The 110785-nt window shown below is 38.4% G+C and overlaps 10 protein-coding genes and 1 long non-coding RNA gene across 23 annotated transcripts; 4 read left to right on the top strand and 7 right to left on the bottom strand.

The window, feature by feature from the left end:
- Positions 1 to 4389: 4389 nt before the first annotated feature.
- LOC120422711 (major facilitator superfamily domain-containing protein 6-like) lies at positions 4390 to 14662 on the bottom strand. The gene is made up of 11 exons (XM_039586236.2): positions 14078 to 14662; positions 13748 to 14011; positions 8061 to 8294; positions 7869 to 8004; positions 7473 to 7808; positions 7242 to 7397; positions 6909 to 7178; positions 6732 to 6828; positions 6590 to 6673; positions 6320 to 6528; positions 4390 to 6255 (listed from the first exon to the last, which is right to left on the bottom strand). The coding sequence occupies exons 1-11, from the start codon at positions 14221 to 14223 to the stop codon at positions 6034 to 6036; spliced, it is 2154 nt and encodes a 717-aa protein (XP_039442170.1). The 5' UTR covers positions 14224 to 14662; the 3' UTR covers positions 4390 to 6033.
- Positions 14663 to 17072: 2410 nt separating this feature from the next.
- On the bottom strand, positions 17073 to 26531 carry LOC120422713 (monocarboxylate transporter 3-like). Its single transcript, XM_039586237.2, has 6 exons — positions 25657 to 26531; positions 19523 to 19786; positions 18112 to 19459; positions 17860 to 18039; positions 17668 to 17793; positions 17073 to 17602 (listed from the first exon to the last, which is right to left on the bottom strand). The coding sequence occupies exons 2-6, from the start codon at positions 19784 to 19786 to the stop codon at positions 17451 to 17453; spliced, it is 2070 nt and encodes a 689-aa protein (XP_039442171.1). The 5' UTR covers positions 25657 to 26531; the 3' UTR covers positions 17073 to 17450.
- A 13775-nt stretch (positions 26532 to 40306) lies between these two features.
- On the bottom strand, positions 40307 to 73078 carry LOC120422710 (monocarboxylate transporter 3-like). 12 transcript variants are annotated; one of them, XM_039586225.1, is made up of 11 exons: positions 72940 to 73078; positions 72232 to 72546; positions 50310 to 50434; positions 46148 to 46693; positions 45657 to 46084; positions 45387 to 45589; positions 43977 to 44211; positions 43731 to 43909; positions 42139 to 42361; positions 41834 to 42065; positions 40307 to 41771 (listed from the first exon to the last, which is right to left on the bottom strand). In XM_039586225.1, the coding sequence occupies exons 2-11, from the start codon at positions 72316 to 72318 to the stop codon at positions 41546 to 41548; spliced, it is 2484 nt and encodes an 827-aa protein (XP_039442159.1). In that variant the 5' UTR covers positions 72319 to 72546; positions 72940 to 73078; the 3' UTR covers positions 40307 to 41545. The 12 variants fall into 12 exon arrangements, with proteins under 12 accessions (XP_039442159.1, XP_039442166.1, XP_052565554.1 ...); XM_039586232.2 differs by lacking the exons at positions 72232 to 72546; positions 72940 to 73078 and adding exons at positions 55104 to 55431; positions 63432 to 63573; XM_052709594.1 differs by lacking the exons at positions 72232 to 72546; positions 72940 to 73078 and adding exons at positions 55104 to 55412; positions 63432 to 63565.
- A 3244-nt stretch (positions 73079 to 76322) lies between these two features.
- LOC120422722 (uncharacterized) lies at positions 76323 to 76859 on the top strand. Its single transcript, XM_039586252.2, has 2 exons — positions 76323 to 76470; positions 76529 to 76859. Exon 2 carries the CDS (start codon positions 76550 to 76552, stop codon positions 76778 to 76780), a length of 231 nt encoding a protein of 76 aa, XP_039442186.1. The 5' UTR covers positions 76323 to 76470; positions 76529 to 76549; the 3' UTR covers positions 76781 to 76859.
- On the bottom strand, positions 76843 to 77366 carry LOC120422723 (uncharacterized). Its single transcript, XR_005606168.2, has 2 exons — positions 77056 to 77366; positions 76843 to 76997 (listed from the first exon to the last, which is right to left on the bottom strand). It is a non-coding gene; the product is annotated as an uncharacterized LOC120422723 (long non-coding RNA).
- Positions 77367 to 77765: 399 nt separating this feature from the next.
- Positions 77766 to 80155, top strand: LOC120422719 (mediator of RNA polymerase II transcription subunit 28). Of its 2 annotated transcripts, XM_039586247.2 has the most exons (6): positions 77768 to 77950; positions 78007 to 78203; positions 78610 to 78808; positions 78941 to 79003; positions 79066 to 79234; positions 79343 to 80155. In XM_039586247.2, the coding sequence occupies exons 1-6, from the start codon at positions 77891 to 77893 to the stop codon at positions 79372 to 79374; spliced, it is 720 nt and encodes a 239-aa protein (XP_039442181.1). In that variant the 5' UTR covers positions 77768 to 77890; the 3' UTR covers positions 79375 to 80155. The 2 variants fall into 2 exon arrangements, with proteins under 2 accessions (XP_039442182.1, XP_039442181.1); XM_039586248.2 differs by lacking the exon at positions 78941 to 79003 and having other exon boundaries at positions 77766 to 77950.
- A 646-nt stretch (positions 80156 to 80801) lies between these two features.
- Positions 80802 to 82402, bottom strand: LOC120422735 (cytosol aminopeptidase-like). The gene is made up of 5 exons (XM_039586274.1): positions 82398 to 82402; positions 81935 to 82318; positions 81531 to 81874; positions 81280 to 81469; positions 80802 to 81219 (listed from the first exon to the last, which is right to left on the bottom strand). Exons 1-5 carry the CDS (start codon positions 82400 to 82402, stop codon positions 80802 to 80804), a joined length of 1341 nt encoding a protein of 446 aa, XP_039442208.1.
- A 3873-nt stretch (positions 82403 to 86275) lies between these two features.
- LOC120422714 (E3 ubiquitin-protein ligase COP1-like) lies at positions 86276 to 106172 on the bottom strand. The gene is made up of 3 exons (XM_039586239.1): positions 106013 to 106172; positions 105665 to 105777; positions 86276 to 89407 (listed from the first exon to the last, which is right to left on the bottom strand). The coding sequence occupies exon 3, from the start codon at positions 89163 to 89165 to the stop codon at positions 87102 to 87104; it is 2064 nt and encodes a 687-aa protein (XP_039442173.1). The 5' UTR covers positions 89166 to 89407; positions 105665 to 105777; positions 106013 to 106172; the 3' UTR covers positions 86276 to 87101.
- A 377-nt stretch (positions 106173 to 106549) lies between these two features.
- Positions 106550 to 107541, top strand: LOC120422720 (THO complex subunit 7 homolog). Its single transcript, XM_039586250.2, has 3 exons — positions 106550 to 106709; positions 106768 to 106888; positions 106949 to 107541. The coding sequence occupies exons 1-3, from the start codon at positions 106700 to 106702 to the stop codon at positions 107496 to 107498; spliced, it is 681 nt and encodes a 226-aa protein (XP_039442184.1). The 5' UTR covers positions 106550 to 106699; the 3' UTR covers positions 107499 to 107541.
- Positions 107526 to 108495, bottom strand: LOC120422721 (alpha-ketoglutarate-dependent dioxygenase alkB homolog 6). The gene is made up of 2 exons (XM_039586251.2): positions 108278 to 108495; positions 107526 to 108221 (listed from the first exon to the last, which is right to left on the bottom strand). The coding sequence occupies exons 1-2, from the start codon at positions 108305 to 108307 to the stop codon at positions 107574 to 107576; spliced, it is 678 nt and encodes a 225-aa protein (XP_039442185.1). The 5' UTR covers positions 108308 to 108495; the 3' UTR covers positions 107526 to 107573.
- An 854-nt stretch (positions 108496 to 109349) lies between these two features.
- LOC120422734 (uncharacterized) lies at positions 109350 to 110026 on the top strand. The gene is made up of 2 exons (XM_039586272.1): positions 109350 to 109855; positions 109951 to 110026. Exons 1-2 carry the CDS (start codon positions 109350 to 109352, stop codon positions 110024 to 110026), a joined length of 582 nt encoding a protein of 193 aa, XP_039442206.1.
- The last annotated feature ends 759 nt before the right edge of the window (positions 110027 to 110785 follow it).

Genomic DNA, 110785 nt, shown 5'->3' on the forward strand with positions numbered 1-110785 from the left:
TAACATTTTCTGTAGCAAATCCACTGATGCAGATTTTGAGCTATCGAGAAATTAAAAGTGAGAGTGTGTGCGTGCAACATGGAGTTAAACTTTTTGAAAAGCCTTGGTAAGCTTCACAGCAACTGCACAGAAAGTTTAACTCCATGTTGCGATTTGACAGCTCGATATATTTCCTTTGGGTGTAGAGTTATCTAAGCCCGTTTCGTCACTCTTTCATGCACGTCCACTGTTTAAATATGACACATTTTGCCATGACGTTACAACGGATTGACGCGAGGGGAACGACAGAAATCCATTGAGCTCTAATTATAATGATTCCATGCCATTTTGTTTGATTCGAACCGATTTCATAGGATTTGATCGATGGACAAGATTTCAAAGATTGCATCGGATTTGATCGGATTTCTAGGATTTCAATCGATAAAATCCACTTTGACTTACTTCCATTTTAACGTGTATGATGCATGACATTTCTTCAAACGTAAACAATACTTTTTTCCCTCTTAGCTTTTTCCGACCAAAACAAAAACAAAAGGTTGTGTCAAAGGCAGAACCTACTAAAGTTCCGGCGGAGTGCTATACATTCGGTGGTGAAACGGTCTTCTGACTCTGACGGAACCACCAAGTTCCTATCAGGAAGATAAAAAGCCCGCCAAGGAGTACGAAATATACAGCTGGGGGGACGTCTGCCGGTAAGGCCAATCCAGCCAAGAAGAACCGGAACATGAAGGTAGTGGAATTCCAGCAAAAATGTGTGGCTAGGACGGCCACTTCCCAGGGCCAGCGCTGGTGGAGTGGCCACTAACCATCAACTCAGATCGGATTCGGCACAGATAGGATAATGTAAGTATTCGTTAAAATGAAATGTTTTAAAACGCGTTTTCTAACCTCAAAATATCTAGTCGATATTAATGAATGTCCTTTGTTGCAGCAAATCAGTCACTCCCGGAACTGCCGTAGTATCGACAAGTAACAAAAAAGCTTCGACGGGAACATGCAGAACATCCCGGTCATCAGAACAGTATACCCTGTTAAAGAATTGAGTTGATGCTATGCTCACCGGAGACAATTTTGTAGGAGATGAATAAAAACGAGAAAACAATTTCTTTAATTCAAATTTATCGACTTATTGTTTGATTAATGTCTGTCTTTTATTTTGATTACGTTTGGTGATCATTTGAATAAAGCATCCATCGTGTACATTGGTTGGCGTTGCCGTTTTCACCGGCAAGTGAGTTCTTATATGGTGAAATGCTTCTGGACGGAGATTGGCTTGGAGGATTCGGCTCAGATGATGCTGATGCTGAGGAGATTTGGCACACCTCCCTCCTAGATAAATTTAGGCTTTTGAGTTGAAGTTCCTCAAGGAAGACCAGTCTGAATGGTGCATGTTCAGCTGAATAGTTTAATGGCAACATTGACATCGGTTCCGAGCATCATGTCGAAAGATTAGGACTAAATCGTGGATTACTCCGCAATGTCGAATAGATTGGCCTCTGCTTTGTGGTTGCCGTGGACGCTCCTTGTAGTCGGTGAACTGGCGACGGCTTTGTGTCCGACCGATCAAACCTTTCCGAGAGTCCCGGCCACTTAACCCCGTCCGGTTCACAGCTTGCAGCAACTACTGTCGGTTGTAGAGCTTTCATCGTTCTCCAGTATCAATTGGTGGCACTTAAACGCCCCAGTTGGAACCTACAGCCCATATTATCTGAGTCATGGTGGCCCATGGACAACTTTTCGGAACATGCTTCAATTTTCTTGCCATGCTCTAAAAAAAATCAAAGCAATTTTCGTATGTGTCATTTTTGACATTCCGTTTGACAGGTTGCCGATCAACTTCGTCGAGATTTTGGCTTGCTGAAGTAGGATTTGCTTAGCTGAAATCGGATTTGCTTGGATTTGTTGGATTTCACACGCTGAGTCGGATTTAATCGGATTTGAAAAAAAATGTTGAAATTCTACCCAAAATCCAGGATATTTCGCTGAGTCGTTCCCCTCGGATTGACGTTTCTTTTTCCAGTTTTTTACTGTGACTTGGAAATTAAATTTGCCATAAGAATCAATATTGGGCTAAGTAATTAACGTTTCGGTTGCTGTTCTACGAGTGGAGAATTTAGTTCCTTCAATATTTTTTAGAAAGGTTGTGATTCTTCTCTGATAATCAACATAATAAACTAGACTTTTTATGTTTTTAACGCTAAATCGGATGCAATCATTGGTTTTTGAACAAAAAAAGTAAAGCTACTTTTTAGCAGCCGCTGTAGGTACATTTCGTGACGTTGCAACGCAGACTTTTACGAAAAGGTTGTTCAACTTCAGTTCGGAAATTCTCACTGCTGTATCTTTGTGAAAAATTTACCAAGTTTGATCTACCCAGTTGCATTAGACCAGGGGTGACCAAAGTATGGCCCGCGGGCCAAACGTGGCCCGCGAGGTGATATTTTGTGGCCCGCGGACTCATTTTGAATAATCAAGTAAAATGGCCCGTTGACCATTTGTAAAATGATTTTATTTTTTTTTCAAAAAGAAACTTTATTTTAAAATTTTAATGCTAATCTTTTTTTTTTGTTTTTGTAAATATTAAACTAATAATTTATTTTTTTTGTTCTTATTTTACAATACAAATATGTTGTTCAAAAATCTTTCTAATTGAAACATTTTCACACGTTCCAATGTGAGTGAAACTAGTAAATATTGTCAAAATGCTCAAATATTTTGGAAATGTTTATGAAACTTTCACTTTCACTTAACTAAGGTATAAAACTGTAATAAAAGCAAAAATATAAGCATTCCATATTAATTTAAAAGTTATTATGACCAATAAACTGGGCCTCAAACTCACTTTGCACTTAGAAACATTCCACCTTGGGACTCGAACTCATGACAGTTGGATAACGAATCTGATTGACTACCATCTCATTCAGACAGACTAAATTTTGAAATCGGAGGAATAAAGCGGTTGCAAATATAGTTCAAAGCTTTTGTTGTTTAAGTGCAATCAGCTGAAATCCATTTTAAATACATTCCTCTGCGTTTTTAATAATTTTGGGCATGCTTAGGGTTTATTGAAAAAAGCTATGAATTTTAGTGAACTCTGAATGAACAACAAAAAGTGTTTTTCGCTAAAATGTTTTTTTTTGTCGAATCTTACATATTTTAAAAATTATGGTTGCAAATCAAAATGTGTTTTATTATCATTTTTCAACATTTTTTTCATTGAATATCCTGGCATCAATCAATTTTATGTATTTCGTTTATTTTTTTGCCTCTCCTCGACCATGGCCAGAGTTGAAGAACAAAATCTATTTTTAAATGTGTGCATCGGCCTAATTGTTAAATAAAAATCCAATAACTTTTCATTTGTTACAGTCAATTTAAAGACAAAATTATGCCTTAACATAAATTGTTCCAATTTAATGTTCCCATTTTCAAAATATAGAAAAAAAACTTTAAATTTCAATGAAAACACAAGTACATACAACTAAATACCTTTTTTCAAATACCGAAAACAATAATAATATCAACAAAACTGAAGAAAAACTGTCATTTTCCGTTTTCTATTATTTTTCAATTACGAAAATGTTAAAAAAGAGAAATTTTAAGAATACATGTATTTTTTAGTCTTTTAAATTTATAAATCGTTTTTTTTTTTCATTATAAAAAAAAAAAACAAATTTTGTACATAAGGCCCGCAAGCTCATTTGAGCTTCAAATTTGGCCCGGCATCCAAAAACTTTGAGCACCCCTGCATTAGACGGTAAATTTATCCTATTTTCAGGATATGATCAGCTTTGGAAAAATGGTTCCTGAGCACCAGAGATATTTCGGGTTTCCGGTGCTTGAAAATACGATATTTCGGTTTATTGCAGTTTATACTTCACTTACGTCAAAAGTCAGGGTTATAAATGTTGGAATGTTTGTAAAAGTAGGTTTTACAAGCCTTAAACTATACCGAATCCAATCAAAACATCTATTTCGCCATTAAATCAAGTTTTAACATTTTTTCGCTGGTAAACAAGCTCGGAGAATGTGTCATATTATAATTATTGTTGTTAAATATTACAGTGGATTCTGGCCGAACCAAATTCAACCATATTTCGGGACAACCAAAACGTGTGTGTTTTATTTTTTGTTGCATTGCGTTGTGTAGTTTTTGTGTATTCATTAAAGCGCGTTGTTCCTCGAAATAACAAAAAGATTAGATTAGTTTTAGATTAATCAAGTTAGGTTTAAGTAGCTCGATTGTGGGTGTTTATGTCATACTGCTAAGTTTGTACTGAATTACATTCAAAATTACATTTAATGTGAAGTTTGAGAAATCGATCAAGGTTATTTGGATTTGAACAGTAGTGGTTGGTGATAGTTGAAATAATACACCGCATATTCTTACATTTTATTATTTATTTCTTTTAACGAATTTCGCTTTTAGATGTATTACAATTTAGAAGTGCTTTTCATTTGTATGTTTATAATATTGTGAATTATGTTAAGTGTTACATTCATTTCAGTGCTGTACATCATTTCATTCCTGGTAATGGTTATTTATAATGCTTTTTTAATACTTGTCATTTTTTACGATTTCGTTTAACATCAATACTTTTCCATTTCTTGATTCAACTGTAAATACATATCATTGATGGTGATGCTCGAAGCATCGGATTTTATTCAGTCAGTTATACAATTAAGGACAATACACTGCATGCAATTTGTTATCATTTTATTCGAAGTTTCCATCCTGGATTTTATTTTTTATAAACGAATTTTATGAAAACATTCATTGAAGGATACAAATCGTGCAAATGTTGGTAGAAGCTGGGTTATTTTCGGATATTTTCGGCAGATTTCATTGAATTTAGTTAGAAACAGTTTGCATATTTGTAAATATGGTAAATAGTAATTTTCTATCGTTTCATTAAATACTCCAATACTCTGATGCTACATTATATTAAAATTTGTAGTGAAAACTGATATGCTATACGACTCGTTTTAATAAAGCTTTTGCTGCCACGCAATTTGTATACCCTAGTAATGCGTTTGAATATTCATTGTTAAAATAATAACTTTCCTAAATCAGGATGGACGACTTAATTCGTTGTGCAAGTGGTTGAAAGCGTATGTGCAAGTTAATTGGGAGGGGTTTCTGAGCTAAATCATGAAAAGGCAATGTGTAAATGTCACTGAAGTAGTTGGGTTAAAGTAGAAAATTATAGATAGATGAATTTGTTTGATTCTTAACAGATACATATTTGGTTGCATTCTGAAGCTTACAGTAGAGGTGTCATTTAAATAACTTGTAAAACAACAATAACAATCATTTTTCTAATACAGTCTAACTCATAACGTGAATGTTTGTGCCAATCGCTAAGTCCTTTAACAAAACATTACCGTCCTTGTGATAACACAATTTAGAAACAGAGTATTTAGTTATAGATCAATAACAGGTAAGACTAGACTTAGTTCTGAGTAGTTTTAATGTTTGAACTATTAGTAGTTTATTTGTATACCTTAAAAGCTAGATTGTTATTATGCGTGCTAATTTGTTTTATATACTACAAGAATAACACATCATTGAAGGAAAGTTTAGAAGATAAATTTTAGTGACCTAGAATGATTAGGTGGGTGTGTTTAACAACTGAATGATTTGGATGTAGTTTTTTACCGTTGATTTTGGTGTGATAATTTACGATTCCAGCATGTTGATTTCCTCTCTTGTTACAGAAAGTTTAGAGAAACTCGACTTGACAAAATGCATGTTAAGGGTAATGTTTAGAAACTAAACTGCAATCATACAAAATTTTGGCTTTGATTGAAATGCATCATCATTTTTATGTTGGTAAAACATAAGATTTACTTTTCCAATGACGGTAACACCTGAGACACATTGAGTGTTATCAATAATGATTCCAGATACCATACAGGGGAGCACATCTTGCAAACAGTTTCGGTTACGCTCTTTTATGAAAATGGTCGATGAATACTATGAGCCGTTATTTCTAACCCTAGCCTACAACGTGAAATACTAAAGCATTGTGTTTAGTACTGATTGCCTCCGTAGCTGTTATTTTGTGGTGCAGCGAAAGGATTGCGCGGAGCTCCGCCAGGAACATCTAGTGCTCCTCCGGTAGTTTGATAAGTTCCGTATCCATTGTCAGCATTCTGGTTGCCAATCTCATTTAGTCGCGTACTGGACAAAGCTCGTGGAATTGGATTGCTAGGAACTCCGTGAGGAGCCAAGTGTGCCATTTCTTCAGCCACCTTCAAATATTAACCAAAATTTCAGCTTTAATCACTTCAATTGAAACTTGTGCCCAAAACATACCTGGTGAGGATCTTCAGTGGTTGGTATTTCCGAGATGAAACCTTGCTCTTTTCGATAGAAGTTGATAAACACAAATGCGGCAAGTACAAAAATACAAATTACACCGTAACCACGGAAGGTGGCCGTTGTTCCGAAGTAGTTGACAAACATTCCACCAATTACAGCTCCACAACCTCTTCCAAGTCCGTGATGCAGTCCTTGGAGCACTCCTGTTGAAAAAATATATATGTTATAAAGGAAGAATTTATAGAACCTTTGTGAACTCAATACCTTGGGCCGAAGCTCTTAAATGTTGGGGCGTATTGTGAGCAATGTAAGAGCAACAGGCAGCCCAAACTGCAGCGTGGGTAATGCCTAAAATTTAGAAAACAAATAATGCACCTTCTTCTCATTTTATAACAAAGCAATTTACCTTGCATAAACTCAAATGGAAGAACCCACCATGGATTTTTCAGATAGGAAATGTACAAAAATCTCAAAATATTCCCAACCAAGCCAAGGCAAAGAACCTGTTTGAAAATAAAAATAAATTAAGTTTAAATTATTATGAAATCTGTATAATATACCAGAAAATGTAAGCGCCTCTTACCTTCACGTGGCCAATTTGGGTGATCAAACGGAAGCTGAAGAAATACGCAAAAATTTCCGAAATGTGATTAATGACGGAAGCAACGCCAAACAGGGTTGGGGATCCACCGTAGTCTTGAAGGTGCCAGAACAAAAACGTAAAGATGAGTCCAATACCGAATCCCATAAACCAGGCCACAAACAGAAATGAGACGCATTTGAGATCCTTGAATTGCCTTAAGACGGTGACCCACTCGGGCATTTCACGTGTTGTTTGAGCGAACATTTTAGTCTGTGAAGCAAAATAATCATAAGGGTTAAAGTTTTCAAGGATTTACAACAGCAGTATACGCACTTGTGCTCCCAGAGCTTGCGGTGGAGGAGCCGCGCTGGCCATGCCACTGGAAGCAGCCAATGCGGGAAGCTGCAACTGTTCGGCCAACTGATTTTGCATTTGCTCTTCATGAGTAGGCTCTGTGGTAACCTTTTCTGTCTGAGGTTCTTGAGGTTCCTGTATGAAACGTGTTAGGATCAATTTGGACAATCAATAAAATCAATCAATAAATGGCCCATACAACTAACTTACCGAAAAATCATATTTAAAATTAATTTGAGTTGCAGAGATTAGGGCGGCACCCATCAAAACGGAAAATGTGGCAAAGCAAATGGAATAATTTTTCTCTTGTTTTTCCGGACCGCAAGGGTGATCAGGGAAAGCCGTTGAATGATCTAGAGCTATACCCACGAAGAACATTGCCAAGCCCCATCCCAACGAACCGAACATTCTTTGATGCCCGTATCGATCGGCATCCTCTCCAAGAATCGTAATTACTGCCGAATCAGCAAGTGTAATTGCTGGAGCACTGAAGAATTCGCCGATAATAACGAGCAACAAGAGTAAGAAAAATGCTTTTTGAATATCCTAAAATTAAAAAAAAAGATTAGTAAATTCAATTTAAGTTTATGAATATCCCTATCTTACAGCAGTTCTGTACACAATAGACGAAAATAGTGGAGACACCCAGTCACTGTGCAATTTCTCATTAAAGTTATTAGCATAGCTCACACCCAACGGGGATTGTCCGGCTGCAGCGATTGGTCGGGCCGCTCTTTCCACTCTGAACATAAATCAAAGTTTTAATTTATCCACATTCGAGAACACCAAAATTCCCACCTCGAAAAATGGTCCTCCGGCTCGGTATACTTTCCAAACGAAGCCTCCTCCAGCATGCGTTCGTCGATCGAACGCTTCAGTATTCGTGGAACTTGAGGCGTACGAAGCTCAAAGTCGGTTGCGTTCTTTCGCTCGATGCAGCTGGTTGCCGGCGGTTGGATGAATCCCAGAGGCAACGTAAAGATAATCCAAGCGGCCAACGAAGCGAGAAGCAGCATTTTTCCCTTTTTACAGCTGGCGGGAAAAAAAACGGTTGCAATCACAGTTGAACAGAACTTAAAAAATGTGACCATTGCCATTACAATTACATTGTCATACAAATTAAAGCATTTTTGTATGACCCAATCTCACCCCTGATGACGGTAAATCATAAGTAGCTTAAAAAATATTTCTAGAGTTTTTTTAAAAGGTCATATAATAGGGGTGCCCAACCTTTTGGCCCTGCGGGCTATCTTTGGTTTTCCGGAAGCAGTGGCTGGCCGAACCATTCTCAATTATTATTTTTAGTGACGAAAATATAAAAAAAAATCATGGAAACTGGCTGGTACAAATTTTATTTTAAGTTTTTTTTATTTAATAGCTTTGAATTTGCAATGTTTTGAATTTTAGATATTTCTTAATGGTAATAAGGCCGTTGCAAATATTTTTCAAAGTTTATGTCTCCCTCCCCCCTTCAAAATTGGTCCGAAAAATCAGGGGGCAAAAAATATTTTTTCTAAAATCTTCAAAATTTTAATGAAAATAGAAATCAAATCAACTTAAAACAATCTAAAACGCATTTGTCTGCATTTATAATCATATTTAGCATGTTTGGGCTAGATCAAAAGTATTTTGAATTTTTATAAAATTCCAATGTATAGCACCGCAAAAACTTTTTTTTTTTGCAAAAAAAATAAATTTTCGTCGATACTTAGGTTCTTTAGCCGGTATATAAGCCGGGACCGTGGTGTAAGGGTAAGTGTGATTGCCTCTCACCCAGTCGGCCTGGGTTCGATCCCAGAAGGGAAAAAAAAAAATTTGAAGGAAACGTTGGCCCCGGACTAACCTAAAAAAAAGGTAAGGTCGTAAGCTCAGTCCAGGTGTAGGAGTCGTCTCCCTGGGTCCTGTCTCGGTGGAGTCGCTTGTAAACAGTTGGACTAACAATCCAAAGGTCGTCAGTTCGAATCCCGGGGTGGATGGAAGCTAAGGTGTAAAAAGAGGTTTGCAATTGCCTCAACAATCAAACCTTCGGACACCTAGTTTCGAGTAGGAATCTCGAAATCGAGAACGCCAGGCAATGCTGTAGAGCGAATAATTTGATTTGAGTTTTTTAGGCATTTTGGAAACTAATGATTGCAAAACAACTGGGCAAAAAAAATGCATTTTTAAACACTTTGTTCATTTTAAATGTTGAAACCATGGCTCGTAAATTCAATGTTTAAACTTTTTTATTTTTTTGCCAAAAAAATAAGATATTTTTCAAAAAAAATTGAAATCATGAACATTTTATTCTTAGTAAAATCAACAATATGGTACAAATTTCATTGCATTAAATAAAAATAATAATTTTCATCAAGGGTCTCAAGAGCCAGTTATTGAACCTTTTTCAGGGGTCTTCACGGGCCGGATCCGGCCCGCGGGTCGGAGGTTGGGCACGCCTGTCATATAAGCTTTTGTGTTTCATATGTTTATAGGACCTATTAAAAACAACTCTAGATTTTTTAAAGATGTTTTTGGGCATAATTTTCGAGCAGAACTACCTAAATTTAACAGCTGTAACATTAATAGAATTTGTTTTTGTTGTAGGAACTTCATTTTCAGCAAAGTTATACCCAAAGTTGTACAGTCTCCAGTTACTGTTTTGACTAAATAAAACTTTAAAACATGTTTTAACTCGTCAGTGTGATTTAAGTTTGATTAGATAAATGAGGTTTCAATTGTCTAAATTTTGGAAAATGTTTTGAAACCGAGAAAAATCATTTTGGACATATCTCATTCCACCCCAATGTCACTTCAACAGTAGGTATTTTTATTTTTGTTACATAGTTACTTAGGCCGTTGCAAATATTTTTCAAAGTTTATGTCGCCTCCCCTTTAAAAATTGCCTGAAAAATCAGGGGGCAAAAAAATATTTTTTCGAAAGACTTCAGAATTTTAATGAAAATTAAAGTTTAACCAACTGAAAACCAGTTAAAATGCATTTTCCCGCGTTTATAATCATATTTAACATGTTTGAACTCATTTGAAAATTTATTTTGGGGAAAAAAAAATTCCGTCAATACCTCGATGTTTTTAAAACTAATGATTGGAAAGCAACTGTACGCCTGTAAAAATCATTTTAAAACGCTTTTTTCATTCAAATGTTGAAACCTAGGCTTGTAATTTCAATTTTTATATTTTTTTGACCCCCCCTAATAAAGGGACATAAACTTTGCAAATAGTTGCAACGGCCTTATATGCCATTTGAAAAATATGTCTCTGAACATGAATGTAGGATTGGATAAGTCCGATGCAGAGGTGTTTCATTAACTCATTTATGGGACTTCAAACCGAGTTCAATGAAACCGTTTCGACTAAAATCGGTTCAATAAGTGCAAATAAAACTAAGTACCGTCAACTGGGGCAAATTGGGACACATGGGGCGAATTGAGACAGCAGTTTTAACCATGTTAGAGCACAATATTTAGATTTTTCTGGTTGGTTTCGGATAGAACAGACTCAGACCAACAAAATGTGTACATCTATTTCCAAACTTTAAACCAGGGGTGCTCAAAGTTTTTGGAGGCCGGGACAAATTTGAAGCTCAAATGAGCTTGCGGGCCAAATTTACAAAAAAAAAAATTAAAAAAATCTTTATTTTAATTTAAAAGATTTCATTTCTGATATTTAAAAAAAAGGCAATTCAAAATAATAGAAACCACAAAATAACGGTTTTATATCGGTATTGTTGATTTTATTGTTTCAGGTATTTGAAAAAAAGAAGTTTTTATCTGAATGTACTTGTGTTTAAAAAAAAAGGTTCATCTAAAGGCGTAATTTTATCTTTAAGTTAAGTGTGGCTAATGAAAATTCGTTGGGAGCCAGAATTTCAACATTTATTTCATCGAAAATTCACTGAAATTCAAATTATTTTTATTTTTAACCCAAACATGCTTAAAAGATTCTAAATGCAAAGGAATGCATATTTAATTTATTTCAGCTGATTGCACATAAATTTCATTTTTTTAAAGTTTCGAAGTTTTTAGAAAATATATTTTTGCTCCTGGTTTTTTGAGCCAATTTTTTTATAATGGGGGAGGGGTGGGTTGATCGACGAAAGCTTTGTATAATATTTGCAACAAACTTGATCCTCCGATTTTCACATTTTGTCTGCATGAATCAGTTGGTAGTCAATTAGATTCATCATCTAACTGTAATGAGTTCGAATCCCGAAGGAAGTGCAATGTAAGTTCATAAAAGGGTCATTATGACTAGCAAATTAATAAAGAAAACCTATATTTTTGCAACTATTTCAGAATTCTACCTAAGCCAAACTTGAACGTTTTAATTTTTTTCAAAAATGTTTGATGAAAGCTTTGACGATATTTACTAGTTTCACTCACTAAAACGTGTGAAATTGTTTTAATTATAATTTTTTTTTGAACATATTATTTGTTTTCTAAAGTGATTAAACATTTTTTTTATTTACAAAAAATAAAAAAGATTAGCATATATAAGTTTAAAATAAACCTTATTTTTCAAAAAGGATAAAATCACATTACAAGTAGTCAACGGGCCATTTTATATGATCATTCAAATTGGGTCCGCGGGCCACAAAATATCACCTCCCGGGCCACGTTTGGCCCGCGGGCCATACTTTGGTCACCCCTGCTTTAAACCATTAAGTGCTCTAAACACTGCACTGATTTACAATACAAACTTCAAGGACTTAAAGGGAATCGTGGTCAGAATGAGCTCAAATTTGGAATTCAGCCTAGTGACGGGTCAATCTTTGTTGATCGATTTAAATCAGGGGTGACCAAAGTATGGCCCGCGGGCCAAACGTAGCCCGCGATGTGATTTTTTGTGGCCCGCGGACTTATTTTGAATGATCATGTAAAATGGCCCGTTTGACACTTGAAAAGCAATTTTATACTTTTTCAAAATTAGAATTATTACATTTTTGTTTATAAAAATAAGATTGATATTTTAATCCCCATTTTACGACACAAATATTTTGTCCAATAATCATAATAATTAAAACAATTTCACACGTTTCAATTTGAGCAAACTAGTTAATATTGTCCAAACTTTCATCAAACATTTTTAGAAATATTTATAACAGGTTCGAATTAGACTTTGGTAGAAATCTGTGCTAATTGCATAATAAGTATTTATTTCATTATTAACACCTAAACTCCCAAGCTCGAGAAAAAGGGGGAATTTGTATGGAAATTCCCCCTTTTTCTCGAGCTAGGAAGTTTAAAAGTTAATGAGAAGTCATAATGACCCTTTTCATGAAATGACCATCAAATTTACTTTGCACTTAGAAACCTTCCCTCGGGATTCAAACTCATGACAGGTGGATAACTAATCTAATTGATTACCATTTGATTCAGGCAGACAAAATGTTGAAATCGGACGAACAAGGCTGATGAAAATATTTTACAAAGCTTTTAATAATTGGATCGAAAAACTAGGAGCAAAAAAATTTTTTTTTCAAAAACTTCAAAATATCAAGGAAATTTACGTGCAACTTGCTACTGAAATCCATTAAAAATGCATTCCTCTGCATTCAGAATCATTTTGATCATGGTCGGATGGTTGAATTTTGGTTTGTTTTCGATGAATACGTGTTATTCGCCAAAGTTTTTTTTTTTTCGTCGAGAATAAAATCAACATTTCTGATAAAAAAGTGACATTTTGTCTTTTATATTGTTATTTTTTATTAATGAAAGTGTTTAAAAAATAACGGAAATTTCAGACAACTTCAACCTATTTTTTTTAAATGGCCTTTTATGTAAATTTGGCCCGCAAGCTCATTTGAGCTTCAAATTTGGCCCGGCCTTCAAAAACTTTGAGCACCCCTGGTCTAGATGATTCTAGAACTTTGCAGAACTTAATTTGATCAAATCTGTAATTTTTGCGATCAAAAACATCGTTCCAACTTTTTTTCGCGTGTAAAAAGAAATTCGCCAAAAAATCCACGGAAGCAGTATTTTTAAAAAAGGCGGAACGATGTTTTCGGTCGCAGAAATTACAGATTTGTTCAAATTAAGTTCTGCAAAGTTCTAGAATCATCTAGACCATCTAGACTCTAGATGATTCTAGAACTTTGCAGAACTTAATTTGAACAAATCTGTAATTTCTGCGACCGAAAACATCGTTCCGCCTTTTTTAAAAATACTGCTTCCGTGGATTTTTTGGCGAATTTCTTTTTACACGCGAAAAAAAAGTTGGAACGATGTTTTTGATCGCAAAAATTACAAATTTGATCAAATTAAGTTCTGCAAAGTTCTAGAATCATCTAAACATCCTAACAAATCACTGTAAAGAAGAATCATCTTGATTGGTTGAGTTAGGTCCGAGAACCAGCGAGTTGAAGTTACCGTTCCACCTTTTTTGGAGCCTTGGGCGTTGGAATGTTAAATAAGAAGTTTCTTTTCCAATCATAACTTTGAGCCTTACTAGCGAAATTGTACATTTCCCCTTATGTTTATTTTACTTACCGATCGGCGTAGCTACCCCAGAAAGGTGCGGACAAAAACTCCACAAACGGTCTGGTTCCGATGAGTAGTCCGCACTGGCCAGGATTCATGCCCATTTGCTTGAAGTAAACTCCCATCAGTGGAAAAAGTGACCCGAACGCAGCATAGAAGAAAAAGTAAAAGGTTTTCACGGGAAGCAGCTCCTGGTCCACGGATCCGCACAGCATCTCCAAAATATCGGACTTTCCTCGAATCTTGTGCGTCGCTTCCTTTGCTTGTGGGTAGCTGAAGAGGATGTAAAGAGCAATGTGATGTGTGCTAGTCCGCTTATTTTTAAATAATTTTACGTACAGATTAGGGTCAACCTCTCCCATTGCTTCCGGGTCCACCATTGGCCTGGCGACCCCTTGAGGTTGCATTGGAATGTTTTGTTGTTGTTGTTGATTATAATTGCCATATTCATTCCCACCGTAATCGTTATTTGAGAATGGCTGCATTTTTAGGCTGAGCAATCAATAATTTGCAGCTTCGTTTCACTAACAGATGATTTTAGGAACCTTGTTCACCACTGAGTACTCAACAGCCGTTGTTAGTTTTTGGAGATTTTTTACAACCTTGGTCTCATCGCTAGTACATTATTTAAACAAATTGTGAGTACGAGTTTCGATGGAAAATCACTTTTCATTTCACTAGAACCAGTGACATAACATATGCAGATTAAGATTTTGTGTCCTGGTTTAGGTTCTACCACTTTTCCAATAATCTGACACTCTTTTGTAATGTTCTGCAACGCGTATCGAATCCCAAACTCTTCTCAAAGCTTTTTCGACCCAAAATAACTTTTTAAATGGTGTAATCTTATAACAAATGAGATATTTGTAGCAGCTTGAAAAAGTGAATTTCACTAAGCACAAAAGGTACAGGATCAATAAGCACAATACTTGCTTTCCCTGATCGATAAATCCTGCGAAATATATCGTTTGCATTGCGCATGACCGTCGAGCACGTTCTTGGCTTTGACAGCCAGTACTGTCGTGGTGACGGATTTTTAAACTGTTATTTGGGGTGAACAGTTTATTGAGACGCTGGTTAAACGGAAAATCTAAAAAAAATACATTAATTTTAAGGCCAAAATTTCGGTGAAATAGGCAAAATATTGTTTTTCTTTTTTGACAAGACTGCTCGCCGGGTCCCCAAAAGATTAAATATCATCAGTCGTTGCAAAACCAGGATACGGATTTTCTTTTTGATTAAAACGCTTAAACGTATTTACTTATAAAACAGAATTTATTTCATTATTATATTAGCTTAGCACTAAACACTACATCTGCTGGGTTTTTATCTGGCGAGTAACTTAGCAATAAACATAATCAAAAAGGTGTCTTCAAATCTCGTTCAGTCAAATATGCGAGCAATTCAGTATTCGTTTTACAATCGAACAAAAGCTTGATTGCATATGGTGTTGCCTTCGAATATGTTGTGTGTATGTGTAATTTTTATCTACATAGTTGAAATCCAAAAATATGTACCAGGTGTCAGATTAGGAATGGTATATGGCAAACTGTCCGTTTTGCATCTTAAGGATCTATTAACTATAACTTAGGGAGCGTTCTTTTATTACGTGACGCGAAAAATCGGACTTTTAGACCCCCTCCCCCCCTCGTAACAAAATTTCCATACAAATTTTAAAAATTTTGTATGGAGCGTAACACGGCCTCCGACCCCCCCTCCCCCCCTACTGCGTTACGTAATAAAAGAACGCTCCCTTAGACTCTTAACATGATGATAATTATAATGAAATCAAACAAATTGCACAGTTGTACAAAGATAATAATTTAGTTACAAACAAATTTCAGCAAACAGAATCGATTGGTGTGAAGACGTTTGAAAAAATATCATTTTGTTGTAAATAAGTTTTAGTAAAGGTGCCAATACAAATGCTTTCCCAGGAACAAAAGTTAACAATTGTGATTATGTCAGTTCTACAAAATAACTTCCAAAAACATTGTGAATCATGTATTATTTGAGGGTGTGTTGGAACTCTTGTTCAATTTTGAAAACATTGTTAATTTTTAGAGGTTTTTTGCAAAATATCTTATAAACATAGGAAATTCCATATCTTATAGGACCTTTTCTTGAATAGTGACCATTCATAAACCACGTGGCACGTGTCCCCCCCCCCCTTGAAGTGTTCACGTGGATTATGAATGGTCGCATATAAAAACGGCAAAAATTGCTGTTGTGCTGTCTGTGGAGTTTAAAATTTTTGGATTTGGAGAACATATGGTTTTTGCATGATCCTTGAATTTATTTTCATGTTTAGTTTTGTTGTATCTTTTTTACAATCTTACCTTTTAATGCATGGCAATTTCGCGGTTATCGCGAAACTAATATTTAAAAATAATTGTTTCCTGGATTTAACTTTTACAATTCTCGCATAAATTTTCAAAAGGTCCTATGCACATCTACATAGTAAACCCATGGCGCTTAGGTTGTTTTGAAAAAAAAAAAGTAATCTAGAATGTATGGTTCCAATGTTTGAAAATTGAGGTTTGGATGAAAATCTGAATTCTTGAATGTTTTGATAGTCAGCCTTACATAGTTTGAGCTCGATTAAAAAATGCGATAACGAGTCAGTTTGGGATGGAATGACCCCTACAACTGATTGAATCAAATTAAAAAAAATAATAGGTAATATTTCGATGCCTCTGTGCTCTCTTCTACTATGTTTGCTGGGATTACTACCTAGTTAGCATTAGAGAGCAAAGAGGCATCGATTTATTAAAATGAGGTTCTATTTTGTTTAGCGAACTAATGCATGTATGCAAAACTATTGCATATTCAAAACTAAAACTTGATTGTAATACGTAGACCATAAAAGTGTAATGTTTGTAACGAAAGCGAAAAGCACTTGTTTGGTATTACGAAATCTCATTTTAATATTTTGATTTTGCCGTTACAATGTTTCAAGAAAGCCGTTGTATAAAATGCACTTCTAAATTTGCACATAAAATAGCACCGCACAGCATGGTGTTCTCAGTTGAAATCATCATTGATTATTATTACTCAAGATTCTTTTTTATTTTATTTCTCAAGCAACAGGCCAAATTATACGCATTAAGAATACATCTTGCAATGCTTTTGTTTAAATCATGATGTATTAATGGATTATATATTAAAGATAATTAAAAAATTATCAGTGTTAAAAAAATGACCTTTCCGAATTAAGTACGAATTAGTTTTTTTTTATAATTTGAAGTGTTTTCTTGTACAAAGAAGTTTTATGCTTGAAATACTTAAAGGGGATGTCATTTCAAAAGGCATAATAAAATGAATAATCAATGAATAATTTCATCTGAGCCATTTCATTTATCGTAACAGATTTTCGATTCATTCACTGCCATTTTACACGTAGCAATCCCGTAATGTGGGAAGTTTCTTATGTACATGGGACAATCATGAGCAGAACGGCAGTTTCCCTGCTTAAAAATATTGATTCGAATTATATTCTAATCTATACGACAGTCTACTCACATTTCAAGTGGGTTCTTAGTATATTGTTTTAAGGAAGTTTTCCAACATTTATGCTAAGGCACTGAGGTTTTCAATCTTAATCAATGTTTAGTATGGAACTCAACAGTATTTTCCCATGCGTCTTGGGCTTGCATGTTCAGTAAGTACTTCGGACACTCATTGGTTGTCTTTTCGGTGTACAGACAACGCTCTACGCTGGGACGACTTTTTTATTCGTGGCACGTTTCTTTTCCCACTTGTTGACCATGTTCAATGGGTAGCACAGAACCGCTGAAATGGTGATGAGAGCTCCGCTGATGTAAAACGACACATCGTAGCTTCCCGTGAGGTCGGTGAAAAATCCTAAGGGAATGTGGGATGAAGTTTAGTTGATACTTGGGGTATCGAATGTTTGGTTAACACATTACCTGCAATTGGCGCGCCAATAGCTGCCGCCAGTCCTTGGAACAGACATAGAATACCGAATGCATTTGTTAGTTTCTCCAGACCCATCAAGTCAACAACAAGAATTGAACGCAGTGCCGAGAAGCATGCTGAAAAATAAAAGTGGGGTTGTGATTTTTGAAACTTTTCAAACTTACAACAATTATTAAACTTACCAATGGCAAGTCCAAATATGGCCGCATACGTGAATTGGTATGCTTCGGTGATGTAAAGACCACTCGCCATCGTGGCAAGTCCACCCATGGTGATGGCCACGTTGTTGAGATGAAGCGCGTTAACACTTTTGAAAGAACTCAGGAAGCCACAAACGATCCTAGCAATTGTGTTGGAAATACCTGGAATCGTGAAAAAATGTTAGGATAAATATTTGTTCCTTGAATAATTGCAACATTTTAAAATAGGCTTACCAATAGCAGAGACAATATAAAGAGCTACGTTTGAGTCCATTCCTCCGGAGGTGGCCCGCTGGGAGATGTACATAAACGGAACGAAAAAGCCCATCATCGTGAAGAAACCACTCACTGCCAGCAGCATAAACGAGGGTGACTTTAGCAGGGTCATGTCCAACATGGTGGCCAGCGTGCGTCGCACGGCTTCCGGGCAGATTTTGCATGACTGATCCTCGGCTTCCTCGACATCGGTGTGAGTTGGTAGTCGGGTAACAGACATGTGATAGCCCAGGGACGTAGTCGACTGGTACTGTGGAATACGAACGAGGGATCCGGTGAAGAAGATGTCATCTCGATACATTGGCCGTGTGCCGTCTGTCAGAGTACCACGTCGGCTACCTTGCCGCGATCCAGCTTCATTTGGCCTTCGGCCGGATACTGTGTGACTTCGCTGTCTTGCGCCTGGTGCAGAAGTTGGAACAACTAGAGTCGTTTTCTGTTCTCCGGTGAGCAGAGTTCCATTTTCGGTTTCTTCTTCTTCTGCCTCTCCGACAGTGTTGAGCTCGTGGTGAGGAATTGGGAACCGAGGAGCGTGGATGGTGTCTTCCGGTGTCATCTGGCCAGCCAGACGCTTCTGAATTTTGGACAGTTGTTCCAATTTTTTGGTAGTGGTTTGAATATTTTCGTGAGTAAGTAACCCTGATTGGTTCGATGGTCTACGCTCGAGATTGTGACCACTGCCTCGGAATACTTCAGCAGCTGTTGGATATTGCGTGTTTGGACTCGCACCCATCCACGTGTTGTGAGAGCTGTTTGGCACTGAGTAGGCAAAACGTCCTTCTGGCAACGGTCTGGTGTAGACGACAGGAAGTCCATCTCCCAAAAGTGATCCCTTTTCAGCCGGAGTATCTTCATCCTTAGTCAACGTAACGGTGATTGGCTGAATAGGTCTGAATATGCATCCAAATAGAGCACACAGCAAAATAATGGCAGCTTGCACCAGAAGAGCTCCTCTCCAGCCGAATTGAGCGATCAACATCGAACTCAACGGAGCAAACACAAAAGTACCAACACCCGATCCACAGAGAGCAATTCCGGTTGCCAATGCGCGCCACTTCTCAAAGTAATATCCCACAGTGATTACGGACGGAACATAGATAAAACAGAATCCTATTCCACCGATGACACCATAGGTAACATACAGGAAACCCAGACTTTGTGCATAATACGACAGAACAAATCCAATGGATGCGATAACGGCACCGATAATGGTTACCGGACGAAATCCCCAACGATTCGCCAATGCGCTAACGAAAGGTCCAGTCAGCAAATAAAAACCACTTAGAAGAGAACTAACCAGTGCAACCTGGAAAATAAAAATAAGGTCGTATTAAACTCAAACTCACACCCCTATTAATCTATAACCTACCTCTGCTTTACCAACGCCAAAATCTAACCGGATGGGATCTTGGAACATTCCGGCGCTGAACACGATACCATCAACCACGGTATTGCACAGAAAAGATGCTATCATCACTAGCCATCCCCAGCCTCCGTCCGGAGGAACGACAACAGAGGTCGTCGGTGGTTCCGCATTCTTGGCCTGTTTGTTATCGCCATTCTGTACCTTTTTGGTGCCATTCTCCCCGTCCGGCTGCTTCGTGGACATCTCTATCGCGTTTTGTGGAGCCATCTGCAAGGTGAAGGAATGGGTGTGTGTGATCAGAATAGCGTAACCGACAATGCCACCTGAATTTGGAGATAAAAGGAGCTTGTCAACCCAACACATTTGCGCCTTTGGCGGCGTGTTTAACTATTTCATCATTACATGCTTGCTAATTTCGTTTCCAAGAAGCGGTACATATATGGTTGGCAAAATTTTAAATGTTACACGATAATGGACTTTCTATGCAAGAGCAATTTTAAAGCCTTTACTGGGAGTACAGTTAGTCTGTTGATACTAATCTATGAAATAATTCGTAGATCTTGTAAAAATTTGGCCTATTAAGCAATATATATTAAGAAAGATACTTAGCCGAAATGACAATAATTCTATTTTTAATGACTTGTAACATTTTTACTGAAGAAGGACCAAAAAATGTGGTACCGAGTTGACAATTCCAGCAACTTGATCGGTACTGAGCGAATGATTTTTGATTTTATTCCGAAAACAGTCGGGTTCTAACTCAGGTTTATGTTAAAATTTGGACCTGATCAGAAGTTATCAAACATATTTTTTAATAAAGAAATCTTTTTATAATTTTAATTGAAAAATTTGTTGATGGATTTCTCCCAAAAAATTGCACTCCTGGAACTATTTCTTATATTTTGACATTCATTGTTTTCAATAGCGGATAATCACCTGTGTAGTCTTATGTAATTTCTTAAGACACCGTCTGCATTGAATTACAAGAGGCTAATGTAGAAAACAAAAAAAAACTGCCGGTAAAACCGGCCACGTCTGAAAGTCAAGGCCAAACGATTGGGTTTAATGTACGAGCTCGTTACCGTAATGGGGAGTTTGCACTAGACAAACATGATTTGAATTTAGCGTGTTTTGGCAATAGCATGCGATTTAACGTTTCTTTCAATACTTACATTGTAGGGTTAGGTTTATATTCTGTAGGAATTTAAAATGCATCATATCAATCGAGGCTTACGGTTATTGTGTTCTGTTTCGTTGGCACACGCATGAACCTTTTCAGACTTAATCTTGGTTGGTTGATTTTGTAACTCCAGTGTAAACAGCTTATTGCTGTATCATCAGATTGTGTGGCTGTTCTTCTCGGGTCATGACGTCAAATGAGTTTTTTTCCGTTTTGACGAGTAATAATAACGCTTGTTATTGAAGAAAGGTTCGATACTGAAAGAATGTTCGCTTTGACCATTAAGTGTAGATATTTAAAGGGTTGTAGGAGCCAGCGATGATGGAATTTGAAACCCTTTAACGATTTTTAAAGTAATATTTTATGTAAAACCTAGTTATTGTTGTGTTGAAATTTAGACTGCAACAACTCAGTAAAAATTATTTCGTTTTTAATTTGCCCTATAAACAATCAAACCATTCCAGTTTATTCTCAGGGTAATGGAGACGCATGGTATAGCGTAGCTTGAGTCGGTGGAGTAGGGCCATTTTGAGGACCCGGAGTCAGAATCAGAGTCTTCAAATTCTTAGATGTTGAAGTTGGAGTCAGATTCGCCAAATCTACAAAGGGCGGAGTCCGCTAATTTTCAACAACTTTGAGAGTTGTTTTTGGAGTCGGAATCGCTGCACCTCTAGAAGCCGGATTCGGAGTCGATTGAAAATAAACCCGACTCCATAGCTCTGTTTTGTTCGTACTCATCAATTGAACTTATACTTTCATAGGATTCAAATGAAATTGGGAAGCAAGAACCATTTTTGCTGAAAAAAATTGTAATCACATTTTCGATTTTGCACTTTCGAAACTACTTGTAGATACTTAAAACTTTGGATACTTCTTAACTAAGAGTGTAAACTTTCGATTTAAAAAATAGTGCACATGCTTATTTTTGGGATTTGGCTCAGTACGCACACCGGAACAAGTCTGCGAATGCTCACAAAAAATATTAACGCGCCCATCAAGGCGTTAAATTAGTTGTTTATTGCGTTTTAATTGTATACCTTATAAATCAGCTATCAAATGCAGTACAAAGGACACTTTCAAAAGTAAGAAATTGTCGTCTGCAAACGATGTCGACCGGATTTATTTCTTTTTAGCACAGCATAAAAGGCAACTTGTTCTCAAGGCAATCGAAATTTTTTAACAAGCCGATTCTTAATACAACCAATCAAGGATGAAGGATGTGGGAAGTGAAACGAACGTCGCTCATTGCGTTGTGTTGTGTTGTATTCGAGTAGTGTCCGGAAAAGTGACCAACCTGCCGCCAAAATGAACGACTCACGGCTCGCCGTTTCGGTAGAATTGAAACCACCTCCGTTGTTTTGTTGACCGCTGATGTTGTTTGTGCGCTGCTGAAGCGACGAAACAACTCTCACGTGCCCGAGATTTTTTCGGTCATGCCGTGGCGCGTCTTACGGTGGCTGTATGTTGGTTTGATGGGCGCCGGTGTGGTCAGCCGCTGCGTCACATATCCAACTTTTTGACGGGTTTACCGTACCCCCAGAACAATTTTGGGCCAACCCAATCTTATCGCACTTGCCTCTGATAGGATTGCAGTGCTGCTGATAAACGGAAAGATAAACAAATACACGCTCCCAAAATTGTATCTTTCAATTATACACCCGTTTTAAGGCCCCAACTCTGGGCACAAATTATTAAACAAACAGAAGGCACACGTGCGAGCGAAGGAGAGATGTTTATTTGTTCACTTATCAAGGCAACATTAGATTTATGTATTCAAATTGTTCTGACGTAGATTTGACACCTTTTGCACAAAAAAATCTTCAAACTGCAAATCGCACGAAATCCTTGAAACATAATGGAATGCAAAATAAGAGCTCGAAACGACAATTCAAAGTGATTTCTAATGACGGAAGCGTAACTTTAATGGACCGACCGCAGGGGAGTCACGACGGTGCGTCACCCTTGGAAATCCTTCCGGATTTGTTTCGAATATTTTTAAGCTTGCATGTTGATCAGCGTATATCACTAAACCAAAGAACAAAACAAAAAAATATGGTAAATCAGTTGAACCAAACTGCGCTGACCCTAGATTTGATCGACTGCATGGCCAATCTAACGTCAGTGGGCAGGCAAAATCTCGCGAATTAATTAACCTTTGAGTCCGTGATTCTCTCTAATAAAATAAATAAAAAAGACAAAAAACTAAACCGAGATATAATTGTTTTATACACTTGCTGGGATATCGTAAGAAAGACGAAACACAGCTATTACATATTATCTTCTATCTTTTAACATTTGTGAGTCCGCAACTTACAACCAAGATTTTAAGAGATTGGCAAATTTTTAGGAAATTTCAGTTACATAAATAATATCTATTAAAGGGCGAGTCCACGAACATAGCATACTCCTTTGTTAGGGATGTCGTTTGGACCCAACAAAATGAAGGGTGAAGCATTCCATTTGGTCAAATGGTCAAACCTAAAGAAAATGTTCATTTAAAACCCTTTAAAAAATGAATGCCCAAAAAAAATCTCCAATTCACATTTATTGAAAATCTGGTCTAAATTCATTTTGCTGCATTTTTTAAGCCCTTTAAGATACTTTCGAATTTTGAAATGCACTTAGTTTAAAATTTTTGAAGTTTTCAGCCGTTTAAGGTGTATTCACATTATACCGCATTCGCAGCCGCAGCCGCATCCGCACAAAATTTGACAGTACGGACGCACAGTGCGGACGCGATTTCTCCAATGCATTTCAAATGTTCCCATTCACACTGTTCCGCATCCGTATACGGATCCGCACTGCGGATACGGATGCGGAACAGTGTGAATGGCTGCATATGAAATGCAATGGAGAAATCGCGTCCGCACTGTGCGTCCGTACTGTCAAATTTTGTGCGGATGCGGCTGCGGCTGCGGATGCGGTATAATGTGAATACACCTTTAGTGTGTGTGTGTTTTTTTTTCAGCGTTATTCCACTTGGCCGTCGACGAGAAAGCGTCGCCTACCTCTTAAACAACTTTTTGCAATTCTGTCGTGAAACTACTCACTTTTCCTGTCATTCTTGAACAACAAAATAGCCTACTTTTCTGTACCAAAAATAACAGAATCGAATAGCAACACTTTTCAAAATAAATGCTGAAAAGTTCTACTTTTCAGCACTCAAATGGGTGCTGAAATGTTGAACTTTTCAGCACTTGTTTCGAAAAGTAACAATTTTCATAAAAATTTTGATTTAAACGTTTTATTGATAAAATACATGAAAATTTGACTTAAAATTTCACTCAGTGTGTGTTTTTTTGGAATTGCAAAAAATGTTGTATGGAACTCGTTGCAAAACTAGATTTTTTCAGCACTCTTCGTATTTATCCAACTCGGTGAACCTCGTTGGATAAATGTACGACTCGTGCTGAAAAAATCCTCTTTTTGCAACTTGTTGCATAAACTACTATTTTAAAATCAGAATTCCCTTTTGCTGCCCGCTTCAATAATTTTAAAATAGAACATAGGGCTTTTCCTACAGCAATCCAAGTCGAGCTTCTCATTCCCATTGGCCAATCAGAATTAATTGATTTGAACTAATGTAAATTTCCAAAACTAATGTAAATTTCCAATGATTCTAATGGGAATATACATCATTTATCATGATACCTTTTGGTACATGATAAATAATGTTAATTTAAAGGAATATTTTTTTTTGTGTATACTGCGAGATCGAGATCAAAAGATCCAATAAAAAGAAATATTTAATGTTTCGAAGAGTTAAAAACTATCTACATTAAATTAAAAAAAAAGTTTAAAAATTTAAATTACGACTCACAGTTTTTAATTTGAATGAAAAAATGTTTTAAAAAGCAAAAGACACCTGTCGAATTGTTTTTCAATCACATTTGATTATTAACACCTAAACTACCAAGCTCTTGAAAAAGGGGGAATTTGTATGGAAAATCCTCTTTTTCTTGAGCTTTAGAGTTTAGGTGTTGATGCAGAAAAAAATAATTTTAGATTGTTTCCAGCTGATTGGACTTCTGTTTCCATTAAAATTCTTAATTTAAAAAAAAATGTTTATCCCTTGATTATTGAAAACATTAAAAAATATTTGCACGGCCTTATTTAAAATTCAACTTTTTAATAAAACAAACCTAAAAAAATCTAACAAATTCTGACGAATTTACAATGCATTTTTTTATTTGATGATGTTTAATAAAATGCTAAAATCCAAAAAATTATTCATTCAAACCCTTAACAATTTTGAAAGAGTGGCTTATGTTTGAAAGAATGTAAAATATAAAAAAAAAACTACATTTTTTCAAAGATCTGCTCAGTTATGAAAAAATACAATGTAATTAAAAATGTTTGGTAGAAGCAATTGAACAATCCAGAATTTTTATTTAAAACAAAAAAAATAGTTTTGCCTTTCTGCTTTCTTCTAATGTTTGTTTTACGTCGAAATCAGAATAACCTATTTTCAAGGGATTACACAACACAAATAAGCTTCAAATTGCATTTAGATTTCAATTTTAACTAACAATTCTGTTTAACCAATCACTTGCCCTGTTAGCAGGTTCTCACTGCTGCACACAAATTAAACGATTAATTGATCCCCACTGATCTTCAATTGCCCTATAATACAGACTGGCCAAAGAGCGTGCGAGGGTTTAATTTGATTACTACTGGACCGAGCGATACATCACGAAAATGATAGAGCCAACTAAACTAAACCAAATTGTAAAAGGTTCAAATTTTCTGATTTATCGCTTTATTGCTTTCCCAAAAGAGGCCATTATTGCCGAATTAGTGCCAAGTCTAACCTCGGAACTGGTGTTGGGTTGAGTCTCGTGTCCGAAGTCAAGTGCGTGGGCAAAAGATGAGTGAAAGAAATCCACCCAACGAAGGAGTGAACAGAGAAAATGTGTGTTGGCAAACAAGCGTTAGTATAATTCCATGCATAAATTACCTTTCAGTCTCTTTACGCTTCCACCGAAACCCGGTGTCAACCAGTGTGTGGCCAAGCTGTGCTCTCTGAATCGGATTATCCAATTGATGGTTTTGAAGGGTGTATTTTTTGTGAATGGAGCTTTTGAGTTGTGCGTATTAGGCGCACATGTGGCTGAGCCGGCGCCTTTGATGACGATGACGATGACGATTTTGATCTGGCGCGTATTTTGTTTCGCTGGAACTTTCACACGTCACTTAGTTCCGACACGCTTTTTTAATACTGCGCCCGTCGTTTCGAAGGTTGTTCGAGCACTGAGGCAAAAAATATGCTAATTTACAAGCTCCAAAACGTGTTGCGCAAAGCACTCCGCTAAAGCCACCTAATCCATTCACTTAATTTCCGATTCTTTTTTGGCGCACAGCACAGAATGATCATGAGTGCACGTTAAAACGAAACACCCTCGGTTGCACTTGGCAAGCTTTTTTCGGGAATCTCATTAACTCGAAGCAACTTTAAATGTTCTCTTCCATTCACTATCGCGAGGAAACGCAACTCGCACAACGTGTAGATAAAATAAACGCACACTCAAAAAACAACGAAAAAAAAAAACCACTACAAGATAGCACACACCTCTAACCCGAAATTTCACAACAGCCAAAATTCGTAAAAGCTGTTCCAATAGGAACCGGCGTCCTCGTCGTCGTTTTTGGTCTGCTTCGCCGAAAGAAGTAGTAAAGTCAATAAAAGGTAAAAAAAAAGTTAAACTGACTAAGAAATGCGCGCGCGAGGTCCAAAACTAAAAACGAGCCCACGACACCACCGAACGAACGACGTTCCTGGGCGACTATCAAAGCATAACTGAACTCCGACGGGTTCGTACGGACGAATATTCTAAAAATAAGTTTCGAAAAATATGTTCAACATCGCGCAACAACACATTCACAGTGCCACGAAGAAACCACGATCGGAAACCCGAAGGCACAGTGAAAAAAACACGCGTCCAAGACCGGAGTTGGAAGGTTGATAAGATTTTCGTTACGGCTGATAACGGTCGTGACGGTTCAGCTGGCGGGAATATTTGATTGCATTTCTTCAAAGTAAGTAAAAAATTGGTTGCGCAACTGTTTTTGTTGCAAACTTGTTATTGATTTTCTGTCTGTGTATAGCGCATCGAGAAGTAAATTAATAATGGGGTTCCTAAAGCCATTTTTCTTATATATATTTAAACAGTTTTTTGGCATCCTATAAATTCAAACCAATGTCTTTTAAGGAATTGTGATACATTTTAGACGATAGCTGAGAATTAATAAAATTTGTTTAATATCAGATCTGCTTTCTCATTCTAACAAAGTTATTGTGCCGTGCGACTTATAGTTGGTTTTTAAAAATCTACCGCTCGATGAAAGCTAACATATTTCGCAGGGATAGCGATATTTCGAACTCGATTTTTGTTTGCATCAGGACACTGTTTTGAGGAGTTCGTCATTTTTGAAACAATTTTTTCACTAGGCCTAGAAAGCCTTATACAATAGATTTTCTTGAATAAACTATCCTGAAACAAGTTTGATCAAATAGCGCCGAATGCGAGGGGGAGTTGTTGATATATATTAGGGTGTTTCAGCCAAACAAAAAAGTTCTCAGATTACGGCAAACCGAGGTTCCCCTTGTAGAGGGTACCCATAGGGACTCTCATGCCAAATATCAGCCCATTTGGTTGAGAATTGGTCTGTCCCCAGCGGTTTAAAGTTTACATGGAAATTACTATGGGATTATATATATATATTGCCATTTTTAGTAAATAATATCCAATGTTGTTGTTGTTAGTTCGTTTATGTACCGCAGCTTTACCCAAAGCAGTAATTCGAAACCCATAATTTAAACTGGTTTAATCAAGGGTTTAATCATATTTCCAAATTTAAAAATCAGAAATCAGGCTTAAAAGGGTGGTGGAAAATGAAGTATGAAGCGTCCTATTTGATCAAATTTCAATGTAGTTATCGTCATTTTAGTGAAAAAATTGTACAATTCAAAACTAAAAAATCAACTCGCTGAACTCTAGATATTTTGGGGGCCATTTGCCAAAGAATGCGAAAAGATTCGCCCACTTTGGAGAATGTAACAGAATTCACAAATTCAAGCTCTGCTGGCAGCACTTGCTGCTACTGCAGAAATGACTACTGTCGACGTCGCGAAGCAAACTGATATTTAGTGCTGCCGAGAAATTGAAAAGAAAGTAGGCGATTTGAGGAGTGGTTTCATAAATGCTGTACCATTGTTCAGAGTGGACGCGAGGACGGAACTCCTTATTCAATGAAATTACAACAAAATTTTACAAAGTGTCGAATATTTATAATATTAAATCCCACTACAGAACCCTATCGATCCTCGTGAGGTTGAGCGCCTTTCGCATAAGAAAACACGCATGTGTGTTGAGTGTGTGCTGTGTTGTGGCTAAAAAAGACGAAACATGTTGCTCTTTTTATTTGTTCGCTTTTGGGTTCGAGGATCGTCGTGTGTTGTATATAATGGAACTTGGCCGACTCTTCGGAAGAATGTCGCTACCTTTTTCCTTGCTTTTGGCAATGGAGAAAGGATGTGCGATTGTATGAAATAAGGACTTGGGTTCGTAGACAAAACACTTTTGGATCCAACATGAAAACTAAGCAAATGAATGAGATGATGTTATGTTTGAAAATTTACAATCATCTTTGATTTAACCAATCAAAAAAACATTCATCGTCAGGGATAATTGAACACAACAATTAGCTAAAGCCACATATTTTTTGATTCTGGTAACTATTTGCTTTCAAACCTGAAATGTCATGAGTTTAGTGTTCGAAAGATCTTATGATTAAGCCCAATTGTTTGATTAATAAAAACTTTACAAAAAGTGAGCAAGACCTCGTTCTCCAATAGGTGGATAAGGGTGCGTTTTTTTTTGTTGCTTCTTGCAGATCGCATCGTGGCGGGATAAACTTAAAAGCGAGTGATCGAATTCGGCTTCGCTCCTTGCACAAACACACACAGTTTGCCGGACCACGCCACGCCGGTTCGAGAGTGCTCTCTATCTTCGAGGAACGATCAGTCAATGGCAAGCAGTTCTCGATTTCGTTTGGGGTATCTTTTGCAAAATGTTTTTCTTTCCGATTTTTGGTCGATTTTAAGCCTCCGTAAAATGTCGTACAAGTCGCGTGGGTTTTGAGATTGGAAACGAGCTTTTCGTCGAGTTTGTAACTTTCCACTGGATTTCGTTGCCCGCGATCGGCGATGAAAATTCAGTTTTTCAGTTTCTTGGTGGATTACGACGTGCGGATGCGTGCCAACGCCGGCTTTTTGGTGTTCTTATCATTAGCTTAAGTTTTATTGTCCTCACGAAGAATAAATTCAGGCTGTTGAGCGTTATCAGAGCGGCTACTCATTATTTTATGATTGAGTGTCTTCGCTGTGATTCGCGATTTGAGGTAAACGTTTTATTGGGCAATAAGGTAACAATTTTGGACAATGGACTCGATGTTCAGATTCTGATCTATCGTCATAATGCTATCACCAAGACAAACAGACGATACGCGTATTTAAAGATGAACCCCGAGTCTGGCTTTCATTGAAAACATGCCGTTACCGATAAGTACAGAGGCATGGTTTGACAGAGTCCCGATTTTTGCTTCCTCTATTTTATTGACTTTCCGATTAGCTTATCAACCAAAGGTCAGCAAGGCCTCCCAACAGTTATCGCGCCAAAACAGCTGAAATGTAATTGTCAGTAATCCTCATCCAGTGGAAGATTACTCTGGTGAATTTCGCTCCCGTGGTGGCACATTGAATTAAACTGTGCGCTAAAGTGACTTTCCTTTCCCTTACTGATGGGGGGTGACGCTGTTTGCATGGGTTGCATCGTTTTGAACTTTTTCTGCGAGGTCTGCCAAGGTGGATGCACCGAGAATGTTAAAGAATGTCGCTTTTTAAAAATAGCTCACGCAACGTGATGGATGAGTTCCGCTTGGATTTGATAACCTGCGTTGATTGTGTAACTAAGCGGAAGAGTATTCTTGATGTAACTTGTTCTCGATGATTGTGGAATGAAAAAAACCGGGTTTCATGAAAAATAAGAGCAGAGTCCAGCTTTAATAACAAGTTAAAAAATTAAAAAAAAATTGAAATTAAATAAACAAAAAAATGCATATGCTAAACATCCCAACCCAAGTAACATTTTTCCAGGAGTTCTACAAGAGCTCTTCAAGATAGCTACAGCATAGCAGTTTGGACCGCGGTAGGATAAAATTCTCTTCAAGTACTCTTCCAAACTCCTAAAGAAGTTTTGAAGAGAATTTTATAATACCGCGGTTCAAACTGCTATGCTGTAGCTATATTGAAGAGCTCTTGTAGAACTCCTGGAAAAAAATGTTACTTGGGATAGGAGTGAAGTTTCAATATTCAAAAATTCCTAAAGAACTGAGGATAGTCGGATTTTTGACAAAAAAATGTCGTTTTTTTTGCTTTTGACATAAAATTCGAACCCTGCGACCTCATTGCACAGTGTTCGGAATGGCAAAATTAGGTGAAATAAATTGATAAATCCTTTATTTGACGTCCTAGCCAAATGGTGTTTTGCGAAGAGTTGTTGTACTTGGTAAGGGCTATCTTTTAAAGTTATTGACATAAAGGGTGACGACCTTCCAGGGTGTCAACCAAAAACTAACTTTGTTGAATGACGTTGTAGGGTTTTGGTGTCTTCGGAAAAGTTGTAAAGGAGAAAATATCATGAATGTTTGTCGAAGGTGCCAAATTTGTAGCTCTTAATCTACTCGAGATGTACGCAATTTTTGCAAAAATGGACAAAAAAAAACATTTTTTTTTGTGATAACTCAAAATGTTAGCATTTTAGCGGCCTACTATGTTGTGAAGAACTGTTTATGACATAAAGTTACATATCTTTGCCGAAGACAGCAAAATGTCAAGTACAACAACACTTCCCAAGACACTATTTGACTAGGACGTCAAATAAAGCAGTTATCAATTTATTCCACTTTATATTGCCATTCCGTACACTGAGGCATTGTTCTTAAATTTTGATTCTACGCACAAAAATCGGCCTAAAAGTTTTTAGTTTTTGGCCTAGTATGAAAAACGATGACAATATTTTTTGGGATTCTTAGTTTTCAGTAAAAGTTATCTTCTGTTGGGGTCAAAATATGGCCCTCCTGTAATTTCCAGCGAAACCAGTGCAGATTTGGCAGTTTTGGAGATCAAACTAGCGCATTTTGGGGTACAATTAGTGATTTAATATCGAAAATATTTTTTTTAACTGTAACTTTGTTTTACAATATCCAAAACCGCACAAATTTCGCTGTAACCTCTACCAGGGCCATATACCAGCGTATATGCTTCTGAAGTAATTGAATTAAGCTTCATTTAAAAGATCAAGTTCTACATGAAAACATGTGTACTTTTTTAGGGTTACATGAGGATACATGTTTGCTCTTTACCGACAATCACTGACATTCGTGTGCAGTTTGATTAATCAACATGCGCAATCAAAATTTTATAATACTAGGATTGAATCATCAACTTCACTTGTTTGTTGTTTATAGGGAAAGAGGGGGTAATATGCAACCCCTTTAAAGAGAATCAAGATTTCTCCTTTGAAGGCTAACATAGAACGTTTTTCACTAACTATCATCAACAATTTGATTAAAAAAACAGGCCACAAGAGCCAACATAAATATTTTGTAGAAGCGTTGTAAAAAACAATGAATCAAACAAAAAAAAAACAATAAGAGCGAGTTATATTATTTGGTCTGTAATCAAAAGCAGGAATAATATTTTTTAGATAATTTCTATTGCCAAATTAGGCGTTGATTTTTTTTAAAGTTCATAAATTTCAAAAACAAAGCAATATTAAAATAATTAAAATAAAAAAAAGGTTTATTTACATCTCTTCACCAACCCTATCACCTTCAGGTGTAAAAAATACTTCTCGTGCCACAGATGTGAAATCCTACACTGAGTGAGTAATCCTAGTTTAAACCAACCCGTGCAGCTACCGATCTCCGCCGTGTGCTTGCTGATGATGATGAATTAATCAACAATATAGTAAAACACGCGCTACTGCTTGATAGTGGTAGCGCATTAAAACCCCTACAGACTCTTCAAATTCGAATTCCTGAACGGTGCCACCGCCTGACATCCAGACAAGAACTCAAAATAGAAAAATGATAGATTTGCCGAAATTGCTGCTTCGTTCCATTCAATACATGCTGTGAGTGTTGTGCCAAACTCTTATTGACTCTGCCACAGAAGCACTTTGTGTATCTCTTTTTTTTGTTGTCGGACGGACATCCCATTGAGAGAATGGTTATAATGTAATGGGAAATGATTTGCTCGTTTCCTTTTTACCACTCGTACCTTCTTGGAATTTGGGTACATTCTTGCCCATGTTTTCAGTGCAAACATCTTCAAAGCCGGTTATGGAAGTTTGCACAACTGTTAGTGGTAGTCCATCGGTTGAATCGATATCGATAGTTTAAAAAGGATCACACAGTTTTATGGTGCCATAACTGTAAAACAAAAAAAAATCCCTTATCATCTGTCTTGGAGTCCCAGATATAACTTTCAAATTGGTCTATTTTATATGAAAAGTTGTAATAAACGTAAAATACACTAAAATCATTCCAGGTATGACTAGAAAAAACTAAACATCATGTCGAGACGACACTTCCTAAGCAATTCTCATAGTAATCATCATCTCGCGTCGTTGCTAGTTGGTGGCAAAAGTTGAGTGACCGTAAAGGCGTCTAGGTTCCCTGTATAGGATCAACTCTGAAATACATGAACTTGCCCTGGTCGATCGATTAGCGGAATATGTATAGAGTGCGAAATCGAACAAATTTCAACACTTTCGGCGTTCCTATGTGTATAGGTATGGCCATCATCAGCACCCGACAGTGACTTGAAAAAAGTAAGACGCAATAGCCATTTCGTTATGAGAAAACGATCGAGAAGGGTAACTTCATTTGCAAAAATTTGGCAGGGTAGGATGTTGGATGAATGAAACTTAAGGGAATTTGTGAACACTGGAAATGAATGAAGGAGCACGAAAAATATCGATACATATTTTGGGTCCCACATAAAACAACTTAAGTAAACCTGTTTAGCAAACAAAGTGTTTAAATAGTGTTTTTTTAAATAAGCAAAAAATATGTTTTATGCAGCATAATAAAAAAAATCAAATTATTCGCTCTACAGCATTGTCTTGACGTTCTCGATTGCGAGATTCCTACTCGAAACTAGGTGTCCGAAGGTTTGGTTGTTGAGGCAACTGCAAACTTCTTTTTACACCTTAGCTTCCATCCACCCCGGGATTCGAACTGACGACCTTTGGATTGTTAGTCCAAATGCCTACCAGCGACTCCACCGAGGCAGGACCCAGGGAGACGACTCCTATACCTGGATTGAGCTAGGTCGTTAGCTCTCTAGGTTAGACCGGGGCCAAAATTTACTTCCCCATCCGATGGAAGGCGTGGTCAGATAAATCTCGTCTCGAAAAATGCCACCGGGACCGTCTGGGATCAAACCCAAGCCGACTGGGTGTGAGGCAACCACGCTTACCCCTACACCACGGTTCCCGGCTTAATATAAAGCTGTTTTCTTGTTTCCCTGATCACAAAAGGCTTTTGGACATATTCTAGTAACTTGAATAGTTTGTCAAGTTTGATTTGCATACGTTTTAAATAGAGCTTTGTGAAACTTTGCCAAGTTAAAACTAGTTTTTCTTTACCATACTTAATGTGTTTAAAGAGAAACTGAGCCTTTTGGCAGAAGAAAAAATCCATGTTTCAGCAAAATAATTGACAATAAACACCCCTGATAAACACAACTGAGTAGATAAAATCATCAATTATCTTTTCTGTTTGTTTTTTTTTTTTTTTGTCAGAAACAAATTAAACAACCTCTAAAATTATTGTTTTGTTACATTCTTTTCTACGCAGCTAAAATTTTGATATAATGTTTTAATACAATTTATTTGGTTCACCAAAAGAGTTAATTTTCAGAAAATTCGCAGTTTAATCGAAATCAGCACCAATAAAGTCATGGAACTAGACTGTACCAAAAGGCGCGCGGCTGCTCTTAGCATCAAAAAATATTCAGACCGTCAAGTGATAACGCTCGTCCATCAAGTAGCAACAATCGCGCGACACGTCAGGAGAATCCTTTGCACTGGCGTCTGAATAAATAGACGTAAGCGTTGTTTTTAAGCGGAGACTAATCTCCCTGTTGGTAACACAACCCAATTGTGCTGCTCTACTTCACGGGTATGTTTAAATTTCGTCATAAACATTAATTTCACTCATAAATATTATAATCAAAAGGGCTCATTCTAACAAATGGTTTTAACATCATCAAAAGAAATCAAAAGTTTTTTTAGGCTTAAAAATTACAAAAAAAAAGTACTAGATAGCTGATACAGCCAAGTTTGTTAGAATTCAAAACTGCTCAACTTTAAACACGAACAAGCTTTAAATGCCTCAACGAACAAACGCGTGTACACCAGCTATACAGTTGCATACTTGAAGGCGGATTATTTTAGAAAGAAGTTTTTGGCCAAAAATTACCTCACGATTTTTTTTGAATCGAATAATAGCATCATTGGTGCGCTGGAAGTGGGGACGCGAAATCGTGATTATGCAGGTTAATTTGTGTGTGTGCTTTTGTGTCGCTGTTCGTTAGGGGTGAGTGATTGTGGTAATCGAATAATAGCATGACTTATGGAATTATTTGTGTCTTGAGCGTAATTTTCGTTGAGTAATTGGTGTTTTTGTGATTTTTTTTGTGATCTTAATTAATTGTTTTGTGATTTTCAAAGCCCTATATCATCGTTAATCGGAAGGCACGGCGTCGGGTAAATTGTGTATAATTTTTGAATAAGGTTTTTTTTATCGTGAAAAAGCCATTTCTATATAATGATCGAAAGACGCACTGACATTTTGGATTAATTAATAGTGGAGTGAAATAATTGTGTGTGAGTGACTTTGTGTGTTAATCAAAAAAACCTTCCCATAGCATCGTTGCTCGGAAGGCTCGCCGACGGGTCTGTTATGAAAGTCCTCCCCATAGCTTCGTAGCTCGGGAGGCATCGAAAAGCCAATACCTTATCCTACTAACCCAAAAAAAAATAATAATCACGTGATGCTTGAAGGAGATGCTGTGGGTTCAACGGTCTCAAGCGGTATCAACAAGTATATAGCGAAAAACTATGTGCTTGATGAGTCTGCAACTTCAACTATCGGACTAACATTCCTCCCTTTCGTTGAACTGCAGGCTTCTTGGGAGGGCGCCGGTATTGACTAATAAAGTAGGGATCTTCAGAGGTTAAACAGTGAACGGATGGTTGGCTCCCACTGATCATTTTTGATTCATTGTTTAACTTCAGCTGATCTGTCAATAACGGAGTAGCAGCTCATTGGCAGTCAACCATGCTCATGCTCATGCTCAAATCACCTCACGATTTTTTTATTCTTTATTATAGAGTTTTTCAGCCGGAGGCTGGTTCAACAACCTCACGAATAATCAACTTCCTAATATTCGTGTTGGAATTGCTCGAAAAGTACCCAAATGTTTGAAAATCTCTACTTCAAACATTGTAGCATGTCAGTACGATTGCCTCGAACAAGAAACACTGTTGGATTACATAGGGGAGAGTGGGGAGACTTGATCCCAAGCCTGTATCTCGTCAGTATGTGGGTAAAACAATTAGCTTGGTTCTAGAAAGTTGTGCGAAATTGACTTAAACTCATTGTAGAAAACAGAGAAAAAAATAGATTGAGCTACACACATTTTTCTTAAAAGTAATGTAAAAAACCTCCAAGAGATCTTTTTTCTTTATTTTAATATGTATAGAATACACTAAAAATTTACCCAAAAAAAAAATTTACATGAATTGTTTCATAAACTTATCAACTAGGAAGCCCTCACTAGCGTGGCTCACGGATATATGAAAAAGACAAAAGTGTTCAATTTCGAACGCCTCAACCGGAATTTTGTAGCAATATGGCCCCAGAACATAGCCTGAAATTTTGAGCGCATTTGGTTAAGGTTTAGAACTTTCACCATTGACCTGAAGTTATAAGAAAATTTCAATAAATTTAATTTATTTATTTTCAACTTTTCTTCGAGTATATTTTCCTATGCCCTATGAATTTTTCTCAAAGTAGTGGTTTCTTATAGGTTTCGATCCGGGGAACAACTTTGTAGAACATCACAAAGCGCTAGGAATTAATCCCGGAAAGATACAGGCAAATTTTTAGAGCACGTTAAAAAAAAATTCCTAGCTCCAAAAAATATCCTGTATCTTTTCAGGATCAATTCCTAGCGCTTTGCGATGTTCTACAAAGTTGTTCCCCGGATCAAAACCTATAAGAAACTTGAGAATAAGAAAATTTGATTGGGTTTTGGGAAACTTTATCTAAGAAGAGGTTAAAAGTGAAAATTTCCCATAGTAAATCTTTAAAAGTTCCATACTAACTTCAGGTCAATGGTGGAAGTACTAAACCTTAACCAAATGCGCTCAAAATTTCAGGCTATGTTCTGGGGCCATATTGCTACAAAAATCCGGTCGAGGCGTTTGGAATTGAACACTTTTGTCTTTTTCATATATCCGTGAGCCACGCTAGCCCTCACGCATTTAACGTTAAATTTATTGTCATACTATTTTTACAACCAATTTTTTAAAAAAGTGCGTTTAGGGAGACTTGATCCCTGCATTTTTACAGTCGCTGGAATCAGCCTCAAGATTAATTAATTGGGCTGGGTTTTCGTACATAGTTTCCTTTAGTATAATTGTACATAACTTACTGCAGTTTGAACAATTTTTCAAAAGTTTTGTAAACAAAAATTACCAGCTTTTATAAACATGCTCAATTTTGGTCTAAAAAATAATATTTTAAGTTAATTAACATTTTAAATACTGAACTTGTTATATTTTCAACACAAACGTATAGGTTTTATATGAAATTCCTGTTACTTATAGAAAATTAAAAGTTTGGATGAATAAGAAACATTTTGCTTAAGGTTTCTTCAAAATATTTAAAGGGGGATCAAGTTACCCCTAACGTTTTGAATATGCCGCTTTAAAATATTTTTTTTTAACGCTTGGCATGATGCGAAGAGTTCATCTGATGAGTACCCTTATCAGCCAAAAATAGTTGAATGTTTAAGCTACCAATTCATGCATTCATGTGGTAATTTTAATATTGAGTTTTAAGCGGACTCGAGTTGGAGGTTGAAAATTTTGCACAAGGATGTAAACCGAAGACTTTTTGTGGATATTCAGGGACTTGTTCCGGTGGGCGTACTGAGCCCATATCCCAAATAGAGTAGTACGGGGCAAAGGTGTGCACCAGCCTTTTAGATACTTAATTCTGGAGCAACATTTGAAAGGGGCGGTACGACATTGCTCTTAAGGCCTTTCGTCCCATTTAAACACGTGTAATGAAAGGCCGTAAGATGTCGTACCGCCCCTTTCAAATGTTGCTCCAGAATTTCAAACTACAAAGCTCATGTGTATTTGGGACTTGACTTTGGGTCAATTTTATTTTTTTACTAAAATAAAGTGAAAAAATTGAAGCTTGTGAAAGTAATTGGGAAAAGTCACTTTTGGGTCGTTTCGATCTAATATTTGAATTTTACAAAATATGTTTTACCTGAGGTTCACGAAATCGTTGAAACCATTTAACTAGTGTTTAGCCTAGCCAATTACCTAGCTTACCGTTGAAGAATTTTTGAAATTCCTCTTCTTATTATTATTTAACATCCCTGAAAAGAATTGGTACGCACTAAAATTTCCATACATTTTTGCATGAAAAAAATTCAAACACATTGGATAACTTTTATTTCTGATAAATTTGATTCAAAACCACACAAAAATAGTATTTCTGCCAAAATCGGACCAAAAAATATAACTTATGCGAAAATAGAAACTTATCTTGCCAGGCATAGTATTATCCTTGGCAAGATATTTTAATATTCTGCGGTTCTAGAGAGCGTCAGTCTGGCGCAAAGTGTGGCGATCTGTTCTGAACTGTTGGTTGGCTGCGACTACATATAAAGCGCTCTCTGATAAGGGCAACGCATTTTACGATCACGTGTCACTTCAGGATACCAAAAACCAGCATGCCATCCCGAGCATGCTTTGCTTATTTTAGATTGTTTGTAACCTCGTGACTTATTTAGGTATGCATGTTGATCGGACATGCCAACAATTGCGCCTGCTAAGGGACCCCTGCGATTTCCTCAATGGCGGGATACGATCGCAGCGGAATAATAATTAATCCCGATACCCGCAATAACGTTTTTCAGAAAAAAATCAGGATGTTTTTTTTTCATAGCAATGGAGACGCCTAGTGCTAAGAAAAAATAAATAAAATGTCAATATTTTTTTATGTTTTATTGTAATTAAAAGCAAAATAATTGCAACACATTTTGGAATTAGAAATTTGAGAAGGCTGATTCAATAACAATAATTTGACTTCAGTCACCTAGTGCCTCCACCATGGTTCAAAGAAAAATCCTTTCTAGCGATTAACGATAGCCTGATGGTCTTTACAATCATTTAGTTTAGAAAATTTTACTTAGCTTAGGAATGTGAATCCATGGCAAGGAATCTGATGTTTTACAATGGAAAAGTATGTAAATTAGTGACTTAACGTATGGTTGGAGAATTTCAAAATCTACGGTAAGCTGACGTTTCCATATCGAAGGTAAACAAACAACTGCATAGCAAAGTATAACAGCCTAGCAAGTTTGCTAAGCTGATTGCAGACAACGGCAGTAAGTTACGTACTATTTCTACACAACTGAGCAGTTCTCTAGGATTTCGGTCATTCGATTTTTTTTGTATTTTTTAATCCGACTGAAACCAAAAGAAGCCATTTTGCATCATTAGTTTGTCCATATAACAAAGTTGTAGGTATGGATACGGACTACACTGAAAAAAAATTATACACGGTAAAAAAACGGTGATTAAAAAATTGTGTGCTCTTTCAAAAGAGCCTATAACTTTCAGTACTTTGTTCCAGAAATCAGGAGGAAATCCAGTTTTTTTCGCGAAAACTTAACACGTAGCCTTATGTATGGGACAAACTTCAAATGCGTTTTTCTCAGCTTGCTGTTTTTGCATATGGGACATTTATGCGAAAATGGGCAGTAAAGGTCGTATCAACAAAGTCCGAAGAAGCAAAATATAGAGAATTTTCTCAGCTTTTCAAAAATATTTTTTCCAAAAGTGTGCAAACATGTGCACTAATTTAAAAAAATGAAAAACTGCGACTATTTTCAAAAAAGTCACCTAAATATGGATTTTACTTGAAAACGGTGCACTTTATCAAAATTTTACTAAAGTACTTTTTGATTGCAAATTTGATTTTACATCAAAAAATGAAGTTGAAAAATTTTTGCGACCAATATTTCGTTTTTTTGAAAAAATCAGTATTGATTAAAAAAAATCATAACTCGGTCAAAGATTTTTTGCACAACCTGGAAATTTCTGAAAAGTTGGCATTTGATGTCCTCTGAAACATATCAAAAAATAAAAAAAATATAGTGTTTTTTTGCAAATCAAATTTTAGTGATAAAAAGTTAAATAAAAAAATCACCAAATTTTTTTTACCGTTTATCATTTTTTTCCAGTGTAGTCCGTATACCTACAACTTTGCCCAAGATACCAAATCGATCAAAAAATTCCTTCAAAAGATACAGATTTTTGAATTTTCATACATCATTTTTGTATGGACAGCTGCCAAATTTGTATGGAAAATTATATGGACAAACTAATGATGCAAAATGGCTTCTTTGGGCATACCAAAGGCACCAAAAAAGTTTCAGTCGGATTAAAAAATACAACAATTAAAATTGAAGAAAAAAGACCGATTTCGTAGAGAATTGCTCAACTTAACTATTCTAAGATAAGTGATTGTAGATAGGCCATGAAGCAAAGCCCTCTGAGTATGCTTTGATCTCGTTTACCTGACTGTCACTTGATCGCTGGATGTGGCAGAGACGAATAAAAATTTGAATGGTTGGGTTTAGTTGCCATTTTTCCTTCTTTACTGCCATCTGTCATGGGTGAATGACAGCTATTCTTGGAAATTTCAGAATCAAGACTATTCTCAGCAAACTTATTCGTTAGGTGTAACGTCGTCGGATTTTAAACACGTGGCAAAAATCTTGTTTAGAGATACACCCTGCTGAAATATTATTCTAGGAATCTTGGAGGGAGCATGCCTTGAAAGCCGTCACGGAAAAAAGGTACGACTTTGAGTTGCATTTTGAACGGACGAGCTCCGACGAAGTCCCCATTGCCGTCTGTCGGTTGATACGCCCAACTATTATGCGTAGAACGTCAGAATTATATTTTGAATATTAGTGGGAAAATTATGTAAAGTACAGGCATCGAGATACTTACCGTTTCATCTCTCATAGTTACAAATTTAAGGAAATTTATCAACAGTAAAACAAATAAAACACAGGGTTTTGGTTTAGCTTTGTGTTATGCTTTTTTCAACAAATGTTATTTTTTGTTTTGTTTTTTTTTTTTTCATCAGTTTCCTAGATTCCATCATATCTTTTCGACACTTGACGAACGCTTAGGTATAATAACTAATGTCGGGAATTCGAACCATTCGCCGTGCATTTCATGCGAGTGAGAAAAAAAAAATAAACAAACATAAACAAACTAACAAAAATATAATGGCCGACAACGCGTGACTTTTTTATCCGTAGGTGACTTAAACGCAAGCATGACTATTTACACCAGGTCGATTTTAAACTGGTTTGTGCCTCAGTTGGCAGAAGATATATAACAAAGGGATAAACTGTGACAGCGCAAAGGGTCAGCTTTTGATATGTATAAAATAATGTGGGTGAACCAATGATTTGCTGCAGACGCGTGCTGATTTCTGTCGATCAATTTAAAAGTTTACTACTGGAATGAGACGCGCACGTTGTGAATGATTTACCAATAGATTCGGTGTGTAGTTGTGAATCGAAGCAAAAGCACGGCATGGCGAATGAGCTTTTAGCGGTAACTAGCTATTGTTTTAGATTTTTTACAGCTTCTACGAGTGGAGTAAACTGACCCGGTTGTCGGATAGCATTTTGTTGTTGTTTTTTTTGAAATATCAAAATATACTATGGTACTTTTGTATATTCTAAAGAAATAAAATTCTCTGTATTTCATGTTTCCATACATTTTTGCGCTTACGTGGTTCAAGTTTATGTTTTGTTGCCGATTCAAGTGCTTTATCCTACTTTTTTATGCCAGCTATCCATGTTAAAACTTTCATATATCCTATCTTTGAGTAAACTTACACTATCCTCACGGTTTTCTCTGTTCACATGTTTCCTATATAAACTTAGTACCAACATAATACTCTCGTTCCTCTCATTTAATGTTTCCTAATAAAATTTACTTCGCGACTTTCATAAACATTGGCTTCAGATTTGAATAGATTGGCATAAATTAGCTTTATGTATTTTGTTTCCACAACGGTTTTGGTTTTGTCCACATCGCATCGTTTATGTGAATTTTTAAATTTTAAAAATGTACATAGGAATAACGCACAGAAAATGTTGCATGCACACACTCAATAGAATCACACATCGCTCTTAGATCAGCTAGTAAACTATGTTAGGTTTTTCTTGTCTCTGATTGGTATCTTGACAGGCAACTTTTCATTGTATGACACTGTTTCATTTGTTTTTCTCTGTTTCAATTAAATAAAACATAATCAAAACACGGTTGTTTTACATCATAAATGTACAATTGTAAGCACAAGCGCGCACAAAACGCATGTTTTGTTTGTTTTGTTAATTTGGGGCATAGATGACCGAACCGTCACTACGGTGAGAGTGGCAATTACAGTACTGATTCCATCTGAGGGACTTCTTTGCTGGCGTCTTTGTGGTTCCCGCTTCCGTTCACTGTGATGGTTGGTTGTTCCGTGGATGGACTCGGGGCTGTTTGGACAATTTTCGGAACCATCGTGATGGGCTGATCGTCGTCGGCCAAATCTTCCGAGGGTTCTTCGTCGATGGGTGTCAACACCTCAACGTGAACAGGTGCTTCCTCCGGTTTGCGGAATCTAAACAAAAAGTGCCCAAAATGGTTAGTAAATAAACTGATTGATTGACCTAGCCGTGTTACCTCTTCATGGCCGGTGCAGCGAAACTGAAAATGGCCGACAGCCCAAACATGCCTCCGGCAACGAAAAACGGAATCGAGTACGTTTGTGTAGCGTCGTACAGTGCACCCGCCAGTGGCGATCCGACAATCGTGGCCGCTCCTCTGAACAGAATAAGCAACCCGAACGCGTTCGTGAGTTTGTCCAGACCCAGCAGATCGACCAGAATAATTGACGTCAGTGAAATGTAACCGGCTGAAATGGGATATTCAACGAGTTATTTCGAATTCTCACAAAAAAATTAACTTTTTAGATTCCAAATTCTTACCAACTGCGATTCCGAACGCAATTGCCATGACCACGTACGAGGCATAACTGTGGCAGAACGGGGTGAGCGAAACGGCGAACGTGGAAATGACCAGGCAAATGTTGTTCAGGAACAGTGCGTCTACCTTGGGGAAGTCAGCGACATAGCCGCAAACGATCCTACCGACCGTGTTGGTGATACCGATGATGGAGATAAGGAATGAGGCAGAGTTTTGTTCAATTCCCTGAAAGATGTGAAACAAATGTTGGTTTTAATTAGGGTGCTGGAGATTATATAGTTGAATATCCAAAAAGGTAGTCGGATTCAGAACAAATCGATGGAGGCGCTTGGTTCCATAGAATGTATTTATAGCATTTATACCGAGAATTTGAGCTCATTTTGTGGGCCGGAAATAAACATAAATTATATCTTGTCGATTGGAACGACTTTAAGAGTCTAATTCTAACATATCTCACGCAATGTTGGAATTCTTGCGCTCTCACAAGAGGCATTCCTCTTTCTCGAGTTTTCGTCGCGAGACCCGAGCTTTCAAGAGCAACTTGCCAACTGCCCGCGCTCTCGGTAGCACTCGCGAATCGGCCAGCTCACGAGCCAGAATTGCCCACGAATAAGAATTAAAACGAGTTGGCAAGAAAAAAAACAATAAAACGATTAAATGAGTTTGTCCGAAGGTTATGTTTGGTGAGTCACCCAAAACCTCTGTTACGCAAATGGACCAACGTTTTACTTCCCCATCCGATAGAAGGCCAGGAGGATAAGGCGGGAATCGAACCCGCGCTCCATAGCAACTTAGGGATCGGCAGCTAAAGTCGCTAACCCCCGCGCCACTAGGCCCTCAACACCAGAGTTGTGTTGTTAATCGAACTGTCAAAAATGGATTTTTGACAGTTCGAATTATTTCAAGAAAATCCACCGCGGGTAACCAAAATCAAATTAACAATGCAACTCAGGGTTTCCACATTAATCTTGGAATACCAGATTTTTGAAGTGCCCGACAAAATAAAGATTATCCACCTTCTAATCCAGATTTTGACAGAATTTGCCAAATTTTATTAGGGCACATATTTTTTGTACACAAGAGTGTATCTCTCTCACACTTGCTCTCACATAAATGTTCGCATTAATGTTCCATATGCAAAAACACCCAGCTGAGTAAAACGCATTTGAAGTTTGTCCCATACATAAGGCTACGTGTTAAGTTTTCGCGAAAAAAACTGGATTTCCTATTGATTTCTAGAACAAAGTACTGGATGTTATATGCCTTTCTGAAAGAGCACACCATTTTGAACCAAACTGCATCATTAACTCAAAACCGATGAAAATGCATATGGTATTTAGGCGAACATGGGCAGTAATTAAGCCATTTCACAACTTAGGAATGGTTATAAGATGACAAAAAAATCATTTTCTCGCTATTTTTTCTTTTTAATATTAAAATTGTACGGATTTGAGAGTGTGAAGAAAATGGAGCACTTCCATTCGAGCAGTTTTTGCTTTTTTCTACAATGTATTTCTTATGGAGCGAACTGTCAAAAACTGCTCGATTGCGGGTGCTCCATTGGCCTATCTAAAATGATTTTCCGTAAACTTACATCAAGCACTGCTGCGTCCACAAGATACACGAACGGCACATACAATCCCGCCATGCCGAAAATGTTGGAAATGCCGATCATCATAAACACGGGATCCTTCAGCAAGCTCACGTCCATCATCGCCCCGATGGCATTCTTGAACGATTCCGGAAGCTTCAAACACGGACACAGATCATACTCTGCGAAGCAAAATTCACCATTAGCACCGCGCACAACTTGCAAAGTTATTCAAATTTAAAATCTTACGTTCCGTTCCCTTCTCGACGTCCTCGACGCGGACATCGTTCCGGTGGTCACGCTCGAACTTGGTCAGCGAAATGACCGAGTTACGGTAGTTGGTGAGGGACTTTTGCGACTGGTACTCTTTGAGGTTGGTAACGGAACCCGAGTAGAAGATATCCTTACGACTCAGCGGACGCACCATGGCGGGACGGTCGGCCTTTAGCGATGCCTTCGACGTGTACATGCTGCTGCCATCGTCCTGTGCGAAGAATTTAATGGGAAAGAAGCGGATTTCGGGAGTAAAGAGAGAACATGTTAGTTGAATGTATTTTTCTAGGGGATGAGCAAAGCTAAAATCGCAAACAAAGCTACACGTGCATGGTTAATTGCTATGTACTGAATTATGTAAAATTAAGATTTATACATCTGGGTACGTGTGCAAAGCAAGGAAACAAAAATTAAAATGTACAGTTAATTGATTCTATGAATGCTTGGAATATTTGTTTTTAATGCAATGAATATCGGGAAACAATATTATTTAATACGATTTCACTTTTAATTCAATATATTAAAAAAATAACTTTTAGTTATGTGTTCAACCAAATTCTTGATACCCTAGTTTTATAAATGTTTTAGTAGGGGTTATATAAATCACATGCAAGTTAAGACGATAGCAAAATCAAACTTTATCGATATTTGTTCGACTAGAAGGACTAAACTATTCTACTGTTAGTAAAATGATGTAAAAGCATTATGGGACAATTGATGCATGGATATTCTATGGTATGAAATCTTTTTAAACCTGCTGAGATGGACGATTTTTTGTTGAAAAAATGAGAAAAAACATTGAATAAATATGACGGTATGGAAAAGATGAAAAAGAACAGCTACTTAAAATAAAGCTTAAAAATAACAGCGCTGAACACCTAAGAAAGAAAAAAGTCCTGACTAACTTTACAACTCAAACGCGTGCCAACAACAAGCACATCACTGTGCAAGAGACTTGCTCTTCAGCGATGGCTGATAAGTGGCTGGCGCATATGCTAATTGATACCAATTTTACATCATCTTGTTAAAATGATAATAATACTAATAATTACAAGCTGATTAGAAAGGTGTCGTGAGGCTATACATATCCACACGTTCAATGTTAATTGAAGCAAAGTGCAAGCAGCAGGGTAAGAAAAAATCATATATGCAAATTGTTGCGATAGTCAGATTGGACAGGATTTTTTGCCCTCGCTCGTCCATCTCACGATTGATTGATAATATATAGCAAAATAAAAAGAACGGGGGAGGGGGAGGGAGGAAAGTGCAACCAAAAGAGCAAAATCCAATCAACAACACGCTCAAAACCGATAGGTTAAACCAGTTTAGCTAGATCATACGAAGTAAAAATTTCAAAAATAATAAAGAAATGTGGCTGCTACTAACTAAATCTTCAGCGTTATTATTTTTGCTGCCGTTGACAGAGCCGCGTGACACTTTTAAATGCATAGATTTACGTACGTCTCCGTTGCTACCAACGTCACCTCTTGAGCTTGCCTTAATGGCAGCCAAGGATGGCTTAAACCTTTCACCTGTTGAGTGCTTGCGGATCCGGTCGAACGTTGGCACGGATCCGTTCTTTGGAATACCTGGTGATAGAAAGGAAAGCATGTCAAACTAAGGTGCCAGGCAAAGCAACGTGCAGCTCAATAGTACCTGATTGATGACTAGTGAATGCCGGTTGGGAGGCGTTCCGTGGCAAATTGTTGGAGCCGTACTCGTTGGCATCGGATTCGGAGTTGGTGTTACGTTTCTTCTGCAGTGGCTTCTTCATCTCTATTTGGCTGGACTCGGACGAAGAGTTGCTAGAACCGTTTTGCTCCTGGACCTTGGATTCGGTGATTGTGGGAAGGGTAGCGACCGCGTGCATTCCTCCTTGTTGTGCGGCCAACTGATCCAGGGCCAAGCTCGAGTGTACGCCGGGGTCGGCATTCAGCGGAGCTTTCAGTCTTTTTTCCATCGTTCCATCGGGCAGCTGGACCATAAAGTAGGAACCCCCGATCGAGCCGCGCTCCATCTGCATGCGTTTCTCTTCGTACATTCGCTGCATCAGGGGCTTTACCTTGTCGTCCTCCTTGGGATAACTGAAGAAACAAAAAGAAAGAACATTAGCGTGCCGCCATATACTGCAAGAAGACGTTTCTTACGTGAGTGGCCGCATCATAGCACCGAACACTGCGCAGTTCAATATTAGACCAGCTAATATGAGGGTGGAGTTCTTCCAGTCAAAGTTCTCCAGCAGCATGTTGGCCAGCGGTGCAAAGGCGAAGGTACCGAAGCCGGAACCGCACACGGCGATACCGGTCGCCAAGGAACGTTTCGTTTCAAAGTAATACCCAACGGCGACGACCGCTGGCAGGTAGATGAAGCCGAACCCGATGCCACCCATGACACCGTACGTCAGCATCATCATGGTCACATTCGTGCTTAAGGTACTGAGAGCAAATGCCACGCAGGAGATTATACTACCAGCTATACAGACTGTCCGGCAGCCATACTTGTTGGTCAGGGCCGAAACCACTGGACCTGCGCTTAAGTACATACCGCTAAGTAAACTGCCCACCCACGCAACCGTACCCTTGCCCTCGCCAAAATACTCCACGAAATCATTCAAAAACACACCGAAGGTATACGCGATACCGTCCACTATCATGTTACACATAAACGACGCAAACACAATCACCCATCCGTAGCTGCAAGTGAACAAGCAGAAAAGAAGTACAATTAGTGCAATGAGAAGTTATTTTTAAATTTTTATTCTAAATGAGTTTTGATGATTTATCAACAACTATTTTTAACAAAATTACTAAGACCTTTACTGCCGCTCGAAGCTAGTCCAACCCAAATGTAATTTCGTCAATTTTGAGGTAACGATGCAGTTCGGTTCAAAATCATGTAAACTATCAGAAAAACCAATAAAATTTTGTACTTTGTTCTAGAAACCCGGAGAAAACCCACTTTTTCGTGAAATTCTAACTCGTAGCCTTATGGGCGGGACAAATTTGACATGTGTTTTTCTCGGCTTGCTGTTTTTACATATGGGACGGACTCGATTAGAACGGCAGTTTATTGCAATTATATGTAGTTAGATTCACACTGCCCATAATTGAAAATTCGGCTATTATGCCAAATCAAGTATTCCGAGAAAAACGCGTTTAAGTGTTTCTCACAAAATCTCCGTCAAGACAATTTTCCATAAGAGTGGCATATTAGCCGTTTGGTTTTTCGCATCGGCAGCCGAGTCTAAACACTATTTCAGTGAAATTCAAGTTCCAGGAGATGTGTTGGAACATCCTCTACCGCCTGGAGCTGATATCTCGTTTTTGCCAAAAGTGGATATTAGCCGTTTTTTCAATGGTGGGCAGCACAATTTTGTGATATATTTAAACGGCAATGGATTTTTTCTTACTAGACTTGGTTTCGATCAGAAATTTAATTCGTACTATAAAAATAAGTCAAATTCAAACCGAAATGGCACACCATGAGTTTCCATCAAAAGCTTCGGAAAAGATCGGAAAATTACTGAGATATCGACATTAGGAAATGGTGGGTTGTTTGGGTTTGGGTCCTCAACGATACCTACAATTTTCCCGAAGACACCAAATTGATCAGAAAATTCACTCAAAAGTTACAGCTTTCTGAATATTTACGTACCATTTTTGTATGGACAGCTGCCAAAATTGTATGGAGACTTGTATGGGTGAACCAATGACGCAAAATAGCTTATTTGGTCATAGGGAAGGCCCCCACAAAGTTTGAGCCAATTCAAAAAATACTAATGAAATCCATTTCCGGTTTTGGTAGAGAATTGCTCATATGCTTCTTAGTGATTTCTAATTTCTCAATTTCTAATTCGGAGGCCATGTGGTTTATGCACGGTCTCTTAACACCGCCATCAGAGGTGACATTGGGTCTGGGGGGTAAGATTGGGTCATACAAATTTCTGCATTTTTGTTTGACTCAATTTAACCTCCAGACCCAATGTCACCCCTAATGCGGTACAATACTCTGTGGTCCAGATCGCAAAATTAGGTGGAAAATTGATTTTCCGTAAAATGATGAAGTTTTGGAGCAACTTTTGGTTTGGTTGGAAATTAGGGTGGTTCACTATTAAGGTGATTTTGAAAATCTTTTCAGGAATATTTTTAGGATTTTTTTGCCTTCTAGAAAGTTGTTGGGCTTGCCAATCCAAGCAACTTTGTCGAAGACACCAAAATTTTATCTCGTAATCTACGCCTTCTACGACCAAATTTATAGAAAGCATCTGAGCAAACCTTCAAAAATCAGTTTTTTGAACGTGGCAATTCAGGGTTGAGTTTTAGAGAAAAGTGGTATTCGGGGCACTTTTAGAGCTCTAAAAAACAAACATTTTTATTTCTTGGCAAGTCAATTTGGACTTAAGAGTCAAGCCAAAATTAAAGCGCCAGGTTGCATTTGAAAGAGGAGATCCAGCACTACAAACGCTGAAAAAATCTCAGGGGTGTTTTTCTTTAAACTCTAGATATCGCCATTTGAAAAAGTCTAATTTTCAAGGGAAACCCTTTTGGGATCACCCTAACTAATTTCGAAAATTGTCCAAATATATGTTTTTCCATGTAATTTTGGCCCCTAAATCTGAATCTATCCTCAGAATTGACCCAAAGTGTCGAAAAATTGATTTTTGGTCATATTCGGACAATTTTCGAAATTCGTTAGGGTGATCCCAAAAGGTTTTCCCTTGAAAATTAGATCTCCTCTTTCAAATGAAACCTGGCGCTTAGAATTTGGCTTGACCCTTAAGTCCAAATTGACTTGTCAAGAAATAAAAATGTTTGTTTTTTAGAGCTCTAAAAGTGCCCCGAATACCACTTTTCTCTAAAACTTAACCCTGAATTGCCACGTTCAAAAAACTGATTTTTGAAGGTTTGCTCAGATGCTTTCTATAAATTTGGTCGTAGAAGGCGTAGATTACGAGATAAAATTTTGGTGTCTTCGACAAAGTTGCTTGGATTGGCAAGCCCAACAACTTTCTAGAAGACAAAAAAAAATCCCAAAAATATTCCTGAAAAGTTAGATTTTCAAAATCACCCTTATAGTGAACCACCCTAATTTCCAACCAAACCAAAAGTTGCCCCTTTCCATATGCAACAACTCTTCTGAAGACACCAAAGCTCCAAAACTTCATCATTTTACGGAAAATCCATTTTCCACCTAATTTTGCGATCTGGACCACTGTGCAATGTAATGTTTCAAATTAAATGTGTTTAAATTATTTTATTTATACTAGTACGAACCAGTACGAAGCAGTCAAATCCAACTTTTGCCTCTAGAAATTGTTTTTGTCATGTTTATTTCACACTAAACCATACTTATTTCTGGAGTTTTTTTTTAGGTTCCAATAAGGCTGGTACAAATATTTTTAAAAGTTTTTGTCACCCCCCCTTCAAAATTGGCCCGAAAAATCAGGGGACAAAAAAAAATATTTTTACAATAATCTTCGAAATTTCAATGAAAATTCAAGTGCAACCAGCTGAAATCAAATTAAAATACATTCTTCTGCGTTTAAAATCATTTTTAGCATGTTTGGGTTTATTAAAAAATCTTAAGATTTTTTGAAAATTTTAGATGCAAAACCTTTTTTTTCGATACAATTTTTGTTTTTGTCAGATCTTAGATTTTTTTGAAAACTAATGATTGCAAAACAACTGAACTAGTGTAAAATGCATTTTAAAACACTTTTTTCATTTAAATGTGAAGACTATGGCTTGTTATTTAAATTTTTATATTTTTTTATTTTTTTGCCCCCCCCCCCCCCCTTGACCTCGGCCAGGGCCGAGGGACAAAAACTTTTTTTAATATTTGCATCGGCCTAAACCAAATTTTAAGTTTTTGCTCTTTGGGTGTTTTTAAATACCCCTGACTAAAGGCAGTATCAAAAACAGCCAAAAAGCAAAAACTGGAAATTTGGTTTATGGAACCTTTTAAAAAAAAACTCGAGATTAGTATAAACTTGCAGCAAGATAGTTCGATGTTGACAAAATATTTTCGTAACTTTTGCTGAAGTTTTCTGCTTATCTTTGCATGCATATTCTCATTCCTCGTGAAACTGTGGTGATTTTGATGAGCTTTTTCATTCATTTTGTATTTACTTAATGGAGGCGCATGGTGTTTTGTTTGACTGTACAAATATAATTTTGTTTTTTTGTTTATTCTAACAGTGTTATTATGAATAGCACCATCGATAACACTTTGCTAGTCGTTGTCATTCGATTGGTTTGAAAAAAAAAAAAAAATGAACAATGATTAAAAAAATAAATACAATTTACTTACCCGCCATCCGGGGGAGGCGGCATATCGTGATACCCACACATTCCATCGTCATCCTCAGGTGATGCCTCTTCCTGTAGTTCGGCTGTTAACCTGGACGCTTCTTCGCATGCTATATCGCTATCAGTCTGTAAGGAAGAGCAAAGTAAAGTGGTTTAATGAATGATACTTCGTGTTGATATGTAAAATAGTTTTTTTTTATTTTAGTTTTTTAAATGAAGTTTCAAAAACTTTAAAATCAAGATATTGACACCCGTGCTAAACCGCTTCGATCTTCGTTTGTTCATGCACAAATATCTAGTTCAAGGCTACGTTATAATACGCGTATTTTTACTTTCAAACGCCTCGTGCTTGGCTCAAGTGTCGCAGTGGACGCGTTTCACTACAGGCAATTTGCAATTTAATTTAACGAATTCTATCAGTCCCGCCACTTTATTTTTTTTTTTCCTTAAATTTGTCAACGGCCAACAGCAACAGAAAACTCATGAATCGAGCTGTCGGTCAGAGGTTTTTCTCTTTCTTGCAACACTAAAAATAGGTCACTTTTACCGATTGTATACATTCTGAACAGAGACAAACCTTACCGGTTCAACCCAGTGCGCGTCTGTTTGTATTCCTAGACTTGATCTCGTGCTAGAAAAACTCACACGACAGACAAGACGTCGGCGGTCTTCTGTGACGTTTTTTGGGGTGGCTTGCGCTTTCTGCAAAAACGGCAGTCAATTTCATGCACTGGCGAACAAAACAAAATACCCCACGACGATTCGCCCGCAGCTCGACCGCGAAGATGTTGACCAATTAATAATTTTCCTCAACATTGATTAACGCTAATTGGCTTGTGCAACTTTTCTCTCTCGAGCTCTGAATGTTCTCGCAAGCTGGAAACAGCATAAGACATTCTTGCGACCAAACTGGACACGAAATTTCCCACTCAATCGGCTGTCCAAAAGCATCAGGAAGAGTTAAATATGTTGCTAGAAACAAGCGTGGCGAGGGTGATTAAGTTCAATTGATGCCACGCTCAGCTGATATTAGGCAGAACATTCATCTTCAAATTTTCTAATGTCAGTTGCTGCCTGCTAACCTAACTCTTTCGCCGAACAAAGTGCGGATACGCCTGGCAACAGAAAGATGTGCAACCCGCGCGGCTTGAGGCGAATTTATCTCACTTTTATGGACTTATAACATGTTGACATACAAATTCATTAAGGTTGATTATATCAATTTGCTCGTGGTTGGTGGCGGCGTCTCAGCTCAGCTTTTGTTCTGCCTGATGTGATATGGCTGTATAAAAAAAAAGGAGAAACGCCGTCGTTTGTCTGTTGTTTTCGGTAATGTGATACATTCGATCAAAATATTGTTTTAGTTTATTTTCTGTCCCTCCCTGGAGCCAGTGATACCGTGCGGCACTTGTCAACAGCTGGGCGATGATGGACAGTTCAGAGTATTGCATCTTTTTCTGCGAATTAAGTGGTCTTTGATTGTTTTAGAGCAATGCTAATTTTTGGTACAATATCAGAATTAGCTTAATGAATTACATGAGAATTCGTATACTGATTTGCTGGACAAATTTAAACTTATATATCTAACATAATAACTCAATTCACTGCCAACAATGAACTTAGGCAGGTTACATTTAGCTAATCTCACATTATTGATTTGAAAATTAATTAGAGCAAAAAACTTTGTTCTTTGTAAAATTTTGTTCAGGGCTCAAATATGATCACAAAAGTTCCCTAAAGTTATACAGGAATATGGAATCCAAGATGGCGACCAAAATGATGCATGATAGAGTATTGAAAATATTTATTCGGTAGAATAGGAAATCGACAACTGAAATTCGACAAATTTTAGGTTAACAAATTCGAATTTTATGTTGAAAAAAAACAACAAATAACAAAAACTTCGGATAGTCGAGCCTGGACTGTACATCCATTTCCAAACTCAAAGCTAAAACGGTGCTCTAGGAACTTAAATCCCGATTCAATCCGATCGTCGGAAAATTTTGTTTGAAGACATGACCATTTGAATTTTAATCAGACCGATCATCTTAACAATTTAGTATCCTTAATAGCACGGCCACTGCTGTCGAGTCCATTCTGCAGAAATTAGATTTGCTAATCTCTATCTGACAACAAGCAATATAGTAGGTATTGCGTACAATAATTCGACTCACTTGGAGCCCTTTTGATAAAGCGATGGACCGATAAGGTCCAATACTGCCAGCAGCGACCATCAATCACTCTCCACTAGCTCACTGTACGAAGCAAGGACGAAATAACGAGTCTAATCATGATGTCAGCCGGTGATAATTCAATAAGTTGGCAGCAATAAAATGACCATACTCCAAAGCCTCCACCTATATCACACTCACTCTCGTAACGGAGCTACTTCGTTACGTTCTGATTGTTGCTTAAGCCCATTGGACGATCAATAACGTCGTTATCACACTATCTGGAAGCCATTCAAGTTCATCTTATCAATTCTGCTTCGAATACGTCGCTTCAATTTGGTTTCGAACGTAGCAACAGGGTATTATCATTGCAGCTTTGGAAAATCTTTGATCGGTTATAAACCCCTCGTGTACATGGAGGAATTCCAATGCAATGCCACAAGTGGTGATTTCACTTTCAAATGATAAGATAAATTTAGCTTAAGGTACTCGTTATGGATTGTAACCGACGTGCTAACCAGTAGCACATGATGGCACTTATCTCATGTATAACTAAATTTATACTTTCACTGGGTATAAATAACTTCACTAAGTATTAAGGAATATAAGTTCCCTTACCATACGATTTTTATCCGACATTTTTGAAATATACACTGATTTAACACAAATGAACCAAAATCTCAAACAAATTTACACTTTCAAAGCACTAAACTAACATCGCAATTGAAGTCGTGCTCCTGTGAATGCACTTTTGGCGGGAAGCACCACTGCGAGTCAAATTGTGACAACCGCTTGCGGAGGTCACTAATAAACTGACTGATGTGGGGGTTTCCAGCTGGGACTCTGAGGAGATATTCCTTCCAATTAAACTCGCGCTCTGCTCACTCTCCGATACCGGGCGGAATAATGGGAGAGTCAAGTGTTTATTGTTTCATGTGTGAACAAACAAGTCACAAATTGATACTGTGCTCCAGATTGGACCGGCCAGAATACAAGCTCAGCCTGAAAACGATTCGAATATATTGGGTATGTCCCATATATACCAACACGAGTACGACAAATCCTTGATAAGGAGAAAGAGTGTTGGGTTGGGTTTGCGCTGAAAATATTACAAACATTTCAAGAGATTGCATTAATTGGTCACTACTACTTTAGTGATTAGCGCTGAGCATGGACCAAACATTAGTCATAAATGGTTTCTTGTCTTTACAATTGCTTAGAACTGATACGGAGCGGAATGCATATGGGTTGTTCCATCCCAATCGTACACAAAAAGTGCGAAATTAAAATCAACATTGTTTTTATCAATATCTAATTTGGTTAGGCTATTGATACCATCGAAGCAAGTAGGAAACCCAAAGTATAAGTCCATGCAGATAGTCCTTTCGAAAAGAAACGAGATTAAAGTTCAATTTGGCGAGAGTAAAGACCTCTCACGCAACAAACAACAACAAATCGTGTTCATTCGTTCATTAACACAGTTCATCCCATTGAGTGGCTTATATGAACAAATTACCGCCACTTAGTTACCGAATCGTGGTGGCCGAAACTTTTTTTCTGAAGAGTGAATTTTTGGAAAATACACCCACGAGTAAAGTAACTCTCGGTAATTTCGGGATTTATCCTCTCCGTCCATGCCAGTTTACTACCGAACCATGCTCACTATCCTCTCGTATACCAATGCCCAGTTCGGGGTGTAAGAATTTCAATTTTCAAGCTGCGATATCTCTGTGATCAAGAACTCATTTAGAAGAAAATTGGACGTAGAATCGATTGATATGCTTAAAACCCGATTTGGGCTATAGTCAGGAAAACTTAAAAAGGGTGTTTTTTGTAAGAAAATCCGCTCAGTTACATATTTATAGAAAGTTATTTAAAAGGTCTATCCAACGCGTCCAAAAGGATCTAAAGATGAAGATCTGACAATCCTATCGATAGTTATGAGTATATGATGTTATATTTAGAGGCCATTTGTAGGCTGGAAATTAATATTTTACCAACAAAAAACTCTATTAATGTAAGGAAGGCAATAAGTATTTTTTCAATTTTGTTTTCTGTATTTTTTAAACTGGTTGCAGCTTTTTGGGTGTCTTCCGTATGCTAAAAAAGCCAATTTGTATCATCAGTTTGTTCATATCACTTTCCATACAAATTTGGCAGCTGTTTATTAGGGTGGCCCAAATCTGGGCTTCCGCCTGCTACAATATATTCATAGAAATTAAATTGCAATCAGAGAAATAACGAAATAAAGTTATCTGCAATGACTTTATTGTTTCATATAAATAATAGTTCATTTTGAAAATTTGAAACTTTTTGATAAAATAGTAAAGCACACAAAAAAAAAGTTTTTCGCTTTTGAATACAAACAACTGCAAGTGTATAATGCAGTATATTATCCTTTATTCTTTTAAAATTGCAAAACTTTCTCAAGAGTAGAAAAAAATCAACCCAGGATGTGATTGCTTTAGGCCAGAGCAGTGCAGCCTCATTACTATTTTTAAAATATTTTATAGGCTTTTTTCACCAAAATTACGTAAGAAACATACTGCATATGACAACAAATATTAAGGTTATTGAAGGTTTGTAGGTTTGTACTCATTGAACAATACATAAGAATAGCTTACCCTTGTGACTTTCCGTCCTTTCCTGTTCGACATTTTTATTCTGAATTTGATAAACTATCTCTTAAACACTAACTTGGCACAGTTGGCTTGCTGCTGCTTGGTTTCACTTGCCGGAATCGACACACTATGTTATTCGCACGACTCAAAAGGGATTGACCCTTTCACTGATGACGACACTTTTTTGTTTGCTACAGTTCTCTTAAGGCACTCATTGTTTCCAGCTTGGTTGATGTTGGGCGGCTTTGTGAGTCGTTGCAGACCCGTTTCCGGCCTCGGTTCACACTAGAATGAGCGACTGCGCGCCCCGGACTGTCGAAGGAGAAACGTTCTAGAGTGAGAGACAAAGTCGTTTGCCCAGATCAGAAGACCCGTCATCGCTGTTTCTGGTGTTGTTGACTCTGGTTGGCACACACGTACACCCCGTGAAGAGTGCAATTTATTCATGCAATTCTCATGGCACTATTACAAACATCCATCCTTCAGCATAGCATATCTATCGCGTTCTGTTTAATCATCCTCGAGTGCTCGGGTGATTAGTCGTACTATTATCGGGAAGGAGAGCTTTGAAATGAACTCTCTGTGTTGCTTCGAGTCGTTTTAACCAACACGAATGTGGAGCATCATATGACTCTCGTTGGTGTACTGCACAGTGACGAACTATTGCATACATATTCAGCGTAATCTATACCAGAGTCTAGTCTGACCGACGACAAACTGCCCACAGCACTTGATTGATAATAAATACAATCAATACGCCACACTTGCCGGGGCAGAAATTGTGCTAATACGATTCGATGGACAACCCTAGCTATTGTATAATCATTGTCAGTGTACAAACCACACACGTGATTTTAGTCATTTTGAAGCTTGTGTTGCTACGTACCTATCGTTGGGTTTATATTCCAACCAGTGATAAGTCCATCTCTTCTAATCACGGTCAATGCGAGCATTCTAGATCAAATGGGATTAACTTTCCTCTAACGAGCTTTAACAGCTATTAGATGCTATAGATTCTGTAGTAATGTACAGCCATTATCACATCGGAAGAATCTCCGGCATGACACGTTCAACATTGTGATGAGCTCCGCCCACGTGGTTACTCAGATTGCAAACGAGACAAGTTTTTATTGCGCAAAATCTGCCAGACTCCGATCGACCAAAAACTGAAAGCTGCGTCTGGTGTAGTACGACTAACCTGCATTAAGTAACGTACTGGCATTGACCTCTCCCAGCTGGAACAGCCATAGCAGCCAGTCGATCGTACAATACGTATGGGTATATTAAAATATTGACAAATGTAGCACAGAAGGCACAGTCACATTTAGCATCTGGTTGGCCCTAACCTTCTTTGTCGTGGATTAACACATCTGCAAATGTGAATGCAACTACACAGTGCCGGTTGCAGTGCATTTTGTTGCACCAAGTGATAGCTACAAATTTTGCAAATTAAGCCTCGCTTTTTATGAAATTTCTTATTGTAATTTAAACTCATCATAATTGTAATACACCTTGCGTCTCCATTAATACAGGGATCAATCTGTTTAAAACAATGGAAATACAACTTAATTTATGAGTATCATGTGTAGGAACAGGGATAGCAGTTTCTGAGGTAGCTTCAAATTTGGGAATCGAAGTACAGTGTACATTGTACACTTGAGTAATTCTAATTTGACTTCAATTTCAACCGAGCTGATATTCGGTATTAAGAATCAGCACACCAATGCAATTTAGCCAATCACTTCAATGTTTGCATTGCCTTTATAATAAAAATCCTTTAAATTGAAAAAAGCATTTCTAAAACTTTTAACATGCGGTGTATCCTGAACACTCATTTCAGACGACCTTCGCTGTTCGTTTTTTCATGCACCGTGCTGCAACAGTCATACCAAACTCATTCAAGCCAAGTTCAGGGCGCTTATCTGGCTTGCATTTTATTCAGCAGATTCAAGTTTTACCAGCAATGAGCAAGGCAGCACAGTCCGTCAAGTTTGTAAGTTTAATTCTTTTATCGCAAGATACACCTCGTTATATCAACGAATATGTGCAGATCTGTGCATGCATTAAGTCGATGCAAAAAAAAAAAATCTGTTCGTTTTATCGGTTTCGCTCACGTGTTTCCTTGAGTGTCAAAACACGTTCTCATGAATATGCGGTTAAGGTTGTATCCATCCATTCCATGCCTACTTTGATGTATGAATCAGCGTTTCGCGCTTAATCTGGCGGCGCCAAACGGCAACCAACCAACGCTGCCGGCTCTGGGCGAATGGTAGACCCAATGCGTAGAATCAAAACAAAACAAGAAATAAATAAAAATAAAAGAAAGGAGTTGGACCGTATCAGTCACTTCTTTCTTTTACAACACTGGCTTTGTTGACGAAGACTCTGGCTGGTTGAAAACAACAACAGTCCTTCTGCGTATCGTTGACCTTGGTGTTTAATTCAGTACCGTTCAAAGGTGTTGTTTTGAAACGCCAAAAAATGATCGTTTTGTTAAAATGAATCAAGCTATAAGAAAAAATTAATTATGAAATCCGACTTACCAGGTCTCAGTACCGAAAAGGACTCAATGCTAATAAGGTTTGCTCCGATTAAATAAAACAGATTTGTATGGTACAAACCACTTAAACAAATTAAAAAGAATTGATGATGTTTGATTTGCATTTCTAAATTGCAATGATTATTTTCAGAAATTATAAAATCATAAAATGTGGTGATGTTGTGTTAAAATTACTGCTCAAAGTTTTTGGATGCCGGGCCAATTTTGAAGCTCAAATGAGCTGGCGGGCCATATGTATAAATGTAGAAGACTAAAAAATTCATCTATTACATGAAGTTTTTCTATATATTTCATTTTTTTTTACATTTCCGTTATTTAAAAGTAAGGCCGATGCAAATATTAAGTTTTTGTCCCTCGTCTCTGGCCGGAGTCGAGGAGGGGGGCAAAAAAATAAAAAAATATAAATATTAAAATATCATGCCATAGTTTCAACATTTGCATGGAAAAAGTGTTTTAAAATGTATTTTACACTAGTTCAGTTGTTTTGCAATAAAAGTTTTCAAATAATGTAAAATTTGACGAAAACAAAAATTTTAGCGAAAAAAAAACTTAAGCGATAGTAGACATCGAAAATTTTCAAAAATTCAAAAGATTTTTAAATCAACCCATACATGCTAAAAATGATTCTAAACGCAGGGGAATTCATTTTAAATTGATTTTAACAAATTACACTTAAAATTTCATAAAAATATTGAAGTTTTTTGAAAAAAAAAAATATTTTTTGCCCCCTGATTTTTCGGGCCAACATTGAAGAGGGGGAGGGAGACAAAAACTTTAAATAAAATTTGTACCAGCCTAATAGAAAACGGAAAATTACTGTTTTTCATCAGTTGTGTTGTGATAATTGTTTAGGGTATTTGAAAAAAGGTATTTAGTTGAATGTACTTGTATTTTAATTTAAATTTTAAGTATTGTCTATATTTTGAAAATTATGACATAAAATCAGAACAATTTATGCTATGGCATAATTTTATCTTTGAATTGTTACACTCATGAAAAATGTTTCAATTTTTTTCCAACAATAAGGCCGATGCAAATATTTAAAAAAGATTTTGTCCCTCAACCAGGGTTGCGAATGAGCGAGCGCTCACGGAAAGCTTGCTCGCTCCAGCTGGAGCGTGAGTTTTTATCAGGTAGCTCGTGCTCGCTCACGCTCACCAGAGCGTTTTGCGCTCACGTGAGCTGGTGAGCCAAAGTAGGTAGTTGTTTTTTCCTGTTGAAGCATCTGCCTGTTTGAAACGAAGTTTCTAGAACTATCTCAGCACAGGCAGCAAAAACAAACAAGAAAGTGGTCGAACAAACAAAAGTAGGCAATGAAATGGATTTGATCAGAGAACCGAAATTTACGTTCTATTTAAAATCTAGACATTTTTCGAACAAGGAACAAAAAACTAAATTCATAATGTAAACATTCATTGGCGTGAAGAGATGCACTGTTTGTTCACAAATCAAATCCATATTGTATTGTTGTTATGTACAAAAATATTGACAATTTATGTATATTTTTTCAATTTTTAAATAATCTTTTAAACAGTTACAATCATCCATGTTCAAAAAATCATATATAACTTGTAATTGAATATTTTCAGAGGTTTGGTTGCGAAAGTGTTGAATAAAATCCACTTGTTGGAAGAAGAGCCAACCTTTTCGTGGTGAAAAATGTTGACAATTCATTTGATTTGAGTCAAAAGGGTTATTTCAACCCTTAGGAATTTTGAGGCATATATTTAAAATTGAACTGTTTCAAAAATGTTACCCTACAGAAAACAGATTAATGTTATATTTTAATCAACCAAGCATTTAACCTTGAATCGAACTTACCAAAGCATAAATCTTCTTGAATCAATTCATTGTTTTGTAAGTTTTTCTAAGGTTTACAGGACCTTTTATTTAGGCGTCTATACCCCTCCTCCCCTCTCTGCTACAATAAGGCCTTTAAATTCTAAAAATATTTATACATTCAACGGTATGTCTAAAAATTATTTGACCCTTGCGAATCCAACCTTTTATTTAAAAACATGATTGATAAAAATGAGCTATTCCAATTCATATATCATAAAATTTGTTCACAAAGTCATATTTCCACAGCCCTACTGCACCTTACGCAAAAAAATCCATCTAGAATTGAAAAAAAAACTTTCTCAAAAACGTTAAATGATTAGCGACACGTCCAAAATGAGCGCTCCGTGAGCGAAATATGAGCGTGAGCGCGAGCGTGGAGCAAACGCGAGCTGAAAAAATCGGAGCAAACGTGAGCGCGGGCAAACGTGAGCTAGCTCGCGCAGCGCTCCTCCTCACGAATGAGCGAAAAGTGAGCGCTCACGAGCGCGTGAGCGCGTGAGGAACGCAACACTGCCCTCAACCCTGGCCATGGTCGAGGGAAGGCAAAAAAAATTAAAAGAATTATGAAAATGGAAAATACAAGCCAGAATATTCAACATTTCAATGAAAAAAATGTTGGGAAATGTTTGAAAAACACACTTAGATTCGCAATCATAACTTTAAAAATATGTAAGATTCGACGAAAAAATACATTTTCGCGAAAAACACTTTTGGTTGTTAATCGAAAATTTACTAAAATTCTAATTATTTTTTAATAAACCCGAGCGTGCCCAAAATGATTCTAAACGCAGAGGAATGCATTTTAAATGAATTTCAGCTAATTGCACTTAAATAACAAAGTCAATCAGTTTAGTTATCAAACTGTCATGAGTTCGAATCCCGAGGTGGAATGTTTCTAAGTTCAAAGGAAGTTTGAGGCTCAGTTTATTGAAATGGTCATAATGACTTTTAAATTAATATGGAACGCTTATATTTTTGCTACTATTACAGTTTTATTAAAAAAAAACAAAGCAAAATAAGGTTATGTGTGGTGAGTCACCCAAAACCTCTTTTACGCAAATGGACCGACGTTTTACTTCCCCATTCGAAAGAAGGCCAGGAGGATAAGGCGGGAATCGAGCCCGCGCCCCATAGTAACTTAGGGATCGTCAGCCGAAGCCGCTAACCACCGCGCCACGAGGCCTTCCCAGTGTTGTACCTATGTCAAATTTGAACTTTTCATCAACATTTCCAAAAATATTTGATGAATATTTTGACATTATTTACTAGTTTCACCACGAGTTTCACTCACATTGAAACGTGTGAAAAAAGTTTCAATTAGAAAGATTTTTGAACAACATATTTGTATCGTAAAATAAGGATGAAAAAGAATAAATCATTAGTTTAATATAAACAAAAAACAAAAACAGATCAGCACTAAAAGTTTAAAATAAAGTTTAATTTTGAAAAAGTTTAAAATCATTTTACAAATGGTCAACGGGCCATTTTACTTCATCATTCAAAAAGGGTTCGCGGGCCACAAAATATCACCTCGCGGGCCAAACTTTGGTCACCCCTGTTCTACCCATGGGTAACAATGAGACACTTTGTTTTTTTTTTCTAAATTAAACTTTTCAAAATCAATGGAAAATCTTTCGTAACATGAATTGGAAGTGATTTCTGCCAAATTTATTGAGTTTAAACTTTATGTTACCAAATAAATAAAATTATTTGGCATAAATATATGGATTTTACAAAATTTTAATACTTTTTAGTATAACTTTTGTTAATTAGAGTTTCGTGTTGGCAAAATTGCTTTAAAATGTTCAAGGAAAGTCACCTGCAATGGAACAAAACAAAACATGATGTAAAGCTCGAAAAAGATTGATTTCCGTAGAGTGTCTCGTTCCTGCCAAGTGCGTCTACAATGCGACAGTTGAATAACTTTGGTTGTAGAGGTCGGATCAATCTTATATTTTGGTCAATGTTAGAACACTTTTAACGTGAAGACTTCCAACATTGTCATGAATTTTCTTTCAAAGATATGAATTTTGCGTCGCTTTCAATATTTTGACAAAATTCCTTCAACAAGTTGTTTAGAATACTGCCCTACACATGCTGTTTCCTTTTGGTAACGATTATCCCATTCCTTGTAAAGTTATGGAAATCGTCATTAATCAATTATTGCCATTTAGGATGTCAATGATTGTACCCCCCCCCCCCCCCTAAAGTGTCCACGTGGTTTATGGATGGTCCCTTGTAATTGGGTCCTAAAATGAAGCTTAGATTGCTGATATTATTGTTTACAACGATAAAGCTTATTTTTCAGTACAATGTACAGTACACTAGAGTACAATGACCATTTGTACAACCACAAAGACTTTTTAAATCAATTTTGAAAAATTAACCTCGCGGACCTTCTTGACAGCTTGTTCCAAGGGGACCATAGTTGATCCATCGAAAAAATGTTGTCTTGTCATTTTTTTTTTGCATTAAAATGAAAAAAAAAAAAACAGTGATCAGAAATGGTTTTGATCGTGTTTTTTACCGTTGCAGATAAAAATTGACATAGGGCTTTAGTACCCAATTATACTTAGTAACTCGATCCAACAGTCGAATAAAGCAATTATTGAAAATTTGTTTCATTTTCCCCACAACCGGTACCGGTACGTCTTTGTTTTACACACGAAACAAACAAATTGCGCCGATTCAACTATACACTTACGACGTCTCCGGTGTTGGAGCGTGTCGTTGTGGTGTTTTGTTTTCTACCTTGTCAGCACTAACCCTCCGCGCCGCCACGCTGATTAATTGCGGTGGGGTGGGGTATCGAAAAGCACTGCCATATCTCTGCGGCCATTATTCGCCTGGTGGCCTTATCGTACCAACTTCCAACGTTATAAACAGACTCACGGATGGACATCAACGATAAGCGAGTGGTGCTGTTTACGTGCTTGATATGCAAAACAAAAAATAGCAAAATCGAGCGCGCCAAAAAATCACGTTTATTGATTTTCGATGAGGTCAAACATTTAAAATTCAAATCGCAAGTCAATCCGGAATGGGATTCGTCCTTAATTTCGCGGTCGTTCTGGTGCTCATTGGTGAAAATTTCCACCAAACACCAAACAGCTGTTTTGGGAGTTGTGGGAGTATGTGTTAATTTGTAGCTTACAGCCGGGTTGGGTGTATTGCAGCGCAAAGATAGAACCTATACTTAATTATAGTGTTTATGTGTGTACTACGGCTGAGTCGCGGCGACGAGTTCGGGAAAAAAAGAACGTATGAGTATGGCTTCGTGCTATAAAAAAATGTTTGTGAGTTTTCGTCGAACGCGACATGCAGGGTGGTGGTGTGTACGGTAGTAACCAGAAGCAACAACACTTTTACTAGACGGTCAAGATAATTAGGGCAGACTAAAATAATATGTTGATGCCGTCGTTTCCCGCTCCGGCCACTGATCGTTCCCGTGGATCACATCTTCACATACACTAAACACAGTTGGCACTAGATTCTTTCGTTTTTCACATCTCGCGAAATCAGACATGTTCGCTGATCTTATTTATGCCCACTGAGTCACACACCATCATCAGGTTGAGCTTGATTTCATTTTACTCCCCCGCGCGCGCAGACAATTTTTGCACAAAGAAATGGCGGAAAAATTAACAATCTTTTTTTTCGAGGTCCTTGTTTCCAATAAGAGAGACGATGAGTAAGTTTTGTGCTTGTGAGCTCCGAATGTAGCACAAAGGACGAGTCCGTCGATACCGTCCTTCAAACGGCGCGTCAATCAAAGTTTTCGCACCAAACCAACCTGCCCTTCACTGCACTGCCTTCAAACTACAATCGATAATTATGCAAAACTTGTACCGTGGCCACTTGGACACTAAAACACACTCTACACTCCAATCTTGCACACACTTTGCTTGCAGGCAGAAAACGATCGTTACCGTCGATCGCCGCGTTCGTAGTAAGCACGACCTGCTTGAAAGAACTGCTCGAATTGTACTGAAAGCTTTCGACGAGACGAAGATTAACTGTGCTCCGCGACTACTAGTTAGCGCGAGTTCGATCGCGACTCTGAGAGAGCTCCGAGAGAACGCTTGCAAATTTATGATCTTCCTCTGCCGACTGCTGCTGCTGGTCACGGTGAGAACCGATATTGCCAGAGTATGCACACGGTGGAAAACTCAAACCTGAGCCGGTGTGTGATTAGAGGATGGTCTTAATGTATTAGTGGGTGGGTGGAAAGGTGTTGGATATCTCGCGAAAACACCTACTGTTTAGAGGAAAAGACAACAAAGAGCGCCAAATTTCCACTGTGGGCCAGTGTGGTGAAAAATCGAATATGTACATGGAAATGGAAATCGATCGTTGTCTTTCTATATTACATTCTGTAGACCGTAAACCGTGGAAATGAATGCCATTTGTGCAACAATGAAGTCATGTTTATTTTTTAATGACCTGCTTTCTTTTCATGTCGTGCGAAATCGCAAAATGTGTCGTACAAATATTATCGGAGGGCTGAGCAGGAGAAAAAAACTGAAATTCATCTGATTATGTCAGATTCTTGAATAAATGTTTGAAAAAAATATGTAATAAAAACTATCAGTGATTGGTGGAAGATTTATTTTTTGAAAAATTCAAAATACGCACTTAATTACCCTGGTTTACGGTATTTTCAAATGTTGATCGTGATTACAAAATATGCCCTTTAAATTTTTTTTCTGTGGAACATTTCCGAAGTTTTTTTTAATAATCAATAAACCAAATTTTCAGTTTTTGCTTTTTGGGTGTTTTTTAATACCCCTGACTCAAGATGGTTTCAAAAACACCCAAAAAGCAAAAATTGAAAATATGGTTTATTGGACCTTTTTTTTTAAAAAAAAATAAAGAAGTCCCGCTTGAATGTTATTTGACGTCAAGATTAAATGTCTCATTCCAAAACATTATCAAAAATTATTGAAAAGTTGGCCACCTTAAAATGTCTGTGTGCCACTTCAAAATGCTTGCCAAAACAAACCAATTTCATTAGATTCTATTAAGGGTCCCTTAATCTGCCCCTGTTCACATAAATGACCCATATGGAAATATACGGCTTCATGTTAAGTAATGTTAAGTTTTTCTTCATAAATTGAAAACATAGAATGCCATTTTTTATCAATTAGGCCAGCACAGCTACTCAGAAAAAAACACATCTATCTCGGAATGAGATCTTGCCACTATCATACCGTAAAACGACAGTATATTTACCTTTCTTTTACAAATTGATGCACTAACTACTTTATTCCAATGTTTGCAAATGAAACCACTAAGGCGTAATAAGAACAGCAAATAGAAACAAAGAGATCAAGTTGGTCAACTTTCGAATACTTTTTGCCTTCCTCACCTTACTGAGGAAAGGCTATAAAATCATTCGAAAAATGAACTTCTTAACACTCAAACGCTCGGGTAGTCATTTGACCTCTATTTTTTTTCTTTAAAATCTCATAACTTTTGGTAGAATTGACCAAATTGGATGCTTCCGATTGCAAAAGATCCGGATTTATCTATGTTTTGAACTGACAGATGGGGGACAAATATGGTCCACTTTTACCGGAGATATTCCGGATTCCGTTGGGGTACCTCGGCCATCCTATTTGGGGTTTTGGTCAATAGAACAAAAACCATTTCACAGAACAATGCCGGAAATGATGCAAAACTTCAAGGCATCATTCTAATACATCATCCAGCAAAAATAATTGACATGGTTAAGTCCTACGGGGCACCGGAACCGGTTCCATTTGGGCACCAGTCAACATCAGCTCAGTGAACCGTTTCCGGTTGGAACCTGTTTCGGTGCCCGAAGGTCTTGGCCTTGCTATGTATCTATGCAGGATGATGTATTAGAATGATGCCTTGAAGTTTTGCATCATTTCAGGCATTTTTCTGTGCAATAGTTTTTGTTCTATTGACCAAAACCCCAAATAGGAGGGCCGAGGTACCCCAACGGAATCCGGAATATCTCCGGTAAAAGTGGACCATATTTGTGCCCCATCTGACAGTTCAAAATATAGACAAATCTGGATCTTTTGCAATCGGAAGCATCCAATTTGGTCAATTCTACCAAAAGTTATGAGATTTTAAAGAAAAAAAATAGGGGTCAAATGACTACCCGAGCGTTTGAGTGTTAAGGGGTTACATACATGTAGAAAGTCGCAAAATTTCATATTACAGAAAATTCACTAAATTCACTAAAAATATGATTTTCAATAACTCCTGAAAGTTTTATGAAGATATTTCGTGACTGAACTGAGTAAGATATGATTTAAGGGGTTACATACATGTAAATCGGCAAAAATGTCAGAGGTTGGTTTGAGCACAAACTTAAACTTTTTTTTAAATCTATTTTCAGGACATTAAATGTACATTTTCAACTATTAACAAAATATAATATAATAGTATAATATAAATATAATATAATATAAAAATATAGTATAATTTTTGTATTTTTTTAAAATGCTAAATTTCAAAATCGGGCTTCGTCATGCACACGAGATATGTCTTGCGAGTCTGCACCCCAAATTTCAGCCAATTTGGTCCATCTCATCTCGAGATGTCGTGGCACCCGTAAATCAACTCGGTGTTTCGAGAAAAACACTCAGAAAGTTTGACAGTCCGCTTTGCGCACGGCAAAATGTTGAGCCTAAAATCGTCTCTAACTCAGTTTAATCATGGAATATCTTCATGAATGTTTCAGAAGTGATTGAAAATCATCTTTTTAATGGGTTCAATACATTTTCTGTAATATGAAATTTTGTGATTTTCTACATGTATGTAACCCCTTAAATCGTATGTAACTTACTTAAATCATAAAATATCTTCATGAAACTTGCAGGAGTGATTGAAAATCATCTTTTAAGTTGATTTAATAAATTTTCTGAAATATGAAATTTTGTGATTTTCTACATGTATGTAACCCCTTAAGTTCACAAATTTGCCATGCGCAAAGCGAACTGTCAAACTTTATGAACGTTTTTCTCTAAACACCGAGTTGATTTACCGGTGCCACGATATCTCGGCTGAAATTTGGGGTGAAGACTCTCAAGACATATCCTATGTGCATGACGAAGCTCGATTTTGAAATTTTACTTTCTTAAAAAATACAAAAGTCAAAAACGGTCGATTTTTTTATATGAAAAATATAGAAATATTTTTATCTTTTTTTAACATTAAGTTTTTGAAAGTCGGCCTTCGTCATGCACACAGGACTGGTTTAACGAGTCTTCACCCACATTTTGAGCCGATTTGGTCAAAGCAGTGTTGAGATATCGTGGCAACCGTTTTTTGAAACTGCTAACTTAAAATAGCTATATCTCGGCAATGGTACATCCAAATGGCTTCATATTTATTTTGTTAATAGATAAAAATTTAAATTAAACCTGCAAAAAGATTCGAAAAAAAGTTTGAATGTGTGCTCATACCAACCTCTGACAATTTTTACGGTTTACATGTATGTAACCCCTTAATTAGTCCTCATAGACCCTATACCTATCGTCACAGAATCAAATTCTGAACAAATGTCTGTGCGTAAGTCCGTGCACCAAAAAAAAAGCACTCAATTATCTCCGGACTGGCTGAATCGATTTGGTCTTGGGGTCCCATTAGACCAGGCCTGCCCAACGTCCGGCCCGTGAAGCCATTTCATCCGACCAGCGACGGCCTTTCAAAATAGTTCTATATGACAGGCCCTTAAGACTGTTCATGAAATAATGAATAAATAAGTTGAGTGTCTAAACTTAAAAAATAAACTTGAGATCAAATTTTCACGTATTAATTACAAACATTTAATTAGAAAGATTTTTTTTTGTTTTTTTGACAAAAAAAAAGTTTTCTATTCAATGCATCTTTTTTACTTAGATTTTGTTTTCTTTTTAATGATTTTGATTCTTTATGTTTGAATTTCATTCTTTTCATTTCTGTATTGATATTTTCAGAATCAATTGAAAAATGGAGCAAGCATTTTTTTATCTATTTCGTAAAAATGTGGATTTTTGAAAAAAAAAAAATTGGATTGTTGTTTAAAAATTACAGAGAGACATTGATTTTTTTTGCTGTTTATACTTTGTTTACTCCAAATTGAAGATTTTTTTTAAGAATTTAAATAAAATTGTTTTTTATTGAATGAGTAATCAAAAAATGATGTATTTTTCAGAACAATTTTTCAGTGATAAAGATTCGTTTGAATATTTTTTTTAAAGCAAATTAATCATACTGTGACCATTTTAAAGAATATTAAACAGAAACAAAGTCACAAAATAGTCAAGAAATCAGAGCGCAAAAAAATATTTTTTTCATAAACTTAAATTGTTAATAATAATTAGAAGAATTATTAATTGAAAGCTATTCAATATATATTTTTCTAAACTGTTTAAATTTTGCGTGTACAGAGCGGATCCGTTAATTCGAATTACGTTACTTCGAAAGTCTGCTAATTAGAATGCTCGCTAATTCGAACGTATTCGAATTAAAAGGACTCAACCGTCCAAACCAGTTGTCAAACTGATGTTGACGTTTCAACGCCATTGTTCGACGAATTCCGAACACGTGGTTTCCAGCTTTAGACAGCTGTCAGTCGTCCCAATTAGCGAATTGGGATTCGCTCATTCGAATGCAGTTATTAAACAGAGCGGATCCGTTAATTCGAATTACGTTACTTCGAAAGTCTGCTAATTAGAATGCTCGCTAATTCGAACGTATTCGAATTAAAAGGACTCAACCGTCCAAACCAGTTGTCAAACTGATGTTGACGTTTCAACGCCATTGTTCGACGAATTCCGAACACGTGGTTTCCAGCTTTTGACAGCTGTCAGTCGTCCCAATTAGCGAATTGGGATTCGCTCATTCGAATGCAGTTTCATTCGAATTAGCGAATCCGCTCTGCAGTTCGAATCATTTTAAAATATTTTGTAAAATACCAGGTAAAATATGTAAATAAAAGTGCACGGCTTGTTAAAAAAATTAATGTTATTTAACAGTCAATGATATCAGGGTATTTAATTGCAATTGCTAAAAACAATTACAAAACTATTTTAAACAATTCATGAGCATGAGCATGAGCATGAGCATGGTTGACTGCCAATGAGCTGCTACTCCGTTATTGACAGATCAGCTGAAGTTAAACAATGAATCAAAAATGATCAGTGGGAGCCAACCATCCGTTCACTGAAGACCCCGACTTTATTAGTCAATACCGGCGCCCTCCCAAGAAGCCTGCAGTTCAACAAAAGGGAGGAATGTTAGTCCGATAGTTGAAGTTGCAGACTCATCAAGCACATAGTTTTTCGCTGATACCGCTTGAGACCGTTGAATCCACAGCATCTCCTTCAAGCATCACGCGATTATTTTTTTTTTTTGGGTTAGTAGGATAAGGTATTGGCTTTTCGATGCCTCCCGAGCTACGACGCTATGGGGAGGACTTTCATAACAAACCCGTCGGCGAGCCTTCCGAGCAACGATGCTATGGGAAGGTCTTTCTAATTAGCACACCAAAACACTCGCGCACAGGTATTTAAATACTGTATAAATGTAATTTTTCATCACGATTACCCAGACGACATTGATGATATAGGAAGGACTTTTTTACAGTCATTTACAGTAATACTTAAACTTATTTTAATGCAACAATTCACACGACGTCGTGCCTCCCGATCAACGATGATGTAGGAAGGACTTGAGCAAGCCAATCAGGATGAAACACGAAATAAAATTCTTTTCTTTTCACACACAATGCCACATAATTGGCCGCGCGTCACCACCCAACTAATTGAACTCAAAACTATTTTAAACAATTCAAAATAAAAATCAATCCAATAAAAAAAAATTTTTTTTAAGTTTGCTGGATTTTTTTTTAGAAATTAGTATTTATGAATCTTATTTACACCAATGTAAATATTTTGTTTACTTTAAAAGGAACCAACAAAATAATAAAAAAAAAACAAAATTGTTCACTTTTTCAACTTTTATCAATCATAAGCTCCGGCCCGCCTCTGCTTCAGAAAAATCAAATCAGGCCCACAGGACCAAAAAGTACTTCAAAAGATATGCTAAAAAAAACGGTTTTGATTAAAGTTCGAAAGATGGGTGGTTTTTGTTAGAAAACCTGTCTTGATATATATTTTTAGAAAGGTATTTCAAAGATCTTTCCAATTAGCCTAAAACATTGAAGATCTGACAACCGTATCAAACGTTACGAGCACTTAATCGTTATTTATGCACTTTTAAGAGGCCGGATCTCAGATATTTGGTGAAAATCCGGCTCAATCATGGGAGGATATTGACCCTGTCAGAAGTTATGAGTATATGATGATAGATTTTGTATTTGTATATGCATAGCTATTTAGAAAAAAACTGGATTAGTGTGAGGAAGGCACCAGCCACCTCAAGGTGGATTAAGTAAAGTTCTTCTATTAGCCGTTGTACCCACTGTCGCTACTAAAGAACGCGAACAAACAACAGCACACAGACAGCAAAGGTTCTTCAAAGTGTGAGAAATACTCTTCTTTTTTTGTTTGCTTACGCCATTCGCTTCAGAGAAAATTTATATCAACTGTATTCGGCGTATCGTGTGATGGTTAAAAATAAAAAAAGAAATGATGAACATGTTTTGTGTTGTTAGTTCTACTAGCATAGTGTACAGAGAGAAACCACAAACGACGGTGAATGTTACCACAAACACTTTGACGTGATGCATTCATACCACCCAGCAAGTGTTTGCCACTAACACAAGGCATATAGACTATCTCTAGAACTTTTGCTTTGAATGCATATTTGTCTTGACCGTGTTTGAGGTTTAATTGTAGACAATCTTTGAATCACGACCAGTGGCCGACGCGATGTAGGAGATTTATTACTGCTGCAGAACAAGTTCTAGTACCATGTGTTTAGCTGATAGAGGGTTTGTTCTAGATAGACTGTTTTTGTTTGTTCCCACAAGTTAAGCACTCTTGGGAAAAGCAATATCCACTTTCGAATTAAAAAAGAGAGGTATTAAATTTGATAAAATTTGGCTTTAGTTGCCAATCTCGCTCTGATTAAATTAACAGAAATTCTCTAAAGGTCCACGCAATCAATCTCCTGCAAATAGTAAATTCAATATCGATGAATATATAAATTAAGATGCAAATAAATCTCGTGCCGAACACAAGCGTCACGCCATCCTAACAGCTTGTGACAATATTCCAAGCGTCGCATCACTGTTGCGGATTTGGTCCGCCCGACCAGCCCTTCGCAATTGGTCAAAACAAGCCCCAAGGAAGAGCCGAATCGAAATCGTGACCCGTTCATTCGACGAAAACGAATGATGGTTGTCGTCGAGGCGCTTGTCGTCTGATCGACAAAGGCCTGCCAAAGGTGGTATACATTGTGTTTGTGGACACGGATCAACTGGTCAACTGATTCTGCAAATATGATTCTGCGAAACGAATATCGGTACGTAATCGTATCAGTCGATAATATTTAACAATCAAATTGACCGTCACTTGCGTCAAATGTAAAATTAGCTCAGTAAATAGAGGAATATTTTCAATCGATTTGTTACAGAAAATAAGGTTAAAAAACTACATTACTCAAAAACATTTTTGAAATAGCAAGCTTCAAACATATTATAGTAGTTCATACAACAAATTGCAAAAAAGAAGAAATTTCAGCCCGAGTCGTACATTTATTCAACGAGGTTTACGGAGTCGGATAAATACGAAAAGTGCTGAGAAAATCAAGTCTTGCAATGAGTTGAATACTACATTTTCTGCAATTCCGGAAAACAACATGCTTTCAGTGAATGTTATTTGTCGTCAAGATAAGTTTTTGTTGTTTTTGCTTTTGAAAATTCAAAATGATCAAAACATTCAAACGACCGTCATTGTTCTTGTTATACTCCAGTTATATTTTTCGGAAGTATGTATTCGATGTACAGAGTTTTGAGATCCCACAAGAGTTTCCAGATTAGCAATCCACAGTTGGGCGGCGCCATCCGAGAGAATAAAGAACACGATCTGATAGTATAAAGGTACTGTGAACAGACACGGAGGATAAATTCCGAGATTTGCGACAGCGTTATTCTCATGGGTTCATTTTCAAAACTGTTCATCAACCAAAAAAAAGTGCCGATATCGAGACTCGAACCCAAGATCTTTGACTTATCGAACCGCGCCTTTGCCGTATCGACCACCAAAGTTGGATGACTATGAGTTGGTCATTTGGCAATATAAGCCACTCTTTCAACGTTTATTCTTTTATTTATTTTTGGTAGAGCTATTCTCTCGGTTTTCTACTGTGGGTGTAGGATTTCATAAACTATACAAGGAAAATGCCGCTGTTTTGATTTTGTTATTTCTAAGTCAAATCCGGCTATAAGCTTCTATTGAATTGTAATAAATGGTACATAAATAAAAGCTGATCTAAAAATTCAAGTTTGAATTTCACTGTGATTGCAGCTCCTATTGAGAGATTGAACTGAATTTAGAAAAAAAATTAGGTAAATGAGATTTTTTTACTTCAACAGGCATGATCCATGATTACTTTGAACAGCAATATCGATTATGACAAACACGATGATGTATAGCAGATTCATTAATTATAGATGCAACTAACAATTCATTCGATTAAAAATTAAAACGAAACTATTGTTGCGTAGAAGTTTTGTAAGAACAACGAAAAAGCTCTTGTGTTGTAGACGAGTCAAGAATGGAAAATGTATGAATGAAAGCTCACCAGAAAGCGGTCCGCACGCATCGGGATTATTTCATCGTCCTCCTGGTCGGGTTCGGCATCGTCGTTCTGGCTCGCAGCCTGCCCCATAGTTTTTTCTTCCTCTTTTTACAGCAACTAGATTGAAATTTTACCACTCCCAAGCTCTGGAATTGGGAGCAACACTTTTTCACAGCCTTCAGCAAAATTATAAGCACATTTAGCTTAATTTTTCTGCAATATTCATCTGCCGACACATTTTTCAACTCTCCCCAGGTTCACATGCAGCTCCACTGGCACAAATATGTTCTGTCACTGTGACAGGGGAGGAAAATACTGCTGGAAAAACCAAGGATAACCACTCATTCACTCACACACATACACTAACAACCCATCCTTTTTCCAGTGGCATGTTGCAGGACCTGATGTTTTAACACAGACAAAAATCGATAGACAAGCATAAAACGTGCGACATCGATCGCAGCATGCCTCTCACGGTGTCGTTTATTGAACACGGGTATAACATAACTCCTAATTATGTCGATATCATGTTTAGAACAAACACATTAGATAGAAAATAAAATAATACAATAAATAGTATCGACTTTAAACAATTCGGAAACAAGTAAAGTCCTAACTTTTTATTAAAGTATTTTGTACAAATCACACCGTGATTGGCGCGCGCGTCTGTTGAATGTGTCGTCGCAGCAGCAGCTGCTTCTGCTAGCCTACTTTCAGGATGTTTTCCATGTTGCACAAGCTTCTTGTTTCTTTTTCCTCAGTTCATCATTTGAAGGCCAGCCAGCCAGATTCTACACTTCAGAAAACTCACAGCTGGTCCAGTTTGTGGCTCCAAAACGAAATCGTGAGGCCTTCATCAATTAAACAATATTAGTTTTTACGTAATTGCGTCACTGCTGCAAAATCACAACCTGCAATGCACCACATACTACTGAGCTGGGCTAAGGACATGAAATGGAATATTACGCGCACTTTGTTATTCTGGATTAAACAATATTCCACATTTTAACAAACTTTAACCCCACCAATCACGTCTCTCTCAGTGTGCTGCATTCACAAAACAACCCCAACTAGGCCAAAACTAGCACTTTTTCACCTTGGTTCAAAAAACCAAAAAAAAACACTGCTTACATTCGTGTCCAGCGTTTGACGTTTCTGCCAGAGTTTTTGTTTTCACCAGCAGTGTCGAAGAGTAAACGCGTGGTTACCCCTTGATTCACCTCCCCTCCTCGACCACCATTAATATTAAACCCTCTTGATGGTGAGCGTGCTTGTATGCAAAATACTAGCGCAAATTTATGTTTCATCGTATGGACAATGAATGGAAAAGGGGTGGCAGCTGCTGCTGCTGGCGAGTCTGAACATACTCATGCAACACAACTCAATGATCACACCTGGGCCGTCTGCAGCCGGACCACGTGGGTAAACGATGCTGGTGCGTGATCCATTCATGAAAAGTTGCTTTTTTCAGACTGGCTGTCTCGGCAAACTTCGTCTTGCCACAATCTTATAAAAGATGTCGCTCAATTTTCTGTTTCCTCGTTTTTGTTTATTTATAAAAGAACAACTTTAAAAAAAAATCTCAGCCGAGTGAAGCGCGCAACCATTTGTGAACGACAAAGCCTCGCTAGCAGCTAGCAAGTTGGTCAATCGCTACTCTGCACGCAAGCCGAGAAAAATACAAGGCTAATTCATCCGTCCGCCCATAAGGCTACGTGTTAGGAATTTAAGAAAAAAATGGGATTGCCTACAGTCTACAATCTATAGGAATAAAGAACTACGTTTTATTATTTACTCTGATGGTTTACCTGATTCAGAACCAAGCTACATCCTGAACTCAAAATTACTCAAAGTAAACCAAATTACATAACTCGAGTTGTTTTTTAAAGGTAAAAAAAAAAAAATCAGTTGTTGCTTTTTGGGTGTTTTTTAATACCCATGACTCAAGGCGGTTCCAAAAACACCCAAAAAGCAAAAACTGGGAAATTTGAATCCGAGAAAGACCACCTGAAATCAGGACGAGTTATCTAAAATGGGCTTAGACATTCTCTTTTCTTATCCTATTCATTATAATTCAAAAATGTCAATTTAGTACCTTTCGTTAGTTTTTGCCTTCCTCACCTTACTGAGGAAAGGCTATATAATCACTCGAAAAATAGGGCAGCAAATTACCAAAAAGGTTAAAGCTACCAGAAAAAAATGAATTAACAACAACAACTCGAAAAATTTAATTCTTAAAAACTGAACAAATGTTTGTGTGTGTGTTTTTGGATGTGGATGTGGAGCACTGGCTGAACCGATTTTAAACGTTTTAGTCTCATTCGATCCGTCTTGGGATCCCATAAGTCCCTTTTGAAAATTATGATGCATAGTAAAGTATTAGTAGTAAGTGCCCAAACCACATCAGAGATCTAATTGGTTTGTGTTTCAACATCAATCCAAACCACTATCAAATGCAAGTGTTTGGGCGATTGACTTTTTGGTATTTTTTGACACGTTATTGCTATTCGGGTGGCTCAAGCTTTTCAAGTGTTTTTTTCATGAATTTACCCCACTGTCTTGAACTATTCAAAGTGATGAGGAAAACACTTGAAATTGATAAGATAAGATCTACCCAAACAGCATGAGCATGAGAGACCACCCATGGTTGCCCCTCCGTTGCTGAACTGAACCGTAATATCCTTTCAGCATTATTGATCATAGGCTAGTGATTCTAGTGTTTCCCTTATCAACAGCATGTATGAATGCGACGAAAAGACAAAACACCACGATTGCTAAAACTAGATCAGTTGCGAATAGGTAACAGTCATTGACCACCAACGGCGCCCGCCATGTCAGTTTGTAGATCTCGATTTTAAGTGACGGGAATGATAGTTAGCGCAGGTTGCTAATAGGACAGCTGGTTTGCCCTATGCTTACACCCCACGAGCGCCAGGAACCTGAAATTGTGTTAGTAGTATAGGGTGCTTGGTCCGGATTTATCATAGAAGATGATGATGCGACCCAAAATCATAGTGTTTGTTGAACGATATTATGTATTATTCTCAAGGCAAGCAATCGCATGCTGCGGATTAGACATGTCCCGTTTATCGGTTGTTATATTTTAAATGTAGTGGTTTAATCTCAGACAGCCGGCTGGGGAAAGATAGAATTAAAATCATTTGTAATTAAATGATGAAGGATTTAACAGCGTAACTTTTAAATTAAGATGTTTTTACGAGTTTTACATGATTGATGTTTAGTGGGGTACTGATTAACTAAGCGAACGACGAGTTACGATGTTTATCGAGCTGAAATGGCATGATAAGGTTTTGTTGTTGTTGTACACTGACGACGAACGCGAAAAAACCCCTGCGGCCCGACGGAAAGACATCGCAAATCGGACTGCGCAAGATCTACCCAAACAGGCACTATTCAAAGTCAACGTGATTTTCTACTTGAATTGGGTACTAAAGCCCTATGTCAATTTTTATGTACAACGGTAAAAAACACGATTAAAAACCATTTCTAATCACTTTTTTTCATTTTAACGCAAAAATTTTTTTTTGACAAGACAACATTTTTTCGCTGGATCTACTATGGTCCCCTTGGAACGAGCTGTCAAGTAGGAGCTTTTCTGTAATGAACTCCTCCCATTTCTTAGTATGTTACGTAAAAATGTCTGGGGAATCCGATAAAAATATTTTCAGACATAGGCTCTTTGGTCCAGACACCGTCACAACGGCATTTTAAAGTTTCATACGCCTTTTTCATATGTTGGGCTAGATATTTGGAACTTCTCACTATTTTTCTTTAAAAGGCCAACTTATCACCTTTCATTTGCGTATAAGACAATTGAATTCGGTTGAAATGGCGAGAAGTTATGATTTTTCGAAAAAAGTGGTTTTTGCGAAAATCGACGAAAATGACAATTTTTCAGACCACCCTAACACGGCGTAGGTCACTCTAATGGCCAAACAAAAAAAATATGGGTCTAATTATTTCGGCCAGAGAACCCCCAGAAAAATTTTGAGCCCGATCCGAGCATTTTGTTTTTTTTTTTTCATGCTGTTTTCGTGGGGAATTGCTGTATTTATATATATATATATATAAGCCATGTTAGCTATGGGGTTGGTGCTTGCCTTCGTCTATCGTCATAGTGAATATTTTCGACCCGCATGACCAAACCCGCTCTTCTCCTCATGTTGTCACATCGGTGAACTAACTCAAGCTTGAGAAGTTTTCGTGAGGAAAATTGATTACGTGAATTTCATTTAAGTTTTCTAGCAATTTCAACAATAATTTCACGCTTTATTTTTAGAGTTCAACAAGTTCTTCAACGATGGCCGGAAGTGCTCAAGCTAGCCGCGGTTTGTCGGCTCTGTTCAAGCGGGGATGGCACGAAATTCCCGAAGTTATTGGCTCGTCCGCCATGGCCATTATCGGACTGGGACTGACGGCGATCGGTTTGACTAACTACTATCGCAAGGACTGTGACAACCGGCGGTTCAAGCTGGACTACGTCGTGATGCGTCCCGATGACCCACGTGTGGCCAAGATTCGCAAGGATTAAGCACCATGTCAACAGTTTATGGGCGAATGGTTCACTTTTAGAGCATTAAAACAAGCTGTAAATAAAACATTTTAAATTGCGTCTTTATTTGTTCTGCTGCCTTGCAGCTCTAGCTTTGTTCACAGTTTCCATTGCCTCGAGTAGGATCTGCCGCGAACCTTCCTCCTCTCGGTCCAGCTTCTTTCGTTCTTCCTCCAAATCAGTCATGAACTTATCCCTGGAATGTTATGAAATTTGTAAATTTTGCCTTCGATGTTGTTTTTATTTTACTCTACCTATTGTAAAATGCAACTGAAAATCCAAGTAATATTCCGCCAAAAATTAAGGGAAATCTCATCAATGTTCCCTTCGAGTATTTCATGGCAAATAGTGGTCTGGATGTGCCGAAATTTTGGAAATTATCAAACTTAAACCAAATTGCCGGACGTTTTGTGTTGACGAAAATCTGACATTAACTGTCAGGTTGCATAAGTTTGTTTATTATTCTCATTACCTTTGTTGGGATAAAATGCTAATGGTAAGAAAAATATAATTACATTCATATGAACATTTTACAGACTTTTTTTAAAAAGATTATTTTAATGTGAATTTGTAATTTGTTGTTTTATTGGTTACGATAGTCTGTCTGTCTTTAAAGAATTTCGGAATATTTTTTCATTGAATATAAAATCTTAACGAATAATTCTGCAAAAAGTAGAAATCTGAATCTGATGAAATCTGCAAAACAAAACTGATGGTGCAGACGGGCTTCGAATGATTCATTTTCGATCATTCGGCAAATTCCGAAAGGAAGCGTCTTTTATTACGTGACGCAAAAAAAAATGATTTTTAGACCCCCTCGCCACCTCTCGTAACAAAATTTCCAAACAAAATTTGTTATAAAAAAAATGTATGGAGCTTAACACGACCTCCGACCCCCCCTCCCCCTCTCTGCCACCTGCGTTACGTAATAAAAGAACGCTCCCAAAAGAGAGCCCTTCAAATAAAATATTTTTTGACGTTTTGTTAAAACACAAGTCGACAATGGAGCGTCGGCTTTGCTAAACTTATTTTCTCTAAACAAAAAGTTCAATTTTAGAAGAGTTTTTAGGCAAACAAACTTGAAAAGTAATGGCATCGTCATCCAACGTGAATGGCAATCTAGTGGACGAGCTGGAGGAAGCCTTTCAGGTAAATTTGCAGGTTAATTCGAAATCACAATTTTACAACTTTTTTTTCTCTTGCAGTCATGCATCCACGCACTGACAAAGGAGGAATCGGCCACCGGAATTGACAAAGATGAGATAAAGCTCGAGGTGGACCAAACAACGCTAAAATTTATCGATCTTGCAAGGCAGATGGAGGCCTTCTTCCTGCAGAAACGTTTCCTGTTGTCTGCCTTGAAACCGGATCTGCTGCTCAAGGAGGAAAATTTCGATTTGAGGTAATTTGGAAGCCTAGAGTTCAAAGGCAGCCGGAGATGTAGCGCACGGAATTGAACGAACATTTCCCAATCCCTGATCTGGGAACGATGTTCGAATTGATTAGACAGCTGAAATTTATGAGGGCTTTCGGCAATGATCGGTTACCTGTTGAGTTCTTCACAATTCAAATGATGAAGTTACTAGAGTGGTGATTTAGTCGTATTGTCCCGTCTACAAAAGGACGATAAGCTGGACTCTTAGCTATTGGGGAAAAAAGTGATCGGTAAAATGTTCAATGTAGCCAACATTTAAACTGGGCTGCTGTAACCGAAACGCGCATGGAAACGGTTAAGACCTATCGCAGAATTGCTTAGAATACCCAATTTTAACATGATTACTGAGTGTCACTTATCGTTCCACTTTCAGACAGGAAATAGCACGCAAGGACGAACTCATTCGAAAGCACTACGAGAAAATTGAGTCTTGGAAAAACCTTCTCTCGGACCAGCAAAACTACAACAAACCGATGCAGGCCCATCCGGTACCGCCGGAGATGCGAAGCATGGCCGGTGGAGCCCCCGGACCGGGAGGGATGATGCCAGGTGGCATGGGAATGCCGATGCAGGTACCGTCTCCGACCGTCGCACAGTGGAATCAGTCGTCAAATTTATTGGAAGATTATCTTTGCCCAAGTGTGACGCCTGGTTCTGCTGGGTGCTAACGACTTTGTAGATGTTTCAAAGCTCATTTCTTCCAGAATTCCATGCTAGCTCAACAAATGCAGCAAGCTCAGCAACAGCAGCAAATGCAAATGCTCCAGGTCCTATAGTTAAAAAAAAGAATCAGCTGTCGTTTTAACAAACAAGTTTCCATTCTCGACAGGCCCAACAAATGCAGCAGATGCAGTCCATGCCCATAGGGGCGAATCCCCAGCAGTTCCCGCAGGGCGGTGGCGGTCGCGTTGTCGGAGCTGGTGCACCTGGCTTTCCAGGACAGGGTCCCAACCTGCAAGGGCCTTTAGCTTATCTCGAGAAAACGGCTAGCAATATAGGTGAGCCAGCAACTGTCCGTGAATCGCTCCAGCGATTGAAAAATCGTTTTCCTACGCTACCATTACTAACGGTGGCCTACGCGACCCTCTTTCATTGTTTCATTTCAGATCTAGTTGGTATGGGGGATGGTCGAAGGTGACGCGGGCGGGGCAGGGGGCGATCAAGAGGCCGCGGTCGTGGCAGAGGCGGCCGAGGACGAGGAAGTGCTCCCGAGTTTCATAGCGGTGCGTTATCTTGAAAAAGGATCATCATTTAGAAAACGTTAGACGGTCGTCATTAGTTTATATTACAATATACAAACAACATCATTCTCTATAAAAGCAGCAAAAAAAAAAAAGATTACCATTTTTACGCAAATCAATGCTCCTCCGATCTGTTACACAGTCAACTGTTGGTTTGGCCTCTCTATTCCCAGTTTCCAAAATTCAAACGAAGAACGCAGTCAATTCAAACGCAAGTCAGTTACAAAATTACACCGAGAAACAGTGAATCGGTTGTGTGTTGTAGTGTAAGTCTAATACCATGTCCCGATCAGTTTCGAAGTGAGATTTGAAAAAAAAAGTAAAAGATATCGAACGTAACGCTGTGAGGCGCTTTGAACCCGATCAGAGAAAAAAAGTAAATCCCGCGTAGGGAAGTTATTGGAAAAAATCAATCGTTATGATAAATGAGTTTTTGCTTTTGGTTTTGCAAAGCTATAGTTTCTTCTTTAATGTTTTTTTAAAACTATACTTTTTGAAAAGTAGTTTTCTTCGTTCTCTTTCACACGTCACCTATTTTAGCATTACGTAAATCTTGACCGAAATTTAGGCCAATACACTGTGTCTGCTTTTATTAAACTATATTGAACATAAGCTATGTAAGAGTATCCATTTGCACCGATAGGGAGCAAATTTTTGAAATATATTAATCACATACTACGAACAATGTTTTTTACCCTTTGCGAAATCCGAAAACTAAATAGGTTTATTTATTTAAAAGTATTACAATGGACTATCTCGTTGTCGATAATGAAGGGACCGTCGAGAGAGGGAGAAAAATCAATACAATCTACTTGAAGGGACTGAAAATTTCAATGACAACTGGTTGTAGAAGATCGACAGCCAGAGAGTCCACTTTATATGAATTAGACTGAAAAATTCGTATGAACAAGTGGGACAACGAACTCAGCAAATCATGATTGTTGCGAACACCTTAGAAATCTCCTTTGGTTGAGCGTCTCATTTTGGCTAGTTAGGCAATTGATTCAACTTCTAATCCGGATGGGGAATTCTTCAAAACAATTAATTTAAAGCACCATCAATTGTACGCTAGATATTGCTACAATGCATATATTTCAAATCAACTCAGAACAACAACAGAATGTACTTTACTTAAATGGCTGGCTCCCGAACCCGACCGGGTTGAGTCCGAAATAAATTCCCCGATACCGTGGTTAGTATCTAAATGTTTCATACCCTTGCATGCCGGCATATCTTTGGAATAGATAATAAATTTCACTGGGCTATAAAATGCAGGTGACTTTTCCGTCCTGTACTGGGCAGTGTAACGAAGGCTTGTTTTACTTTAGACTTTAGCATTTGTGATGAATTGGACCAGAGTTCTCATCGGTCGACCGGTCATGCCCTTGGCACCCATCCATGTTTGATCGCTGCAATCTCCCATAACCCCAGCGATGTCGATATGCATCCAAGGCGTATTTTTCGGAACAAATTCCCTCAGGAAGGCGGCAGCCGTGCATGACCCTCCACCCTTTCCCTTGCCAAGGTTGTTCAAATCGTACCCGCCGTGGTCACACATTTGGTCGGAATAATGCTTGAACAAAGGCATGCGCCACACGCGATCTCCGGTTTCCGATCCGGCCTCGTGGATTTGGTTCCACAGCGCGCTATTGGTCGAGAAAACTCCCGCGACACAATCTCCCAGCGCGACCTTGATTGCACCAGTCAGCGTTGCAATGTCCACAATGAACTTGGGTTCAAACCTGTGAATTAAAGAGGGATGTTATGTGTAGGGTCTATTGAGCTAGCGAGGAGTCTCTTACGTTGAAGCGTAACATAGTGCGTCGGCCAGGATGAGTCGCCCTTCGGCATCGGTGTTGTCCACGCAGATACTTTTGCCGTTCATAGCAAATACGACATCTCCGGGTTTGGTGGCCGTACCACTTGGCATATTTTCGCACAGCGGGATGAATCCTTTCACGTGAACTGGTGCCTTCAACTGGGCCAATGCGTCTGTAACAATAAATCGGATTAAAACAATAAACACCAAAAGCCACCCTCGCGAGTGCCTTACAAATCGTTGCGGCCACATTCGCCGCTCCTCCCATGTCGGCGCGCATTTGGTCCATGCTGGCCGATGGCTTGATGCTAATACCGCCGGAATCGAACGTAACACCCTTGCCGACCAGGGCGATGCACTTGTCGTCGGAACCTTCGCCTTTGTACGTGATCTCCAGGAACTTGGCCGGCTCCTTGGTGCCGTTGGTAACCGACAGGAACGAACCCATACCCTTCTCCTTGGCCCAGGCTTCGTCGTGCACCAGAACTTGCACACCATTCCCAACAGTGGCCAGTTTGGTTTGAACAGTTTCGGCAAAGATGGTCGGAGTCATCAGGTTGGCGGGTGTCTCCATCAACCTGCGCGACACTCAAGATTAGTAACAAACGCACCCTTTCCCACCCACTCGAAAAACTTACACCCGGGCCCAGTTTTGCGCACCCCCCAGAATCCAGCCACGTTCCCACTCGACCGCTCCTTCGGCCTGCTCGGCCAACGAAACCTCGGGCAGCGACGTCTGCTTGTCCTTGCATTTGTACGGTTGAAACTTGTAGTTCGCTAGCAGGGCTCCCTCGGCGGCGGCTTGCGCATCCTCCAGGTCTTCAACCTCTACGCGGCCGATTTTGCACCCTGCCAGGGCTCTCACACCGGCGGACGCGGCAATACGAACGTTCTCCTTGGCACCGTTTATTTCGTCCAGCTCGTCCCATTTGGAAGCGTCGCCGAGGCCGGCAACGGCAACGGCCGGGTACTTACCTAGGTCCCAGTAGAGACGCGCCTGACCGCATTTTATCGGTCCGCAGCTGAAAAAATCATGGAAAAAATGATAAAAAATGTCTGGCATCTGGCAACTCTATTTAAAGGTATGTGCAGTTAATCTACATCATTTGACAATGCCAACAACAACCCATCCACTTTAACGACCCCCAGGTCTTTTGTGGTCTCTATTGCAAGTTTCTGCTCGAACCTAGGTGTCCAAAGACTTGAATGGGGAGAGCACCCAAACCTATTTTTACTCCAAGGAACCTTCCACCCAGGGTTCGAACTGACGACCTTTGGATTACGAGTCCAACCGCCGCCAGCGATTCCACCGGAGCAGGCTGACAATGCCAGCTTTCTTGAATCTGGATGCACATAGCGTATTTTATCCATTAGCGGACCCGCACTATTTTCAATATTTTAAGCACTTTTTCATAACCCTTTGTACAAAACAATGAAATCTGAAGTCTGTTGAACAATTTTGACTATTTGTTCCATCAGTTATTTGTTTTTGAGCAGAAATATAGCCATTTGAAAACAAAAGTTTTTTTTGCCTGTTATGGACCACTTTTCCTATCCAGGTTTTTAAGCGAAGATGGCGTTCGAATGGCGAACATTCGAAATGTCAAAATCGCGCAGTAACACCAACATTAGAAAACAAATGTGGCTGTCATGCCATGGCACACTTTTTTCGGAATATTGGTACCACTGCGTGATTTTGACATTTCGGAATATTGGTACCACTGCGTGATTTTGACATTTCGGACGTTCACCATTCAAACGCCATCTTCGCTTAAAAACCAGGATAGTGGACCCGGGTCCACTATAGACAAACTGTTATTTGTAAACCAAATTTAACCGATATTTGATGTTTTGATACATGGTGTAGGTCAAATGATAGATATAATGAATAAAAGATGAGTTTTGCTCATTTTTCATCATAAACAAATATGTTTCGTTAACAAATTTGGCTTTAAACAACAAAAAAAACCTAACAGACATTTAAACACATATATTTCCGAAAAAGATCAGAGAAAACGTTTCAAAAACCACTGTAAACATAAAATTAATTAATAAAAAGTAATTTTGATGCAAATTTTTCCATATTAATTACATAAATGGATTGACCAAAACTAAACAATTAGGTTTTACGCCGATTCAATTTGGAGGTTAGAAAGGAGTGCAGTGTGCACTGTTTACATGGACTTAGCACAGTTCGATGCGTACGTCGATTTTGATCGGGGAAATTCGTCGACAATCGGCGAAGACCATGTAAACAGTGCACACGAGCTGTCAAATGACGTCATGGCGTAAAACCTAATAGATTTGTTCACAGTTGCTGATAGAACCACGCATGTTTAATTAAAAAAAAGTTTTGTTATTGATTTTTATTATAAAATATCATTTCAAACTGTAATTATGATGCTTCAGTTAAGTACAATTAACTATAGTTTTGATTAATTTTAAATTCTTACGGCTTCAGTATTTTTGGTACTTTTAACATGAAAACAGCTTTATTTATACCCATAATTGAAAAAAATTTGCATTTAGGTTGATTACAACAAACATTTATTGTATGTTTAAGAGAACATGCTGAAGTTAAATAATCAGTCAAAAAATGATTGGATAGTTAATTAAATCATAAAATATAAATGCAGTTTTGTTATGAAAATGCTAGTGGCCATGGCTGATTTCAGATGTCGAACTCAAAACACTTATTTCGGTGAAAAGGACAATTCAATGTCAGTCAACATTGTTTTAAATGATGCTGAACATTCAAAATAAAATATTTATAGACAACACTGTTCTGTACGACGTTAGGGCCAGTACGCTCCTTCCAAAAAAAAGGACCAAGAATTAGCTCTACGGACAGCAGAAGAAAGGCGATGAATGATGAATGAAAATAATTTCTTGGGCCTTTATTCCAAGAGGGTGCTGTGTCCTATCACTCGCCTTGTCCAGACCAAAATCCATGATAAAGCTGTCAGACCAAAGAGAAAAAAAATAAACAAATTTGGTTTTTTTCCATAGGTGGTCACAAACCAGGTGAAGAAAGTTTGAAATAGAATTATTTTATTTCATTTCAACGATTCACAAATTTGCCGTCCTGTACACAATCGTTCATTAAAGCAGCTAAGAGCCTTATTCATGCACTTTAATTTTTGGTCGCGTTTTTGGTGTTCACCTAAAATATCTTGAAATTATGAGGATTTAAGGTTCCTCTCGTTTCACCATTTCCTTGCTTTATTCTCTCCGCTGCTGCCTTATTAAAATTTTCCTTGACCGATTCCTTACCAAGTAAAAAAAAGATATTTTACCCATGAAGAGAATCGGGCCGCATTTACAAAGCCGATTCAGTGGCTATTTCTTAACTTAATGTTAACATGTTAAGGTTAATGTTAACATTCCATAGGTCGCCTTCCCTAAGGTGTCGTGATAAGGTCCAGCTTGTGACGATACACTACCTTCCCTTTACTAAGCAATCGAATCCAGAAGGGAACAGATCACCAGTTGTGTTGGTCCGAGCCGGGGTTTGAACCTCGAGCATAATCAAAAACCGAACGAAGAATGGTCGAAATTAAAAAGAAACTTCACCTAGTATGGTTCCCATTTGTGATATCGTTGTTATATCACAGACAAACAGACGTGACTCTCCATACAAATTATTTTTGAAATCCATCGTCCTTAATAAACTCCACCAAATCACGGCGACGCCAGCGCTGCCTGGTGAGCTGATGCCGAAGCGCAGCCCAAACATACCAATACAAATCCATTACTGTCATGTGTCATGTCAGTGTATGCGTGAGACAATCAAGCCTTAACGATTGTAAACATCAACAGCTGACTGACATAATTTTGTTGATGCTGATCGTCAGTACCCGATGCAAAAAATAAAAATCAACGTCGAAGATGACGGTGAATCAGTTCCGTTAAGTTGCGCCAAACAATAAAAGCAAGGCAAAGGTTCCAAAAAATGCTGCCGTTAAATTTATATCGAAACAGAACCACAGAAACTGAATTGTGGAAAAAAGATTGAGTGGCGCAACATCGCCAAAAGGCCAAAAGGATGACCAGCAGCAGCAATCTGAGCAGCAGTCCACGAAGGATAAGCAGGTTGCTCCGAATGAGATGACTCCTCCGCAGTAGTGGACACCTCAGCAGGAGCCTTGACATCGGCAGGCAGTTGAACAGGCCTACCGGGTTAATATTGGGGCAAGAGGCTATGGCCAAGGCTGCCCCAACCTTTTCCTGCAAAGCCTGGATTGTGATTCACCGTTAGATTTCCTGAATTTCATAAATTTTTGTGTTCTCGTTTGCTGCCTCGCACGTGCTCACGCTCAACTTAAAAACAAAAACACGCATCACACACACTGAGAAAAGACGGGTGAGCTGTCACGACAACGGCGCCATCAGCGCCGGGTGAGTGAATGCCGAAACAAAATTGCATTTGAAATAACCGTTTTTGAAGGACGATAGTCCGGCACTCGAGTGTCCCGTCTGTTTGTCTGTGGTTATATTGTCATAATTACGCGGCGGAAGCTTTTAGGCTATGTGGCTCGGAAAACAATTGAAATTTATTATTTATTTATGTTTTTTAAATCGGAAATTCACCACGAAGCTAGTTTACACGCGTTTGTCAGTTATTTGGAACTGTGTGTACGCATACATTTCGTGTGGTGCGAGCTTTCACAACTAGATGCCTCTTGTGAGCAATGTATGATGGATTAATGTTCAATGATCTACGTCTATTTGTCTGTAATCATGAAATGTAAATAAGGATTACAATTTTCTGGAAAAGATTTAAGAAAAAGTAACGGTTAAAAATATGTTTCGGACAAAAACAAACAATACCAAGACACCAGCATTGTGATGGGTTAAGATACTTTAATAAAGATTAAAAATTAACGAGGTGCAGTAGGATTTCCATTTCTTTTTACAATGATGTTGTCGGGGTATAAACTAGTGTTTATTGGTTCACGTTAGCTTGCAGTTTTTCTTCGTCTTCTTCTTGTTAATATTAATAGTTCAGTGCAGTCGGTTTACGGTTTTTATTCATGGTATCGACATTGAAGTATTACTCTTTATGTTTTGCTGTCTGTTAGAAAAATAGGAAATATATGTAGTAGATTCGAATATTTTCAGCTCAGCTCGGTTTGCCGCTCTATCTCTGTTTTGTGTTGGCCGACTGTGTAGACGACTCGCGCGTAGATTGTAAATAAGTTCACACCTTGCCTTATCTCAACTCTACTCACTCCACGTTACATTGTTAACTATTTGTTGTCTCTATTTATTCCGTTGTTACACGCTACAAGTATTATCAACTCTGTTGGCTTTCAGTTTTTAATTGACTCCATTGACACCATATTTTTTTTTATTTCGACTTTAGACAATCAATCTACTCTGGCTAGCACGATAAGTTCCACTGCTACGTTTCTTTTGAAGACAACATCCATGTTTGTTTTGTAACTATTGTTTTTACTATTACTTAGTTTTCAGTTCAACCTCGTTCAAATGAGGGAATCGGGGACACACTTAGCTCACTAGAACGTAATTCTATTATCAATGTTCTTATGTCTTCGAAAAATGTATAACAAAATAAAGCGCCTCATTTCTATCGTAAGTCTATCACTTTATTAACATCGTTTTAAACGTTTGGGGCTTCACTTGTGTTTTTGTTTGTTTGTTTGTTCAATTGTGTTGTACAAGTGACCGCATTCCGGGGCTTACACTTGTGTTTGTGTGAAAGGAAGAAACAACAAATTAACGCATGTTAAACTTGAACAACGGGGCCGTTTCTTTTAATTATTTTAAACGAAAAATGTTTTATTACACAATTTCCAGGATCTTTATAATACCCTCACTATTTCCCGCAATTATAATATTGCTTTGTTTCCGCCAACACACTGCCGACACGAAGTCGTTTCCCTCGGAGCTTCGCTCGGTGTCCGAGATGGAGCGGGTGGAATTGTTGGAGAACTTAAGGTTGAACAACTGCTTCGACAGTCCCTTGTAGTACACGCAAAGCGAGTTGTCCTCGCTGCCGCACGCAAGGTAATCGTTGTTGGTCGCAAGTCCGGCAAAGTTTTTCTCGTTTATGTGGCCGGTGAACGAGCGCAGACAGTACGGCGGTGAGTTTATGTTCCACAGCTTGAGCTGGCCGTCCGTTCCGGCGGAGACAATTTCCGTGGTGTTGAGAAATTTAACGTACGAAACGGCCTTCTTGTGGCCACGGAAGACGCACAGAGGTTCTTTGATGTTACGCAGGTCGTAGTAGTGGACGCAATGGTCGGCCGAACCGAACGCCAGGTGGCACGAACTCTTCGGGTTAAACTTGACACAGCAAACGTTCGCCCGGGCCTCGATGGTCGCGACCGAATGGTCCACGTTGAGTGACCACAGCTTTACGCGTGCGTCATCCGAACCGGACGCCAGCAGTCGCGTGTCCACTTCGTTGAAATCAACGCACCAGCATCGCTTGTCGTGCTCTTCGAAGGCCTTCGTTCGAGTTTTGGTGCTGACGTCCCAAACGGACACGATGCCCTCGTAGTCGCTGGACGCGAGAATCTCCTTGAAATAGTTGTTCCATATCACGCACGAAATTTTGCTATTGCAAACCATTTCGTTGATAGGGTAGTTGATGTCGACCGAAGCGTCCCGGATGGCGCTGTAATAGTCGAAGATCTTGATCCGTTTCGTGACGCCGGCGATGGCGAAATATTCGCTGTCCTTGTCGAACTCAATACTGGACACGATCGTCGAGACGTAGTTTGATTCGCACGAGTAGTTCAGCGTGGCCAACGGTCTCAACGCGCTGTACTTGGAAAATTTGATGAGATTTTCCCGAAACGTGTCGAGCGATTTCGTTGATCGTGTGGTATCGATGGAACGTGTCGGCGTTGAGGTGCCCAGCGAACCGGAACTGAGCGATCGATCCTTGCCAAAGTAAAGCTCTTCACTTCTGGCCGCAAAGTAGCACTGGACAAAGTCATCAAAGTGCTGGTACATTCGCTGCTTCCGCGCCATAAAGGACGACGAGCTGGGGTCGTTTTTGTACAGGTTGAAACCCTCGTTGGAAGATTCGCTGCGATTCGATGGGACGGTTATGGTGTCGATCTTGTCGATAATTTGTATAATCTCCTTCTTGATCGCGACAACGTGCTCGTCCTTTTCGTCTTTGACGCTGTTTTCCACCTCTTCCACCGTGGGACAGCTGCTCTGGACTTCCTTCAGGATCTTCTCCACGTCCGTGATGTCGTTCTTGATCAACGCGATTTCATTGGCGACCTGCAGCTGCTGTTGCTCCTTTTGCTGCAGCAGATGTTTGAGAAACTCGTGCAATAACCGGTTTTGAGCAGCACAAGACTCCGCCTCCAGCAGCAACTTCCGCTGGTTCAGTATCTCGAGCATCACGTTCACGTCCGACAGCGACAGTTTCTTCGATTCGGATGCTAGAAAGTGCTTCAGCGTGTCCGCCGAATCCCCGGACGCGGTGTTGCTCGAGTCGGTTCCTTTTTTCTTCAGTTTGAACTTGGTGATGAGGTCGTTGAGCAAATAGTTCGGCACAATGGAATCGTGCGAGGTTAGCGTGTAGTTGCACTTGGGACACTTTTTCGTGACCTCTATCGACTTGATGATGCAGTGATGGCAGAACGTGTGGCCGCACTTGGTTATGTGTGCCTCGGTGATGACGTCGAAGCAAATCGGACACAAAAAGTCGTTGCTCTTGTCGTCGATGCTGGTGGGAATGCCATTCAGGGCCGTAATGCGTTTCTTACCCGAGGAAGACATTAGCGAGTCACTTAGACAGCCACCACCTCCACCGCCGCCTCCGACGCCACCGCCACTGGACGACGAGGACTGCACATCCGACAGCTGCCTGCGGGTTGTCATTTCGATGCCAATTTTCGCTTCGGTTGCACTTTTGCGCTTCCTCACTTATTTCTTCTTCTTCTTCTTCTTTGGAATTGTTTTTTTTTTCTTATTCTTCTGTACAGATGATGAGTCCTGAGCTCACTCTCAATCTGTATCTGTCTTCTCGCCTTGTCGCTTCTTTAATCGGGCGTTTCTTACTGTTAGTTTGATATTTGTTTCTTGCTTTTCTTTGCTTTTGCTCTTACAACATAACAGTGGAGCTGAAACGAAAACAATGCCAAGAATGAGCAAACGGGATGTCAGTGGGAACAGTCTCTATTGCTAGTAATGGAAAATTATAATCGAAAGGAGCGCGACAAAATTAGGTTGAATAATTTAAAAAACAAACAGCATTTCACCACGACAGGAAATTTCTAACTAAAACGGCAATATCGTGGATCGCTGGCCGCGAGAGGTACCAAAAAAAATCTTGCAAAAGGGGGAAGAGCTCAAAAGGCAAACATTTTCGATTTCGTCTCAGTTCTACTGTTATGAAGTAGGTACATTTAGTAAACATAAGGATTCTTTTGGTATTTAGGTGTTACATGCAAAAGATTCTACATTGTTAACAAAAAAGGAAATCGAGATCCTGCTGCACTTAATTTTTGATCATTGTTCTTGTAATCAGAATTATTGTTTTTGAGTAACCAAGCGCCTCCCTCAAAACAACCTTCTCTCAAAATGTCCACTGATGAGCAATTCACTACTTTTTAGTTATTCTGTTTTTTTTTCTGTATGAAACTTTGTCCTGATGTGCAAAAAAGCCAATTGGCCATTTTAGTATCTTCAAAACTACGGGAGCTATCGATATAATGTTTGATACATTCCCTAGTAGTACTGTCTACAACATAATTTACAGCAAAGTTTGACTATTTTTACAATCAGATTGATGCAGGATTCAGTCCGTAAGTTTGTCAATTTTTGAATAAGAAGACAATTTTTTGTGATGCTTTCCTTAAAACATTGGTTTAAAGATCTTATTTTTTTTTCATTTGCAAAAACGTAATGATTAAAATCAAAATTATTTCAATTGGCTTTTAGGAATGCACTTGGTTACTCAGGATCTAACGTAATTTCTGGAAACTGAATTTACAAATTGTAATTGAACAATTCACTGAAAACACCAACCAACGGACACTTCATAAATGAAATGAATATGAAACAAAACGAACGCTATACACAAAGTAATGAGTGTGAAGTTAGTCAATGGATTTGATAAGCTTCAGATGCAAATGAAAATTGGCGCTTTCTGCGTTATTCAATCGATGCGATCGGAATTACCCTCATTTCGTACAAGCCAACAATCCACAATTTCACATATCTTTCGATTAGCTGTGGCCCCACCGAACCATACCAATTTTCGATTGGGGAGGGTTAAGGAACACACGCACACACACACACACATGGCACACATACCCAACCACATACAGAGCAGTGCAATCCCGATAAACGAAAAAAGGACATGGCAGCAGCAGCAGCAAAGGAGCACGAACGAATGCACTTGTGAACTTGAACTTCATCGGTTCGACACCAGAAGAACGGTGCCTCGTTCGTTCGTTCGTTTGTTCTCTCTCTGGGCTTTTTTTTCTGTGTCTCTCTACGGATGGACAGCTTTACGTGACGTTGTTTGTGCCAGGAATTTAAAATGAGAGAGAATATTCGAATGATTCTTTTCTATTTTCGGGTTACGCCCCTCCATTCCTCCCTCAAAGCCCAATTCCCAAATACTTGAAAATCACACCGTGTGACGTTGCATGCTCCGTTCGGCTGCAGCAAAACGGGGGTTTGCCCTTCCAACTAGTGAACAGTAGTTATTTGTTCGTTCACTGGCTGGATCCGAAGAAGCATCGAAAACTAGGCCACAAAAGTATATGCAGATGAACTTAATTTGGCAGAAATTGACGACCTTCTCCATTGTGCCGAAACCCCCTTTGATCCCCTCGAGCCCAGCCCTGGCCGGAGCGAGAATAACAACTTTTGCTGCCTCTATTCAGAAGGATTACCCCGTAAAGCGATCTCTCTTTGTTATTTACTTGGCAGAAGCGGGGACTTTGATTGCAAAGTCGAAAAAGGAGCGCGACTACCACGAACCACCACGAATTTAATAAAGATATGAAGCTGCATAGCATCAAATTTGCACATATAATCCGGCACCTTGGATTATTCACAAAATGACTACATTTCAAGCTCTACGGTGTCTATGGGTTTCGGGGGTAGACAAAGAAGTGCACCATAATCCAGTGACTGGAATTGTTCCAATTGTACGACATGGTTCAGATTCAAAGTAGAACAGCAAACAGTCTCAAAAGAAATTTTAAATTCAAGCATGTCCTAAAGACGCAATGGGCAATCGAATGTGTAATTTGTTCGGAATAAGAACTTTAAAAAAAGAGAGTCGATAGCCGCTGTCCATAACGGATACTGCAAAGCCAAACAATTTGGTTCACAAAAAGGCCTCCGCACACGATTCGATTGGCAGGTTATCAAGAGAGGCAAAAGTTTTCTACGTACACAAAATACCATTCATCAGATTTGACCAACAAAACTGATCATTCGTCTCCATTAAGTTTAAAACTAAATGTATCGAGAAACGTTAGCGAAGCCGCCCTTTGCTGTAAAACCAAAGAACCGAGACGTCTGTAGTCACACTTTGCCGCAAACTTCTGTATCGAGGAGACGCTTGGTATTTTGTATGGATTCATCCCATCATACGTTGTCTGTTAGGCGGTTAGTTTGTGTCTTAATTCTCTTGAGAACCTGGCAACCAAATGAATGTTCTATAAAGTTTAGAGATTTCCGGGAATCAGTTACTTTTAGGTCTTTTAGTGATCTAAATAAAAACCAACTCATATTCTTCGATAAACCTTTCCGTTACATGTACAACTAAAAGGATTGGTCATCGTTATAAATTTCATTGAAAATGTTGGAAGTGAACCCAAAGTGCGGCCCTGTTGATTAGTATTTGTTTGCTGTAGGCAGCGATGGAAGAATCATCATCAAAAGAAAATCTTTTTACGTTCCGTCAGTGGGGGTGACTATAGGTCAAAAAACGAATTCTTTTTCATTGAGAAGAACCTGAGAAATGGTAAAATCTGTAAAAAATCACTTTGACCCAATCTCACCCCCCAGACCCAATGTCACCCCCACTGACGGTTCACCAAGAAAAAAAACCCGAAGGCAGCATGGCTCTCCTCTCTCGCGCTCGAAAGATCGGTAAAAGGAATCTCAAAAAAAAATATCATCTTGATAATTCGACGGAACAGCGAATTAATAATTATTTTAAATGGTGTTAACAAGGAAACTCACAAAAAATCTTCAACAAATTGATTTTCTTGGAGATGTTCGCGAGCGATTTTCTTTTGCGTGATTCAACCCTCTCTCTTTCGTGGGTGAAGAAAGTTCGCAAAAAAATATTTGTTATATATTTTATTCGAAAAAGATGGTTAATGCGATTTTTCGATCCTGGCTGTAGTAGCCATTCGCAATTTAAAAAAAAAACTTATAGCAAAACTAAATTTGATCGTGTTTGATTTTCCAAAAACTATATGTTTTGCCATAATGTTATGCACGTTTGGCTTGAAATTGAAAAACTGATAGAAGCCTTCCTCACAAAATTAATTGCTAAGTTTGTCCTGTATATCCGCAATAACCAGAACTGTTGAGGTTATCTGAAACTGAACCCTTTTCTGAATTCATCTTTGTTTGCATATCTATTGAACAACTAGCTTCAATTTTGCCAATTTCAATATCAACCTATTATTACCGAAACTGGACGGAATGGATCAAATCCGGACACAATTTGTTAGTTAAAAAACAAGTCCACATTTTTAATGAATATCCCCACGCACATACGTTTGTTTAGCATTTGATTCTGAGTCAAATGTATGTGATTCAGACTTCAACTTAACAACGTATATCTTCAGATTATTTTTTCGAGAACATTAAGATATAACAAAGACCTAAAATAAAAAGTTTCTGAACCAAAATTATTACATTTATAGCTTAACCCCAAAATCTTAGTTGGTAACTCAAATATAACCAAATAAAAATCTTTTATTTGTACAATTTGTCATGAAAAAACAGCAGCCTGTTAGAGTGGTTAGAGTATCTCGTACAACTGCCATCCTCAATATTACCCCGCGAACTACCAAGCTAGGGTACCATCCATAAACCTCGTGAACACCTTAGGGGGGGGGGGGGGGGGGAGGGGGATTGTCAACGATGACGGGGGAGGGGTTGAGATTTCTAGAAAAAATGTGTCCACGTGGTTTACGGATGATCCCCAGCGAAAAAAGGCGAAGTCCAACTTCAAACAGCTGTATCTCGGCTCCCTGTGGACGGATTTTCATAATGCTAGAAGCAAAAGATGCGGACAGAAAGAATGTCAAAAACAGAGGCACTTACCCTAACTTATTCCCGAAAACAGCAAAGAAACTTTTTTATCAGCCCTCTATTTTCTAGTTGTTTGGCATGTTGGATCGATTTTTTTTTCATAATGCAAGTTACAGTTCAATCATAATACCCAAGACCATTTTGGACCGATCCGGCCACTTTGGGACCGGTTCCGGGATCTCCAGATTTTGTTCGGTACTTTGCCAGATATTTTAAATTTTAACCTGGCAACCCTGCATGGGAATAACCAACCACCTGACTTTTATTTTTTGGTAGATGAGCTCTCTATAAAGTGATTTGTAAAATTTTGAATCCAAGATGATATATTCTGAAAATGCATTTGGTAATGTAACAGGCATCAACCATCAAAATTTAACTGAAATAGGGTCCTTTAACTCCAAATTTTGGCCAATCCCATAGCATTTACAAGAATATGTTTTACCACATTTTCAAAAACAAGCTCATTGATGACGCTCAAAATTATGTTTAGGCATATCTGGCTACTTTGCTTTGGGACCGGGTCCAGGTTCTCCGGTGAAACCTAGAATATCCCCAATTATGTTATTAAGTGTCGACTTTGAGTGAGCAAATGAGGCCAAAACGGTCCAAATCTGTTCAGCCAGTCCAGATCGAGTGCATTTTTTTTTTTGTGCATGGACTCACATCCAGACACACACTCAGACATTTATTCAGGATTTGATTCTGAGTCTATAGGTATTAGGGTGTTTCATCCAAACAAAAAAGTTCTCAGAATCAGGCAAACCGAGGTTCCCCCAGTAGAGAATACCCATAGGGACTCTCATGCCAAATATCAGCCCATTTGGTTGAGAATTGGCCTGTCCCCAGCGGTTCAAAGTTTACATAGAAATTACTATGGGATTTTTATGCTTTTCGTTCAATCGTTCATACAGCTCTGGGGACAATATGGATTCACTCGGAATAAAGACAGGTGTGTAGGGGATGGTCCAATGTAACAAAAACACACAAAAATATGTTGATTCGGTTGAAATCCAAAATTCATAAAAGTGATTTACAGTTGAGCATAAATCCAACCAATTACACTTTTCTGTAGTGATTTGTATACTCAATGGGCTCAGAAACATTTCTCAAAAAAGAATTCATCAAAATAATGATCTGAATATCAAAAACATTGCGGTTTTTGGGAAAGCAGTGTGCAATTTTATCAGAAAATCTCCCAAATTGCCAATAAAACCTTTATAACCTTTTTCCCTTATTTTCAATCACTTGGCGTGCTTCAGGAAAAATGTTCCTTGCATCATTTCCCATAAGAAATGATATGATCTGAACCATTAATCATGTCTATGTAGATTTATAACAATACTAAATTGAAATAGACGAAATTTCGCCCCATAGGAAAAAAGTTCAAAAACTTCAAATGAGGATAACTTTGATTTTTCCCGACCAAAGATTTTCGTTCGCCCCGCAAATGAACGGGGATGTTCCACACTTTCAGATGTATACGACAGTTTTCTTGCTATTTCTCAAAAAATACTACCCCCCTGAAAAAGACGCCGTGAGTCCCTATGGGTATCCTCTACTAGGGGAACCTCGGTTTGCCTGATTCTGAGAACTTTTTTGTTTGGATGAAACACCCTAATAGGTATACTTGAAGGTGGGTCTAGGAGGTCGAATTAAGAAGTTCAATTTTCGAGTGATTTTATAGCCTTTACTCAGTAAGGTAAGGAAGGCAAAAAACATCAGATTTTTTTTAAGTTTTTGAACTAACTTTCTTCCCTTCCACCTTCCACAGTCATAATTGTTAGATTTTCGTCTGCCAGATTTTTCCAGATTTAGTTCGGTACTTTGCCAGATATTTTAAATTTTAACCTGGCAACCCTGCATGGGAATAACCAACCACTTGACTTTTTTTTTTTGGGTAGATGAGCTCTCTATAAAGTGATTTGTAAAATTTTTAATCCAAGATGATATATTCTGAAAATGCATTTGGTAATGTAACCGGCAATCAACCATCCAAATTTAACTGAAATATGGTCCTTGAACTCCAAATTTATGTTAAAAGTGAGAAAGTAAATAAAAAAACAAAACACATGTTTTTTATTCGGTTTTTCTAAGTTTCATAGTAACTTTCGGATAATTGAGGCTTCTGATTATCGAGTCTGGGCTGTACTTTGTTTTAGCACCGGAGCAACACTCATATTTTGTTTACGAAATATGAATACGTAGTCTTATGAGTGGGAAAATCTTTGAACAACAAGCATAAAATTGCAAATCTCGATTACTTATGAATCAAATTACTTGTAGTACGGTAATTCCAAACTTGAAAAATCACAGGAATAATAAATCCTACCAAGGTTTCTTTCACGGCGTTTGTAACAACCAGCGCACACTTGCAACAACAATAAAAAACGTTACAACAACACTAACCTGCTGCTGCTGCTACTTCCTGCAGCCTTTTCCTTCGCCTTGGCCGAGCAAATAGATACTTTCTGGGTTTGTTGTTGGAGCCCCAGTCGCTAGGCAAATTCGCAATGTTGGTCATGTTTTGCCCTTCCCCAGTCCCAGCCTGGCCCCTCAGCGGCGTCCTTCGGGGACTCGTGGACGATTTAGTTTTTAATTGGCGTTAAAAAGCCGTTAGTAACAGCTGATACCATATTTTGTAGAACCAACACGAAATAGAATACAAGAAAAAATCGTGTGCGGAATGAATTTAAACGATATGGCACATCCAGCAGGAGTCGGTCGGTCGGTCGGTTGGTTGGATGGTGATGGGTTTGGAAATGGGGCAACATTTGGCTGCAATTTGTACCGCCGATACCGAGCGTGGCAGCAGTCGATCCAGTCGAGGGGGCCCACGGCTCTGGGAATCGAGTATGTGAGTGCAGTTTTTGGGCCTATTTTTAGGAAAGAAAGCCTCCTTCTTACCCCATCGCGCACCGGGTTGGCGTATGTCGATCGATAAAGCCGACAAATATGCTTCCGACCAACCGACCGGTACTCTACACTGATTACCATAACAATTATATTGTTATTTACGTCGTCGTCGTCGTCGTCGTCGATGACGCGCACTTTCTGTTTCCATTTGGATTTTGATAATGGCAATTTTGCGAATTTGCTTGGACACATGCTCGCTGCGCTTGAACCACAATCACCATGTTTGAAGACGGATAATTGATAAGTGTAAATAGCCGGAGAAGTACAAGATAAGATAGCTTACAAAAGTTTCAGCCTCTGTAGACTTGCTGAAGAGTTGGAGGCATTTTAAGCCTTGATTGATTTATCTTGTCTTTATTAGAATGGGTTGCGGGCATTCCATAAACCTTTACGAATAGTACTTTTGCATGAAACCAATTCTCTAGAGTCTAGATCAGCGATTCTCAACCTTCTTCTAGCCTGGTACCCCCTGCCGTGTAAATCAAGTAGGCCCGGTACCCCCGTTGAGAATCGATGGTCTAGATAAACGTATGCTTAAAACTATTTGTTTTCTGTACAGATTGTCATAGATTTTTAAAAAAAGTTCTCAAATTAATGTTATTATAAATTGAAAATTAAAAAAAGAGTACTAAAGCACACAAGCGACGATACAAACTTTGAGCAAGAGCATGGTTGACTGCCAATAATTCTCCATACAAACTTTGGAGAAAAACCATTCGGCCCTTCCTTAATTTTTTTTTTGAAAACATTCAAAGTACACGTGTTTCTGGGGACCCTAAACTTCATGCTTCCCCTCAAGTTGAGCTTGCGCAGTAAATTTTGTCAATTTCAGTGTAATCGAACCATGAAAAATATTCATATTCTTTTTTTTTATAATGGACCTTAAGTATGTTAGGGTCACTCTAAAGTCAATTGGAATTTTTAAACCCCAAATAGCGGCCAAAACCATGAAGTTTGATATGTCGCATTAGTGTTTTCAGGTATAGCCAAATTGGTCTCCGGATATGGCCACCGGAGAAGCTGGGAACCGGTCAAAGGACAAAAATACAATATTTTTAAAAGTTTTTGGGGAAGGGGGGGAGGTGGTCCCTTCAAAATCGGCCCGAAAAATCGTGAGGTAAAAAAACCTATTTTTTTCATAAAGCTTCAAAATTTGTATGGAAATTGAAGTGCAATCAGCTGAAAACAATTTAAAATGCATTCCCCTGGTGTTGTGTCTTTGAATTTGCAAATTAGTTCCAGCTGTCAAAACGGGACCGTGGTGTAGGGGTAAGCGTGATTGCCTCTCACACAGTCGGCCTGGGTTCGATCCCAGACGGTCCCGGTGGCATTTTTTCGAGACGAGATTTGTCTGATCACGCCTTCCGTCGGACAGGGAAGTAAATGTCGGTCCCGGACAAACCTAAAAAGGTTAGGTCGTTAGCTCAGTCCAGGTGTAGGAGTCGTCTCCCTGGGTCCTGCCTCGGTGGAGTCGCTGGTAGGCAGTTGGACTAACAATCCAAAGGTCGTCAGTTCGAATCCCGGGGTAGATGGAAGCTAAGGTGTAAAAAGAGGTTTGCAATTGCCTCAACAATCAAGCCTTCGAACACCTAGTTTCGAGTAGGAATCTCGCAATCGAGAATGCCAAGGCAATGCTGTAGAGCGAATAATTTGATTTTTATTTTTTGTCAAAATGTTTCTTTTTTTTTTAAACTCCAAATTTTTTAATGGAAATAGATGTTTTATCAACTGCAAACGATTGAAAAAGCATTTTCCTGTGTTTATAATCATATTAAGCATGTTCGGGCTCGTTTGAAAATATTGCGATTTTTTTTGGTGTAATTTCAATGTAGGGGAGAGTGGGGAGACTTGATCCCCTTTTTTTGTATCGCACATAACTCTGTCAATTTCTCACAAAACTATGATCTTTTTGCATGAATTGAAAGTTTAAACATTCAACTATGTTTGGCTGATAAGGGTATTTCATCAGATAAACTCTTCGAATCATGCCAAGCGTTTCAAAAAAATATTTTAAACCGGCATTTTCAAAATGTTAGGGGTAATTTGATCCCCCTTTCAACATTTTGGAGAAATCTTAAGCAAAATGTTTCTTATTCATCCAAACTTTTAATTTTCTATAAGTTACAGCAATTTTACATTAAACCTGTACGTTTGTGTTCAAAATATAACAAGTTTAGCATGAACAATATTTAAAAACTTAAAATTTTCTTTTTTAGACCAAAATTGAGCATGTTTACAAAAGCTGGTATTTTTTGTTTACAAAACTTTTGAAAAATGGTTCAAACTGCAGTAAGTTATGTACAACTATACTAAAGGAAACTATGTATGAAAACCCAGCCCAATAAATTAATCTTGAGGCTGATTCCAGTGACTGTAAAAATGCAGGGATCAAGTATCCCTAAACGCACTTTTTTAAACAATTGATTGTAAAAATAGTATGACGATAAATTTAACGTAAAATGGGTAAGGGTTTTGGAGTTGATATGTTTATCAAACAATTCACGTATAAAAAATATTTTTTTGAAACATTTTTGAGTGTTTTCTATACTTATCAAAACAAAGAAAAAAGATCTCTTGGAAGTTTTTTGCAGCACTTCTTAGAAAAATGTGTGTAACTCAATCTAAACATTTTTTAATTTTTTTCTTTGTTTTCTACAATAAGTTTTAGTCAATTTCGCACAACTTTCTAGAACAAAGCTAATTGTTTTACCCACATGCTGACGAGATACAGGCTTGGGATCAAGTCTCCCCGGGGATCAAGTCTCCCCACTCTCCCCTACCAGTACCGCAAAATGTTTTCCCTTGAAAAAAAAAATCGCCAATACTTAAATTTTTGGAAACCATTGATTGCAAAACAACTTGTCTGGTGTAATGCATTTTATAACAATTTTTTGACGAAGAACTTCGTCTTAGGGCTCTATACAGGGTAGCAATCAAAAATTTCGCGAAGCGAAATAAAACGCTTTGGTTTCACCTTCCTCTCTCGGAAAATTTCCCCTCTTCTTAGCGCACGCTGGTTGGTTGAACAAACGTTTCCCAATCAATCGAGAGACGTGAGATTGATGTATCTAAAATCACCCCCACTCTACCTCATAATTTGCGGATCGTCGACGGGCAACAAGCGAATAAGGAGGTATAGGAGAATGGGTGCAAAAAGGCGGGGCATACGTCCCCGACCTAAATCAACAAAACTCGGCTCGGTCGGTCCCGAAAATTCATTCTGTTGCTGGACGTCGACGAGTCAACACCAGGAGCAGATGGCCTGGAGGCCCGGTAGCAGAAGGCCTGGAGGCCCGGGAGCAGATGGCGTGGAGGCATGGATACGCCAAGACATGAGGCATGAGCGGGAGTTGAATATTGGAACTGGCAACCACCTGGAGTGGCCGGAGTCCCCGGGGATGTTCCGATAAGGGGACATTTGCGGAACCATAAGAGTTGGGGCAATATGGGTATCAAACTTTAGGGATTTTGATACTGGACATGAAATTTGACATTTTGGCAGTAGTGGCCACCACCTGGAGTGGCCGGAGGCTCCGGGAGCAGGAGTGTACCTTCCCCCGTTATCCAACGTCAAATTAACATGAGACCATCATTGAGCAGAAATAAATAGATCTTAAGAATTAACTCTTTCGTGATTGATTTTGTGGCCAAGAAACGCCAATATTAAAAATTATAAAAATTTAATTTACTTTTGTGTCCGAAGTTCTTCGTCATGATGGTTATGCCTGTAGGATTACCACTGCACCTTTTTTATCTAAATTTTGAAACCATGGCTTGTAATTTAAATACATTTTTTTATTTTTTCTGGGCACTCACTTAGCTTTTACGAATGACTCTTCTAAAATTGTGTATGGAGACATGTACCTATGACAATAGTTGCATAGGTCATGAGAACGGAGTACTATTTTATTGCAATAAAAGAACATGCAAAAAAAACCGATAAGCAAAAGCCCAGAGAATCGCTCACGACATGGTCGTCTACCACCGCACCCTAAAACTCAATGAGGACCAATTGGTGGTGGAAACAAGTTAACGAGGAGACACTTTTCATTAACCTAGTTTGTGCGACAACGAGCGTCGTCGCGAGGTGATAATAACGTCGATATTCACCATGCACCACTCAGAGCCCGTGTTCCCCACGATGATGCATCACCACCCAATCACTGCCCTAGTGTGGTCGAACTCTTCAAAAAACCTTGATTTTCAAATGCACCCCAGCCTAGCAAGCAAGCCAGCAAAAGACTGCTGCAACCGTCGTCGTCGTCGTCATCGTCGGGGTCGTCCTCGGACGGACGGATGGGGATGGGTTGTGTATAGGTAATTATGTTATAGCTCCCCCTTTCTTTCTCGTCGTATTATAACATCCTTCGCCGGTTCTCGTGCAATTCATCAAACAGGGACGACGTCGACGAGGCGTGCGGAACACGTTGAATAGGACGGAAAAAAGGACCGGCTCAGCAGAATGCTTTATTGACAGAAGAACATAGAACAAGAAAAAAAAACGGGCTTCTCAACGACTGTTTGGAAAGGTCAAGATAACTCTGCTGCACGTATTGCATTCCGGTACATGTACATTATGAACCCTTTCGCGTCGTAAAGAAAGTAGCGACCAGGCCTGCAAAATGTTTCCAACCCAGCGTACACATGAAGCAAACCAAAATGTCAGTTCACTGCTAGCATCTGACTGTAAGCCTACTGTGTCCGTTCAACCACTGCCGCCTGACTCGTGCCGGTCGGCTGCTGGAGAATGAGAGACGTGAAAAAATGAGCTCCACTCACTCAATTCGTGTCGTATGACTGACTCGTAAAATCCTCTCTAAACACTATTTTGACTATTTTTAAACAATTGAATGGTTCTAGACTGTGCAAAACACTTAAAACAACCATAACTTATATTCAAAATTACATTTCCACGTATAAATACCAACTTTTTGTGTAAAAACTTGTTTCTTTATGTGTGTGCGTGCAACGTCGAATGAGCGTTGGTCGACTACTGCCTCGCATTGCAGCTGCTCAGTGAGCTAGGGCACTCACGACTGAGTCAGGTTTGTTTATGTCACGGTTTTGCGGTTCTGTGAATGGATCTGAAAAAATCGTGTATGCGTCGCCGATTTTCGCATCAGGACCCCTGACATTTTCAGCTCTGGTAGCGACGTTAGATTCGTTGGTTTTTGCTGTGTAAATTTATTTTTAAAAGAGTTTAAAAAAAACATGCCAATAAATCCCGGTTTACACAACAATTAGATTAGAAGTTTAGTTTGAAATATTCTTGTTTATAAAGCCTCACCGCAAAAGGCGTTTTAATGGAATACTGTTTGTGTGGGTGGGTTATTCCAATTCAATAACTACTGGCCAGCAGCGATATCATGGTATAGTATAATTTGTAGGACTCGTATCCCTAGAGTTGGTGAAGACTTAAAATGTACCAGAACAAGATTACTTTGGTAGAGTCACTGAGTTGCAACAGAGAGAGCAATATTTAATTGTTTGTTATATATATAAAGTCACCATACTTTAACCGAAATGTGGTCATTCGTTACCGTACGTTTCATATGAGAAAATTACACTTTTACAGTGAAAAACCTTCAGGTATACTCACTGGTTAGCGTCTCAAACCAGAGCAACAAAACAAATGCAAAACCGTACTCAAGATACCGATTTTCGAATATTTTGATAATAAAAATATGGGCAGCTGTCAAAATGGTATGGTATTTGTATGGACGACCAAATGATGCAAAATTTGAGTATTATAAATTATAATAGTCCGGCAGTTTACAAATGATAACAGTTTTGAAAAGTAACACTTTTCAACATTTTTTTTTATTTAAACGATTTATTGACATAATACATGAAAATTTTACTTAAAATTTCACTCAATGAGTGGTTTTCGGAATTGCAAAAAAAAATTATGGAACTCGTAGCAAAACTTGATTTTTTTTTTCAGCATTCTTCGTATTTATCCAACTCGGTGAACCTCGTTGGATAAATGTAAGACTCGTGCTGAAAAAATCCTCTTTTTGCAACTTGTTGCATAAACTACTAACTATTATTAGATATGTTAGGAAATAGTGCCCTAAAACACACTTAAAAAACATTTCTGATTACAAATTTTGATTTAAAATACTTAATTTTCAAATTTCATGCCTGATCTTATAAAATAGCATCACACGATTACAGTTTTGCTACTGAAATAAAATTTGCGATGGCCTGACTCAGGGATGACCAAAGTATGGCCCGTGGGCAAAATGTGGCCAGCGAGGTGATTTTTTGTGGCCCGCGGATCCATTTTGAATGATACATGATCAATAGGCCCTTTGGACCACGTGTAAAGTGATTTTATAATTCTAAAAAATATATTTTAGTAATTTCATAAAAAATAAATCATTATATTTTTTTGGGAATCAGTTATGAAATTTTTTTGTGCACGTTGTAACCTTTCAGCTCGGGATTCGAACTCATGACATATGGATTAAGAAATTAAGTGCGCAACATCTGATTCAAACTGACCGACATTTCTTGAAATTTAATGGAAATTGGATAAATAATAATTTTTAGCATTATTGTATAATTATAGTCGAAATTTATTTAAAAAAATAAAATTACTCTATTTTTACAAGTATAAGTCACTCGTTCTTTTAAATATTTATACATATTGATACAAAAAAATAGTTTTAATAAGTTTAAAGTGCATTCAGTTGAAGATTATTTTTCATGTTCATTATTTTTGTGAAATTACGATTGTCTTCAGCCACAAAATCAATCACCCATCAAACTGGACAGTGGTACAGTGAAACCTCTTTTTACGCGATGCGTTACGTTTTTCTAATTTGTCGATTTCTCTGGAACGACGCAACATTTTTGCAATCTTTTAAAAGCAATTTGTAGGTTTTGTTCAGATCTACAAAACGCTTTTTGAAGCTTGCAAAAATATTGTATGGTTTAAAAGAAATAGACGAAATAAAAAGAGTAACACCACCGCGTAAAAAGAGTTTTATTATCTGTATATAAATTTCTTATTGCTGGAAAAAAAATCATTTTTTGCTCTCAAATATAAAAATATACCAATAATTTTGAAAAACTTCAGGTGAATTATAGTTTAACAGATTGAAAAAACGTTTGATCAAGTTTTTTTCAAATGAACGTTTTTTCACATTTGGCCCGCAAGCTTATGTGAGCTCCAAATTTGGCCCGTCATTCAAAAACTTTGAGCACCCCTGGCCCTAACTGCTCATTTTTGGTGGAGAGGTTGCTTATTAGGAGTACTTTAAAAAATATGCAATAATCCAGAAGGTGTCAAAATATACATGATCCCTCTGACAAGTTTCTGACTTTGAGTTGAAATGTATGTGTGGAGGTTTAATTAAAAAGTTCCTCGGAAGGCAAAAATTCAGAATTTCCAAACATTTGCATAATGTTTAGAATTTTGAAAAACTAATGATTCCATGAAAAAAAAAATACTTGTAGGGCAATTATGCGTAGAAGTGTAACGATGGGATAAACAAACTTGGTGTTGTTTTTAATGAGTTTCCGAAGAAAGTATTAGATTAAAATCGATAAACGTCACGTCAAAATAAACTTAAAAATGATAAAAAGTCAGAATCGTCCAAAAATGATATGTGACAATTATGCAAAGAACGGCAGTGCAGATAAATAAATCATGTTTAAAATTGATTATTCGTTAATGGATTGAACATGGTTTTGTTTACAAAAAAGGCTTAACAACTATTGCAAACTAAACCGAGAGATGATTAAACAGCGAAATAACAAATCCAGAGTTTTTGCCTCCCTCACCTTACTGAGGAAAGGCTATAAAATCACTCGGAAAATGAACTTATTAGTTTGACCTCGTAGACCCACCTTCACGTATACATATCGAATCAGAATCATGTTCTGAGGAAATGTCTGTGTGGGTGTGTGTAGGTGGGTGGACAAAAAAAAAATGTCATTCGATTATCTCTGGACTGGATGAACGGATTTTGACCGTATTAGTCTCATTCGATCTGTCTTGGGGTCCATAGGTCTCTATTTAAAATCAGCAAATTTAGTTAAGTACTTCAAAAGTTATGCTTAAAAAACGATTTTTGCGTATGTCCGGAAGATTGTAAAAAGGGTGGTTTTTGCAAGAAAACCTACCATGTTATACATTTTCAGAAAGGTATTAAAAAGACCTTTCTAATGAGCTCAAAACTGACAACCCTATGAAAAGTTATTAGCACTTAAGTGTTATTTATACACTTTTTGAAGGCCGGATCTCAGATATTTCAATAAAAATTATGTCCGGGTTCATCAAGTGACCTATCGTTAGTTAGATAATCGAAAGACCTTTCAAATAAGCCTAAAAAATCGAGGATCTGACAACCCTATCAAAAGTTATAAGCACTTAAGTGTTATTTATACACTTTTTGGAGGCCGGATTTCAGATATTGTGATAGAAATATTGTCTGAATCTTCCATGTGAACTATCGTTGGATAGGTTTTTTATCAGAACTTGCCGATGAGCCAGAAATATTGAAGGTCTGCGAATCCTATCAAAAGAAATGAGTAATAAAGTTGATTGGTTAAACACGTTAAGGGGGAATGTTGCTATTTTTACTGAATGTATTGACTTTATGCATTTGAGGAAGGCACCAATCACCTAAAGGTGGATTAAGTAACGTTTTTTATTAGGTCCTATAAACATCTGAAAGACAATAGCTTATAGGTCTTTTTTTAAAAAAAAAAAAAACTCTGGAAATCTTTCGGGAGCATGAGAACCACTGCACGGAGCCTAATGCTTTGAGACCACAAAATCCAGTCCTTTTCGAATTTTTGATCACAATCCCCTTGCGTACGGCTAGACGACCACCACGTACGTTATCTCCCCGTTTTGCTTTATTCTAATCACGCGGAACACAATAACGGTGCGATAGTGCCACATACAAACACACTCCAGAGGGGAGAAAATGGTTCAATGCAGTCAGGGATAACACAATGGACACATGGCACAACACCTTAAAAGTAACAATAGCGTCGCGTGATGACGTTCACAAGTGGACAATTTCAGGATACCGGATCAAAACTCGGCAAAGGTAAAATATAAAATGAGTTTTTAGTAAATTTCGTAAATAAAATGAAACAGGCAAAATAAGTAAGAAAGAATGGTAACAGCAAGATAGTGAAGTGAAACAACTTACATTTTAATCTGCTCTAGCAGCTTCCCAGCTGTTGACTCGTTGTACTTTGAAGCAAACTTTGTAAACTTTACATCCTGATCGTCGGAAGAGTAAACGCCGAGCACCAGTCCTCGCTGTTGTAGCCGGACCAGGTAGCAGCAGCAGCAAGACCACGAAGACAAAGATAACGACAACGAAGCAAGCGATGACGGTAGCGGCAGGCCACGAGAAATGTTGCACAAGCCACAAGAAAAGAAAAATGTCCATGAAAGAAGAGCAGCGAAGAATCGCGATTAATCAAACCGCGGTCACACTGGACTTCGGAACAATGTCCACCGGCGGTTCCACCCACACACTCACTATACGTACTTTGTCGGACATTGAAGAAAATAACCTTTGCGCTAGCACGGAATTTTGATATCTGACCAAAAGATTAGAACGGACGAATGCCATCATAAATGTGAACGAAGCGAGCTTTCGTGCTCGGATGAAGGGTGCGACTGTCAAAATCGGGCAGGGTTGTCAGATGAAGGGGTTTTTACATTTCTGAGCGAGAGTTGTTGAAATGTCTGTGCAACTTTCATTGAGCTGCAGCTAAATATTACCATTAAGAACCTTTTCAAACAGATTTAAAGTTGGAAAAAGTATTTATTGGGACCTCGATTCAGATTCAAAAATGCGATATCCATTCTTTTCATTAATAAATATCATAGCAAAAAAAGAAAAATTCAAACCTAGATTCAAACTCAAATGTCAGTGAAATATAGGTAACCAGTTAAACTGGCATCTCTAAAAGTTTGACAGGTGTTTCAAAATGCTTTTTTTTGTCGAGGGGTGATTCTTGTGGCTCAGTCAGTACCCAATTTTGGGTAGACATTTATCGGAACACTTTGGTATTACTCTGGCAACACTGGTTTTCCAGCTGCCGCTGTCAATCTCTGTTGGTAAACAATCGTTGATGCTGCTAGATTGCTCGTGCGTTTCTAAATTTACGGCAAAAATCCGAATTACTTCTGTTAATTTCAATTTCAACTTAATTAAATTCTCTTCGCAACAATGTCGGATGGTAAGTTCATTAGTCACACTGGAAAAACTTCAATGAAACGTCATTTGCTTCCCCGCAGAGGAAGTGATTCGACGCCGGCTGCAAATCGACGGAGATGGCACCGGCGACGATCGGCGGCTCAACGACCTACTGAAGACATTCGTAAAGTGGTGCAACTCGACGGACAGCGCTGAAAATAGGTAAGACGAACTAAAAACCTATTCTAAAGCAAAGACATTAATTCACAAAGCAACTTTTAGCCAAGCCATCCACGACCGTCTGCTCGCTCAACTGGCTCAGTGCGAGTTTGCGATGAAAAAGTCCGACTTTTCCGCCAAAATGATGGAGCAAGAGCTGAAGAACTATGCCACCATTTCCGACACGATCGAAACCGGCATCGAAACGGCCAAAACGCAAATTGTGCAAAGCAAGCAAAACCTGGTTCTGGCGAAGAAGATTCGCAAAAATCGAATGGAGTACGACGTGCTGGCGAGAATTATCAACCAGCAGCCGGATCGCAAGAATACGGTCAAAGAGCTGGACACGCTGAAGAAGGAACTGGACGAGCTGCAGGAGAAGAAGGCCTCGCTGGAGCGAAAGCTGAACACGAAAAAGAAGGACTTTACCGTGCTGATGCGGTCCATCATTGAGCTGCAAAACAAGCTGGAACATGGGACGGGAGACGATTCGCAGGACGCGGCCGACGAGAAGATGGTCTGCGACGACGATGCCGTCATACTGACCGTTGACGAAGCCATGAGCCCGGTTCGCGAGCAAGTGAAAATTGCCTCGCCGGAAAAAGCCAGCTAGGTGTTAAGGAAGTAGTAAAAGTGACAATTTGTATTAAATACAACTCAACGTTTTATTGAAGTATCACAGCATAAGCTAGAACAGTTTAATTTTCATTTTAGAGGTTTTAGGGACGTGTCTGATGGTTAGTGAAATACGTTTTGCCCGGGCAAGGACGTCTCCTTTTTTGATCGAGACATCGCTCGATAAGTTTGCAATATCATCATCAATCGTATCCTCGTTGATTTCGTCAATCGAGTGCAAGTATTTTTCATACATTGCATCCTTCAAGATCAGCAAACTTCTTGGTTGAACAAGTATTTTCGTAACCAGACGGCGTTCCAACTTCACCTCAACATCGTCGCTTCCGCGTGGTTCCTGGAACTCCAACACGGTGTGCGATCCGCACGAAATCGTCGTAATCGTAGGATAGAACAGCGGGCCATCCAAATGGGCCATGATTCCTTCGCCGGGAAGGTACTCGTTAACAAGAACGTGATTTGCCTTCCGATTTTCCTCAAAGACCCCGGTAAGCTGGTTCACTCTGTCGACGTAGGTGAGCAGCCACGAGGGTATTTCTTCGGCTATCATTCCTTTCGGATGTGGCAAGCCACCAAAGTTGATAAGGCGCCTGTGGGCCAGTTGAGTCCAACGTGGCTTGGGAGTCCTTTCAACCGTTGAAAGAATCAAAGATTCTTCCTGTGGTGTTATAAAGTTGGGGATGTAGTAGACGCTTGGTGGACACTGTAAAAAATATGTTATGAATGTTTCGAACAATAGGTGTTGTAATGTTACTTTACCCCGCCACATAAAAAGGATTGCCAATCCATTTTCTTTTCTCAACTCTCAAACTGATTGTGGGATCAGCGGCATATTTTATTTACAGAGCAACATAATAAAAGGGCGTCAATTTGTTTAAAATAATCTTGAGCCCGATGTTCAAGAATGATTTCACACCAACTTTAGTAAAAGAGAAAACGTTTGTTGATAGCCCAGTTCCATTTGTTATTCGAGAGGTAGGCGAATATACGGTAATGTTGAAATATGCAAAACTTGGTTGGTCAAAGAAATCTGTACACCCCACGCTCGAGATACAGACTATCTGAAGTTCTGTGCATATTTATTTGGGTGGCCCAAAGTCTGTAACAAAGGGCCAATCATTCCCAGTCACGAAATATTCTAGCAGAGCTGGTTCTGCCAGAATCCTACTAGAACGGTGGAACATTTTTCTGCTAGAATGCTGTAAGAATATCCAGCTCTGTTAGAACTGAGTTAGATCAGGCAGAACAAAGCAAGAAGTGTGGTGTAGCAACAAGGCCTGTGGCAGTGCTGTTGTGTCGAGTGCGTATACACACACTATCCAGGTTTTTAAGCGGAGATGGCGTTCGAATGGTGAACGCCCGAAATGTCAAAATCGCGCAGTAGCACCAACATTAGAAAAAAAATGTGGCTGTCATGCCATGACACACTTTTTCCGTAATGTTGGTAGCACTGCGTGATTTTGACATTTCGGGCGTTCAACATTCGAACGCCATCTTCGCTTAAAAACCTCGATAAGAAACCGCACGCGGTGTGCTGAGAGTGCGGTTTTAGAAAAAAAAAGAAAACGAGTCAAGTTTTTAACTTTTTTTTTTGCTAAAATAAAATAAATTTATTTTATTGTGCTGCTGTGAAAAATTCTGTGCTGTAAACAAGCACGAACGCAGGACGTCCTCTTCCGGATATGAAGACCGTAAGGCTTCGAGATAAAAACCCCGTTACGGTAGCGTGAGAAAACCGGGGCTAGGTCTCGGTAGCCCTTAGGTGGTTCTCCACCCCGAGACTAGGTAGCGCAGCCCTGATAAGGCTGCCTACCGAAAAAGAGGATCGCGAATGGCAAGAAGGCTAGAAATCCGGAACAAACGGCAGAAGCCCATAGAAAAGCAGACCACCGATTGGCGACTTGGCTTCTGGAACTGCAGGTCTTTGAATTTCTTGGGTTTCGAATTCGCCTTAGCGAATGAGTTGCAACCTCGCAACTTCAATGTTGTGGCACTGCAGGAGGTGTGCTTGGAGGAGGAGCAGGTGCTAAACTGGCCAGGTCAGCTGACCAATTCCAGATTTTTTCTGAGCGGCGGCACGGACAAGAAGCTGGGTTCCGGCTTTATCGTGCGGGACAAGATGCAGTATCGCGTGTTCGGCTTCATTGCGTTCAGCGAGCGGATGTGTGAGTTGAGGATAAGAGGCCGTTTCTTCAACTACAGCATCATCAACGTGCACTGCCTCCACGAAGAAAAGACCGATGATGAGAAAGAAACATTCTACGCGACGCTGGAGGATGTGCACGACGGCTGTCCGCGGCAGGATGTTAAAATCATCATTGGGGATTTGAACGCTCGGTTCGGAAGGGAGGAAATGTTTCGACCGACAATAGGTTCAGAAAGCCTACACGCGGGCCCGAACGACAACGGCCAACGCTGCATCGACTTTGCAGCCTCCCGTGGAATGGTGGTCAGGAGCACCTACTTTCCTCGCAAGGACATCCACAAAGCCACCTGGACATCACCTGACCAACGGACGAAAACGCAAATCGACCACGTCCTGATCGACGGCCGATTCTTCTCGGACGTAACGCACGTGCGCACCTTTCGCGGTGCGAATATTGACTCGGACCACTACCTAGTTGGAGTTGACATGCGCTCAAAGCTGTCGACGGTGTTCAACCAACGCCGAAGCCGGCGGGCCCCTCCGTTAACACCGCGTGTCTCCAGAACGAGGAAGTGGCCCACAGTTACGCGCAGCAGCTGGAAGCGAATCTGCCAGGTGAGGAGGAACTTGGCGCAGCCTCGCTCGAAGATGGTTGGAGCCTCGGTTGGAGCCGTATTCAGCTCAGCGGAAGCCACACTGGGTAGTGCGATCCGAGTCAGTCGGAATGATTGGTACTACGACGAGTGCCAACTGATTACCGCTGAGAAGGAAGCAGCTTAAGACAGGAAGCTGCACAAGGCGACGAGAGGGAACGTGGAACGGTACCGGCAGGCTCGGAATCGGCAGGTCGCGGTCTTCAAGCTTAAGAAGCGCCAGCAAGAAGACCGAGATTTCGCGGAAATTGAGCACATGCAGAAAAATAAGGCATATTTGAATCAACAAAACGTTTTATTGATTTGAAAATCAAGATTTTTGTTGAATCAACGCTAATCGTCAAAGCAACTTTTTCAAAACAACAAAAGATTTTTGTAGAATTGAGAAAATCAAGGTTTGTTTCAACGCAAAATTGGAGTTGATTATATTCAACAAAAATTTTGTTGATTCAAACCTCGTACAGGCTG

Source organism: Culex pipiens, chromosome 3, assembly GCF_016801865.2.
Source record: "Culex pipiens pallens isolate TS chromosome 3, TS_CPP_V2, whole genome shotgun sequence".
In the NCBI taxonomy this organism is placed as follows: Eukaryota; Metazoa; Arthropoda; class Insecta; order Diptera; family Culicidae; genus Culex; species Culex pipiens.

What these genes read in the sequence shown, in the direction of transcription:
- LOC120422711 (XM_039586236.2), bottom strand. Translation starts at nt 14,223, where the DNA reads ATGCAGCCATTCTCAAATAACGATTACGGTGGGAATGAATATGGCAAT. An exon ending in GGAGAGGTTGACCCTAATCT is followed by an intron (nt 14,012 to 14,077) that starts GTACGTAAAATT and finishes CATCCTCTTCAG; the next exon opens with CTACCCACAAGCAAAGGAAG. An exon ending in CTATTGTGTACAGAACTGCT is followed by an intron (nt 7,809 to 7,868) that starts GTAAGATAGGGA and finishes TTTTAATTTTAG; the next exon opens with GATATTCAAAAAGCATTTTT.
- LOC120422713 (XM_039586237.2), bottom strand. Translation starts at nt 19,786, where the DNA reads ATGGCTCCACAAAACGCGATAGAGATGTCCACGAAGCAGCCGGACGGG. An exon ending in TTGGCGTTGGTAAAGCAGAG is followed by an intron (nt 19,460 to 19,522) that starts GTAGGTTATAGA and finishes TTTATTTTCCAG; the next exon opens with GTTGCACTGGTTAGTTCTCT. An exon ending in TTATATTGTCTCTGCTATTG is followed by an intron (nt 18,040 to 18,111) that starts GTAAGCCTATTT and finishes TCACGATTCCAG; the next exon opens with GTATTTCCAACACAATTGCT.
- LOC120422710 (XM_039586225.1), bottom strand. Translation starts at nt 72,318, where the DNA reads ATGGGGCAGGCTGCGAGCCAGAACGACGATGCCGAACCCGACCAGGAG. An exon ending in TGCGTGCGGACCGCTTTCTG is followed by an intron (nt 50,435 to 72,231) that starts GTGAGCTTTCAT and finishes TCTTCCTTACAG; the next exon opens with ACTGATAGCGATATAGCATG. An exon ending in TGCGTTCGGAATCGCAGTTG is followed by an intron (nt 42,066 to 42,138) that starts GTAAGAATTTGG and finishes ATCCCATTTCAG; the next exon opens with CCGGTTACATTTCACTGACG.
- LOC120422722 (XM_039586252.2), top strand. Translation starts at nt 76,550, where the DNA reads ATGGCCGGAAGTGCTCAAGCTAGCCGCGGTTTGTCGGCTCTGTTCAAG.
- LOC120422719 (XM_039586247.2), top strand. Translation starts at nt 77,891, where the DNA reads ATGGCATCGTCATCCAACGTGAATGGCAATCTAGTGGACGAGCTGGAG. An exon ending in GAGGAAAATTTCGATTTGAG is followed by an intron (nt 78,204 to 78,609) that starts GTAATTTGGAAG and finishes TTCCACTTTCAG; the next exon opens with ACAGGAAATAGCACGCAAGG. An exon ending in GCATGGGAATGCCGATGCAG is followed by an intron (nt 78,809 to 78,940) that starts GTACCGTCTCCG and finishes CATTTCTTCCAG; the next exon opens with AATTCCATGCTAGCTCAACA.
- LOC120422735 (XM_039586274.1), bottom strand. An exon ending in GAATGTGGCCGCAACGATTT is followed by an intron (nt 81,470 to 81,530) that starts GTAAGGCACTCG and finishes TTATTGTTACAG; the next exon opens with ACGCATTGGCCCAGTTGAAG. An exon ending in GCACTATGTTACGCTTCAAC is followed by an intron (nt 81,220 to 81,279) that starts GTAAGAGACTCC and finishes TTTAATTCACAG; the next exon opens with GTTTGAACCCAAGTTCATTG.
- LOC120422714 (XM_039586239.1), bottom strand. Translation starts at nt 89,165, where the DNA reads ATGACAACCCGCAGGCAGCTGTCGGATGTGCAGTCCTCGTCGTCCAGT.
- LOC120422720 (XM_039586250.2), top strand. An exon ending in ACGGACAGCGCTGAAAATAG is followed by an intron (nt 106,889 to 106,948) that starts GTAAGACGAACT and finishes AGCAACTTTTAG; the next exon opens with CCAAGCCATCCACGACCGTC.
- LOC120422721 (XM_039586251.2), bottom strand. Translation starts at nt 108,307, where the DNA reads ATGGATTGGCAATCCTTTTTATGTGGCGGG. An exon ending in AATCCTTTTTATGTGGCGGG is followed by an intron (nt 108,222 to 108,277) that starts GTAAAGTAACAT and finishes TATTTTTTACAG; the next exon opens with TGTCCACCAAGCGTCTACTA.
- LOC120422734 (XM_039586272.1), top strand. Translation starts at nt 109,350, where the DNA reads ATGGCAAGAAGGCTAGAAATCCGGAACAAACGGCAGAAGCCCATAGAA. An exon ending in ATTGGGGATTTGAACGCTCG is followed by an intron (nt 109,856 to 109,950) that starts GTTCGGAAGGGA and finishes TCGACTTTGCAG; the next exon opens with CCTCCCGTGGAATGGTGGTC.